This window comes from Dermacentor andersoni, chromosome 1 (assembly GCF_023375885.2).
Source record: "Dermacentor andersoni chromosome 1, qqDerAnde1_hic_scaffold, whole genome shotgun sequence".
In the NCBI taxonomy this organism is placed as follows: domain Eukaryota; kingdom Metazoa; phylum Arthropoda; class Arachnida; order Ixodida; family Ixodidae; genus Dermacentor; species Dermacentor andersoni.
This window is the reverse complement of record NC_092814.1, coordinates 345,439,672-345,558,202: the sequence shown is the minus strand read 5'-3', so window position 1 is coordinate 345,558,202 and position 118,531 is coordinate 345,439,672. Positions and strand designations below refer to the sequence as shown.

The 118,531-nt window shown below is 48.0% G+C and overlaps 56 non-coding genes across 56 annotated transcripts; all 56 read right to left on the bottom strand.

The window, feature by feature from the left end:
• Positions 1-26,288: 26,288 nt before the first annotated feature.
• TRNAV-CAC (transfer RNA valine (anticodon CAC)) lies at positions 26,289-26,361 on the bottom strand. The gene has a single exon. It is a non-coding gene; the product is annotated as a tRNA-Val (tRNA).
• Positions 26,362-31,999: 5,638 nt separating this feature from the next.
• TRNAV-CAC (transfer RNA valine (anticodon CAC)) lies at positions 32,000-32,072 on the bottom strand. The gene has a single exon. It is a non-coding gene; the product is annotated as a tRNA-Val (tRNA).
• Positions 32,073-32,150: 78 nt separating this feature from the next.
• Positions 32,151-32,223, bottom strand: TRNAV-CAC (transfer RNA valine (anticodon CAC)). Its single transcript has one exon. It is a non-coding gene; the product is annotated as a tRNA-Val (tRNA).
• A 78-nt stretch (positions 32,224-32,301) lies between these two features.
• TRNAV-CAC (transfer RNA valine (anticodon CAC)) lies at positions 32,302-32,374 on the bottom strand. Its single transcript has one exon. It is a non-coding gene; the product is annotated as a tRNA-Val (tRNA).
• Positions 32,375-32,451: 77 nt separating this feature from the next.
• Positions 32,452-32,524, bottom strand: TRNAV-CAC (transfer RNA valine (anticodon CAC)). The gene has a single exon. It is a non-coding gene; the product is annotated as a tRNA-Val (tRNA).
• Positions 32,525-32,602: 78 nt separating this feature from the next.
• TRNAV-CAC (transfer RNA valine (anticodon CAC)) lies at positions 32,603-32,675 on the bottom strand. Its single transcript has one exon. It is a non-coding gene; the product is annotated as a tRNA-Val (tRNA).
• Positions 32,676-32,753: 78 nt separating this feature from the next.
• On the bottom strand, positions 32,754-32,826 carry TRNAV-CAC (transfer RNA valine (anticodon CAC)). Its single transcript has one exon. It is a non-coding gene; the product is annotated as a tRNA-Val (tRNA).
• A 77-nt stretch (positions 32,827-32,903) lies between these two features.
• Positions 32,904-32,976, bottom strand: TRNAV-CAC (transfer RNA valine (anticodon CAC)). The gene has a single exon. It is a non-coding gene; the product is annotated as a tRNA-Val (tRNA).
• Positions 32,977-33,204: 228 nt separating this feature from the next.
• On the bottom strand, positions 33,205-33,277 carry TRNAV-CAC (transfer RNA valine (anticodon CAC)). The gene has a single exon. It is a non-coding gene; the product is annotated as a tRNA-Val (tRNA).
• Positions 33,278-33,506: 229 nt separating this feature from the next.
• TRNAV-CAC (transfer RNA valine (anticodon CAC)) lies at positions 33,507-33,579 on the bottom strand. Its single transcript has one exon. It is a non-coding gene; the product is annotated as a tRNA-Val (tRNA).
• Positions 33,580-38,588: 5,009 nt separating this feature from the next.
• TRNAV-CAC (transfer RNA valine (anticodon CAC)) lies at positions 38,589-38,661 on the bottom strand. Its single transcript has one exon. It is a non-coding gene; the product is annotated as a tRNA-Val (tRNA).
• Positions 38,662-38,739: 78 nt separating this feature from the next.
• Positions 38,740-38,812, bottom strand: TRNAV-CAC (transfer RNA valine (anticodon CAC)). The gene has a single exon. It is a non-coding gene; the product is annotated as a tRNA-Val (tRNA).
• A 79-nt stretch (positions 38,813-38,891) lies between these two features.
• On the bottom strand, positions 38,892-38,964 carry TRNAV-CAC (transfer RNA valine (anticodon CAC)). The gene has a single exon. It is a non-coding gene; the product is annotated as a tRNA-Val (tRNA).
• Positions 38,965-39,043: 79 nt separating this feature from the next.
• Positions 39,044-39,116, bottom strand: TRNAV-CAC (transfer RNA valine (anticodon CAC)). Its single transcript has one exon. It is a non-coding gene; the product is annotated as a tRNA-Val (tRNA).
• Positions 39,117-39,195: 79 nt separating this feature from the next.
• TRNAV-CAC (transfer RNA valine (anticodon CAC)) lies at positions 39,196-39,268 on the bottom strand. The gene has a single exon. It is a non-coding gene; the product is annotated as a tRNA-Val (tRNA).
• An 80-nt stretch (positions 39,269-39,348) lies between these two features.
• On the bottom strand, positions 39,349-39,421 carry TRNAV-CAC (transfer RNA valine (anticodon CAC)). Its single transcript has one exon. It is a non-coding gene; the product is annotated as a tRNA-Val (tRNA).
• Positions 39,422-44,521: 5,100 nt separating this feature from the next.
• TRNAV-CAC (transfer RNA valine (anticodon CAC)) lies at positions 44,522-44,594 on the bottom strand. The gene has a single exon. It is a non-coding gene; the product is annotated as a tRNA-Val (tRNA).
• A 1,182-nt stretch (positions 44,595-45,776) lies between these two features.
• TRNAV-CAC (transfer RNA valine (anticodon CAC)) lies at positions 45,777-45,849 on the bottom strand. The gene has a single exon. It is a non-coding gene; the product is annotated as a tRNA-Val (tRNA).
• A 79-nt stretch (positions 45,850-45,928) lies between these two features.
• TRNAV-CAC (transfer RNA valine (anticodon CAC)) lies at positions 45,929-46,002 on the bottom strand. The gene has a single exon. It is a non-coding gene; the product is annotated as a tRNA-Val (tRNA).
• Positions 46,003-46,081: 79 nt separating this feature from the next.
• Positions 46,082-46,154, bottom strand: TRNAV-CAC (transfer RNA valine (anticodon CAC)). Its single transcript has one exon. It is a non-coding gene; the product is annotated as a tRNA-Val (tRNA).
• Positions 46,155-50,598: 4,444 nt separating this feature from the next.
• Positions 50,599-50,671, bottom strand: TRNAV-CAC (transfer RNA valine (anticodon CAC)). Its single transcript has one exon. It is a non-coding gene; the product is annotated as a tRNA-Val (tRNA).
• Positions 50,672-50,750: 79 nt separating this feature from the next.
• On the bottom strand, positions 50,751-50,823 carry TRNAV-CAC (transfer RNA valine (anticodon CAC)). The gene has a single exon. It is a non-coding gene; the product is annotated as a tRNA-Val (tRNA).
• A 79-nt stretch (positions 50,824-50,902) lies between these two features.
• Positions 50,903-50,975, bottom strand: TRNAV-CAC (transfer RNA valine (anticodon CAC)). The gene has a single exon. It is a non-coding gene; the product is annotated as a tRNA-Val (tRNA).
• Positions 50,976-51,051: 76 nt separating this feature from the next.
• Positions 51,052-51,124, bottom strand: TRNAV-CAC (transfer RNA valine (anticodon CAC)). Its single transcript has one exon. It is a non-coding gene; the product is annotated as a tRNA-Val (tRNA).
• Positions 51,125-51,203: 79 nt separating this feature from the next.
• On the bottom strand, positions 51,204-51,276 carry TRNAV-CAC (transfer RNA valine (anticodon CAC)). Its single transcript has one exon. It is a non-coding gene; the product is annotated as a tRNA-Val (tRNA).
• Positions 51,277-51,355: 79 nt separating this feature from the next.
• TRNAV-CAC (transfer RNA valine (anticodon CAC)) lies at positions 51,356-51,428 on the bottom strand. The gene has a single exon. It is a non-coding gene; the product is annotated as a tRNA-Val (tRNA).
• Positions 51,429-51,507: 79 nt separating this feature from the next.
• On the bottom strand, positions 51,508-51,580 carry TRNAV-CAC (transfer RNA valine (anticodon CAC)). Its single transcript has one exon. It is a non-coding gene; the product is annotated as a tRNA-Val (tRNA).
• A 79-nt stretch (positions 51,581-51,659) lies between these two features.
• Positions 51,660-51,732, bottom strand: TRNAV-CAC (transfer RNA valine (anticodon CAC)). Its single transcript has one exon. It is a non-coding gene; the product is annotated as a tRNA-Val (tRNA).
• A 19,624-nt stretch (positions 51,733-71,356) lies between these two features.
• TRNAV-UAC (transfer RNA valine (anticodon UAC)) lies at positions 71,357-71,429 on the bottom strand. Its single transcript has one exon. It is a non-coding gene; the product is annotated as a tRNA-Val (tRNA).
• A 79-nt stretch (positions 71,430-71,508) lies between these two features.
• Positions 71,509-71,581, bottom strand: TRNAV-UAC (transfer RNA valine (anticodon UAC)). The gene has a single exon. It is a non-coding gene; the product is annotated as a tRNA-Val (tRNA).
• A 4,975-nt stretch (positions 71,582-76,556) lies between these two features.
• TRNAV-UAC (transfer RNA valine (anticodon UAC)) lies at positions 76,557-76,629 on the bottom strand. The gene has a single exon. It is a non-coding gene; the product is annotated as a tRNA-Val (tRNA).
• Positions 76,630-76,708: 79 nt separating this feature from the next.
• On the bottom strand, positions 76,709-76,781 carry TRNAV-UAC (transfer RNA valine (anticodon UAC)). Its single transcript has one exon. It is a non-coding gene; the product is annotated as a tRNA-Val (tRNA).
• A 79-nt stretch (positions 76,782-76,860) lies between these two features.
• On the bottom strand, positions 76,861-76,933 carry TRNAV-UAC (transfer RNA valine (anticodon UAC)). The gene has a single exon. It is a non-coding gene; the product is annotated as a tRNA-Val (tRNA).
• Positions 76,934-77,012: 79 nt separating this feature from the next.
• On the bottom strand, positions 77,013-77,085 carry TRNAV-UAC (transfer RNA valine (anticodon UAC)). The gene has a single exon. It is a non-coding gene; the product is annotated as a tRNA-Val (tRNA).
• Positions 77,086-77,164: 79 nt separating this feature from the next.
• Positions 77,165-77,237, bottom strand: TRNAV-UAC (transfer RNA valine (anticodon UAC)). The gene has a single exon. It is a non-coding gene; the product is annotated as a tRNA-Val (tRNA).
• Positions 77,238-77,316: 79 nt separating this feature from the next.
• On the bottom strand, positions 77,317-77,389 carry TRNAV-UAC (transfer RNA valine (anticodon UAC)). The gene has a single exon. It is a non-coding gene; the product is annotated as a tRNA-Val (tRNA).
• A 79-nt stretch (positions 77,390-77,468) lies between these two features.
• On the bottom strand, positions 77,469-77,541 carry TRNAV-UAC (transfer RNA valine (anticodon UAC)). The gene has a single exon. It is a non-coding gene; the product is annotated as a tRNA-Val (tRNA).
• A 79-nt stretch (positions 77,542-77,620) lies between these two features.
• TRNAV-UAC (transfer RNA valine (anticodon UAC)) lies at positions 77,621-77,693 on the bottom strand. The gene has a single exon. It is a non-coding gene; the product is annotated as a tRNA-Val (tRNA).
• Positions 77,694-77,772: 79 nt separating this feature from the next.
• On the bottom strand, positions 77,773-77,845 carry TRNAV-UAC (transfer RNA valine (anticodon UAC)). The gene has a single exon. It is a non-coding gene; the product is annotated as a tRNA-Val (tRNA).
• A 79-nt stretch (positions 77,846-77,924) lies between these two features.
• Positions 77,925-77,997, bottom strand: TRNAV-UAC (transfer RNA valine (anticodon UAC)). Its single transcript has one exon. It is a non-coding gene; the product is annotated as a tRNA-Val (tRNA).
• A 79-nt stretch (positions 77,998-78,076) lies between these two features.
• On the bottom strand, positions 78,077-78,149 carry TRNAV-UAC (transfer RNA valine (anticodon UAC)). The gene has a single exon. It is a non-coding gene; the product is annotated as a tRNA-Val (tRNA).
• A 79-nt stretch (positions 78,150-78,228) lies between these two features.
• On the bottom strand, positions 78,229-78,301 carry TRNAV-UAC (transfer RNA valine (anticodon UAC)). The gene has a single exon. It is a non-coding gene; the product is annotated as a tRNA-Val (tRNA).
• A 79-nt stretch (positions 78,302-78,380) lies between these two features.
• On the bottom strand, positions 78,381-78,453 carry TRNAV-UAC (transfer RNA valine (anticodon UAC)). Its single transcript has one exon. It is a non-coding gene; the product is annotated as a tRNA-Val (tRNA).
• A 79-nt stretch (positions 78,454-78,532) lies between these two features.
• On the bottom strand, positions 78,533-78,605 carry TRNAV-UAC (transfer RNA valine (anticodon UAC)). Its single transcript has one exon. It is a non-coding gene; the product is annotated as a tRNA-Val (tRNA).
• A 79-nt stretch (positions 78,606-78,684) lies between these two features.
• TRNAV-UAC (transfer RNA valine (anticodon UAC)) lies at positions 78,685-78,757 on the bottom strand. Its single transcript has one exon. It is a non-coding gene; the product is annotated as a tRNA-Val (tRNA).
• Positions 78,758-78,836: 79 nt separating this feature from the next.
• Positions 78,837-78,909, bottom strand: TRNAV-UAC (transfer RNA valine (anticodon UAC)). Its single transcript has one exon. It is a non-coding gene; the product is annotated as a tRNA-Val (tRNA).
• A 79-nt stretch (positions 78,910-78,988) lies between these two features.
• TRNAV-UAC (transfer RNA valine (anticodon UAC)) lies at positions 78,989-79,061 on the bottom strand. Its single transcript has one exon. It is a non-coding gene; the product is annotated as a tRNA-Val (tRNA).
• Positions 79,062-79,140: 79 nt separating this feature from the next.
• On the bottom strand, positions 79,141-79,213 carry TRNAV-UAC (transfer RNA valine (anticodon UAC)). The gene has a single exon. It is a non-coding gene; the product is annotated as a tRNA-Val (tRNA).
• Positions 79,214-84,210: 4,997 nt separating this feature from the next.
• Positions 84,211-84,283, bottom strand: TRNAV-UAC (transfer RNA valine (anticodon UAC)). Its single transcript has one exon. It is a non-coding gene; the product is annotated as a tRNA-Val (tRNA).
• A 79-nt stretch (positions 84,284-84,362) lies between these two features.
• Positions 84,363-84,435, bottom strand: TRNAV-UAC (transfer RNA valine (anticodon UAC)). Its single transcript has one exon. It is a non-coding gene; the product is annotated as a tRNA-Val (tRNA).
• Positions 84,436-84,514: 79 nt separating this feature from the next.
• On the bottom strand, positions 84,515-84,587 carry TRNAV-UAC (transfer RNA valine (anticodon UAC)). The gene has a single exon. It is a non-coding gene; the product is annotated as a tRNA-Val (tRNA).
• Positions 84,588-84,666: 79 nt separating this feature from the next.
• On the bottom strand, positions 84,667-84,739 carry TRNAV-UAC (transfer RNA valine (anticodon UAC)). Its single transcript has one exon. It is a non-coding gene; the product is annotated as a tRNA-Val (tRNA).
• A 79-nt stretch (positions 84,740-84,818) lies between these two features.
• TRNAV-UAC (transfer RNA valine (anticodon UAC)) lies at positions 84,819-84,891 on the bottom strand. Its single transcript has one exon. It is a non-coding gene; the product is annotated as a tRNA-Val (tRNA).
• Positions 84,892-84,970: 79 nt separating this feature from the next.
• On the bottom strand, positions 84,971-85,043 carry TRNAV-UAC (transfer RNA valine (anticodon UAC)). The gene has a single exon. It is a non-coding gene; the product is annotated as a tRNA-Val (tRNA).
• Positions 85,044-85,120: 77 nt separating this feature from the next.
• Positions 85,121-85,193, bottom strand: TRNAV-UAC (transfer RNA valine (anticodon UAC)). The gene has a single exon. It is a non-coding gene; the product is annotated as a tRNA-Val (tRNA).
• Positions 85,194-85,272: 79 nt separating this feature from the next.
• On the bottom strand, positions 85,273-85,345 carry TRNAV-UAC (transfer RNA valine (anticodon UAC)). The gene has a single exon. It is a non-coding gene; the product is annotated as a tRNA-Val (tRNA).
• Positions 85,346-118,531: the final 33,186 nt, after the last annotated feature.

Below are 118,531 nucleotides of genomic sequence, written 5' to 3'. Positions count from 1 at the left end.
TTTCCTGACGTCAATATTACGGAACCGCCAACGCAAGCATAGGGTGGTTGCCCGCACCGTTGTCGGAACTGCCCAATCAAAACTCTCCTCGTTTGAAGGAGGTCACTTTTCTTCGCTTTCAAAAACGAATAGCATTGCCTACATTGAGTTGTTTTTCTTATCGAATTGGCTGACAAAAGGCCAGAAGCGCGCTCAAGTGGAGAGAGTTTCGATGGGGCCAAGCCACCGCAGTGAAAATCGATATCCGATTAAATCGGTTATCGATTACGATAATTTTCGATTATCGATTATTAATCGATTAACGATAATCAATTAAATCGATTATAGGTAAGAAAATTGTGCCTCAATGAGACACACTTGCCTGAATTTCATGCTCCACTGGACTGACTGCCGTGTTGAAATAATTTAGTATTGTAGTGTTCTAGCCCTTTCGAAGAAGTTATGGCGGAACGAGAGTGTTTTGCATGCCAGAAGAAGCTTGGCAAAGAGCAGTTTTTGTTATGTTTTCGCTGTAAACATTGTTACCATCTGGGCAAGTGCTCAGGCATTCAGAAAAAAAGATTTAAAGGTATGGAACAAGGTGACATTGACATCTGGAAATGTCAGTCATGCGCAGATGAGGAAACTGAATCTTCGGATTCAGACAGCAGCAATGCAAGCGACCAAAACCCCGAAAGCGGCAAGGAGCCTCAGCAGCCAAGTGCTGCGGCTCAAAAAGTTGAAAGCTTGGATCAGAAATTAGCCAAAGTTTTGTGCAAATTAGATAGTGTCGATAAGAACGTTGACAAGCAAAACGTAACGACGAAATCAATTGAGAGCTTCATGGAACTGCTGTCAAAAAAGTATGATGAACTTCTTGCTAAAATCGGCTCCCAGGAAACTGAGATCTGTAAACTAAAGGCAAAAACCGAGGAACTTGAGAAACGGCTGACTGAAAAGGATGCTGAAGTTGCTCGCATAAGAGATAGCATCGAAATTGCAGAGCTGTACTCGCGCCGGAAAAATATTGAGATTCATGGCATTCCCGAATCACCAAAGGAAGACCTATTCCAGGTCTTGGTGAACCTTAGCAATAAACTTGACATTCCGGCACCAGAACGACATTCCTTGGAAGCAGCGCACAGGTTGAAGCCGCGTAAAGGCAAAATCACTCCAATTATTGTCAGATTCACCGACCAAGCAACCAAAGATCTTTGGATATCCAAAAAGAAGGGCTGAGAAAATTTCAGGGCTGAGAAAATATTCCTGAATGATAATCTGACCAAAATCCAAGGACACTTGTTTTGGCAGATTCGACAGCTGGCGAAAGAGAAAGGGTACAAATTTGTCTGGACAAAGAACAGCAAGGTGTTGGTCAGGAAGGAAGAAGGCTCTAATGTAATTAGTGTCAATAGCGTGGCTGATCTTGCAAAAATAAACTAATGGGGTCATTTGAATCCTTCAGCGAATGGGATAAGCATATCCTCGTAACATTAAGGGAAGAAACACTGCATGAAGAGCTAAAATTACTACACGTGAACATTCGTAGCCTGCAGAAAAATTGGGATCACTTGTGTGCGTATTTGCAAATAATGCCTGATGTGGATGTCATTGCGCTGTCTGAAATCAACATTACAGCGGAAAGGTTAAGTTTGTATTGCCTCAGAGGCTACTCGCGATATGCCGTATGTCGGGAAAATAGGAAAGGTGGAGGTGTTTTGGTGTTTGTGAAAGATAGCTGGTTGTCATACAGTATTGAGGTAAAATTTGATAATGCCGAGCTGCTCAACTACGTACACTCTGTGTATTACCTATCGGCCGCCAAACTTGAATACACACAAATATATCGAGGAACTGCAGCTTTTACTAAATAAGTATATGAACGAGAAACACCCGATTTTAGTAGGCGACATAAATATAGATATCTTCCAAGAGTCTCAAAGAACTGTAACTGATTACCTTAATTTGCTAGCTGAACATGGGTTATACAACGCAATAAATGAGTACACAAGAGAGGAATACTTGGGCTCAAAAATTTCCAAATCGTGCATTGACCACATCAACCTTCGATTAACCAACCAGTGGTATACATCCGGAGTCGTTAAGCACAAACTGGCTGACCATTATTTTGTCATGTTAGCAATTATGTCTGAACAACCAATAACGAAAGGAAAGGCTTTGGTTACAAGAACTATTATCGATAATGCACAAGTTGACACAAAAATTAAAAATACAAACTGGAGTGCACTCTTACCGCTTGATCACTTAACCATGTACAGTAGTCTTATTGAAACATTCAATAGGATTTACGAAGGTTCCACTAAAATAGTAAAGGTGAAGAAGAGAAAGCCTGACAGTAAATGGATCACGCCAGATATCATAGAATTGTGCTACCTTAAGGACAAAGCATGGCAGAAAAGCAAGAAAGAACCGCACGACGTTACGAAAAGAGCAGAATACTGTTCACTAAGGAATCTGGTGACAGCGAAATTGCGACTTGCGAAACGAAGATACCTGTCACGAGAATTCTCGTTAAATAAAAATGATGTAAAGAAAACGTGGGCATTGGTAAACGACCTGATGGGCCGATCGAAACACGCATGCGTTGAAGACGTGATAAAAAAGAACTTCCCCACAGTACACACGAAAGTAATGTGTGATAAGTTCAATGACACGTTCTTGCATGCGGCGGAAAAACTAAGAGCAACAAGTCGCGATGGGCACACCGAATACAAACCTAAACGCGCATGCGCGAACACAGCTTTTCTGCCAGAAATATCTGAAGTCGAATTATGGAATATCATCAAGGGTTTGAAGGAATGGAAGCCACCGGGTTTTGATAAGATTCGTAATCGAGACCTCCGTAGTAATCTTAAGAAACTAAAAGACGTATTATTAAAAATACTAAACGGAATATTTCAAACTGGAGATATACCGAAAGGAATTAAAATCTCTGTTGTTAGGCCAATATACAAAAACGGAAAAAAGAATGACTGCGGAAATTACAGACCGATTTCTATCCTTTCAGCGCTTGCCCACAAATGGAAAAGCATGTAGCATCCGTGCTGCTGTCGTTCTGCGATCGATTTTCACTGAACAATAATGCGCAATTTGGCTTCACACAGAATGAAAATACAACTTCCTTGCTAGATGAGCTATCCGATTACATCAACAGTTCGATAGAAAATAACCGAGTAGTCCTGGCTTTAATGTTAGATCTAACAAAAGCTTTCGATACCATAGACCATAACATTATGATAAAAAAAGTTGCAATATCTGGGTTTTCAGGGACACTTCACTAAGTTTTTTTCAAGTTATTTTGCTGACAGATTTCAGTGTGTTAGGTTAGGAGAAACATATAGCAGTTTGGAGTCGCTAAACTATGGAGTACCTCAGGGTAGTAGGACCCCTGCTTTTTAACATTTATGTTACAGACCTCAGCCTTCTACCATTACATTCTAAAATTTTCCAGTATGCGGACGACACTGCGATTACTATAGATGTTGCCAACATTGATACAGGGTTCCAACAACTACAAAGTGATATTGTTAAATTATGTGATTGGTTTCAGGAAAATTATATTTACATAAATAAAGGAAAAACAAAGCTAATTTGTTTTAAGAATCCCCAAAAAGCTATCATAATTATTAGGAGGATTTTTTTGCATTCATCAGACTGTAATTCATGCCGTTGCCTACCTTTGCCACTCGAATCAACTGTAAAGTATTTAGGTGTGCATTTCGATCAATGTCTTAATTGGAATAGTCACGTTAAACACATATGTAAAAAGCTAAGATCAATTGCTGCCATGATGTATCACCTTCGAGGCAGAGCTCCGCTTAAAGCAAAGCTTACTGTATTTAAGGCGCTAGCTGAGTCTTTACTTATGTATGGCATTACATTATGCGGCACTTGCTCTGAAAACAAAAAACAAGAAATTAATCGCGTAATTCGTAAAATAGTCAAGAGCATAACCTACGGTACAGCGTTAGATAGCGCAGGTACAAGGGAAAAATACCAAGCCCTGGGTATACTACCAGTGAAAGAACTATTTAATTATGTAGTTTTGAAGAATCACTACTTCAGCAAAGAATTCAGGGTAGCCGTAAAAAAGAACGTGACATTGCGACAAACTGAGAGGTACGTGAAACCACGTGTCTGCACTCACTATGGAAAAAGAACCCGGAACTACTATGTCCCTTCAGTATTTAATCAATTGAGTGGTGAATTATGTACAATAAACACGAAACGAAAAATGAATAAAGCGATCAGAAAATGGTGTGCAAGCTCAATACCCATTTAGTAGGTAAAGTCAGTTGACTCATACGGAATTGTTTACCGGCTTTGTTTTCAACTTTTGTTTATGTTCTTGCTTCGATACCTGTGTATAATTTTGAATTCAGCAGTTTAAAGAATTGAGTTGTAGTCCTGTAAGTGACTGGTGTATTTATGTATCGCTTTGATGTCTTGACTTTGTTTTAACTTTGATGTTTTTCTTGGCAACATTGCGTAATGAAAAAAAAACAGGAACTCAAAATGCTTGTTGGTATTATTATTTTTTTTTTGTTTACTGCATTGGACGGTGTTCAGTGTATATATGCGAGAGAATGTATGAATTGTGGTAATATGAATTTAATATGTTGTTTCACCAACTGCCTGGTCATTTTACAAGCACTGCGTGCTTAGATTGACCAGCAAATTCACCCTGTACAAAGAAACTTGGATAAATAAATGAAATGAAATGAAATGAAATTAATGAACCGGACAAAAGGCGTGGTGCCGGCGTCTGTGATTGGTCCGCTTCGCTCTGCCCTTTTCGACCATCTTGCAGTGAGTAGTCGAAAATCGTGGTAACGTGCAACAGAAGGTAATAATAATAATAATTATGGGGTTTTACGTGCCAAAACCACTTTCTGATTATGAGGCACGCCGTAGTGGAGGACTCCGGAAATTTCGACCCCCTGGGGTTCTTTAACGTGCACCTAAATCTAAGTACACGGGTGTTTTCGCATTTCGCCCCCATCGAAATGCGGCCGCCGTGGCCGGGATAACAGAAGGTTAAGAATGCCGCTAAAACGGATCGTCAGCAAAGAAAAGTTGGTAGAGCGACGTCGTAAACTTGCCGAAAGGGCACGATAACGTTACACGGCCACGCAGAAGGTTTTATTATAGGTAAATAAACCCGTGACCCTGTCAAGCTTTAACAGCCTAACTCAGTCGAGGGAGGCTAGCTTAGCAGGACTCTTTGAGGAACTGTCAGACGTTGCTTGTGTGACAAAGACGATCGGCACGTTGAAAAGCCCCGTTGCCATCGCATGGCTCGTACCCAGTTCGCTCGCTGGCTGAGCCCGATCTGCTGGTGCAGCTATTTTTGTTTTTATTGCCATTGCATACACGGCGGACAAAAGGCGGAGCAAATTAGCCTACTCCATGCTGGATTTGCTTGGTGTGATTTCACTTCCGGACGCTAGCTAAAGTTCTGTCACCATGAGCTGCGATGGAGCGGATACAGCGGCCCATATGGGTCGTGGAAACAGGAATTTTGCCGAAGAAAACCAGGGTTATGAAGTCGTTTTGCCACACTTACCTAAAGGTGCATGTGTTACAAATACTGTTTTCCTGCACGGAGACATCAGGGCAACACCTCATCGTCTGAAAGATGTCCGCAACACGGTGGTTCCTCTTGGAATGCTGCCCGAGGTGCTTACCTTGGGGCTTTCGAGATGAACCACGTCTGGGCGGTGACCTTCAGTACATCAGAAGCAATGAAGAAGATTCTCCTCGTTGCTGACGTCAAAATCAAGGAGAAGCGATGCCTCGTTATTGACCCAAACAAGCAGGACGTTTGGCTGAAACTACACTGGCTTTTGCATTATGTACCGGATGAAGATGTACGCACCGCGTTTGCGGCCTACGGGAAGGTGACACAAGTATTGAAGGAGCGATGGCGCGTCCGTGGTATCACGGGCAAGGGAACTTCGACTCGTACCGTAGCACTGGAACTGAAAACCGGAGTGACTATCGAGGACCTGCCAGATCAGCTTCGAGTGGGTGGTATGACAACCCTTCTGGTTGTGCCAGGCCGAGCGCCACTGTGCTTACGGTGTCGCCGAACGGGGCGTATTGGACGCGACTGTAGCATACCCCGGTGGGGTCAGTGCAGGCGCTATGGTCATGAACACAACAACTGCACTCAGACATATGCCAATGTGGCAGGTGCTGTTACAGCCGACCATGTCTCGGAGCACATCATGAACCAAATTGACGCAGAGGAAGCAGCGAGCAGCAGAATGGGGGGGGGGGGGGGGGGGGGGGGGTGTCCACGGCTCTTTCTAAATCGTCGACGGAGAAAGAAAAGAATGTGGGCCGCGCGGAAGATGTTGGGCGTCGTATCGAGTCAACCAAAGCGGGCAACGATGCTCTGATGGGCGAAAATGACAACGATGAGGGAAAAAATTACACCGCGTCAAACAGCCAGCCTGTAGACATGGCGCTTTGAGTGCGGGCGTAAGTGGCGCAACTGTAAAGTGACCGACTGAAGAGGTCGCTCGTGACGGCGGCCGAACAGGCACGGAGGCAGGTGGTGAGCCGGCGATGAAGGTGGCCTTGGGCAGGCGACTCAGCACCAAGCCCATGCCCAACATCCGAGTGGGCACCCGACCGCCGGCGAAGCCACTGTCGTAGCAACGAATTTTGTGCTTCAATCAAGGGCCTTAAAACCATAGACGCAAAAGTACACGGCTAGGATGGCTTCAGCATTATGTGACACTTGTGGCAGGAGCACGGCGTGTGCGTGTAACTCGCAAGTCCTTCCAGGGTTGGCACCGGCGACGCCAGGCCTATGTGTGAGGTAGGAACCATGCGGTCCGTTCCTACTGACACGCAGACTTCGCAAACTAGGACCACGTTAAGGGTTGCCAGATTGAACGTTCGTGGCCTACGGTCTAGACGAAGGCAATATCAGGTCAGTCGTCTCTCCCGCGAGTATGACCTTGATTTGATAGCGGTTCACGAGACGAAGGTCGAAAGTCAGGAGCAAATGGATCACACTGTCGAACCTTTTAGGTCTTTGTACAACGTTTGCGTATATCATTCCGTTCGCACCTCTGGAGGATGTGCCATATTTTTGCGTAGTTATTTAGGTCTTGTGGACAAATATCTTTATTCTAGTGAAAATGGCCGACTTATCGTTTGTGATTTTCTGTTCCTGCTTCAGAAATGGCGCATCATTTGTGTATATGCATAAAATAGCATTTAAGATCGTCTTAGGTTTTTTGCAAGTGTTGAACCATACTTAAGATGTTGAAGAAAAGTGATACTGCTCGTTGATTTTAAACTGTGTATGCCTAAAGGAAGGTAGAAGCAAGGGATTGCCTTTGCGGGATCAAAGTGCTTTGTTTTTATCTGCGATTACGCAAGAGTGTGGTCTAGATTATGTTGGAAATGTACTGTAAAATGGAAGTGGCACTGTCTATAAGCATTTCCAACGTGATTGCCACTCCAGTTTAGACAGAGCATACGACGCAGATGTGCTTGTACCACTTTGCAACAGTTATGAGGTTAAACCGGTAGCGTTTACTGACCACAGTGTCTTAATGTTTTCAATAGGCGTGAAAAAAAGTAGGTAAAGTTTTCGTGGAAGTTTTGGAAACTCAATAACAAATTACTTAACGATACAGTTTTTGTAGACAATGTGAAAGCACTTATAGAAATATTGCACTTGTTTGAGTCGGGGAGATTTGTTGATGCATGGGAGCGGTTTAAGGAAAAAGTAAAAATTAGCGCTTTTGAGGAGACCTTCAATTTTACATCAGAATGAAAAAAGGAAAGAAAGGGAACTACATTGTCAGTTGGAATGTTTGTTGACAGTCGAGAGCGCGCAGCCAGGCACCTTCAATGAAGAAATAAGAAAAATAAAGAATCAGCTTGAGATAATGGATATAGAAAAAAAAATTGGCTGAAGGCTTAGCTTGGTTAAGCCTGGAAGATTGCGAAAGCAATACCCTTGGCTCGTTCTCCTCCGCATGGTTCAAGAGCCAGTTAAGCACGACATGTTCCGTGACCTTACCGAGGCATGACGTCGGAAATATCAGTCTTAGGTTTGCAAGCCCAAGAGGTTTGCCCGGCTTAGGAATGAGTACCGTACGCGCGTGTTTCCATTCTTTCGAAACGCGGCCCTCACTCCAGATTCTATTGATTTGCCTGGTTAGGTAACTGACGGAATTATCTTCGAGGTTGCAAGACCTCTGTTGGAGATCCCATCGGGCCCAGCGGCAGATCTGCTGTTATGTTCCTGAATCGCAAGGCGGGTTTAACCCTCCGAGAAATCTCCGTCAAGTGCGTGACTGGGAGGGCCCGAGTATCCCACCAAAAGCGGGGTGAACGATTGTGTCCTTTTCAGCGTTAGGTACTGACTAGCTAGGTCATACAATAGCATGTCATCTGCCATTTCTTTTGCTGCCTTGTCAATAATTTTGCATAGTAGCGACCCTTGAGCGGGTTTGGTCTTGGTGCCGTTCTCATCCAGGAGATGTCTCAGGAGGCCCCAGCCACGCTTTTGCGGAGTCTGCCATCCAGGGAGAGACGCACCTCGTCCCACTGCTGTCTGCATAGAACTCTACAGTGTTCCTCAATTTCCTTATTCAATAGTGCTATTCTCTTTCTTAGTCGCCTGTTCAACCGTTCACCTTTCCACCGTGCTAATGTCAATTGCTTGGCCTCGAGGAGGTGAGCGAGTCTGGAGTCCATCTTATCCGTTTGGACGTCCATCACAATGACGCTCTCTGACGCCCTGATGCCAGATCCGAGTTGCTCTACCCATCTTTCGAGCGGCGGATCAGCCGTAGCTGGGGGTAGGCTTTGGGGGGTTCTCAATTTACAGAATTCGTCCCAATCAATCAGCTTATATTGCCTTAGCTTTATATCGGCTATGTCGTGTTTGATTGTTATTTTGTAGTGGTCACTGCACAGACCAATGTTGGTATAGCTCAAATGGACTCCGCGATCGCCTGACAAAGGTTTAATGGGGAGTAGAGTCCCTGCACGAGGAGTTACCGCATCTAGTTGGATGTTCGGGCTCTGTAATAACAGACTAAGGTCCAAAGCGTACGTCCACAGCGTCTCCCCCTTGCCGGTGGAGAAGGGGTATCCTCACGTTTGATGAGGTGCATTCAAGTCTCCCCCCCCTCCCTCAACAAGCAAAAGAGCCTCCCTAGCAAGTTTACTGACCTTGGTTAAGATTGATTTGAAGCATTGTACAAACTTTAGGACTGCTGTACAAATTGAGGAGAAATGTGCTGCTGCTTTGCCTACGTAACTGTTGGGAACAATCTCAACCGCAATAAATTCAACATCACTGTGTAGCTTCCGGGGCTCATGTCGGGCAGTTCCATTGCCCAACTTTTAAATTATTAGCCGGCGCAATGCTGATTATTTTCAGTTAGTTTACATATTTATTTACATATTCTTCCGAGTTTGTTAGGTGCTGAAAAAAACTACTTGTAGACAATAGCTGCTACATACGTTTTTAAGTTATGCGCAATCTTGGGTGCATATGGTATTGACACATTTTTTTGCTGTCATGCTCTTTTCTATTACGCTCTTTCTGATAGCCATTGCGCACATAACGAATCAACTTATAGCCCCCCCCCCCCCCCCCCCTGGTTACGTAGTACATGATTTTCATATGCTGCATTCTTTAGCCTGATAACATGTTGGCTAAAAGTTTCTTTTATTTTTTTCCGGGCAAGACATAGTTAAGGCCGCTTGCAGGCAGGATAAAGCTATGCCGCTGTTTACAACTTTTGAGTGTCCAGAATTGTAGCTAAGCAAGGGTTCTTCTGATCGTGAATTGTAGGATCAGCAAACGTGGTCCGGTGTGGTAGTTAACGCGACATCTAAAAACTCTAGCTTGCCATTCTTTGGCAACTTAACGGTGAAATCCAGTCCTTGGTTGTTGTCCTTGAACACTTTCAAGACCTCTTCGACACTTATGTTGAAAACACCATGTTCGACTATAGCCAAAAAATTGCCCAAAAAACGGAACACCTTTACCGCAAGGCCTTCAGGGTTTACATCAGTGGCTTTGTCAATGCTACCTAAAGAAATCGTGCTAAGTACCGGAGCTGTCTTTGAGCCTATACATAAACCCGACTTTTGTCTGTGCCTAACATAATAGCACAGTAGAACGGTGGATTCAAGGTAGAAGGTTAATAGTTCAAGAAAGGTATTAACTGATACGCCACATTTGTTGACAAATTCCATCTCATCGTTGTCTTCCGTTATACAATGCCTAACACTCGATAATAAGGGACCATGCGGAATGTTGTAATACATATTCTGTACATCTATGCTGAAGAAATCGCATCTTCGAGGGTTAGACGTGCTTAAGTACGTTACCAACGTTTCAGAGTTTGGTAAAACGAACGGATCAGTAACTATCAAGGCATTAGGGCGGTTTTGAAGAAATGAAGAAACAATTAACTACCACGAATCCCTTTCTGGTACTATGGTTCTGAACGAAACGCCAGCCTGTCGTGTCTTGGCCACGAAAAACAATTCGAGGTGCAGGTTGCAGGAGTGTTTAACTGCTGAAGCAAGTCGCTCAATATGGTTGCCTGCCAGTAACGTAGCATCGGAAAAAAAGAATGTGAAATGAACTTACAGACAACGTTTTATTTTTTTTTCTTCCCGCTAAAACTAAAATGTTTTGCATATAATGAACTTATACTTCGATAGTTATTTTTCTGGCGTCACTAGCAACAAGCTAGCGGCACGCCAGACGCGCCATATGCATGCGTCATTTGCCAAACATGCCATCGAAGCAAGCGAGGCCGGCTGCGCATGTGAAGCTCGCCTGCTCGGCGACCCGTCTCTTTTAGATCTAGCCCGTTTGTCGGGCTCCCGGCATTTTTTTTTTTGTGTGTTCCGTCTGCATTTCGACACGGTACCGCTGCACTAGTGGAGTAAAGCTATTTGAGGAATTTTGTTTGGCAGTCCGCGACGCACTTCAAGCACATTTAGGCGTACTACACAGAACTGAACCCATATAGTGACGCAGTTATAGAAAAACAGCTCCGCCGTCCACGCCTAGTTAATTTGAGTTTTTACTCGTATTGAGAGATCTTTGCGACGCTTTCTATGAGCCCAAGAATTATTATAACTTATTTAGGTAGTTTTTGGGCACGCTCACCGCACCTGGCTTTGTGACGAAAAGCACCTCGGCAGTGTGACTAAGTTTCGCGTATACTGAATCTTACCGGGACAAGTTTTGGCGCTTTCTCTGACCCCAGACATTATTGTAACTAATTTCGCTACTTCTTGGGGTACTTTTCAAACAAAGTGCCCACGCTCGGCGTAATGCCGCAGTTAACAAAAAGCAGCTCGGCTGTGTGCCGCAGTTATTTTCGCGTGTACTGAATGTTACTGGAAGAAGTTCGTGACGCATTCTCTGAGCTCAAAAGTTATTGTAATTCAATTCGTAACTTTTTGGGATACTTTGGAGGCATGCTCGCCGCGCCTGGAGTTCTGAAGCTGTTAGCAAAAAAGTAAGCCGGCCGTGGTGAGTTAGTTTTGCGTGTACTGAATTTCAGTTGGACAAGTTTGTGACGCTTTTTATGGCCCTGCAACAACATATACCTTATTTCGGTACTTATGCTTGTCGAAAACGCGACGAGCGATTCCTGGGAGTGATAACACGGGAATGTGTTGCTTGCGCTGGCAGGAAGCGTAAAAAATAACGCCGAGGAGCTCAAGAACTTGACATTTCTGTTTTCTGAGCGACTGAAAACAGGCTTTGCACCCACGAGTCTGTCTTGAGTGCAACTAGAAGGCATTCTGCGAGCGTGTAACATGGTCTGGCTGAGAGCCTGTGTTGTTGTCACCTCTGTGTACCATCGCGTCGACTGAGGCCAAGTTGTTTTGGAAACGCGCAGTCACACGTTTATTTGGGCTCTTAAAGCGCAGGAAATCATGCCGGGAGGGATGCTTGAAAATCTGATGTTTTCTTCAGATTTGATGGCATTGTTTGGGAGGAGTCTATTTGCTACGTAATGTATGTAAAAGTGAATTTATCTGTAATGCCACTCATTCAACACTTTCGTACGTTTCGCCTCTACACGCAATATTCCTGTTATAGGCCAATATACCGAAATGATACATGCTTGTAACTTACTTTTTCCGCTGATGGCATCCGGTGGAGCTTCGTACGGCAACGACTGCTGCTTACCTGGTGCCATAACTTTGGATCAATGCACAAGAAGCCTGGAACGAGCATTTATATTGAGCAAAATAAACATTTCATCATTTCAGAAGATGTCTTGCGCTTTCTTTATGAAATTGCACGTGACACAGATTCGGTGGGAGCTTGTAAAGATCGTTCGCAATCATTTTTACTAACTAATAAAATCATTCCGCGCCAAGGCCGCACGTGGTTCAGTAGTAGAAGCGAAAAAAAAATCATAAATTCCGCGCCGATCAGCGGAGCTGGCGTGGCATGTACCAAATGGCGTTCAAAACGCGCGCACAAAACCGAAACCGGAAAATGTTAATACCATCCGCTTGGTGCACTACAGTCAATTCGGCCGCTGAGCTCTATTGGCCTCGAGCTCCACCACTAGAAAAGCTGGCGCCACCATCGGCGTGACGTGCTATGAGGGATCCGGTGGACATAGCGGCCGCGTCGGCTGCTTCGAGAGCGAAGAAGCAAGCTGAAAACGAGAGTTTAAATTCCCTCGTACGCTGCGGTCCTCATTTAGTGGCGAGATTTTCTCGCTTCGAGTGTCTACTTTACAACGCTTGAAACCACTACATTAGGTAGTGGCTGCCTTTGAAGGCGCGAAACATGGTAGGCTGTTGCGCGGTGCCGCAGTGCCGGACGTACGCAACAGAGCCCGGTGTCAGCCTTATTCACACGTAGCCGCAGGACAAGAAGCTGAGTGAAGGTTGGCTCGCGGAACAAAACCGGCAAACAGTCATCGGCTACAACTCGGGTATGCAGCAAGCACAGACGCGAGGAAGATTTCTTCTACGGTGCTGGGTCTGCGATGTTCGAAAAACGCGCACTGAGACGCTCGCCCTCGCCCGCGGCCGGGCTAATGCAATTATGGTTTGGTCTATGAACTTGTTGATGCTAGATACTGGCAAGTTCACTGGAACGAAAGGAAGCGGTAAGACGCTCATTAAAAAAGGCATGTCATATAGTCATGTTTGTGTTAGGAATTAATGCACTGGATTACAAAAAAGAAACAGTGTGAAATCGCACGCTGAGAACACCGATAAATATACAGTGCGACTCTACTCGAGAAATAATATTGAAAAGTCCAAGAATTTAGGAGAGAAAAAAGCTTGAATCGTCGCGACGGCACATCACAGTCCCCGTAGGCGTCGAAGTCTCTACAATTAAATTATTTTTGAACAGCTCTGATAGCGCCCACGCAACAATGGTTGCTTATATACTGTCAAATGCTTATATTCCGTGGCCTAAAGCTCATGGCACGGTGCGAAAACGCGAATGCGGCGAAAGCGAAACAGTGCGCGGACAAGCTTGCAGACGCGCAGTCGGTCACTGCGAATCTGTGCGATCGCTGCATGGAGGCTTCATTCTATTACGCTCTATTTAGTTATATAAACACTATAAGAACATATTTCAGATAGTTTGCTCTCAGCGTTCACCTACCTTTCACGCAAGAAGCCTGTTCGGGAGACTCCATTGCGGCGACCGCGTGCAGTGGCGTTCACTGTACGTATTCGGTAAAGAGATAGCGTCTAAAACGATTCTGTGCTTTCAGTTTGCCGAAGATTATTATTTAGACAGTAAAAAACTTCTCTCGTTTCGAAAGTACTTACAGAAATGTCCGGGAGAGCTCCCGCGTGGTGTTTTCAGTGAGCGCTGACAGCAAAACCTATGAGGAGCGCGCCGCGTGATCCCTCATATTACGCCAGCGAGGCGCTTCCGATAGATGGTGACTCCGTAACTCCTCGCCGCCAATGGGAGTGTCCCCTCTTGTTGAAATTTCTTTCTCTATGCATTCTGCTTGGGAACTTCATGGCAATGCACAAGTGTAAATCCACTAGAAATTGTTTTTCAGAGTTATATTTCAGAATATCGGCCGAGGGTCAAAAGCTTTCAACCGAATACAGCAAGAGCGTAGTCCCTTTTAACACCATATGCATTTTGGCACTTAATTAGAAGAATGGTGGTGCGTTAAAACAGTTAAAGCAGGTCAAACAGGGGCAGTGAAGTCCCACGACAGGAGGAAATCGTTTTGCACCCTCCGGGCAGAGGGCACATTAACTTGAAGAAGCGCCGAATTTAAACCATAAAGCGATTAATTACAGTTGGCATTGAGACTGTAATGGTAGAGGGAGTGTTATGAAGTCTGTTAGGATGCGGAGGTTTTTGAGAAGGAGCCAAGATGGTATAGAGTGATTATGCGTATGCATGTCGTGAGCGTGCCTGGGAATTGTTGTAAGTTGTATGCGCTTGCGCGCTCTGTGTATGCGTGTTCAGGTGTGAGCCTCGGTATTTGCGTTTGCATGTGCGCGAGTGCGTGTATGCGTGTGTGAGCGTCCGCAGCGTGCGTGCATGCCTGCGTGTGCATGGGCGCGCGCTTGAGGTGCATCCGTGGGCGCGTGGGAACGTGTACGCGTGCCTACGTGCGCTTTCAAGTATCAGCATGCACGAGTGCGAACAAATGTGTGCGTGTTTTGTGCGCATGGATATCTGTGCGTGCTCATTGTGCGTGTGTGCGTGTGTGCGCGCACGCGCGTGTACGACGGATAGGGAGAGAGAGTACATGCCTGTGAGGGAGAGTGCGTTTGTGTGCGAGGGAGAGAGACAGATTGTGTGTGTGCGAGGGGGAAAGACCGTGTGTAGGGGTGAGGCAGAGAGAGGGAGTGCGTGTGTGTGTGGAGCGAGGAAGAGAGAGGGTGCGCTTGCTAGTGCCTCCGTATTTGCATATGCTTGCGCGCGAGAGCATGTATGCGTGTGTGAGCGTTCGCGGCGTGTGCGCATGCCTGCATCTGGGCGTGCGGGAGCTTGTGTACGCTGGTTAATGCATGTGTGTGCGCTTGCGTGCTTGCGGTGCATACATGGCGACGTGTGAATGTGCACGTGTGTGACCGTGTGTGTTCGTATTTCAGCATGCATGCCTGCGGGCAAAAGTGTGCGTGTTTGTGTGCGCATGCATATCTGTAGAGAGCGTGTGCGCGTGCGTGTGAGGAATAGAGTGTGTGTTAGTTCGAGGGGGAGAGAGGGCGTGTATGTGCCCTTGCGAGGGTGTTTGTGTGTTTGCTGGTGTGAGCGAACATTTTCCTGCTTACACTATACTCTTGGAAGACCCGCCGTGGTTGCTCAGTGGCTATGGTGTTAGGCTGCTGAGCACGAGGTCGCGGGATCGAATCCCGGCCATGGCGGCCGCATTTCGATGGGGGCGAAATGCGAAAACACCCATGCACTTAGATTTAGGTGCACGTTAAAGAACCCCAGGTGGTCGAAATTTCCGGAGTCCTCCACTACGGCGTGCCTCATAATCAGAAAGTGGTTTTGGCACGTAAAACCCCATAATTTAATTTTAATACTCTTGGAAATAAGCACGATGTGGAGACCATTAAAACCGGTATTTAAATCCACGAGACAAGAACGAATAACACTGCATTTGTAGCATTATCTCATTCTGAAAGCGAAACCGACAAAAAAAAAGATAAAGCGCATGTGACGCCAGTATTTCCGCCCTTGGGTGGTACGGCCCCGTAAGAAGCTGCCAAGCGGTTCCCCTTCGTTATCTTGCTTCCGTCGGCGGCAGCGCAATGTCTTGATGACAATGATGCGCTAAATCTGCACTTTCATTCAATCGTGTATCGTTTCTGTGACCAGGCAAGCTTTCGGCAGCGCACGTTCGTTGCTACATTAGATAGTTTTATACCTCTGTCCCACGGGTAGGTTCAATGTCATTCAAATCGAATGGCATTCGCATATAATCCCACTAATCGAGATTTACACGGGACAACTTAATGACATTCGAATGGAATGACATTTGCCATCAAATGAGTTAGGGGAACTCATTGGCATTCGATTTCGAAGCGAATGTATACTCTTGACCCCAGATAGGCAACAGTGACTCGTACCGCGAAAAAATAATGCGTGCATCAGCAAAGTATGAAGATATATTTTTAGACCTATAAAAAGGAATAATTATTTTTGCCGCGAGGATATTTTCACCACGGGCTGTGCTCAAGCGCTATTACTCTTTGCATCAGGAGTCTGTCGCGGCGGTCGGTCATATTGGACGTGTTTGTTTAGCAACGGCAGCAGGGGTGTTGTGTACTCTCGTGGTGGTTCGTCGGTCTTTGACGTGCAGTGCCATGGCTACAGCTGCAGCGGTTGCGGACCCGAAAGAAAATTTTGTTCCAGATCGTCATTGCTATGATTTGCGAATGTCATCATATTTTACTGTGTAGCACCGCAAAAGACCGAATGGCATTCGATACATCGAATACCATTCGATTCGAATGACATTATATCTTCCCGTGTGACAGGGGTATTAGTTTAGCGTTTGCAACCCGACGTAAATGCATTACGTACGTAAAGAACTAACGTCGGCCTCACTGCGCAAGCTCCGAACGTTATTGGGTTTCTGTGGCTTACGTGCGCTGTGATAACGTACGTTATTTTGCGAGTTTAACGTTCGTAATGTTTACGGACGCTAAGCAATAGCATTGTCGAACATGGCGGCACCCATGGTTCCCGTTCAGCGTAAATTCTCGTGATGGCTACGCTCTCACTCGCGTTTATCGTCAGAAACTATTGCAATGAGCTTTCGCTTTCTCTAAACTCACCTGAAAGGTTAGTTACGAGCGCATAGCGCATCCATTTTCTGATATCGTTCGCGACTCTGGCGCCCGTAGGCCTAACGAGACGCGTCCCCATAGCAAAAGCAGGACGGTTGCTGGTGGATCGTCTTGGCTTGGATACGTTTGGCACGTGGCACCAGACGGCGCCTTGTTTTATAACGTCTTCTTTACGTTGGTGTTTCTGTGCGGTAAACTAAAAGACTTGAAAGAACGCGCACCGTAACGTCCCACAAATGCGCTTACGTTTAACGTACAGTGTAAAAAAAATCTTCAGTTTACGGTCAAAGTGGCAGGTAAAACGTTGCCGGACACTTTTCCGTAAATGAAAAACGGTGTTTCCGTAGAACGGACAGGCCGTAAAAAGTATTTCCGTTAAATGGAGAACGGTGAGCTCCGTAGTTGTGATCACAGAATTGACCGTATTTTGCAAATAAGAAAAACAGTGAGTTCCTTAAAACGGAAATGCTGTAAATTGAGCCCCGTACTTGTGATTACAGTACATGACCGTCCTTTGGTAATGAACAGGGGCTTGAAAAGTGGACAGACCATGCTAAGGAAAGGTATGCACATAAAAGACACAAAAATAACGAAAAGAAAAATGGAAACACAATTCTTTTCATTCTTTTTGTGTCCATGTTTTCTATGCTTGCATTTCCATACCATGAATGCATATCAACTTGCTCAACTTTATGTTGCTTCGTATTGACAGGTGCAAATGCTGTTTGCAATATTTCTATATTTTGTAAATGGTAATCTCGTGTTCTTCAGCTAAATAGTTTCGTTCATTGGAATAAGTTATTCTGGGCAATGAACCACCCAAGTCGTACATTACAAAGTGGATAACTTGCAACATCATTTAAGATATAGCTGGAAACTGGGCAGAAATCATAGCCCATAGAACGTGCTGTGTTTGCATGTTTCCTCCTAGTGTCATTGTTTTCTACACCGCTTATTCTTCGTGTCAGTGTTGTCATGTTGCACTTGGGTTCTACACACGACATGTACACAGCATACATACAGACTTGTGTCCGAGAAACAACAAGCCACTTGAATCTGAAGAAACCGGTGTTTATTCTGCTTTACTGAAAAAAAAAAGAACTTGCATGACTAGACACTAGAGCAGGGGGCGAGACCGGGCTAGTTGGTACTCCATGCTAAAGTGACTAGCGCAAGAGTGGACTCGGGACACTAAAAAGGTGACAAGAACAGGTGCGAACTTCCACCTGGTGTTTATTACGAAAAGGCATGTATATATACTCTTGCGCACTTGATCATAATCAGTTATAAGAGCGCACCAAGGCCGCCCCAAGGCCTAAAGCGGCCTCCCACATACAGACCCCAGGTATGCAAATTCTTTAACGTCAATGCTAGGGATAGTTTGCTAACGCAGTTGCCATCTGCGATATCTGCCCCCTCAATGATGGGCCTAGTGCTTTCTTGTGCGTTGCTTGCTATTATTTCTGTTTTTTCAGAGTGGATGACATTTGCATTGGGAGTAATGGATTCCAAGGACACCCTCTCTCCCTTTTTGTAATTTCGTATTAAGTTCCTGTAGTCTCATGTTTAGGCACCTTACCGTTTGTCCCACGTAACGCTGCCCACAGGAAAGAGGTATGCTATACACTACTCCCCCTGAGCATTCGACGAAACCTTTTCTGTGAGCAATGTTGCATGAAATTGATTGTCTGCTCACAGGGCTGGCTTTGGCGCATTACTGGGGTAACTTGTGGGGTGCAGGAAAAACGACCGCAACTCCCGCCCTTTGGCCTATTTTCTTTAGTTTATGCAATATAGCGTGAATGTATGGGATGACTGCTAGATTCCTGCGAACAGTATCACATAGATGTAACTAAAGAAATAGGTCAGTAGACTGGAGTCTTGGTCATTTTTTCCGCGCCCCGCAAGCTAAGTTATGCGCCAAAATCATCCCTGTCAGCAGACAATCAAAATCATGCAACATTGTGCAGAGAAAGGGTTTCGTCAAATGCTCAAGAGAAATACTGTATAGCATACCTCTTTCCTGCGGGCAGCGTTACGTGGGACAAATGATAAGTTGCCTAAACTTGAGACTACAGGAACGTAATCAGAAAGTACAAAAAGGGAGAGAGGGTTTAATGGATGTAGGATTGTGATGTAGGGGCATCGCGTCCAACATACTCTATGATGTCTTCATACAGAAGCAAACTTTCAATTCCAGAAGCAATCTTTCAATTACGGGTATGAACACAGATTATGCACACCAAGCCAGGACACGGCGTCCTAAGCTTAATTAAGGAAAAATACAATATCGCTGTGATGCAATGCGTCACCGAATACGGCTAACATAGTGTTAGACCGCGTCATGAGAGATTGCTAAGGGTAACAGTAACTTCACCTTATTTTGGAATGCCAAGAATACAGCACAACGCAGTGCAAACTGAAATGCGAACTTCAGTAAATCAGCTGCCACATACAGCCGACAACGAACTGCTACAGACGTCATCGACGCTGATGTTGCCTACGCGTCTCAATGTACGCTATATGAAATCAGCACAACAAACGCTACACCCTTTAACACAGACTCGCAATGCCGCGGCTTTATCAGTCTTCATGGCCAAGCGGGAATGTGGTTACAGGGCATGCTCACACAACACAATTGAGCCCGTCACCGGCCATCGCGGTGCATTTTGCATGCGCGACGTGCACTAACAACGAAAAAGGACACTTAAATCACTTACTTGCGTAGCAGTCCATCGTCGATTCCTTCTTATTCTCAGAGTGAACTCCCAAATGGAACAGGTATACCACCTCCGCACACCGCCATTTCCAGTCGCTGTCCACTATGTACTGTTGAGGCGGAGAAATGCAACCCGTCGTGTAGAAGCGATTAAGGGTGGTAAGCAGCGCCACCGTTGAAATTTCTTCCGTCTGTGTGTGTGTATTTACGATTCGCCTATGAATAATGTCCAAGCAGCGTTACCTATGCTCATATTATGTAACTGCTGGTGAGCGTGGGCAGTGTCTTTTCTTTATATTCTTTGCGTGTTGTCGTTACCTGAAGTCACAAAGGAAGTCCCTAAGGCGTGGCTCACTACAGTATAGTAGTCATACGTGAACCTCTGCATCATGCTGCTGGTCTCCTCATCGCCGTCTACCTTGGTTTCTTGCACTGCTAAAACGTCGAGGTCGTGGTCCACTAGCAGTCTATACACCTGACTCTGTTTCCTTTTGGCAGCCAGACCTCTAACGTTTAGCGTGCCGAGGCTAAGCGACGGGTTGGCAGCCATTACTGATGTAAACCGTAGGGGAGAAGGCCCGGAGCATGGTGCTCACCTTAACGTCTAGCTGACCGCTAGACGCCTCCGTGTCCATCCGGTGTCCATCGCCCGAGTTCGTCTTTGGTCAGCTTAGCGTTGAGCGTACCGTCAGCCTCCAGGTTCGGCTTAGGTTTGAGGATGGAGCGCCTTCCGGATAGCGTCTTAGCGGGCGGTGCCTCGGAGTCACCGCCGGCCTTTCCGTCGACTTTCTCCTCCTGCTGCAGGGAGCTCTTGACCGGTGCCGAGACGGATTCGATGCGGGCGATAGATGGGGTCGCGTTGTCTTCCTTTGCCGGAGTTGCCTCCGTAGCTAGCTGGAGGCTCTCATTTTCTTGCGGGGCCGTCCTCACGGTCTCGAGTGTAGCTGCTGGCTCCTTGAGGGGAGGGACGTTGTTCCATCCTGCTTCGGTCGGCGAGGTCGTCCCGCTCGTTTCTGCCGCCGCATTGAAGTTTCCAGCTCCTTCGGCCGCTTCCTCCGCCTCGGTCACGTCCATCATATGTTCTGAGCTTGACGGGTCGCTCTGCGCCGAGCCCGCAGCTACTGCGTAAGAACGTACACAGTCCGCGTCGTTGTGTCCGAAAAGCCTGCACTGGGAACAACGACGAACCTTACATTCTCGTCGAACGTGGCCAGAGCCCCGGCAGCGCAGGCATTGCATGGGGCGACCTGGGGCTACCACCAGCGCAAGCTCGCCGGCGGCGCGTATCTGGTGGGGCAGGTCGTCAACCTTCATCCCAGTTTTGAGCTGCAGCGACACTGCTCGGGTTGTCGAGCCCTTGTCGGAAACGCCATCCACTCTCCAGCGCTCGCGGGTCACTTCGGTCACTTTGCCAAAGGATGCCAGCGCGGTCTTCACGTCTTTGTTATCCGCCCCATGCAGAAGCCAGTGGAGACGAAGCTTCACCTGTTGTTCCTCGGGGTCGATGACCAGGCAGCGACGCCCCTTCATTTGGAGCTCCTTTAGTGCCGCCAGCTTTTGAGCAGCCTCGGGTGTCTTCATCGTTACCGCGCATACATGGTTGATCTGGTACGCTCCAAGGGCGACGACACCAGAGAGCATACCAACAGCTTGAAGCGCGTCCGGGAAATCTTCCACACGGAACGGGTGAACACGAGTGTCGCCGTGCAAAAAAACTGTATTTAAAACGATGCGTCTGGTAGCAGAGGCAAAATAATCTGGAAATCCTTATCTTCCTGCGTCGAAAGCCTGTTGCCGCGGCTAACAGCCGCATCAGCCATGCATTGGAGCTCATGATCCCGCGATCCGTTCAGCTCGCGAGCCGGAAGCAGAATGTGCACGTTTACCCTTGAACAGTACAACGTCTGCATGACGTACCACAAGTCCGTAAAAAAAAAAAAAAAAAAAAAAAAAACATGTTACACACAGTTGCCTTTGCGAAAATGGACAAGTTGATGCCTTTTGACCTGTCCGCTTTTTGGCTTGTTTCTTTAGCTTGGTTCATCCAGTATTCGTCGTTATTTTTGTAACTGTCGATGGGAACACCTAGATACTTGGTCGGGGTTTTCATCCCGCTCACATTTGCAAATTGCCCGGGGCTGAAGACCACTCTCCGTGCCACAAACCGAGGGACTTCCCCCATTTCACTCTACTGCCCGTGACATCATAAAAATTTTTCACTACCCTTATTGTTTCCGTCACACTTTCTTTGCTGTTACAACACACCGCGATGTCATCTGCATATGCCAAGAGCTTGATTTGTGTGGCTGCCAAGCTATATCCGCGTATTTGCTCATTCTCAGTTATTGCCAAGCACATAGTTTCTATGTAAATGTCAAACAAAAGAGGACTGAGAGGGCAGCCCTGACGCACAGAACGCATGATGTTAATTGGGGCCCCCAATAATTTATTCACAATTAAGCGTGTTGTGCAGTTCTGGTACGCCAGCGCCACTCCCTCAGCGATGATGGAACCAATATTAACGTGATCCAAAATGGCAAACAAAATATCATGTGAGACACAATCAAAGGCTTTCTCGAGGTCGAGCTGAAGCACTGCGACTCCGCCCAAGGTGGCGTCACAGCACTCGAGCACGCACCGCATCGTGTGAATATTCGAAAAAATCGACCTTCTTTTGATCCCACACGTTTCGTGACCTGCGACAATTTCCTTTATTACACTTTGAAGTCTGGCTGCCAGAACCTTAATGAAAATTTTATAATCTACATTGGTTGAAGATATCGGCCTGTAAGATGTCACTAGCCTATGTTTCTCCGCTTGATCCCTCTTAGGGAGGAGTATGGTATGCGCTTTGCCAAAAGAAGGTGGCAAAGCTTTGTTCTCATACGAATCATTAAATAGCTGTGTTAGCAACGGCGACAGTTCCTTCTTGAAAGCTTTATATAAACAAGCGCCCAGGCCGTCAGGTCCAGATGATTTGCCTGATTCAAATCACCAATTGCCTTTTCAACTTCGCTTTCTGTTATTTTCTCTTCTAATCGTTCTTTTGTGTCGTCACTCAATCGCGGCATGCGACCGAGGAAGACCTTTTTAAGCTCGTCTACATTCGCTTCTTGAAACGCAAAGAGGGACTGGTAATACTCTAAAACACTCGGCCTATATTCTTACTGTCGTCGGCAGTTGTGCCATTCCATAGAATCTTATCGACGTGATTCCTTCGACCATGCACTTTTTCAAGTCCAAGCGCCCTTTTAGTGGGCGTCTCCCCAGCTACTAATGCATTTGCTCTTGCGCGCACAATCGCACCTTGTTCGCAATCGTTCTTTGTCGACCTGCTCGATTTTTTCTTTAATGGTTCGCACATCTTGTTTATATGCCCCTGGCTCTTCGCACTCAAGCGCTATCAGCTGCTTAAGTGTCTTTCGCAAGCCCCTTTCTTTCATTTCCTTCTCAAACTTTAAGCAGCTAGATCTTTCACAGGTTTTCATTTTTACGTTGTGTTTGAACCCTTCCCATTTCTCTGATGTTGTTTGACTATTTTCCTCACAAACCTCCCTTACGGCCTCATGTACTGCCTCTACAAATGGTTGTTCTTTTAGTAGTAAGGCGTTCATTTCCCATAGGTCCCAATGAAAAGCTTCTCTCTTCCTCTCCGTGCCTGTGACATTTCACCAAGCAGTGATCTGAGAACGACACTGGTGCCACAGAATAACTATGGCACTTTGGAGTCACGTCTTGCGACATGTACATGCGGTCTAACCTCGCGTGACTACTACCTTGAAATCGCGTGTACATTACTTCCCGCTCCCCCTCCAGACACTCGCAAACATCGTCTAGTTCCTTTTCACTAATTAGTTTAGTCAACACACTGCTGCTTCTATCACGAATACCGGCATTATTGGCTCTATCCCGAGCACTCAAAACAATTAAAATCCCCCAACAAAATCATGCACTTATCGCAGCAAATATTTTCTGAAAAAGGCTCTCAAAAAATAAGGCGCGCTCTTCTACAGAATTCGGCGCATATATGCACATGACTCGAAATTCAATTTCACGATAAACAAAATCACAAAAAACAATCCTTCCGGACTGACATGAAAATACACTTTGAACAACAAGATCAGGCAACTTCTTTACAAACAGAACACAACCGGCGGACGTCCCTACCGCGTGACTCACGACCGCATAATATCTAGTCGTGAAACGCCGCACCATGCTCCCGGTCTCCTCCTCTCCGTCAACCTTGGTCTCCTGGACGGCTTGTACGTCTATGTCTTGGTCAGTGACCAACAGTAGGACCTGACTTTGTCTACGACTAGCCGCCAACCCTCTCACGTTTAATGTGGCGATACTAAGTGACGGTAAGAGAGCCATCTTAACTAAGGAAAAAAGTAGGCTCGGAGCATGGTGCTTACCCTTCACGACTAGCCCCCGGCTAGCCGCCTCCGGGACCTTCCGGCTTGCTGGCGTTGGTCACCGTCACCGCTTTGACAACAGGCTTTTTTTCAGGCGGAATATTAGGTCTTGGCTTGTAGCCCATCTGCCTCCCATGAGGCGCCTTCGTCGGTGGCCCCTCGCCTTCGTCGGTGGCCCCTCGGTGGCCCCTCGCGGTGACCCCTCGCTGGTCGTGGGGGCGCTTGACTGGGGCACCGAGAGTTGCAGTCTCCTCACCGTCGTTGGTGTCCTCACCCTGCAGCATTGCTGTCGTGTCGTCATCGGGTGCCTCGTCGTTAACGCCCCCCGAAGCATGACCCACTGAAGACAGGACCTGTAGCGTCTTGCTCGTTTTCTCGGCAGCCTCAGCCACCGTGCCCTCATCGCCGACGGTTGATGTTCCATTGACTGTCGCTGTCGGAACAAGGTCTCCGGTTCCCTTGGCGGCGTTCTCCTTCTCGACCACGTCCATAACCTGCTCTGCAGCAACGTCACTCGCTGCTGGTCCTGTCACAGCTGCGCACGATTTGACGCAGTCAGCGTCAACGTGGCCGAAGCGCCTGCACCTTGAACAGCGGGGAACTTTACAATCTCGGCGGACATGTCCCGTGCATTGGCAGCGCAGACACTGCATAGGCCTCCCGGGAACGACCACCAATGCTAGCTCTCCGCCGACGCGCACCTGATGGGGCAGGTCTTCCAATTTTATGCCGCTCTTCAACTTCAGGAGCACGGTTCGGGTAGTAGAGGTCTTGTCTCCCATGCCTTGGACGCGCCACCGCTCTCGGCTCACCTCTTCCACCTTGCCAAATGTTGCGAACGCCGTGCGGATGTCCTCATCGGAAACGCCATGCAGCAGCCAGTGAAGCCTAAGCTTCACCTGCTGGTCTTGTGGGTCAACAATGACGCACCGTGGTCCCTTCACTTGCATTTCCTTCATGGCCAGCAGGCGTTTTGTGGCAGTCGCATCATTGAGAGTCACCGCCCAGACGTGGTTAATCTGGTACGCCCCTATGCATACCACGTCAGGTAGCAGGCCCGTCGGCAATAGGGCGTCCCCGAAGTCTCCGACCTTCTAGGGTCTCGCACATACATCCCCGTGTAAAAACACGGTGTTGATCGTTACTCGTCCTTACGGCAGTTGCGGCAAAATAAACGGGTACTCCTTGTCTTCGTCGGTAAGCCTGTTTCCACGGCCAAAAGTGGCCGCTGTCGCTGCTCCACTGGAGCCCATGATTCTGCTGACCGCTCAGCTCGGCTGCCGGAAGCAGAATGACCACGGGAACCGAGCACAAGGTAAATATACCTGGTAGCGAAGCTTCCATAGGAGCCTATACGTTCAAAACATGGCGGTCCATCGACGGTTCATGGGGCTTAGCGCCATCTGTATGTGGTGGGAACACTTCCGGCAGAAGAAAAAATAATGTGACGCCATGTCCGTTAAAAGCAGAAGTGACGTCTTTTGTTTTCGAAGGCGCGAAATTTGTTTTGTTGGCCTGCCTTTGGCGCTATATAATCAAATGCCCCGCCATTCGACTTGATGGGCGTTTCGAGCTTTCAGCGCGGAAAGCGATGCAGGAAAAGGTCAGCCGTGCGGTTGTCCAAATCGCACCCCTACGCAGAACATACCTTCTTTGGAGGCCGACGAAAGCTTTAGGTGCAGAGTGCTGATCCTATCGTAGGATGCCAAGCCCGCCGGCCAGCGCAGTCGCACGAAGACAACTACACAGTTATCTTGCGGTCGTAACTCTACTTTTCACTGAACAGGTTCAGAAGCGATGAAGCTACCCGCGTCCCCAAATTCAGACAAACTTCGACAAGCAAAAAAGAACAACGTGTGAGGGGGGCGTATTTCAACAGGTGAACTTTACGAGCGCGCCTTTCTGCTCATTTCAAGACGTGCATTGCATTGCGAGTGATAGTGGCGTCAACGCCCTCTGTAACGATGGGCGCTGAAAAGAAAAGCATTTATTAATAATAATAAAATTAAATAAAGGTGCATTAAACTCGTTACGGGTATGTAAAAGTGACCAGGAATATTATTTTCGTTAAATGAATCTGTGTCTCGCTTGAATTAAAAAACACTTTTTTTCTTTCCCAATGTTTGCTCCCTCCAAACATAGTCGCGCTTCAATCGCTGCTCCCATTAGCCCCCTTGATGATGTCGGTGACAATTTGTACTGAACCGCTATTCGCCCGAAGCTTCGCGACCTATTTAGATCGACCTTGCCGAGCACGCCTCAGGCTATTTTGCTCCCCGTTTTGTTCTGCATGTATGCTATTTAAATAGAAAAAAAAGGAAGTGCATTGTTCCCGCCCGGGATCGAACCGGGGGCCTTGCGCGTGTGAGGCGCACGTGATAACCGCTACACCACGGGAACCTTTTTTTTTATTTATTGCCTGTTAGCGATACAATACGAAAAAAACATGGAATGACTCAATTCACAATTTTGAAATCAAAGGAAAACCACATTCACAATAAAATGAGGCGATAAAAACACCGGCTGTATTACACATTATACAGCTTGGTTAAAGGTATTTTGTTGTCGTGAGGTGGTCAAAGATCCATAGCCATTCTGGGGGTTCGCATAAAGACCTATATGCGTCACGTACATATAGAATATTTTCAACAAAATACTCTTTTCCTGGTCGTGCAACTTGGTCTGCATTTCTGACCGCCATTCGCGTCCTCCAGAGACTGTGCATGCACAACATCATTATTAGGTCGTACGGCACCATCTCTGTTTGCTCAACAGGCAAAAACCTTATCCCGAAAGGCGTTAATGGCAAATTTTTTTTTAGAGTTCTCTGTAGGATGTCCCATAAGAATATGGAATCCCAGCAATTCAAGAAAATATGCTCTATTGTCTCTGGCTTTTTACAAATGATGCAGTTGACGCTCCCAGGCACAAAGATACCTTTTTCCTGGAGCCAAGGTTTGACAGGTAGTGTGCCGCAGTGTAACATAAAGAAGAAAGTTTTTGTAGAAGCCTTCACCGGAAAACCTTTTACACGTTTCAGCACATTCCGCTCTTGTCCTAAATGATATGCTGAACGATAAATCGGTGTAGGGCACATGACTTAAATAAGGTCCTTGTAAAGCTTCTTTCTGGAAACATCTGACAGATAATCTACTGAAAAATGCGCTCTCAGAAAACGGACACTATCCACAACTTCACGCATAAATCCTTTCACAGCTACATTACGAAGCGTGTGTGACGTAACAATAAAATCAGGCAATGCATCACACAATCGCAGTTGAATAACAGTGCGCAAGAACGCGTCACTTTGGTCGCGAAAAAACACAAATCTCGACACGACCTGTTTCAAGAACAAATGAGATAAACCTACACCTCCATTCCCTACCGCATGAAATAAGTTTACACGACTCATCCTTTCCCAACCAGATGCCCACAAAAAAAAACAGCAAATATTCTGTGCAATTTCTGCACACAAATCCTTGACATACACAACACTTGTAACATATAAAACACTTTCGCTACCAAAAACAAGTTAGACACCGTCGTACGGGTGAAAATAGACATACTTCGTCCGCCCCACTTTGATGTCTGCGCTTTCATTTTTTCAGTTGGCTCTGCCCACTGGCTCGTTGCATCTTTATAATACTGAAGCGGAACACTAAGGTAGCTGGATGGCACAGTTGTGAACTTAATGCTTTCATAGCATTCTGGCTTTTGTTCCCATTCTCCGTGCCAGAAACCTAAACACTTCTGCCAGTTTATGGCACTGCCAGTAAAGCTACAAGATTCTTTGGCATCTTTTACTGCTTCTTTAATGCTTGTTTTGTCTCCACAAAAAATTGCAATGTCATCTGCGTAAGACAAGATTTTAATTTCATGCGTGAAGAAACGGAAACCTCGTATATTCTGGTTGTTCTGCACTTTAAGACAAAAAGGTTCCAAGAACATTGCAAATAATAATGCTGAAATCGGATCTCCCTGTTTCACACCAGTTACAACTGATATTCGATCACTTAATGTCTTATTAATTATTAGATTGGTAGTACAATCAGTGTAAGCCATTTTTACCCCATCTAGGACCACCTTGCCAACGTTAGTATAATCCAGTAATCTAAAGATCACCTCGTGCGCTACACTATCAAAGGCTTTCTCAAGGTCCAGCTGTACCATCGTCACGTGCCCGCATACCATATCACAGCGCTCCAGTACACTTCGAGCTGTATGAACATTCGTAAAAATTGTCCTCCCCTTTATGCCACATGTTTGGTGTTTACCAACTACCAATGTTATTACACTTTGCAGTCTTTTAGCTAACACTTTCATGAATATCCTGTAATCAACATTCGCAAGACTTATCGGCCGATATGCTTCCACTGAAAGTAATTTCGAGGGGTCATCTGTTTTAGGTATTAGTACAATATAGCTTGTTTTAAAAGATGGAGGCATTCCACGTCTGTCATACGCTTCATTAATAACATGGTAGAGTATTTCAGCCAATTCCTGTTTAAAGGCTTTGTAGAATGACGCGCCAAGGCCATCAGGCCCAGGCGACTTTCCTACACTTAACTCTTTTATTACTGTTTCGATTTCATTAACACTAATGGGAGCTTCCAGTGTATTTTTCGCATCGTCGTCCAACCTCGGCATTAGTGGCATAAATTCTGTAAAGAAGCCTTCGTGTACAGGTGTCTTACACCTCAGCAAACCCGTGTATCTTTCAACAGATGCTTTCTGGATCACATTTTGATCAGTCGTGACTTCATCACGATAGCAAATTCTTTTGATTTCGTTCTTTGCGCCGTAGCATCTTTCGTCTCCCAGTGCACGCTTGGTTGGGGTTTCCCCCAGCCAGAGCCGTTCAGCCCGCGCTCTTATCACGGCCCCTCTATATTTTTCAGCTTCCACGGCTTCCATCTTTCTTTTAACTTCTTTAATCTCTTTTGCGAACAGCCCAGGTATTGTGGTTTCAGCATTTAAAAGATAGTCCAGAGTATTTCGCAGTTCTTTTTCTTCTTGTTTATATTTGTGCCGCAGTGCGCATGCTCTATCAATTGCAGTAATTTTAACATCGATTTTAAATTGTTCCCACAACGCACCAATCCTGTCAGACTTATCAGAGTTAACAGCTTCAATTCTTTCTGTCACTGCCCGCATAAATGTTTCATCATGTAGCAACCTTTCGTTAAGCTTCCAAAGATTCCAATTAAACTGTGAAGTTTTTCGTTTCGTGCCTATTTCAAACATGACCAGGCTATGGTCGCTGAAGCTTACATGCTTTACCATGTATTTGAAGCATAATGGCATAAGGCCTGCTGAAATGTATGCGCGATCTAACCTGGCATGACTCGCACCTTGGAAATGCGTATACTGCACACAATTACCACGGAGTACATCCCCCCCATCAAACATATATTTTTCTTGTGTAATTGTGTTCAATAGATCAGCGCTCAAATCTCTAATAGGTACATTTTTGACTGTGTCCTCAGGCAAGCACACACAGTTAAAATCACCAAGAAGCACAACTTTCCTTTCACAAGACAAAAACGGTTCAACATACTCGAAGAAAACCTTGCGCTCCCTCTCTCTATTCGGGGCGTAGAGGCACAAAAGACGCCACTCAGCTTCATTAAAAGAAAAATCACACAGGACTAGCCGACCATTTTCACTGATGAGGACTGCTTCCTCTAATATTCCGATACTATTGCGCAAAAAAAGGGCACATCCTCCGGACTTGCCAGCAGCATGACACACACAAACGTTACATCTTGCTTTAAAGGTCTCGACCATCCGGTCTGTTGCTTCCCGACTCTCGATTTTTGTCTCCTGAATAGCCAAAATATCTATGTCATTATCGAGCATTAGGCGACTAACTTGCACTTGCCGTCGTCTTGCTGTCAATCCCCGTACATTCAACGTTGCAATACGAAGTGCAGAAAGATTTGGGTCCATTGTCTTATTTTTTTTTTTCACAATACCTAATACGCTACGCAAAAACAGGCGAGGGAGACTTATATCACCGGTCAGTGTGCACAGCAGGCGGATTCGTCCACACGGGTAATTAGCCCGGCTTCTACCTTGAAGACACTAAACTCAACCAAAGTCTCAACATGATTGTCCTCGTACATACAGTTCAACAAGAAGGCAAAAAAGTACCCCCGCTAACGCGGAGGCACTCGCGGCCCTTGCAACCGGTCTGGTGGGACCGTCGGCTTGGGCTTGAAGCTGCTCCTACGAGTGGTCGTTGACTTCAGCGGTGGTGGTCCCACAGCGCTCATTGGGTCGGAGCAATCCTTGTCGCTAGCCACCTTCTCATGAGGTCTCTTATGTTGAATTCCAATGGCGGAGTCGGAGCAAGTTTTTCTGCTCGTTTCGGAGCAAGTTTGTTCCAATGGCAGAGTGAGGGTGGGAGTAAGGTGTTCCAATGAGAGAGTCGGAGGGGATTCAGAGCGGGAGTCACTCCGTGGAGCAGAAAAAGCTGCTCCGCCAAAATCGGCGGAGTGGACCGGAACCCTGCGTGACGTATTTCCTTTACCACGTTTGTCCGCTGGGGGCGCCACCGGTCACGACTCGCGAGGAAGCAAAAGCTGCTGCACGCTTGGCGAGATATCCATTCCGCACTTTTAAAAAAACAACAGGTGAACGGCGCCGAAGAGACAAGTGACCGGTGCGGTGGTGCTGGGAGCAAACAGCGGAAGAAAATGACAACACGCAAGGTATCCTGGGTAACTCGGTGATAGAACTTCCGCTTCCGCCTTACTCCGGCGGCGCAGGTTGTGTTCCATTCGCGGATCTGGAGGCGTTGCTCTGCGCCAGAGTCGAGTGCTCGCTCGCGGAGTCCGTCGGCTGCTCCGACTCCGCCATTGGAATTCAACATTAGTAACGGCTGTTGCAGGTTGACTTCCTTTTTCACTTTTCGGGAGTGCCTCGTTCTCCGAGTCATTCTGCGAAGCCGATTCGCCACCTCCGAGATTTGTTTCCATCTCGGGAGTACTTTCGGGTGTGCTTGGGTGGGCCGGTTGTCGTTTTTCATCCTCCGTTCTTACTTCTTCGTCCTTTTCAGAAGACGCTACAGGCGGGTTCTCTTGCCTGCTCGCCTGATGCCCACTTCCCACAGAAGCTTCTTCGGCGTCGGCCTGGTCCATAAGGTGCTCTTGCACAATGTCGCTTCCACCTGTTCCGGTTACATTGGCATAGCTGCGTACACACTGGCTCTCCTCGTGGCCATAGCGACGGCAGGCACCGCAGCGCGGTACCCGGCACTCGCGCCGTATGTGACCGGTGCCGTGGCACCGGAGGTAGAGCGGCGCTCTACCAGATACGAATACAAGTGCGTTGTATTCGCCTATGCGCAACTGGCGTGGCAGGTCTTCGACCGTCAAACCGGACTTCAGGCGCAAGGACACCAAACGTGTGTGCGAGACCTTCTCGTAACAGCCCGAGACACGCCACTTCTCTTTGGAAATTTCAATAACTTTGCCAAAAGGTGCCAAAGCCGTTCGAACTTCGTCGTCGGGCGTGGTGTGCAGGAGCCAGTGAAGCTTCATCCGCACATCCTGTTTGCACGGGTCAATAACAACGCACCGGTGCTCCTTGACGCTGAACGCCTCGAGGGAAAGTATCTTTTTCTTTGCGTCTTCATCCTTGAAGGTTATCGCCCAATCATGATTCATTTGATAGGCCCCAAGGGCCAGCACTTCCGGCATAAGCTGTACTCTGACAAGCACATCGCGAAAATGTTCTACGCGATACGGTCTTGCTTTTAAGTCTCCGTGCAAAAACACTGTCTTAGAAACCGTCATACCTGAAGGCAGATGAGGCAAAACAAGCTGGTATTCCTGTGTAGTCGACTCCGTAAACCTGATTCCACGGCCCTGCTGGGCCGCTTCAACCGCCCCAACGGAGCAAGACATTCTGCGACCGTACCGTACGGTAGCCGGAAGTAGAATTACACCACGGGAACCGAGCACGCCTCAGGCTATTTCGCTCCCGGTTTTGTTCTGCATGTATGCGATTTAAATAGAAAAAAAAGGAAGTACATTGCTCCCGCCCGGGATCGAACCGGGGGCCTTACGCGTGTGAGGCGCACGTGATAACCGCTACACCACGGGAACCGAGCACGCCTCAGGCTATGTCGCTCCCGGTTTTGTTCTGCATGTATGCGATTTAAATAGAAAAAAAAGGAAGTACAGTGTTCCCGCCCGGGATCGAACCGGGGGCCTTGCGCGTGTGAGGCGCACGTGATAACCGCTACACCACGGGAACCGAGCACGCCTCAGCCTATTGCGCTCCCGGTTTTGTTCTGCTTGTAGGCGATTTAAATAGAAAAAAAAGGAAGTACATTGTTCCCGCCCGGGATCGAACCGGGGGCCTTGCGCGTGTGAGGCGCACGTGATAACCGCTACACCACGGGAACCGAGCACGCCTCAGGCTATTTCGCTCCCGGTTTTGTTCTGCATGTAGCGATTTAAATAGAAAAAAAAGGAAGTACATTGTTCCCGCCCGGGATCGAACCGGGTGCCTTGCGCGTGTGAGGCGCACGTGATAACCGCTACACCACGGGAACCGAGCACGCCTCAGGCTATTGCGCTCCCGGTTTTGTTCTGCTTGTAGGCGATTTAAATAGAAAAAAAAGGAAGTACATTGTTCCCGCCCGGGACCGAACCGGGGGCCTTGCGCGTGTGAGGCGCACGTGATAACCGCTACACCACGGGAACCGAGCACGCCTCAGGCTATGTCGCTCCCGGTTTTGTTCTGCATGTATGCGATTTAAATAGAAAAAAAAGGAAGTACATTGTTCCCGCCCGGGATCGAACCGGGGGCCTTGCGCGTGTGAGGCGCACGTGATAACCGCTACACCACGGGAACCGAGCACGCCTCAGGCTATGTCGCTCCCGGTTTTGTTCTGCATGTAGTGATTTAAATAGAAAAAAAAGGAAGTACATTGTTCCCGCCCGGGATCGAACCGGGGGCCTTGCGCGTGTGAGGCGCACGTGATAACCGCTACACCACGCAAACCGAGCACGCCTCAGGCTATTTCGCTCCCGGTTTTGTTCTGCATGTATGCGATTTAAATAGAAAAAAAATGAAGTGCATTGTTCCCGCTCGGCAACGCACCGTGGGCGTTGCGCGTGTCAGGCGCACGTGATAACCGCTACACCACGGGAACCGAGCGCGCCTCAGGCTATTTCGCTCCCGGTTTTGTTCTGCATGTAGTGATTTAAATAGAAAAAAAAGGAAGTACATTGTTCCCGCCCGGGATCGAACCGGGGGCCTTGCGCGTGTGAGGCGCACGTGATAACCGCTACACCACGCAAACCGAGCACGCCTCAGGCTATTTCGCTCCCGGTTTTGTTCTGCATGTATGCGATTTAAATAGAAAAAAAATGAAGTGCATTGTTCCCGCTCGGCAACGCACCGTGGGCGTTGCGCGTGTCAGGCGCACGTGATAACCGCTACACCACGGGAACCGAGCGCGCCTCAGGCTATTTCGCTCCCGGTTTTGTTCTGCATGTATGCGATTTAAATAGAAAAAAAATGAAGTACATTGTTCCCGCACGGGATCGAACCGGGGGCCTTGCGAGTGTGAGGCGCACGTAATAACCGCTACACCACGGGAACCGATTTTTTTTTTCTTTATTGCCTGTTTACATCATACAGAAACAACAGAAGAATCTCAATAACTTTTGAAATTGATCAACTCATCAAACAGTGTAACCCAATCAGGTGTTTCTGGCTGGGCTCGGAACAGCTCTCGCATATACGCGACATGTTCAATAAAATTTTCCTTTACAGGCCGAGCGTTAGTGTCGGCATGTCTTACCGACATTCGGGTTTTCCATATACTATGGAGGCTGAGTATCATTATCATGTCGTAGGGAATGTCGTCGTGATTCTCAACTGGTAAGTATCGGATTCCATGTGGTGTAATAGGTAAGTCCTTTTTGATAGTTCGCTGAAGGATGATCCACTGAAATATGGGATCCCAGCATTCAATAAATACATGTTCTATTGTCTCTGGTTTTTGGCACAGTATGCAGTTGACTGTCCACGGTACAACCATTCCTTTATCTTGTAGCCACGTTTTTACAGGTAGAGTGTTTGTATGGAGCTTGAAGAAAAAGGATTTTACATGCGGTCGTATCGGCATTCCTTTAACCCGTTTAAAGACGTCTTGTCCACAGCCTCCAGTGTATATGCTTCTGTACACTGGCAGAGGTAACATAACATCCAGCAAATCCTTGTAGAGCTTTTTCTTTTTTACTGTACTCAAGTATTCTATGGAAAACCTTACTTTAAGCATGCGAAAGGCTACAACAACCTCGCGCCAATAACCTTTTATACGGTGCATCGCAGTCTTATTTGTAGAGACGATGAATTCAGGTAGTGCATTGTGTAAACAAACTTGCATAACTGTACGCAGAAATGGGTCACATTGATCTCTTAAAAATATAAAACGCGACACAATCTGTCTGATAAACAGGTGTGACAGACCAAGACCACCTTTTCTGGCGGACAAAAACAGGTTAGTTCGACTCGTTCGTTCCCACCTTCCTCCCCAAATAAACACTGCAAAGACTCTATTAATTTTTTGTAAGTTAGTACGCGACATAAACAATACTTGCATAACATACCATCAATTGGCAACTAAGAATAGATTGCAAGTAGTTGCACGGGCAAACATTGACAAGTTTCGACCTTGCCATCCCTGCTTCTTCTCTTTCAAGCGTTCTGTTTCCTCGTTCCAATAGAGTTCGGTGTCTTCATAAGATTGTAATGGGACACCTAAGTACGTTGTTGGCATTGCTGTCCATTGGATGCCAGCAAATAATTCAGGCTTCTCGCTCCACTCTCCATGCCAGAAACCTACGGTCTTCTCCCAATTGATCTTGCAGCCAGATTCCTTGCAAAACTCGCCAGTCAACCTAACCACCTCTTTGATACTTTCGGCATCTTTGCAAAAGACAGCAATGTCATCAGCGTATGCGAGGACCTTGACTTTCCCCCGTTTCAAGCATAAAACAGCGTACACTTTGACTATTAATTAAACTCAAGCAGAAAGGTTCCAAGTAAATATCAAAAAGTAATGAGGAAATTGCACATCCCTGCCTCACACTGGAGAGAAGCTGGATTGGTTTACTTAACTTCTTGTTTATAATGATGCGTGTGCTGCACTCTGAGTAGGCCATTTTTACTCCTTCTAATATCAGTCCGCCGACATTAACATATTCTAATATTGAAAATAGTATTTCATATGACACATTGTCAAACGCTTTCTCCAAATCTAGTTGCAACACTGCAACCCGACATGAGAGAGCATCACAGCACTCAAGAACACAGCGAGCTACATGTGTATTGGTCGAAATTGTCCTGCCCTTGATTCCACATGTTTGATGCGGTCCCACTAGTCGCGTTACAACACTTTGAAGTCTCTTTGCTAACACTTTCGTGAATATTTTGTAATCACAGTTCGTGAGGCTTATTAGTCGATAAGACTTTACTGACATCAGTTTAACCGGATCCTCGCACTTAGGGATTAGCACTGTATGAGCCGTTCGGAACGATGGCGGCATTCGCTGTATTGCATACATTTCCTTGAAGACATTATGCAATAATTGGCTGAGCTGACATTTGAAAGCCTTGTAAAAGGGCGCACCTAAACCATCAGGCCCGGGAGCCTTTCCTGCACCAAGTCCATCTATAGCGTCTTCAATTTCTCGCAATGTGATTGGAAATTCCAGGCTTGCTTTAATGTCATCTTCTAGACGTGGCATAAGATGAAGAAAATCTCGCTCAAACCCTTCTATTATTTTTTTCTTGTTCCCAAGCAGTTCACGATAATAATCTACGAATGCTCGCTCTATCATTGTGGGTTCGGAAGTTTCCTCGTTCTGATATATTATTGCTTGTATTTCTTTTTTTGTCGCATATCTCTTCTCGTCACTTAGCGCCCGTTTAGTAGGCGTTTCCCCATTCCACAATCGTTCCGCTCGCGCTCGTACCATGGCTCCCTTGTATCGTTCTTGGTCGATAAGTTCGAGCTTACTTTTTGTTTCCTTTATCTGCTTCATGCAAGATCCAGCGTTCTGACATTCTGTAGACATGAGCAATTCTAGTTCGCTTGTTAATTCTTTTTCTTCTTGTTTTTCCTTGCGGCGCAGCGCAGTAGCTTTTTCTATCGCTTTTCTCTTAACATCAGTTTTGAGAGTTTCCCATGTTTCAATACAGTGATTAGTTTGCGCTGTCATAGAGGAATTAATCATTTCACTTATATCTCTCATAAAGCTTTCATCATCTAGCAGTTTGGTATGAAACTTCCAAATATCCCAATTAAATTTCGTTTCTTTTCGTTTTTGCCCTAAATCAAACGTCACTAGACTATGATCAGAAAAGGATACATCTTTAATCTCGTAACTTTGACACAATGGCACGAGCTGCATTGCAATATAAGCTCGGTCTAATCGCGCATGACTTTCACCTTGATAGTGCGTATAAACGGAAGCTTTGCCTGTCGATAACAGAATACCGACATCTTCTAATTCATAATCATTCACAAGTATGTTTAAAAACTGTGCGCTCGTATCCCTTCGTTTCATTTCATTAGCTCGGTCTTGTGCTCTGCACACACAGTTGAAATCCCCCATCAATATAAGGTATCGCTCGCACTTCAGGTATTCTTCTAGCTGTTGAAAAAAAATTCTACGTGCACATTCATCATTTGGAGCATACACGCACAAAATGCGCCACTTAAAGCCAGAAAAAGAACAATCAAGTATGACAAATCGGCCAGTTCCACATACAATAACTTGTTCCTCTACAATACGAGCACTGTTACGAATAAAGAGTGCGCATCCTCCAGAAGTTCCAACCGCATGACACACGCAGACGTTATACATTGCTCTAAATGGTTGCACCATGCGGTCCGTCTGTTCCTGGCCTTCCACCTTTGTCTCTTGCACGGCGACAATATCTAAATCATTTTCTTCAAAAAGCCGGCTTAATTGGTACTGGCGCCTCCTGCTCGCCAAACCGCGAACGTTTAAAGTGCCTAGACGAAGGGGCTTCTTAAGGTTAAGTGTCATGGTTAATCTGAAACAGGTGGACCGCTTGGAGTTTACCTCGATCTTTTATGTTGCCACTCGGTCGATTCTTTCCGGCGACGGGCAACGTCGCGTCCAGCCAGCAGTTCTCGGGTCGATGCCGCTGTGGCTCTGTTGCTAGGGGACTTGATGCCATGGTAGGTGCTCGGTGTTCGTAAGTGGTGGAATCGCTGCTCTATGCGTTGACCCTCGTTGTTACGAGGGCTTATTTCCCTCAGTTTTCCGGTCAGGAGGGAGGCTGGGTTTCGGTTTGAAGCTGGGTCGTCTGCCCAATTGAAGGCCGGTCTTCACGACTGTCTTGGTGGGCGGTTCTTCTCCGCTACTTGCACTGGGCTTGCCCATTTCGCTGCCTGCATCGTCGCGCGGTCTCCTGGTAGAAGCACCTGGCTCAAGTTCCATTGGCTGTGCGTCCGCTTGTGCTTCCGCACCCAACGCTACTTCTACGGGTTTGACTTTGTCCGCCTCTTGTGTTTCCCCCGTCACAGGGACTCCGTTTGTCTGGGGTGTGGTGTTATCAGCAAAAACACCTTTCCACGCGTCGGTAGGGGAAACTTTTTGATTTGCGCTCTTTGTGCCGGCCTGCTTTCGCCCACCAGCGGCTTCTTCGGCGTGTGCTTCATCCATCATGAGCTCTGCATCCGCGTCCTTCGTTCCTTTTCCGGGGATGCTTGCATATGTGGTCACGCAGTCTAGGTCCGTGTGGCCGAAGCGCCTACACTGGGAACAGCGAGGCACACGGCAGTCACGTCGAATGTGGCCAGTGGTGTTGCAACGGAGGCATAATGGTGCTCGGTTGGGCACAACAACTAGGGCGAGTTCGCTTCCTACAAGCAACTGGTGGGGTAGGTCGTCGATAGTGACTGCGGCTCCAAGTTTCATGGCCACTAGGCGGGTTGTCGATGCTCTTTCCGTGATACCACTTACGCGCCATTTTTCCTTCGTTACTTCCGTAACCTTTCCATACGGAGCCAAGGCCGCACTTACTTCATCGTCGCTGACCCCGTAAAGAAGCCAGTGCAGTTTCATTCGTAAACCTTGGTCGTTGGGGTTACCTACCAGGCACCGGCGACTCTTCACTCGGAATTCCCCTTTTGACAACATTTTCTTCGTTGCTTCAGCGCTCTTGAATGTCACGGCCCAAACGTGATTCATCCTGTACGCCCCCAAAGCGATAACGTCCGGAAGTGCTCCAAGATTTTCCAAGGCATCGCGAAAATCTTCCACTCGGTATGGGCGCGCTCGCAAATCCGCATGAAGAAAAATGGTATCCGTAACAACCTGACCTGTTGGCAGTTGAGGCAATACAACTTGGTAGTCCTGGTCGACTGAAGCAAAAGACCTGTTTCCGCGGCTTGAAAGGGCCGCTGAATCCGCTCCTTGGGAGCCCATGTTACCCACGTCCGCACACAACGGTGGCGGAAGCGGAATCCCGTTTTGCACACCACGGGAACCGAGCACGCCTCAGGCTATTTCGCTCCCTGTTTTGTTCTGCATGTATGCGATTTAAATAGAAAAAAAAAGGAAGTACATTGTTCCCGCCCGGGACCGAACCGGGGGCCTTGCGCGTGTGAGGCGCACGTGATAACCACTACACCACGGGAACCGAGCACGCCTCAGGCTATGTCGCTCCCGGTTTTGTTCTGCATGTATGCGATTTAAATAGAAAAAAAAGGAAGTACAGTGCTCCCGCCCGGGATCGAACCGGGGGCCTTGCGCGTGTGAGGCGCACGTGATAACCGCTACACCACGGGAACCGAGCACGCCTCAGGGTATTTCGCTCCCGGTTTTCTTCTGCATGTATGCGATTTAAATAGAAAAAAAAATGCAGTACACTGTTCCTGCCCGGGACCGAACCGGGGGCCTTGCGCGTGTGAGGCGCACGTGATAACCGCTACACCACGGGAACCGAGCACGCCTCAGGGTATTTCGCTCCCGGTTTTCTTCTGCATGTATGCGATTTAAATAGAAAAAAAAATGAAGTACACTGTTCCCGCCCGGGATCGAACCGGGGGCCTTGCGCGTGTGAGGCGCACGTGATAACCGCTACACCACGGGAACCGAGCACGCCTCAGGCTATTTCGCTCCCGGTTTTGTTCTGCGTGTATGCGATTTAAATAGAAAAAAAAATGAAGTACACTGTTCCCGCCCGGGATCGAACCGGGGGCCTTGCGCGTGTGAGGCGCACGTGATAACCGCTACACCACGGGAACCGAGCACGCCTCAGGCTATTTCGCTCCCGGTTTTCTTCTGCATGTATGCGATTTAAATAGAAAAAAAAAATGCAGTACACTGTTCCTGCCCGGGACCGAACCGGGGGCCTTGCGCGTGTGAGGCGCACGTGATAACCGCTACACCACGGGAACCGAGCACGCCTCAGGCTATTTCGCTCCCGGTTTTGTTCTGCATGTATGCGATTTAAATAGAAAAAAAAGGAAGTACATTGTTCCCGCCCGGCATCGCACCGGGGGCCTTGCGCGTGTGAGGCGCACGTGATAACCGCTACACCATTTTTTTTTTCTTTATTACCGGTTTTGCAACGACAATACACTTACAACACATGAAAAGTCAAGACGGGGTTACAATACAATTTGTCAACACATTGAGCGAAAAGCCATCAGTCGTCTTCTGACTGACGTTGTCACTTAAAATTCCTTTAGTGTGACTAAGGTTTCTACCCTGGCTGCACAGGGAGAAAGACATTCTTTTGTTTTTTTCCACTTCTACTAACCGAGCAATGCTCTCTCTAAAGTACAGCCTTGCTGGTCTTGCATCCGGTTCACAGTAGAAGCCAGTCATTCTTGAGCGCCACATACTGTGCAGGCCTGTCAGCATGATTAGATCGAAAGGAACACCTTCTTCGTTGTCTATCGCAAGGTACCTAATTCCATGCCTGTCTAGTGGGAATTCTTTTTTGATTGTCCTTGCAACACATCCCAGAAGAACACCGCTTCCCAACAGTGAAGGAAAACGTGGTCGATCGTTTCCGGCTTTTTGCAAATAATGCAGTGAGACCCCCATGGCATATAAAACCCACGCTCCTCTAAAAAGGTTCTTACAGGGAGAGTTCCGGTATGCAGTTTGAAAAAGAAATTTTTGCGCTTGGTGCTACTTGCATTCTTTTAACCCGTTTGAGTACGTTCTGACCCAGGCCTGCACTGTATATCACCCTGTACAACGGGATTGGCATCACTATATCACATAAGTCTTTATACAGTTTCCTCTTTTTAACAGAATATAAATAATCATTAGAAAAACGCACACTTAAAAATCGCACACTCGCTACTACTTCCCGAAAATAACCTTGTGCCGTCCCCGTCAGGACTTGCGTGCTAATAACATATTCAGGTAGCAGTCGCCCTAATCTGGCCTGGCACACCGTTTGCAGAAATGGGTCGCTGACCTAGCGAAAAAAGAAAAATCTATTAACTAATTGTTTGACAAAAAGGTGTGCCAGTCCAAGTCCCCCACACTTCACACTCCTGAACAAATTTGTGCGACTGCACCTTTCCCACGTCGATCCCCACACAAAGGTCGCAAAAACCCTATGAAGTTTCTGCACATTTACCCTAGAACAGTGCATCACTTGTATCACATACCATAGCTTAGCCACAAAAAACATGTTACACACGGTTGCCCTCGCAAACATAGAGAGATAATTCGCCCTCCAAGCATTCGCCTTTTCGTGTAGGAGTTCTGCTTGTTCCTGCCAGTAGTCATTATTATTTTTGTAGAACTCAAGTGGCACACCAAGGTACTTCACAGGCGTTTTCTGCCATACAACATTGGCAAAAACGCCCGGGGTGAACGGCCACACGCCGTGCCAAAATCCCAGACACTTTCCCCAGTTTACTCGGCTTCCTGTAACGTCGCTGAAAAATTTAACACTTCGAATGGTTTCTTCAGTGCCTTCGTAGTCAATACAACATACCGCCACATCATCGGCATATGCGAGCAGTGTTACCTCTCAAGATTGTAAACGAAAACCACGGATAGAATTATTTTCAATTATTGACAAACTTAATGTTTCAATATATATACAAAACAAAAGTGGACTGATGGGACAGCCCTGACGCACGGAACGCTGCACTTTAATGGGGGCCCCCAATTATTTGTTAATGATTAGTCTGATAGAGCAGTTCCGATACGCCAGAGCTACACCATCCGTGATGACGGATCCGACATTAATGTGTTCCAACACTGCAAACAAAATAGCATGCGCTACGCAATCAAATGCCTTCTCCAGATCCAATTGAAGTATGGCCACACACGCTTCAAGGGAGTCACAACATTCAAGAACTGAGCGCATCTTGTGAACATTCGTCGCAATAGTGCGACCCTTAATTCCACACGTTTGGTGTGGGCCGACTATGTCTTTAAAAACCGACTGAAGTCTAGCTGCTAAGACTTTCATTAGTATCTTATAGTCTACATTTGTGAGTGCTATTGGTCTGTATGATGTTACACTTTTCAACTTATCTACATCCTCTGTCTTCGGAATCAACACCGTGTGTGATTGACCGAAAGATGGCGGTAACGCCTTACCATCGTACGCTTCGTTAAAAATTGCTACAAGTACTGCTGACAATTCCTTTTTAAACCGCTTGTGCCACAGAGCGCAAAGCCCATCAGGACCCGGTGACTTGCCAGGATTCAAACCGTCAATTGCGCGTTCCACTTCAAAAACAGTTATCGGCGTTTCTAATGCAATTTTTCTTTCTTCAGTCAGTTGAGGCATTCTTTTCAAGAAGTTCGTCTTAAACCGTTCTAGGTCCACCTGCCTAAATGCGAACAGATTTTCGTAGTGTTCAAAAAACGCACGTGCGATACTATCATTATCTGTAACTTCGTTACCACCCACCTCGATCACGTCAATATAATTACGTCGAGCGTGCGATTTTTCCAGTCCGAGCGCCCTTTTTGTGGGCGCCTCCCCTATCGCAAAGGATTCGGCTCGAGCACGAACTATCTCTCCGCGATAGCGTTCCTCATCATGCAGTTCAAGTTTCTGTTTAATATTCCGTATGTCGCTTTTGTATGCTCCCGGTTCTTGGCACTCCAGTTCTGTCAGGTTTTCCAAGATTATTCGCAGTTCCTTCTCTTTCTTTTTTGTTTCATGCATTATTGCGACGGAACCATCGATGGCTTTCATTTTAATGCACTGTGTAAACACTTCCCATCGATCTTTTAATTCACCCTCGCCGCTCATTAGAATTTTTTTGATGCAGTCCGATACATATTCTCCGAAACTTTCGTCAGTAATTAAGTTTGAATTCATTTTCCACAGCTCCCAAGAGAAGCTGCCGCCTTTTTCCTTCCTTCCTAAGTCACATTTAACCAGACAATGATCAGTGAAGGAAATAGGATATACACTGTAACTATTACACATTGGTATTGCTTGAAGCGACAAGTAAATACGATCTAAGCGCGCATGGCTGTTTCCTTGAAAGTGCGTGAAACGCACATCTCGGGTCCCTATCATACATTCCGCCACATCCGCTAATTCGCATTCAGTAATTATCTCGTTCAAAACATCCCTACTTTTATCGCTCCCTAAACCTCTATTAGACCGATCTCGGGCATTCAGAACACAATTAAAATCACCTAACAGCACCATCTGCTTTTCAGAAGATATATACTCTTTTAACATGGAAAAAAACAAAGCCCGTTCCTCCAACGCATTTGGTGCATAAATACATACCACCCGCCATTCAATTCCATGCAAAGCAAAATCACAGAAAACTAATCTACCAGTTGGACATGAATAAAAACCTTGCACCGTTATACCGGGTAATTTTCTAACAAACAGCACGCAGCCCGCCGACGTCCCTAAGGCGTGGCTCACTACCGCGTAGTAGCGTGGCGTAAAGCGCTGAACCATACTGCGGGTCTTTTCATCACCATCTACTTTTGTCTCTTGCACGGCTAACACGTCAAGGTCATAGTCCACCAGCAGCCTACACACTTGGCTCTGCTTTCGCTTGGCGGCCAGACCTCGAACGTTTAGCGTGGCCAATCTAAGCGACGGGTTGGGAGCCATGATTATAGGTCTAGTGAAAAGTTTTGGCCCGGAGCATGGTGTTTACCTTTAGCGCCTAGCACACAGCTAGACGCCCCCGCAGCCGCCCGGTGGACCGGTACCACTGGAGAGCGGTGGCGGCTTCTTCTCGGACTTCTTGTCTGCGTTAGCGGTGTTCGGTCGTGGCTTGTAGCTGCTGCGCCTGCCCGTTGGCGTCTTCGAAGGCGGCCCGTCTTCCCCACTTCCTTGGTTCGCTGCGCTGCTGTCTGCAGCCTTCTCAAGAGGCCGTTTGACCGAGGCTCCGACATTGCTGCTCATAGGGTCGTTCTGCGCCGACTGGTCCTCAGCTGTCTTCATTTGCTCGCTAGCTTCCGTTAGGCTGCTCTTGCTTTCTTCCTTGGTCTCTTCTGCTGGCTTTTTTGCCACACCTTCCGTAGAGTTTTCCTTGTCTGGTGGTGTCCCCGCGCCCGCATCAGGTGCAAACACACCGCCTACAGCACATGGGGTTGCCTGGTCTCCTGCCCCTTTCGCCGCGTCTTCGGCCTCGGCCGCGTCCATTACCAACCTTGCTGTGTCATTGCCTTCGGCTGGCCCAGTCATAGAGGCGTATGTACGTACGCACTGGTCCTCGGCGCGTCCAAACCGACGGCATTGCGAGCACCGGGGAACCTTGCAGTCTCGTCGTACATGACCAGTGCCTTGACAGCGCAAGCACTGCATTGGCCTGCCAGGAACGACGACTAGGGCCAGCTCACCGGCGAACCTAATTTGGTGCGGGAGATCTTCCACCTTCACGCCGCTGTTGAGCTTGAGCAAGACGGACCGGGTAGTCGTCCCCTTGTCGTTGATACCCTGAACGCGCCATCGCTCTCGGGTGAGTTGTACGGCTTTACCGAAAGCCGCCAATGCCGTTCTTACATCTTCATCGGCCACACCATGTATTAACCAATGAAGACGCAGCCGCACCTGCTGATCCTGAGGGCGACCACGATGCAGCGCCGCCCCTTTACCTTCAGCTCCTTCACTTCCAGCATCCTTTTCGTGGCGTCCGCGGTGTTCATAGTCACGTGGTTAATCTGGTAGGCCCCGACGGCAAGCACTTCCGGCAGCAATCCTGTTGGGCCAAGAGCGTCCCCGAAATCTTCTACTTTGTAGGGTCTAGCTCGCACGTCGCCGTGCAAAAACACGGTGTTTAGCGCGACGCGCCCCTTTGGCAGTGGAGGCAAAATAATCTGATAGCCTGCGTCGTCATCGCTGTTCCACCTGTTTCCGCGGCCAACAAAGGCCGCTGTCGCCGCTCCACTGGAGCTCATGATTCGCCGTCCGTCACGCTCGGTGGTCGGAAGTAGAATGATACACCACGGGAACGGAGCACGGACAGGTGTATTTCTCTCCCTCTTTTCTTCTGCGTATTCGCGATAGCAAAGAAAACAAAAGTGTAATGCACTGTTCCCGCCCGGGATCGAACCGGGGGCCTTGCGCGTGTGAAGCGCACGTGATAACCACTACACCACGGGAACGGATTTTTTTTTCTTTATTACCTGTTTTACACTCAACGCACGTACAAAAAAGGTAACACGTTTGCTCTCAGTAGAACATTCCACGCGTTAGAGTTAAAAACAGAAAGAGGTAGCTGTACTTTGGTAAAAACACCGGCTGCATATTGGGTAAAGCAGCTTGGTTAGGGGAACCGAACTGTGGCTAATTTGTCTAATATGGGTAGCCACGCTGGTGGCTCCCCTTTGGCCTTATGTATGTCACGTAGGTGCAGGATGTTTTCCACGAAATATTCCTGAGCAGAACGAGGTTGGAGAGCTTCATGCCTTACATCTATTCTTGTCTTCCAGACACTGTGCATGCAGAGCAACATTATTGTGTCGCACGGCACGTCTCCCGTCTCTTCAAAAGGCAGAAAGCGAATACCGAATGGTGTCAGAGGGAATTCTTTTTTGATGGTTCTTTGTAGGATGTCCCACAAGAACACTGAGTCCCAACAATCTAGAAATATATGGTCTATAGTTTCCGGTTTATGGTATATACCGCAATCGATACTCCATGGTACAAACAAACCCTTCTCTCTTAGCCATGGTTTTACGGGAAGCGTGCCACTGTGCACAAGAAAGAAGAAAGATTTGGTAGTCGGCCTGATAGACATTCTTTTTACACGTTTCAAGACATTGCGTTCAGGCCCTAGAGTGTAGGTTGAGCGGTATATAGGCACGGGGCACAAAATATCCACGAGGTCTTTATACAATTTCTTCCGGCCGACAACAGACAAATATTCAAGTGAGAAATGGGCTTTGAGCAAACGAAAAGCGCTTACCACTTCGCGCATATATCCTTTCACCACTACTTGTGTTCCACATGATGTAACAATGAACTCAGATAAGGCATTGTGTAGTTGGACGTGTATAACAGTTTGTAGAAATGCATTCCTTTGGTCGCGTAGGAAAATAAGCCTTGAGACTACTTGACTTAAAAACAAATTACACAAACCAAGACCTCCGTTATTCACGGAATGAAAGAAGTTTAGCCTGCTTGTACGTTCCCATCCCGATCCCCAAACAAACATTGCGAATATCCTGTGCAATTTTTGGACACACATCCTATACACCACGGGAACGGAGCACGGACAGGTATATTTCTCTCCCTCTTTTCTTCTGCGTATTCGCGATCGCAAAGAATACAAAAGTGTAATGCACTGTTCCCGCCCGGGATCGAACCGGGGCCCTTGCGCGTGTGAAGCGCACGTGATAACCACTACACCACGGGAACGGAGCACGGACAGGTATATTTCTCTCCCTCTTTTCTTCTGCGTATTCGCGATAGCAAAGAAAACAAAAGTGTAACGCACTGTTCCCGCCCGGGATCGAACCGGGGGGCCTTGCGCGTGTGAAGCGCACGTGATAACCACTACACCACGGGAACGGAGCACGGACAGGTATATTTCTCTCCCTCTTTTCTTCTGCGTATTCGCGATCGCAAAGAAAACAAAAGTGTAACGCACTGTTCTCGCCCGGGATCGAACCGGGGGCTTTGCGCGTGTGAAGCGCACGTGATAACCACTACACCACGGGAACATTTTTTTTCCTTATTGCCGGTCTTCGACACAGTATGCGACAAATGTACACAAACTATATAGTGCGCCAGAAGGCACAAGTGGCCAAACTGCCATGGAGGCCTGGCGTTGTCATCTTTAAAATTCCCGGAGCTCTACCAAAGGCTCCAGCCTTGAAAGCCACTCAGGAACATCTGTTTGCGCTTTCAAAGTCTCCAGGAATCTGTGTACGCCTTCGCGAAAATACATACGTGTTGGTCGCGCGTCCGGATCACAAAAATAGCCAGCCATTCGGGAGCGCCATATACTGTGGAGGCCCATCAGCATAATCTGGTCGAAGGGAACGCCATCCTCATTATCGGTTGGCAGGTAGCGGATCCCGTGAGAGTCTAGCGATAATTCTTTTTTAATGGTTCTTTGGAGCACGTCCCAGAAAAAAACCCCTTGCCAGCAATGAAGAAAAACGTGGTCGATTGTCTCAAGCTGCTTGCATATAAGGCAGTGGGAACCCCACGGTAGAAATAAACCCATTTCCTCTAGAAAGGACTTAACAGCTAAAGTTCCAGTGTGTAACTTGAAAAAGAAAGATTTGGCTCCCGGCGACACCTGCATTTTTTTAACTCTTTTTAAAACATTGCCTCCTGGGCCTCCAGAGTGTATGGTCCTGTACAAGGGCACTGGAAACAGCGCGTCACAAACATCCCTATACAATGTTTTCCTTTTAACGCTACTCAAATACTGCATCGAAAAACGTACACTTATAAATTTGACACTTTGAACAATTTCTCTAAAGAAACCACAAACACTTCTTGAAATACATTGCGTTGTAACAACATACTCGGGCAAAACATCCCCGAGTCTTTGTTGACACACGGTGCGCAGGAATGGGTCTCTAACATCACGGAAAAATAGAAACCTGTTTACAATCTGTCGCACAAACAAATGTCCCAGTCCTAAACCACCGGCCTTCACCTGCCGAAACAAGTTCGGTCGGCTGCACCTCTCCCATGTGGACGCCCAAACAAAGACAGCAAATACACGGTGCAGCTTCTGCACGTTTACTCGGGGACAATGTAGCACTTGCATTGCATACCACAACTTACTAATAAAAAAAAAGATTGCACACCGTAGCTCATGCGAAGACAGATAGATGAGCGTTTATCCATTTGTCCGCTTTTTCTCGCGTCTCTTGCAGCTGCGCTCGCCAGTACGGATCAGTGCCTCTATAAAATTGCAGCGGCACCCCCAAGTACTTCGGAGGCGTTGTTACCCAAGCCACGTTGGCAAAAGTGTCTGGGGTTGAAGGCCATCCTCCGTGCCAAAATCCCAGGCACTTATCCCAATTCACCCGACTTCCGGTTAGCTCACTGAAGCACTGCACGCTTTCAACTGTTTTACTAACACTTTCCTTGTCCCTGCAAAGAACTGCAACATCGTCTGCATACGCAACCAATTTCACTTTGGTTGCTTGTAGTCAAAATCCATGAATTTCATCGCTTTGTATTATGTTCAGACACAGTGCCTCAATATATATATCAAACAACAGAGGGCTGAGGGGGGCAGCCTTGGCGCACCGAACGTCGTACGTGTATGCGGGCCCCCAGCAACTTATTAACAAGTAGCCTCGTAGTGCAGTTTCGGTACGCCAAGCTCACTCCCTCCCGGATGACCGAACCTATATTGATGTAGTCCAGGATGCAAAACAAAATACAATGTGACACGCAATCAAATGCCTTTTCCAAATCATTTGTAGTAGTGCGACACGTGCATATGTGGCGTCACAGCATTCCAGTACACACCTCGCCTTGTGAATGTTGTAAACGATGGAACGGCCTTTGATCCCACATGTTTGTAGGGGGCCAACTATTTCGCCTATAACACTCTGTAATCTGCTAGCAAGAACCTTCATGTAGATTTTGTAGTCTACGTTTGTCAGAGCGATAGGTCGGTATGACGATACCTGCTTAAGTTTATCTGCTTTGTCGGTTTTCGGAATAAGTACAGTGTGTGACGTTCCAAACGACACAGGTAAAACATTTATTTCATATGCCTCATTGAATACCGCAGTCAGCAATGGAGCTAGTTGTTGCTTGAAAGTTTTGTAGAACGCTGCACTCAAGCCATCAGGCCCAGGCGATTTACCAGGGTTTAAATTATCTATTGCACGCTCTACTTCCTGCTCGCTAATGGCCGTGTCCAGTCTTGCTTTTTGTTCCTCGTCTAGTCGTGGCATCGGCCGCAGATACGATTCTTTAAACCGGTCCAGGTCGACATTACGCAAATCGAACAATGCCTGGTAATACTCAAAGAAAGCTTGCCCGATTTCTCTATTATCTGTTGCGGTGCGACCCGCCCATTGTACCTCAGTGACATGGTTCCTTCTTGCGTGCGCGTTTTCCATCCCTAGCGCCCGTTTTGTGGGCGTCTCCGCCACGGCTAGATGTTCAGCTCTCGCGCGCACAAGCGCTCCACGATAGCGTTCTTCTTCATTAATTTCTAGCTTTTGTTTTATTTTCCTAACGTCGTCCATGTATAATCCCGGTGCCTTGCACTCCAGAGCTAATAATTTTTCTAGCATAGACTTTAACTGCGTTTCATTTAGTTTTTCATGGTACCGTATGCAGCTCGCCCTTTCAATTCCTTTTGTTTTGATCTGCTGCTTGCACAGTTCCCATTCCTGGCCCAATTCATGTATTCCCCTTCCAGTGACTTTACTAATTTCTTCCTCCGCTCCCTTAGCGAATTCTTGATCATTGAGCAGTTTGTTGTTTAACTTCCAAAGATCCCACTGAAAACAGCTGCTTCGCTTTTTTGCACCAATAAAACATTGAACCATGCAGTGATCCGAGAAGGGCGCGGGCACTACGTCATAGCCATGACACTTTGGGACCAAACATGCAGTCACGTGAATCCTGTCGAGTCGGGCGTGGCTGGTACCTTGGAAATGAGAGTACTTAACTGGACACCTGCTCACCAGGCATTCTCCCACGTCCTCTAAAGCAAATTCATCAATTAATCGAATAAGAACGGCAGTACTACTATCCCTGAAAGTACGCGTACTAGTTTTGTCATCGGCGCTCAGAACACAATTGAAGTCACCCAACAGAATGAGCTGCCTTTCCGTGTTTAGGTGTTGCTTAATAAATTCAAAAAGACAGTCCTCTCGTCAACTGCGGTGGGTGCATATATACAGACAGCGCGCCACTCAGTAGCACAGAAAACGAAACCGCAGACAAGCCCTCGTCCTGAAGGAAGTGAAACATGCGACTGAATAACCAGACCAGGCAGTTTTTTGACAAGCATGACACAGCCGGCAGAAGTACCAACTGCGTGACTGACAATGGCGTAAAACCTAGACGTGAAACGCTGCACCATGCTCTCAGTCTCTTCTTCCCCTTCGACCTTTGTTTCTTGTAGTCCAAGCATATCGATATCTTCGTCAGTTAGAAGGCGCAGCACATGACTGCTTTTCCTTTGTGGCTAAGCCTCGTACATTTAGACTGGCAACTTTAAGCCTGAGAGCGGAAGCCATTTGCTGCGGTGATAAGAGGCCGAGAGCATGGTGCTTAACTTTCGCGTCCAGCACGTCGCTAGACGCTTTTGTTGGTGCCGGGGTCACCTTTTTGGCCAGGTAGGCCTAGCTGCAAGGCCTGCTTTTCGGCGACTCTCGTTTACGTCCTCACATTTGGCTTTGTTTTGAAGAGTGGTCGTCTCCCTTGTGTCGATTTTGTCAGTGGCTCCTCGCTGCTAGCGGCCGCCGCCTGGTGCTTTTTGTTGCCGCGTTCGGTGTGCGTGCGTTTCGCTGTGCCGGTGACACTCAACGCTCGGCCGCCGCTCTTGTAGAGGGGCTCCTGGCTGTTCCCTGGTTCAGACACGTCCGGTTCTGGTGCTCCGTCGGCACCAGTCGCCCTCCCGTCTTCTTTTCCTTCGCAGCGTATCATTGCCGTTTCTTTGCTTTCTTTGGTTGTCACTTCTTTTCCTTCTTCCTCAGTCACCGAAGTCTTTGCAGTCACTGCAGGCTTCTCGCATTGCCCGGCTCCTTTTGCAGCTGCTTCCGCTTCGTCAACATCCATGATGTGGTCCGCCGAATCTACGGCCATCGCAGTTCCTGTAGCAACTGCGTACGTCCGTACGCACTCCTCCTCAACGTGGCCGAAGCGTCTACATTTCGAACACCTTGGTATCTTGCATTCTCGCCGTACGTGTCCCGTGCCGCGGCAGGTACTGGTACTGGTGCCGCGGCAGGTAATCTGGTACTCGCTATCTTGAACTTCATCAGGACTGTTTCCGCGGCCGCCGAAGGCCGCAATCGCCGCTCCGCTGGAGCTCATGATTCGCCGTCCGTCACGCTCGGTGGCCGGAAGTAGAATGACTACACCACGGGAGCGGAGCACGGAGAGGTGTATTTCTCTCCCTCTTTTCTTCTGCGTATTCGCGATAGCAAAGAAAACGAAAGTGTAATGCACTGTTCCCGCCCGGAATCGAACCGGGGGCCATGTGCGTGTGAAGCGCACGTGATAACCACTACACCACGGGAACGGAGCACGGACAGGTATATTTCTCTCCCTCTTTTCTTCAGCGTATTCGCGATAGCAAAGAAAACAAAAGTGTAACGCACTGTTCCCGCCCGGGATCGAACCGGGGGCCTTGCGCATGTGAAGCGCACGTGATAACCACTACACCACGGGAACGGAGCACGGAGAGGTATATTTCTCTCCCTCTTTTCTTCTACGTATTCGCGATAGCAAAGAAAAGGAAAGTGTAACGCACTGTTCCCGCCCGGGATCGAACCGGGGGCCTTGCGCGTGTGAAGCGCACGTGATAACCACTACACCACGGGAACGGAGCACGGCGACGTATATTTCTCTCCATCTTTTCTTCTGCGTATTCGCGATAGCAAAGAAAAAAGTGTAACGCACTGTTCCCGCCCGGGATCGAACCGGGGGCCTTGCGCGTGTGAAGCGCACGTGATAACCACTACACCACGGGAACGGAGCACGGAGAGGTATATTTTTCTCCCTCTTTTCTTCTACGTATTCGCGATAGCAAAGAAAAGGAAAGTGTAACGCACTGTTCCCGCCCGGGATCGAACCGGTGGCCTTGCGCGTGTGAAGCGCACGTGATAACCACTACACCACGGGAACGGAGCACGGAGAGGTATATTTCTCTCCCTCTTTTCTTCTGCGTATTCGCGATCGCAAAGAAAACAAAAGTGTAACGCACTGTTCCCGCCCGGGATCGAACCGGGGGCCTTGCGCGTGTGAAGCGCACGTGATAACCACTACACCACGGGAACGGAGCACGGAGAGGTATATTTCTCTCCCTCTTTTCTTCTACGTATTCGCGATAGCAAAGAAAAGGAAAGTGTAACGCACTGTTCCCGCCCGGGATCGAACCGGTGGCCTTGCGCGTGTGAAGCGCACGTGATAACCACTACACCACGGGAACGGAGCCCGGAGAGGTATATTTCTCTCCCTCTTTTCTTCTGCGTATTCGCGATAGCAAAGAAAACAAAAGTGTAACGCACTGTTCCCGCCCGGGATCGAACCGAGGGCCTTGCGCGTGTGAAGCGCACGTGATAACCACTACACCACGGGAACTTTTTTTTTTATTTATTTATTACCTTTCTCAGGATGGAAACAAAGCGATACAATCACAAATTCACACTACATAAAGTAATCAAAACCGCTTGCCCGCTTTGGGCAAGCGTGGGTATTTAGAACCGCTTCAGGTTGACAAGAGCATCTAATACAGGCATCCATGCTGGTGGATGAATCTGTGCTTTATACATCTCACGAATAAACGCAATGCTTTCTTTGAAGTACTCTCTGGCTGGCTGGGCGTTCATATCTGCATGATACACTGCCATTCTTGTTTTCCAGATGCTGTGAAGACATAAAGCCATAAACATGTCATACGGAACCCCTTCATCATTATTGGTTGGGAGGAAGCGGATGCCATATGGGGTAATCGGTAACTCTTTTTTAAAAGTACGTTGCAGCATGTCCCATAAGAAGGTGGCATCTACGCAATGAAGAAAAATATGGTCGTTAGTTTCTGGTTGCTTGCACAATAAGCAGTTTATCGTCCAAGGCACGAAGATACCCTCCTGCTCTAACCACGGTTGAACGGGCAGAGTTCCGGTGTGCGAGTAAAAGAAGAACGTTTTCACCGCGGACCGTACTGGCATCCGCTTCACCCTTGTCAGTACGTCTTTGCCTGCTCCTGTTGACAACATGGTTCGTGCGATACTGTGGTTCTGGCATACATACATCAACAACATCTTTGTGCAGTTTCTTTCGTGTGACATTGCTTAGATACTGTAATGAGAACCGTACTGCGAGGAACTCCTAAGACCAGACGACTTCTCGCAGGAAGCCTCGTACTTTCGGCCCATCCACCCGATCAGACGACACAATAAACGCTGGCATAACGTCACACAATCGCATTTGAATCACATTACGTAGGAAAGCATTGCTTTGCTCCCGCATAAAGAGAAATCTGGACACTACCTGTTTTAGAAACAAATGCGCCAAGCCCAGACCGCCACTTTTCACTGACCGGAATAAATTTGTACGGCTTGTACGTTCCCAAGTTGATCCCCATATATACACTGCTAGCACCCTGTGGAGTCTTTGAATGCTTGCTCTCGTCGCACACAGTACTTGCCGAACGTACCAAATCTTGGCTACAACAAAAAGGTTACATACTGTTGACCTTGCAAATATAGATAAGCCTCTCCCTCAAAATTTGTTCGATTTTTCTTTTATTTGTTCCGCTTCATTTCTCCAATAATCACTAGTGTCTTTGTAGTGATTTAAAGGCACCCCGAGGTATTTCGTTGGCGAAACCGTCCACTGCATGCTTTCAAAGACGTCCGGGGTATCGTCCTAATCCCCATGCCAAAAGCCCAAAGACTTGCTCCAGTTGATAACGCTTCCGGTCACTTTACAAAAACTCTTCGCCACACTGATGATATTCCTGACACTTTCTTGGTCAGAACAGAAAACTGCAATATCGTCAGCGTACGTAAGTAGCTTAACCTCGCTTTTGCTCAACCTAAAACCTTTTATTGCACTCGATGACATGATTTTCAAACAGAAAGGCTCCAGGTACAGCGCGAACAGTAAAGGAGACAAAGGGCATCCTTGCCTAACAGAGGACTTTATCTGTAAACTGGCAGTTAATGATTTATTAATTTTAATCCTGCTAGAAATGTCTGCGTAACACATTTCTATACCTTCTGATAGGACCTTCCCGACATTGATGTGTTCTAGAATGTTGAAAAAGACTTTATGCACAACTCTGTCGAATGCCTTCTCTAAATCCAGTTGCACCATGGCGACCTTACCGCAGTACGCATCACAGCACTCCAGGACGGTTCTAGCCACGTGTATGTTTGTTACAATGGACCTTCATTTTATGCCGCAAGTCTGATGCGGCCCCACAAGCCTGGTTATAACACTTTGCAGTCTCCTACCCAAAACATTAGCGAAGATCTTGTAGTCCGTGTTCGTTAGAGTTATCGGTCGATAAGCTCATACCGAGAGCAAGGCAGCTGGATCCTCTGTTTTTGGAAAAAGTACAACATGGCTCTGCCTGAAAGAAGGAGGCAACTTCTTTGTTCTGTATGCCTCCTTTATCACGTTATGCAGGACAACTGCTATCTCCGTTTTAAAAGCCTTGTAGAATTCTGAGCCAAAACCATCAGGACCTGGCGATTTCCCTGCACTCAATTCATCGACTGCCCCCTGAATTTCTGCAGCGCTGATTGGTGCTTCGAGATTAGTTTTAACTTCTGCTTCAAGTTTTGGCATGTGTCTCAAGAAATCGCTTTGAAAACCTTCCACAACCTGTGGTTCGTGGCCAACTAAATCCCGATAATAATCAACAAATGCGCGACGTATCAGTTCCTCGTCTTGCACAACTTCATCTCTGTACATTATCGCTTTTTTTTTTCGTTGCGCGACGCATAGCTTTTTTTCATCTGATAGAGCGCGTTTTGTCGGGGTTTCACCCATATACATTTTTTCCGCACGCGCTCGTAGAACTGCGCCCCTGTACTTTTCTGTATTAATAATTTCTAGTTTGCTTTTAATTTCTTTTATTACTCTGGCAAAGTTACCCGGGGCTGTAGCTTCTGCATTCAAATAAAAATCAAGCTGGCTTTGGAGCTCAGTTTCTTCTTTGTTTTGCTTCCTCCGCAATGCCCCGGCTCTTTCGATGGCTGAGATTTTTGCGTTTTCCTTAAAATGTTCCCATGCCTCGGCATAACACTCCGGTTCATTTGCCAGTAGGTCTCCAATTTTTCCTTTTGTTTCCTTCATATATACCTCATCATTGAGGAGTTTAACATTGCATTTCCACAGCTGCCAGTTAAATTTCGCCGGTTTCCTCGGACCTAGCGCACACACAACCAAACTATGGTCGCTAAAGGAAACGTTTTTTAATGTCATACTTATTGCAGACGGGTGCCAAATCTGCCGAAACATAAATACGATCTAATCTAGCGTGGCTGTCCCCCTGGTAGTGGGTAAACCGAGGCAATGTGCCATTTGACAGGAAGCATCCTACATCTTCTAACAGGTGACCTTCAGTCAGCGCATTTAGTACCGACACACTCGCATCTCGTATCGGTGCATCTCTTGTCCTGTCTTCTACTCTGGATACGCAATTAAAGTCCCCCATCATTATAATTGCCCTGTCACAATTCAGATAATGTTCAACACTTTCAAAAAACAATCTGCGCTCACTTGGTGCATTTTGGGCATGTAAACAAGCTATTCGGAACTTCTGGGCTTGTAACGTTATGTCACATACAATAAGTCGTCCGGTGTCACGCGCGTACACACTATCAACAGATATGCCTGTGGAGTGCTTCAAGAACAGCGCACAACCACCCGCTGTACCAACTGCATGCGCAACGCATACATTGTAGTACGCCCTAAAAGGTTCAACCATGCGGTTTGTTCCTTCCTGACTTTCGATCTTCGTTTCCTGTACGGCAATCACGTCCAATTCATTTTCCATAAAAAGTCGACTCAGCTGGTATTGTTTTCTCCGTGTCGACAGGCCCCGCACGTTAAGAGTGCCTACATAAAGAGGCGTTTGGAGAGTAACAGCCATTTCTTTTATAAACACAAACCGCATACTATCCCTTGCTTATCACAAGACGGCAAAACACTCACATTTTTATAGAAAATCCCAGTCGTTCCAGCCCTTTTGATTAGAATTTAGACTTCGCCGTGACGACGTCAACGCACTGTCTTTCCGGTCCCTTCCGCTGATAGTGTCCGGTTGGAAAAAAAGAAGGCTCGACACCTTGTCACATCGCCGGCGGGGCCGGCGGTTTCCGCTCGGGCCGTGGCTCGAGCGGTATTTTCGGTGCGGGTTTAAATGTAGTCCTTCGATGGGGTGTCGTTTTCACAGGCGGCTCATCCGTTGCATTCTGGTCGGTCTTGTGCCCTTCTTTGCCGTCCTCATGGAGTCGTTTTGGTGCAGTGCCGCTGGTACTTGCCATAATGACGTCTGTAGTCTCAGGGCTTTGCTCGACACTCGCGCCAGGTGCAATGTGTTGGCTCGTTGGAGCGCCCATCGCCAGTGTCTCTACAACCCCTGTTGAAGCGATGGCTGTGTCTTCCGCAATAATGACTGCAGCCTTTTGCTTCACATGTGACACGTTTGCTGCACCAATAGTTCGCGAGCTGTCTGCCTCGGGGGTAGTTTCGGCCGCGTCTGCCTCGTCCATTAGATGTTCCGTCGACAGTTCATCGCTTGCTTTGACTCCGGCCACGTTTGCGCAGGTTCGCACGCAGACGCTTTCATCGTGGCCATATCGCCGACATTTGGCACAATGCGGTACCCGGCAGTCGCGCCTGATATGGCCTGTGGCATGGCACCTCAAGCATAGCGGTGGGCGTCCCGGCGCAACGAGTAGAGCCATGATTCCTGCAACCCGCAACTGATGTGGTAAATCTTCTAGAGTTACACCAGGCTTGAGCTTTAGACCAACCGTACGCGTAGACGAGCCTTTGTCAGCTATTCCGTGCACTCGCCAGCGCTCCTTGTAGATATCGCTTGCTTTCCCGTACGGTGCTAGAGCAGAGCGCACTTCTTCGTCCGGAACATTATGTAGCACCCAGTAAAGCTTGATGCGCACTTCTTGATTTTCGGGGTCAACCACAAGGCACCGTTTCTCCTTGACCAGAACTTCCCCAATTTCTACCATCTTCTTCGTAGTTTCTGCACTTTTAAAAGTGACGGCCCAAACATGGTTCATCTGGAACGCCCCCAAGCTATCACTTCAGGAAGCACTCCGAGATGAACCAACGTGTCCCGAAAGTCTTCTACACGGTAAGGCCTGGCTTTCAAATCCCCGTGAAGAAAAACAGTATTCGCTACAGACGCACCTGTTGGCAGCGACGGCAGAATAACTTGATAGTCCAGGGCTTCATCAGCAAAAAACCTGTTTCCGCGGCCCGACTGGGCCGCTGATACCGCTCCGGTGGAGCACATTCCACACGCGTCCGTTGTAAGATTTGTCAGTCGTAGCTGTAGAGATGAACTTGGGACGACAGGGCTAGGCGAGCAGGATTTAATTGCAAGATTTACATTTAAAACAGGACATACTTTGGCAGACTAGCGCGACTCCCATATGGAGCCCGCAAAACTAACATACAGCAAACAGTTTACGAGCACACAGCTCACTAGTACATTTCTAGCATGACAAGGAGCACTCAGCTCCCGACAACGATAACGACACGAGCACACCCTAGCAGCCGGCAAACGCTGCTTATAAGCTCTCCGCTTGACGTCATAGTTCGACGTCATCGTTCGGCGGGGACGGAGCAGGAATGGTCGGGAAGGTTCGTCCAAGCATTGTAAACTTGCCGCCGCCCCGCATTAAGGCTCCGGAGTCAACGACCGAGGGCTTCGTAGAACTGTGCTCCGTCTCGGGTGGCGCGGCGGAGTACCGCATGCCTGAGCTGACCGCGCGCCACGTGGCCGCCGGTCATCCGCAGTTCTCGGTACCGCCCAGCTTTCAGTGCCGACGTCAGAGGGCTTCGCAGAACTACTTTGTCCCGGATGGCTCCGCCAAGTACCAATTTCCGGAGTTGATCGCGCCCACGTGGCTGCCGGCCGTCCGCAGTTCTCGGAAGGGCGCCCCGACTGGTGGGCTTGGAACACGTGCAGCGGGCTGAGAGCTGGCACGTTGCCACCCCGTACGGCCATTCTTAACAGCTCCTCCATGGCCCGGAAAATCTCGCCTGGCCAGTGCTGCCAACCGCTGGGCAGGAAGAGAATGGCTGGCGAGCAAGATGACGGCCTCGCTCTCTGCAACCCCTGCGTACTCGGAATGCCTTCAAACATCTTACAACAACTGGCACAGAAGAGTCGACCCGGCAACACAATACCGCTCAGCGTTCAAACGCCCGGAATCAGCTGCTAACCCACCAGGCCTCCCATCACAATTTCAATGCAAGTCACTCAACTGGGAATCCCAAATTTCGCCCCAAAATTTCGTGCCGCCAAAGCGAGCGTTCACGTTCCCCTTTCAGTTCGACCAAACCTGACTCGTGCTGCACAAGAGTAAAGGTTTACGCAAAATTAAACCGAAGGCTCTCAAACACCAATACCCAAACATAACATAAGCAGCCTAACTTCACGAACAGCCTGTTCTTACCCTATCACAGTGGCGTACTTATCTTACGTACTGTTGCCACTGAACAGTCTGGCCAACTCCACAGGTACGCAATCACAATCGCGCTAGCTTTGTGGTCCCTATCCCGAACACGTGCTTGCATCATACAAAGTTTTCATCACGCTGACTCACATTTGTTCCTTTAGTCCACACAGGACACGTTCCTTAAATAAACAACCAAATTTGCGTAACTTACGCAACACAGAGGAACCTTTGAACAAATGTGTCTTTTACTAACTAGCTCTTCGTACGCGTACTAGAGAAGTCAGAATACGGCTGCCTTCGACACACACGAGCAACCCAGTCATCAACGTTCTGCTTCCTTCCGTCCCCATAGGACACGCGTTAATGGACCTAAGAGCTCTTCTCAGTGCAAATCACGCAATTATTGAAAATCTACGCGCTTAACCTTAGAAAATTCAAAAACACTTAAAAAGAAAGAAGGTTAAATAACACACACGCGCGTTACGATAGGCCTCTCAACGATAACCTTGACCTTCAGGTTACTCACGCATACACAAAAAGAAAGCCTATATACTTATTAATGAACACCTCGCGAGACTACAGGTTTACTTTAAACGCATCTTTCAAATCTCGAGCTTCCCAAACAAAACATAAACAGAGCTCATACCTTACATATTGAAAGAAATCCTAGTCTCAAATCGCGAAAATTTGCAAATGTTCAAAAATAAAACAAAACAACACGTTTTCCTACTACGGAAGCTCTCCTGGCCTCCCGTTCCCGATTGCTTATGACTGACTCATACTTTCAGCCGAGCCCGAGGTGGTCGCGGTTTAAAAGCTACTTTGGCTATGGAGGAACAACAAAAGGGCTGACTCACTATCAGCTCCCCCAAGACGTTACGCTCTCCTGCCAATTTGCGTCCTCGCGCCCCGCTTTCAACATGACCTCGACTGACCGCGTCGCTACTCCCCACCTGGTCTCGTCTTGCCACCTTGCGCTTCTTTGTACTGCACGCTGAGCTTCGAAGAGAACGACGGAACGACGAGGAATTTGACTGCCCCGTGCCCTTTGTCCGCGTCCGTGCAGAACAAGCTTCTCGGTCCCCCTTTGACCTGTGGCTCGAACGTTTTCGATGCGTCAACATCGTCAGTGACGACCGCACCTTTTCCCTCGCGCCCTGCCCTTTTGGGTTTTTCGCCATCTTTGGCGGCGCTACATTAGTTACCGTCTTTCGGTCTTTACCGCGCTTCTTATTTCGGCGCTTTCTCTTTGCACTCGCTTTCATGTCGCCTTCTCGTGCCTCGTGCTGGCCGGTACACATTTCGTCGGCCCGGATCGGTCTCTTACCCGCACAGTCTGAGTGATTTACATTTAAATCTACTCTCACTTTGCCTCGACTGGCGGACAGCCCAACCGACTCTGGCACAATGCAGCAGGCTTTACTCGAGTTAGACAACTCGCACTCTTGCGAACTGCCCTCTACTACATTGCCCAGCTCACGCTGTGCATCTGCACACAGCCCGTCGGTATCGATCGCTGTCTCACGCGCACAGTCCGAATGATTAACAACTGAATCATCCCTATCTAGGCTATCTAGACTGGCGGAGAGCCGCACCGATCCCTGAACAATGCAGTTGTTCTCTCGTGAGCTACGGAGCTCGCCACCCCGAGAACTACTCTCAACTGCATCGTCCAGCTGTCACATTACTTCTGCACGCAGATCTGACTCGACATGGGTGCTCGCGTCTGTCAAGTCCGTAGTATTCTGTACCTCGCTAACGACCTCGCTACCATGAGATGCGACGCACACGCGCGGTAACTGTGCCAGCTTGTTCGCAGCTGGCCTAGCTGTCTCTATAGTCATCTGTTGGCACAGCACCTCGTCGCTCTCACTCTGGCCTTTAACGGCCTCTGCTGCCACTAAGGCTTCGTTAGCTGCTAGCACTTCGAATTCACTTGTGAACGTGCTGCTACTCTCACAGGTACTACTACTTTCCTCGGCTTTTGAACAAAATTTGCTATTTACTTCCTGCCACTTCCGCTGCGTCCAGCCTACAGATTTCTCAAGCCGCTGTTGTCTCTGTGCCAATAACTGATCACAATACTGTATCTCTTTGATCAGTGCTGCCTTCTTTCTCTCATACTTTTGCTCCCGCTCACGCTTACGTTCCTGATACTCACGTTCGCGTTCATTCTCACGTTCGTGACGCTCACACTTAAGAGTAAGTTCTTGAAGCTCACGCTTCCGTTCATTCTCGCGTTCTTCACGCTTACGCTCACTCTTACGTTCACGACGCTCACGCACCAGTGGTTCCTGTCTTTTACTTAGAATTCGTTTGCCCATTTGTTCTATGAATTTCAAATCATTGTTACTTTCTAGAATGGTTTTACGAATCTCTGATTCCTTCAAGTCCTCATCCATGTTTACCTCGATCTCCTCACACAACCACAACAGGTCAGCTCTCGTCAAACACGTTAGGACCATGGTCGCTACTTTAAGCTTTGGCTCTGCTGTCACACAATACTTGTTGCGATACCCACGCAAATCAAAATACAAGTAAAAGATCCCAGCGAATCAAATCCAAAAACACAGTGAAATTGAAGCCTGGTAAATCTTACAGCCAAAACCAAACGCTTACCCACTGAAGCAGCACCATATCACCAGTCCTTCCCCGCCGTATCCAGTCAGTTGCAAGAGGTGGTCAATCTCAAGTCGCCTCCAACTTGATCAGGATGCCGGTCGGTCACCATGTGCCAACGTCCGTCAGCTGCCGTTGCTGTCTCCGAGTCGTAGGCCGATTTACGAGCCGCAGGCCGATCCCTCCGCTGCCATTCAGTTGTAAGATTTGGAGCGGTTGTAGTCGTAGCGAGGACCTTGGCAGGAACTAGGCGAGCAGGCTTTAATTGCAAGATTTACATTTAAAAGAGGACATACTTTGGCAGACTAGCGCGACTCCCATATGGAGCCCGCAAAACTAACATACAGCAAACAGTTTACGAGCACACAGCTCACTAGTACATTTCTAGCATGACAAGGAGCACTCAGCTCCCGACAACGATCACGACACGAGCACACCCTAGCAGCCGGCAAACGCTGCTTATAAGCTCTCCGCTTGACGTCATAGTTCGACGTCATCGTTCGGCGGGGACGGAGCAGGAATGGTCGGGAAGGTTCGTCCAAGCATTGTAAACTTGCCGCCGCCCCGCACTAAGGCTCCGGAGTCAACGACCGAGGGCTTCGTAGAACTGTGCTCCGTCTCGGGTGGCGCGGCGGAGTACCGCATGCCTGAGCTGACCGCGCGCCACGTGGCCGCCGGTCATCCGCAGTTCTCGGTACCGCCCAGCTTTCAGTGCCGACGTCAGAGGGCTTCGTAGAACTACTTTGTCCCGGATGGCTCCGCCAAGTACCAATTTCCGGAGTTGATCGCGCCCACGTGGCTGCCGGCCGTCCGCAGTTCTCGGAAGGGCGCCCCGACTGGTGGGCTTGGAAAACGTGCAGCGGGCTGAAAGCTGGCACGTTGCCACCCCGTAAGGCCATTCTTAACACCGCTTGCTATCACGGCCGGAAGTAGAATCCCACACCACGGGAACGGAGCACGGAGAGGTATATTTCTCTCCCTCTTTTTTTTTTCTTTATTGCCAGATTTCTCCTCCTACAATGGACAGGAATTCTTGTTAGAATTCGACATACATACACTTAAGTGGTATTAAAAAGAGACTCGTACTGCGTCTCGTGTTGTTAGGTTAGTACGGCTCTTGTGTTAGCAACTGATCAAAGACATGTAGCCATTCTGGAGAATCGGAAAGTGTCCTGTAGACGTCGCGGACGTACATAATAGCCTCTCTGAAGTACACTTTTGACGGTTGTGATTTATCATTCTCGTGTCTTACATACACTGTGCATTGTCAACAACATCAGGAGATCACACGGCACGTCCCCTGTCTGATCAAGCGGCAGAAATCGAATCCCGTGAGGTGTAAGTGGAAGTTGCTTTTTGAGTGTCCTTTTTAAAATGTCCCACAGAAAAAGAGAATCGGAACAATCTAAAAATACGTGCTCGATGGTTTCGGACTTATTGCATATTGTAGAGTTAGTACTCCAAGGGACAAAAATACCTTTTTCTTTAAGCCAGGGTTTTACAGGGAGCGTGCCGGTGTGAAGAAAGAAGAAAAACGTCTTGGTCAACGCTCTAACTGGCATCTTCTTAACTCGACTCAAAACATTACGTTCTCGTCCTAGTACATATACTGAACGATAGATAGGCACAGGACACATCACATCAAGCAAGTCTCTGTACAATTTTTTCTTTGTTACAGCCGAGAGATATTCAATCGAAAAGTGGCTTTTCAAAAAACGAAAAGCATCAACGACTTCTTTCATAAACCCTTTCAATAGAACATGATAAGTAGAGTACGATGACACTATGTATTCGGGTAATGCCTGGCTCAAAAACACTTGGCAAATACTCTGCAGGAAAGCATAGCTCTGTTGCCTCAAGAAAAAGAACCGTGTAACAACTTGTTTAAGAAATAAATGCGATAAGCCTAGCCCTCCGTTTTTAACTAACTGAAATAAGTTCAAACAACTAGTATGCTCCCAGTTCGACCCCCAGATACAGTCTGTGTAACTTTTGCACAGACATCCTTGCCATGCAAAGCACTTGCAACATATAGAAAACTTTTGTTACGATGAACATATTACGCACAATTGCACGTGTAAAGATTGAGAAATCGCGTCCCCCCATTTTGTTGTTCGGGATTTAACCCGGTCGATTTCACCCGCCCATTGGCCTTTGTTTCCGCGATAGTGTTCCAAAGGAATGCCAAGGTATTTGCCCGGCGTATCAGTAAACCTTATACCTTCGAATTGTGTTGGCCTCTCGTCCCATTCACCGTGCCAGAATCCTAGGCATTTTTGCCAACTAATGGCGCTTCCAGTTAGGCTGCAAAATGTTTTTGCTTCCTTAATGTCACTTTCGATGCTTTTTGAGTTCGGCAAAAGATTGCGATGTCGTCTGCGTATGAGAGGATTTTAATTTCGTGCGTTAAGAAGCGGTAGCCGCATATCGTTTTGTTGTTCAGAATTTTTAAACAGAACGGTTCAAGATATATGGCGAATAGCAGGCTTGAGGCTGGGCATCCTTGGCGCACACTAGACCTTACTGGGATTCCTTCGCTAAGCTTTTTGTTAATGATAAGCCTAATAGTACAGTTTTTATATGCCATTTTCACGCCTTCACTTATTACGCTGCCTACGTTAACTTGTTCTAGCACTGCGAACAGTATGCCATGTGCGACTTTCCGGAGTTGCGACCGCGCACATTCAGCGTGCCTATTCTTAATACCGATAAGGACGTTGAATTCATAGAAAGCGAAAGGTCGAGCGGACCGCTGGGTGATTGTGCCGAATTTACAGGACGCACACTTACACTGCTATATCGCACTAATTCTGAGTGCTTCGTCAAGCATGGCGAAGCCGGGGCGTTTTCCTTGTCGGTAGGCATGGCGACGTTTCGTGCTGCGCGTCCCGCTCCAGTCCAGCGGTGAAGTCATCCCTCGGACAGCGCCCTCCGCTAACGCGGAGGCCCTGTCGGTGTAGTCCTCCTGTCTGGAGGCACGTTGGGCTTCACTTTCAGGGGAGCCCTACGGAGGGACCCTGCCTTTGGGGGCGGTTCACCGGCGCTGACCTTCTCTCGGTTGTCGTCTTCGATGGTATTTTCCCGTGGCCTCTTTGAGACAGCGACGCCAGGGTTGGTTTTTCCTCCTTCCGAGTTGATGCCCTCCATTCAGGTACCCCTCTCTTCCGACTCGTTAACGGCAGCACAGTTGCTAGGAGTTTCCACGGCCTCTGAAGTATTCTGAGGCTCGTCGTTCTTTCCATTTTGACTGACCGCAGCTTTCATAGGTCCCTTGTTTTCGCATGGGACAGAAGGCGTGGCACCCGACGTTGTCGGCTTCTCGCCTCCACTGACGGTCTCCTCCGCGTCGACTTGGTCCATGAGGTGCTCATCGACGGAGTCGCTCCGCCCAGTTCCGGTCACACTGGCGTAGCTACGCGCGCATTGACTCTCGTCGTGGCCATAGCGACGACAGAGCTTGCAACGCGGAACTCCGCACTCGCGCCGTATGTGACCGGTGCCATGGCACCGGAGGCAGAGCGGGGGTCTGCCTGGGACGTGCACGAGCGCATGGTCTTCCCCGACGCGAAGTTGATGAGGCAGGTCTTCCACAGTAACGCCTACCTTCAGCCGTAGGGACACCAGGCGCGTGTGGGAGCCTTTGTCGTTGCAGCCTGCAACGCGCCACTTTTCCCTCGAAATTTCGCTGACCTTCCCAAAAGGCGCCAGGGCACCTCTGACTTCGTCGTCCGGAGTCGTATGTAGAAGCCAATACAGCTTCATCCTGACGTCTTGATTTCGAGGGTCTATTACCATGCATCGGTGGTCCTTTACGCTGAAGGTTGGAGCAGACAAAATCTTTTGTTTGCCCTTTTCGTCCTTGAAAGTAATGGCCCAGATGTGGTTCATCTGATAGGCACCGAGGGCCTCCACTTCTGGCATCAGCTGCAGATAGTGAAGTGCCTCACGGAAATGCTCGACTCGGTACACTATTGCAAAAACCAGCGTCTTCCAGTGTGAAACCAGCGCGCTTTTTGGCGCTGGGTCGCACTGGGTACGCTGGCACTCGCTGGGACTCACTGGGACACCAGTGAGAACGCTGGATAAGAGCTGGGTCACACTGGAAGAGACGCTGGTTCCACTGCCAGGACGCTGGGGCGCACTGGTTTGTGCTGTACAGGCACTGGTTCTCGCTGCAGTTCGCTGGTTCGCACTGGAAACTGCGCTGGTTGTGTTTGTGCCGCGCTGGTTTCAGTACGCAAGGGCGAGCGCTGCTGAATATTAAGTGCTTTATACAATTTCATCGCTTGATACTAGTCTCTTGTCGTAAATAACGCTATATCTTGGGGTTATAAAACCCCATTTCGTGTCGCAGCTTGGAATAAAGGTGCGTGAGCTGCCCTGTTTATTCATGCACATTTGAAACTGAAAATCACTTTCGTTTTTTTTTTTTTTCATTTTCACTTTAGACTGCGTGGATAGCTAAATTCTTGAACGAAACCACGTAAACGCAGAGGACGCCGCGTTTTTTAGTAGTTCGTACGTAGCGTATGACAGAGTTGTCGCCGTTGTCGCAGTGTCGTGGAGTGGACATGAAATGCCGAAGTCGTTCAGACGCGCGCGAACGGACCCCGAGTTCGAAGCCTATCGCTGACTGATATTATGGCACCGATAACAAAGCTGAGGTGATTCGTGCGCTTAAACTTTCACTATTGTACTAAAAAAAGCTCTGAGGCTCAAATACACACATTTTAGCTTTCGCCAGCTACCCGCGCCGAGATCGGTCCCCACCGAAGCTTAGGCCTAGCGCATCCGCCGAGTCCGTCCTCACGCTATCGGCGCGTCTAGGCTCAGAAATCAAGAAATCTAACACGGATAACTCACTCTATATTTCAGCTTTCGCATCGGTGTTCTTAAATAAATAATTTTTTCATGTCTACAGTGCCAGCACAAGAAGCGATGACCGCTGATGTGACGCGTCATAAACACAGGTATATGTGCTATCGCCGTAGAATCCCAGCACTAGCCTGCGCTTCTCTGACGGAGATATATGACTACACAGGCGTGTTGACTGAAAGGCATCACTGAACTAAGGAAACGTTGCATATCCTTTGCGTGAAGAACAAGAAACGGCTATCAAAATCTGCAGTAACAGCCCATACACCATCCGGGTCGTCGGTTCATTTAGGACTTTTTTTCGAAGTTAAAATAGCAATCGCAAGTGAAAATCGATGTTGTGGCACTTCCAAGCATACTGCTGAATACGGACAGCAACTTTTTCTTTCTGGTACAGGCGTGAATTTTAGTTGCTGGGCTATTACGCATCAACCATGCCTGTACGAGACGTAGCTCTGCGAAACAAACTGCTTCTCGGCTTTGACATGGCAAATTATCCAAATGTTTCCGTCTGCTGGCGTGGCGTAGCGGTAAAGTGCCAGGCTTGGGATTTTTATGTCGGACGTTCGAATCCTCCTGCTCGGAGCAGTTTTTTTTCTGTTTTTTGTTATTGCACTAAAACGCGCTTTGTTGCTTTCTGTATTCAAATAAATATATACGGCGTCCAGGCGCCGCATATTTAACGCGCTAGAGCTGTTTTTCGAGCGAGTAGCCAGTGCCTCCCAGCACGCTGCGCCTTCCCAGCGCCCCAACATCCAGCGCGCTTCACTGGGCCCATAATCCGGCGCACTGGGTCCCAGTGGCACTGGGTTTTGCAATAGGGTAGGGCCTCGCCTTCACGTCTCCGTGCAAAAAAACGGTCGTGTAACTGTGGATCCTGTAGGTAATTGCGGCAAAATAACCTGGTAGTCATCCTTCGGTGTGTCGTTCAACCTGAGACCGCGGCCCTGCTGGGCCGCTGTAACCGCCCCTTCGGGGCAAAACATTCCGCGACCATTCACTGCGGTGGCCGGAAGTGGAATCCCTACACCACGCGAACTTTTTTTTTATTACCGGTTTTGCAACAACAATACACTTACAACACATGAAAAGTCAAGACGGGGTTACAATATAATTTGTCAACACATTGAGCGAAAAGCCATCAGTCGTGTTCTGACTGACGTTGTCACTTAAAATTCCCTTAGTGTGACTAAGGGTTCTACCCTGGCTACCCAGGGAGAAAGACATTTTTTTTGTTTTTTCCACTTCTACTAACCCAGCAATGCTCTCTCGAAAGTACAGCCTTGCTGGTCTTGCATCCGGTTCAGTAGAATCCAGTCATTCTTGAGCGCCATATACTGTGCAGGCCTGTCAGCATTAGATCGAAAGGTACACCTTCTTCGTTGTCTATCGCAAGGTACCTAATTCCATGCGTGTCTAGTGGGAATTCTTTTTTGATTGTCCTTGCAACACATCCCAGAAGAAAACCGCTTCCCAACAGTGAAGGAAAACGTGGTCGATCGTTTCCGGCTTTTTGCAAATAATGCAGTGAGACCCCCATGGCATATAAAAACCACGCTCCTCTAAGAAGGTTCTTACAGGGAGAGTTCCGGTATGCAGTTTGAAAAAGAAAGTTTTTGCACTTGGTGCTACTTGCATTCTTTTAACCCGTTTGAGTACGTTCTGACCCAGGCCTGCACTGTATATCACCCTGTACAACGGGATTGGCAACACTATATCACATAAGTCTTTATACAGTTTCCTCTTTTTAACAGAATATAAATAATCATTAGAAAAACGCACACTCAAAAATCGCACACTCGCTACTACTTCCCGAAAATAACCTTGTGCCGTCCCCGTCAGGACTTGCGTGCTAATAACATATTCAGGTAGCAGTCGCCCTAATCTGGCCTGGCACACCGTTTGCAGAAATGGGTCGCTGACCTCGCGAAAAAAGAAAAATCTATTAACTAATTGTTTGAGTAAAAGGTGTGCCAGTACAAGTCCCCCACACTTTACACTCCTGAACAAATTCGTGCGACTGCACCTTTCCCACGTCGATCCCCACACAAAGGTCGCGAAAACCCTATGAAGTTTCTGCACATTTACCCTAGAACAGTGCATCACTTGTATCACATACCATAGTTTAGCCACAAAAAACGTGTTACACACGGTTGCCCTCGCACACATGGAGAGATAATTCGCCCTCCATGCATTCGCCTTTTCACGAAAGAGTTCTGCTTGTTGCTGCCAGTAGTCATTATTATTTTTGTAGAACTCAAGTGGCACACCAAGGTACTTCACAGGCGTTTTCTGCCATACAACATTGGCAAAAATGCCCGGGGTGAACGGCCACACGCCGTGCAAAACCCCAGACACTTTCCCCAGTTTACTCGGCTTCCTGTAACGTCGCTGAAAAATTTAACACTTCGAATGGTTTCTTCAATGCCTTCGTAGTCAATACAACATACCGCCACATCATCGGCATATGCGAGCAGTTTTACCTCTGAAGATTGTAAACGAAAACCACGGATAGAATTATTTTCAATTATTGACAAACATAAGGTTTCAATATATATACAAAACAAAAGTGGACTGATGGGACAGCCCTGACGCACGGAACGCTGCACTTTAATGGGGGCCCCCAATTATTTGTTAATAATTAGTCTGGTAGAGCAGTTCCGATACGCCAGAGCTACACCATCTGTGATGACGGATCCGACATTAATGTGTTCCAACATTACAAACAAAATAGCATGCGCTACGCAATCAAATGCCTTCTCCAGATCCAACTGAAGTATGGCCACACACGCTTCAAGGGAGTCACAACATTCAAGAACTGAGCGCATCTTGTGAACATTCGTCGCTATAGTGCGACCCTTAATTCCACACGTTTGGTGTGGGCCGACTATGTCTTTAACAACCGACTGAAGTCTAGCTGCTAAGACTTTCATTAGTATCTTATAGTCCACATTTGTGAGTGCTGTTGGTCTGTTTGATGTTACGCTTTTCAACTTATCTACATCCTCTGTCTTCGGAATCAACACCGTGTGTGATTGACCGAAAGATGGCGGTAACGCCTTACCATCGTACGCTTCGTTAAAAATTGCTACAAGTACTGCTGACAATTCCTTTTTAAACCGCTCGCACCACAGAGCGCAAAGCCCATCAGGGCCCGGTGACTTGCCAGGATTCAAATTGTCAATTGCGCGTTCCACTTCAAAAACAGTTATCGGCGTTTCTAATGCAACTTTTCTTTCTTCAGTCAGTTGAGGCATTCTTTTCAAGAAGTTCGTCTTAAACAGTTCTAGGTCCACCTGCCAAAATGCGAACAGATTTTCGTAGTGTTCAAAAAACGCACGTGCGATACTATCATAATCTGTAGCTTCGTTACCGCCCACCTCGATCACATCAATATGATTACGTCGAGCGTGCGGTTTTTCCAGTCCGAGCGCCCTTTTTGTGGGCGCCTCCCCTATCGCAAAGGATTCGGCTCGAGCACGAACTATCGCTCTGCGATAGCGTTCCTCATCATGCAGTTTAAGTTTCTGTTTAATATTCCATATGTCGCTTTTGTATGCTCCCGGTTCTTGGCACTCCAGTTCTGTCAGCTTTGCCAAAATTATTCGCAGTTCCTTCTCTTTCTTTTTTGTTTCATGCATTATTGCGACGGAACGATCGATGGCTTTCATTTTAATGCACTGTTTAAAGTCTTCCCATCGATCTTTTAATTCACCCTCGCCGCTCATTCGAATTTTTTTTGATGCAGTCCGATATATATTTTCCGAAGCTTTCGTCAGTAGTTAAGTTTGAATTCATTTTCCACAGCTCCCAAGAGAAGCTGCCACCTTTTTTCTTCCTTCCTATGTCACATTTAACCCGACAATGATCAGTGAAGGAAATAGGATATACACTAACTATTACACATTGGTATTGCTTGAAGCGACAAGTAAATACGATCTAAGCGCGCATGGCTGTTTCCTTGAAAGTGCGTCTGCTGTTACTTGATCACCTAGCTCTTGAATGTGCATGATAAAGTTGGAGGTATTATTTTCATCTCGCGTCCCTATCGAACATTCCGCCACATCCGCTAATTCGCATTCAGTAATTATCTCGTTCAAAACATCCCTACTTTTATCGCTCCTTAATCCTCCATTAGACCGATCTCGGGCATTGAGAACACAATTAAAATCACCTAATAGCACCATCTGCTTTTCAGAAGATATATACTCTTTTAACATGAAAAAAAACAAAGCCCGTTCCTCCAACGCATTTGGTGCATAAATACATACCACCCGCCATTCAATTCCATGCAAAGCAAAATCACAGAAAACTAATCTACCAGATGGACATGAATAAAAACCTTGCACCGTTATACCGGGTAATTTTCTAACAAACAGCACGCAGCCCGCCGACGTCCCTAAGGCGTGGCTCACTACCGCGTAGTACCGTGGCGTAAACCGCTGCACCATGCTGCGGGTCTCTTCATCACCATCTACTTTTGTCTCTTGCACGGCTAACACGTCAAGGTCATAGTCCACCAGCAGCCTACACACTTGGCTCTGCTTTCGCTTGGCGGCCAGACCTCGAACGTTTAGGGTGGCCAATCTAAGCGACGGGTTGGGAGCCATGATTATAGGTCTAGTGAAAAGATTTGGCCCGGAGCATGGTGTTTACCTTTAGCGCCTAGCACACAGCTAGACGCCCCCGGAGCCACCCGGTGGGCCGGTACCACTGGAGAGCAGTGGCGGCTTCTTCTTGGACTTCTTGTCTGCGTTAGCGGTGTTCGGTCGTGGCTTGTAGCTGCTGCGCCTGCCCGTTGGCGTCTTCGAAGGCGGCCCGTCTTCCCCACTTCCTTGGTTCGCTGCGCTGCTGTCTGCAGCCTTCTCAAGAGGCCGTTTGACCGAGGCTCCGACATTGCTGCTCATAGGGTCGTTCTGCGCCGCCTGGTCCTCAGCTGTCTTCATTTGCTCGCTAGCTTCCGTTAGGCTGCTCTTGCTTTCTTCCTTGGTCTCTTCTGCTGGCTTTTTTGCCACACCTTCCGTAGAGTTTTCCTTGTCCGGTGGTGTCTGTGCGCCCGCATCAGGTGCAAGCACACCGCCTACAGCACATGGGGTTGCCTGGTCTCCTGCCCCTTTCGCCGCGTCTTCGGCCTCGGCCGCATCCATTACTAACCTTGCTGTGTCATTGCCTTCGGCTGGGCCAGTCATAGAGGCGTATGTACGTACGCACTGGTCCTCGGCGTGTCCAAACCGACGGCATTGCGAGCACCGGGGAACCTTGCAGTCTCGTCCTACATGACCAGTGCCTTGACAGCGCAAGCACTGCATTGGCCTGCCAGGAACGACGACTAGGGCCAGCTCACCGGCGACCCTAATTTGGTGCGGGAGATCTTCCACCTTCACGCCGCTGTTGAGCTTGAGCAAGACGGACCGGGTAGTCGTCCCCTTGTCGTTGATACCCTGAACGCGCCATCGCTCTCGGGTGACTTGTACGGCTTTACCGAAAGCCGCCAATGCCGTTCTTACATCTTCATCGGCCACACCATGTATTAACCAATGAAGACGTAGCCGCACCTGCTGGTCCTGAGGGTCGACCACGATGCAGCGCCGCCCCTTTACCTTCAGTTCCTTGACTTCCAGCATCCTTTTCGTGGCGTCCGCGGTGTTCATGGTCACAGCCCAGACGTGGTTAATCTGGTAGGCCCCCAGGGTAAGCACTTCCGGCAGCAATCCTGTTGGGCCAAGAGCGTCCCGGAAATCTTCTATTTTGTAGGGTCTAGCTCGCACGTCGCCGTGCAAAAACACGGTGTTTACCACGACGCGCCCCTTTGGCAGTGGAGGCAAAATAATCTGATAGCCTGCGTCGTCATCGCTGTTCCACCTGTTTCCGCGGCCAACAAAGGCCGCTGTCGCCGCCCCACTGGAGCTCATGATTCGACGTCCGTCACGGTCGCTGGCAGGAAGTAGAATGACACCACGGGAACCGAGCACGGATTGGGCGATTTGTCACCCCCTTTTGTTCTGCGTTTACGCGATCGCAAAGAAAACAAAAGTGTAATGCACTGTTCCCGCCCGGGATCCAACCGGGGACCTTGCGCCTGTAAAGCGCACGTGATAACCACTACACCACGGGAACCGAGCACGGATTGCGCGATTTGTCACCCCCTTTTGTTCTGCGTTTACGCGATCGCAAAGAAAACAAAAGTGTAATGCACTGTTCCCGCCCGGGATCGAACCGGGGCCCTTGCGCGTGTAAAGCGCACGTGATAACCACTACACCACGGGAACTTTTTTTTTCTTTATTCACATGATATACATATATAAAAACACGTTGGTCTACTTGGACCAAGGTGACAAGCTAAAATTTCTTGAAATTTACCAAATCATCACGAATACCCAACCAGTCAGGCGGATCGGCCTGTACACGATATATCTCACGTATGAAAATAATGCTCTCAATAAAATTTTCCCGTGCTGAGCGCACATTCACATCAGCGTGTGTCACCGCCATCCGTGTCTTCCAAAGACTATGGAGGCCCAGGAGCATTATAATATCGTACGGTAAGCCCAGATCGTTGTCTACCGGCAAGAAACGTATACCCTGTGCTGTTATCGGCAGTTCCTTTTTAAGAGTTCTTTGCAAGACGTCCAAACAAAATATTGCATCCCAGCACTCAATGAACGCGTGCTCAATTGTCTCCGGCTTCTTACATAGCGCACAGTTCCTTTGTCGGCTATCCATGTTTTGACCGGAAGGGTAGATGTATGCAATTTAAAGAAGAATGACTTTACGCTTGCTCTCACAGGCATCTTTTTGACTCTTCAAAACATCATGTCCTGGGCCTGCATAGTATTTCATTCGGTACAAAGGCACTGGCATCATAACTTCAACTAAATCCTTGTAAAGTTTATTTCTTGTTACTGTGCTGAGGTACTGAAGGGAAAATTGAGCTTTTAGTATTCGGAGGGAGTCGACTACCTCCCGCAAGTAGCCTTTAAGCCGATAGTTTACAGGTAGTGCACTAGACACAATAAATTCTGGCAGAACGCTTTTCAAACGGACCTGGATCATCGTACGCAAGAATGAATCACTTTGGTCTCGTAAGAATACAAAACGAGGAACAATCTGACGTAAGAATAAATGCGACAATCCAAGACCACCATCTCGAACAGGACGACACAAGTTGGTTCGGCTGACCCTTTCCCAATTGGAACCCCAGACATAAACAGCAAATACTCTGCGCATTTTCCGTACATTCACACGGGTCATCGACAAAAATTGGAGGACATACCACACTTTGGCAATTAAAAATAAGTTACAAACAGTTGCCTTTGCAAACATTGATAACTCACGACCTTTCCATCCTCCGGTTTTCTCTTTTGCACGCGACGTCTCATCCTCCCAGTATTGCGCGGTACTCTCGTAGTGCTCAAGCGGCACCCCCAAATACTTCGGAGGAGACACGGTCCATTGCAAATTTGCAAAGGCAGACGGCGTGATGTCCCAGCTTCCGTGCCAAAAGCCGATGCTTTTGTCCCAATTGATCTCGCAGCCGGTTTGCCTGCAATATCTTTTAGCTTCGCTTATCGCCTCTAGTACACTTTGGCGATCTGTACAAAAGATTGCGACGTCATCAGCATATGCAAGCACTTTAACTTGCGACGATTCAAGTTTATAACCATTGATTTTTCCATTGCTTATTAGAGATAAACAGAAAGGCTCTAAATAAATTGCAAAGAGCAGCGGTGACAATGGACAAACTTGCCTCACTGATGATCTGAGTTTAATCTTGTCTGTTAGTGTCTTATTCAGCACGATGTTTACCATGCAGTCATTGTATATCATTTTTAGGCCATCGAGTATGACTGTGCCTATGTTAACATGTTCAAGGATACAAAAAATAGCTTCATGCGACACACGATCGAATGCCTTTGCTAAGTCTAGCTGCAACATGGCGACCCGCCCGCCAAAAATGTCACAGCACTCGAGAATACTACGGGCTACATGCACATGACCTTTTATGCCACATGTTTGGTGTGGTCCGACAAGAAATTTGATGACGCTCTGCAGTCGTTTTGCCAACACTTTCGTATAAACTTTGTAGTCGGTGTTCGTGAGCGTTATCGGACGGTACGCACCGACAGATAGCAGCGTAGCATGGTCGTCAGTTTTAGGAATCAGCACCACGTGAGCAGCACAGAAAGAGAGCGGCATTTCTTTCGTTTCGTATGCTTCTGTTATGACCGCATGTAAAATGGGCGCCAGTTCATCGGCATAAGCTTTGTAGAATGCGGCACCGAGGCCGTCTGGCCCAGGTGTCTTCCCCAGCGTTAGTTCAGTTATCGCCTGTTTTATTTCGTCTGCGCTAATGGGTTTCTCCAAAAGCGCTCGAGTATCACCATCTAACCTTGGCATTAAATTAAGGGCATCCCGACCCAGCGGAATGCTCCCGCTTCTTTTTACACCTATTAAGTTCTCATAGCGCTCGACAAATGCACGTTCAATTTCTTTAATGTCGCTGGTAATATTGTTCAGATACGTAATTTCTCGGATTTCATTTTGTGTTGCGTATCTCCTTTCGTCACACAATGCGCGCTTATTAGGAGTTTCGCCCATCCAGATCTTCTCGGCTCGCGCCCTTATTACTGCTGAACGATACTTTTCGACGTCCATAGCCTCGAGCTTCCCCTTAACTTCACGTATATCGTTACCGTATATCCTGGGATTTGAGGCTTCCATGCTGATCATAAAATCAAGCTGGCATTGCAATTCCTCGGTTTTTTCCCTTTCTTTATGACTGAGTAGTGTTCCCCTTTCGATAGCTATCAGTTTGACTTCGTTCTTGAATTGGTCCCATTCAGCCGCACGTGACTTTGCTGCAATGCCGGCCATGCTTTCTATTTTTTTCTTTACTTTTTCGTTAAATATATCGTCACCCAGTAGCTTAACATTAAGCTTCCATAACTGCCAGTTGAATTTCGTTTTCTTTTTCTTGCCACCAAGTGTGACCATTACAAGACTGTGATCACTAAAAGAGACATGCTTTACTTCATACTTAGTGCACATGCTCACAAAGTCAACCGTGGCGTACACTCTATCGAGCCGCGCCCTGCTTCCACGCTGGAAGTGCGTGAACACGGGCCGATTTCTATTCGAAAGCAGCCAGCCCAGGTCATCCAAATCATTCTCGTGGATTAGTGCATCCAGTACCTTCGCACTTTTGTCGCGGCTAGGTACAACTTTAGCTCTGTCCTCTGCCATCAGCACACAATTGAAATCACTAAGCATAACAATACGTTTCGAACACTGCAAATAACACTCGATTCTTTCGAAGAAGGCTACGCGCTCAGTCTCGTTATTCGGTGCATAAACACAGATCACTCTCCAAGGCAGACCAGAAAATAAAAAGTCTATAATAAGCAAGCGTCCTGCTTCCGATACAACAATGCTCACATCCGAGATGCCTATGTTATTACGAATGAATATCGCGCAACCACCAGATGTGCCCACAGCATGACAAATACAAACATTGTAGCGCGTTCGAAAGGTTTCCACCATGCGGGCCGTCTGATCCTCACTTTCGATTTTAGTTTCTTGCACTGCGACTAGATCTAAGTCATTTTCAGAAAACAGGCGGCTCACTTGGTACTGCCTTCTCCGGGCCGCTAAGCCCCTGACATTCAGTGTGGCTACTTTCATTGGCTTTTCAGTTTCACCATGCATATTACGTGAGGAGCAAATGGGTCGCACAGCGCTCACCTCTGTACATGACCGCACAGCATTCGTTTTATTACAGTCGGCCATTCCTTGCAGTGTTATGTCTGGCACATCTTCAGCTTCTTCGACGGACGGTTGCCGGCGCGACAATTCATTGCCATCCGTGCGCTTAAAAGTCTTACGCGACATGTTGTACAGGCACCCGAGAAGTGCAGACCCCAGCGCCTACTTCGGCTCCTTGTCCGCCTCACGTTTATCCAGGGGAACGATGGGCTTCGGCCTGAATGGTGAGCGTCGTACCGGTGCCGCTTTCGCAGGCGGCTCCTCGGCATTCAGGCCACCACCCGGGTCGTCGACTTTCACCGTCTCGATGTGCGCCCGCTTATTCGACGATGTAGTCACGTCGGTCTCCATTGCGATCGGCGCGTTGGGATCCGTCGTTGCTGCTGAGCCTTCCTTAGCTTCTTTCGACCGGTGCAGCGCGTCCTTTGACAGGTCAGGCTGCCTTTCTTGCGGTGGCTGCTGCTCGCTAGGCAACGAAGTAACGGCCCGCTGCAAGGGGGCGGGGACCGTGGCCGGGGGCGTTGGTTGTGGTTCCAACTTCGCGCTTTCTACTGCCGCCGCATCCTCAGCTTCTGCCTCGTCCATGACGAGCTCAGAAGTGACAGCATTCTTTGTGGGCCCTGTGACGTTCGCGTATGTAGGCGCACACTGACTTTCGTCATGACCGAAACGTTTGCAGCGCGACCATCGTGGCACCCGGCACTCTCTGCGAACGTGGCCTTTTCCCTGGCAGCGCAAACAAAGCGGTGGCCTTCCAGGCACCACTAATAAAGCAGGCTCTCCGGCGACACGCAGCTGGTGCGGGATATCATCACTTTTAATACCAGGCTTCAACTTGAGGTTCACCTGACGTGTAGTGGAGCCCTTGTCTGTCACGCCCTGTGCGCACCAGCGCTCTCGTGAAACTTCCGTAACTTAGCCGTACGGCGCTAAGGCCTCGCGTACATCTTCATCGCTGACGTTGTGGAGGACCCAGTGCATTTTAAGGCGTAAGTCTTGGTTGTTGGGATCAACCACCAGGCATCGCCGACCCTTGACAGTAATTGTTGCAGCTGTTAGCAGTTTGCTGACGGCTTCCGAGCTCTTCAATCTTACGGCCCACACGTGGTTCATTTGGATGGCTCCCAAGGCGACAACCTCGGAGAGCACTTTCAAGCTGGCCAGGGCGTCACGGTAGTCCTCAACTCTGTACGGCCGAGCACGGATATCGCCATGAAAAAAAGCTTTATTAAAAACAATCCAACCTTTCGGCAGTTGGGGCAGCATCACTTGGTAATCCTGGTTGTCTTCATCAACATCCCTGTTTCCGAGGCCAAGATGGGCCGCTGATACCGCTCCTTCGGAGCACATGATAGCACGTCCGTTCGCCTCGGCTCCCGGAAGTGGAATCACACCACGGGAACCGAGCACTGATTGGGCGATTTGTCGCCCCCTTTTGTTCTGCGTTTACGCGATCGCAAAGAAAACAAAAGTGTAATGCACTGTTCCCGCCCGGGATCGAACCAGGGGCCTTGCGCGTGTAAAGCGCACGTGATAACCACTACACCACGGGAACCGAGCACGGATTGGGCGATTTGTCGCCCCCTTTTGTTCTGCGTTTCCGCGATCGCAAAGAAAACAAAAGTGTAAGGCACTGTTTCCGCACGGGATCGAACCGCGGGCCTTGCGCGTGTAAAGCGCACGTAATAACCACTACACCACGGGAACCGAGCACTGATTGGGCGATTTGTCGCCCCCTTTTGTTCTCCGTTTACGCGATCGCAAAGAAAACAAAACTGTAATGCACTGTTCCCGCCCGGGATCGAACCGGGGGCCTTGCGCGTGTAAAGCGCACGTGATAACCACTACACCACGGGAACCGAGCACGGATTGGGCGATTTGTCGCCCCCTTTTGTTCTGCGTTTCCGCGATCGCAAAGAAAACAAAAGTGTAAGGCACTGTTTCCGCACGGGATCGAACCGCGGGCCTTGCGCGTGTAAAGCGCACGTAATAACCACTACACCACGGGAACCGAGCACAGATTGGGCGATTTGTCGCCCCCTTTTGTTCTGCGTTTACGCGATCGCGAAGAAAACAAAAGTGTAATGCACTGTTCCCGCCCGGGATCGAACCGCGGACCTTGCGCGTGTAAAGCGCACGTGATAACCACTACACCACGGGATCCGAGCACGGATCAGGCGATTTGTCGCCCCCTTTTGTTCTGCGTTTACGCGATCGCAAAGAAAACAAAAGTGTAATGCATTGTTCCCGCCCGGGATCGAACCGGGGGCCTTGCGCGTGTAAAGCGCACGTGATAACCACTACACCACGGGAACCGAGCACGGAGTGGGCGATCTGTCGCCCCCTTTTGTTCTGCGTTTATGCGATCGCAAAGAAAACAAAAGTGTAATGCACTGTTCCCGCCCGGGATCGAACCGGGGGCCTTGCGCGTGTAAAGCGCACGTGATAACCACTACACCACGGGAACCGAGCACGGATTGGGCGATTTGTCGCCCCCTTTTGTTCTGCGTTTACGCGATCGCGAAGAAAACAAAAGTGTAATGCACTGTTCCCGCCCGGGATCGAACCGGGGGCCTTGCGCGTGTAAAGCGCACGTGATAACCACTACACCACGGGATCCGAGCACGGATTAGGCGATTTGTCGCCCCCTTTTGTTCTGCGTTTACGCGATCGCAAAGAAAACAAAAGTGTAATGCACTGTTCCCGCCCGGGATCGAACCGGGGGCCTTGCGCGTGTAAAGCGCACGTGATAACCACTACACCACGGGAACCGAGCACGGATTGGGCGATTTGTCGCCCCCTTTTGTTCTGCGTTCACGCGATCGCAAAGAAAACAAAAGTGTAATGCACTGTTCCCGCCCGGGATCGAACCGGGGGCCTTGCGCGTGTAAAGCGCACGTGATAACCACTACACCACGGGAACCGAGCACGGATTGGGCGATTTGTCGCCCCCTTTTGTTCTGCGTTTACGCGATCGCAAAGAAAACAAAAGTGCAATGCACTGTTCCCGCTCGGGATCGAACCGGGGGCCTTGCGCGTGTAAAGCGCACGTGATAACCACTACACCACGGGAACCGAGCACGGATTGGGCGATTTGTCGCCCCCTTTTGTTCTGCGTTTACGCGATCGCAAAGAAAAGAAGAGTGCAATGCACTGTTCCCGCCCGGGATCGAACCGGGGGCCTTGCGCGTGTACAGCGCACGTGATAACCACTACACCACGGGATCCGAGCACGGATTAGGCGATTTGTCGCCCCCTTTTCTTCTGCGTTTACGCGATCGCAAAGAAAACAAAAGTGTAATGCACTGTTCCCGCCCGGGATCGAACCGGGGGCCTTGCGCGTGTAAAGCGCACGTGATAACCACTACACCACGGGAACCGAGCACGGATTGGGCGATTTGTCGCCCCCTTTTGTTCTGCGTTCACGCGATCGCAAAGAAAACAAAAGTGTAATGCACTGTTCCCGCCCGGTATCGAACCGGGGGCCTTGCGCGTGTAAAGCGCACGTGATAACCACTACACCACGGGAACCGAGCACGGATTGGGCGATTTGTCGCCCCCTTTTGTTCTGCGTTCACGCGATCGCAAAGAAAACAAAAGTGTAATGCACTGTTCCCGCCCGGGATCGAACCGGGGGCCTTGCGCGTGTAAAGCGCACGTGATAACCACTACACCACGGGAACCGAGCACGGATTGGGCGATTTGTCGCCCCCTTTTGTTGTGCGTTTACGCGATCGCAAAGAAAACAAAAGTGCAATGCACTGTTCCCGCTCGGGATCGAACCGGGGGCCTTGCGCGTGTAAAGCGCACGTGATAACCACTACACCACGGGAACCGAGCACGGATTGGGCGATTTGTCGCCCCCTTTTGTTCTGCGTTTACGCGATCGCAAAGAAAACAAGAGTGCAATGCACTGTTCCCGCCCGGGATCGAACCGGGGGCCTTGCGCGTGTATAGCGCACGTGATAACCACTACACCACTGGTACCGAGCACTGATCGGGCGATTTGTCGCCCCCTTTTGTTCTGCGTTTACGCGATCGCAAAGAAAACAAAAGTGCAATGCACTGTTCCCGCCCGGGATCGAACCGGGGGCTTTGCGCGTGTAAAGCGCACGTGATAACCACTGCACCACGGGAACCATTTTTTTTTCTTTATTGCCAGTTCTCAACGCTTTCACATACTCGTACATCTTATGAGCAACACAACCAAAACAAACAAAATAAATAAATAAAATATTCCACGCTTCATGTAGAAAATGAAACATTCTGTAATAAAGCGGCGAGCACAACTTGGCTGACTTTGTCTATTAAAATTCTTTGAGGAATGCCAACGCTTCAATCCTCGGTAGCCACTCAGGTACAACAAATTCTCCTTTTTTTCCTTCAATAAAGCGTGACATGTGTTCACGGAAATGCAGGCGCGCAGGCCGTGCGTCTGGGTCACAATAGAAGCCCTCCATTCGGGCTCGCCATATACAGTAGAGCAGTAGAGGCCTGTGAGCATGATGAGGTCAAATGGGACGCCGTCCTCATTATCTAATGGCAGAAATCTGATGCCGTACGGATCCAACGGGAAATCTTTCTTTATGGTTCTTTGGAGGACATCCCAAAAGAACACCCCCGCCCAACAATGCAGGAACACATGGTCTACTGTTTCTGGTTTTTTGCAAATCAGACAGTTGGAACCCCACGGCATGTAAAAACCGCGTTCTTCCAAAAACTTTCTCACTGTCAGAGTGCCCGTGTGAAGCTTGAAGAAAAAAGATTTCACTCCTGGCTGCACATCCATTCTTTTTACGCGTTTTAATACATTGTCACCTTGACCTCTACTGTATATGGATCTGTACATAGGCACTGGAAAAATAACATCACACTGGTCACTGTACAATTTCTTTCTTTTTACACTGAACAGATAGTCATTCGAGAACCGTACTGACAAAAAGCGGACACTCGCTACTATCTCTTTAAACTCGCTACACAAACTCGCTACTATCTCTTTAAAAAAACCGAATAGAGTACCAGGCATTATTTGACTGCTGATAACAAACACTGGTAACGCATTACAAAGTCTCACTTGACACACCGCTCTTAAGAACGGGTCGTTGACGTCACGAAAGAAAAAAAAATCTATTTACAAGCTGTCGCACGAAAAGGTGTGCCAGACCCAAGCACCCATCTTTCACTCGCCGAAAAAGATTCGCACGGCTGCAGCGTTCCCAGCTGGACGCCCAAATAAAGACAGCAAAAACTCGATGCAACTTCTGCACATACACTCGCGAACAATACAACACTTGCATAATATACCATACTTTACTAACAAAAAATAAATTGCACACTGTCGCTCTGGCGAAAATAGAGATGAGCACCTTTCCACCTCTCCGCCTTTTGTCGTGTTTCTTTCACGTTTGCTAACCATAAATCATCAGTTTTCTTATAATTTTCAAGTGGAACGCCGAGGTACTTTACTGGTGTTTCAACCCATTTCACGTTAGCAAATCTGTTGGGGGCTGACGGCCACTCGCCATGCCAGAACCCCAGGCACTTTCCCCAATTCACAAGGCTTCCCGTCACTTCCCCAAACCTTCTTACTACCGCAACAGCCTCCAGAAGACTCTCTTTTTCCGTACAACACACAGCTATATCATCAGCATACGCCAAGAGCTTTACCTCCGACGCATGTAATCGGAAACCATGAACCCGGTCATTTTCAATAATTGTTAGACATAACGTTTCAATATAAATACAAAATAAGAGCGGACTCGCTGGGCACCCTTAACGCACACTCCGCTGGACCTCAACTGGGCCCCCCAATCTGTTGTTGACTATGAGTCGCGTTTTGCAGTTTCGATACGCTATGGATATACCGTCTGTGATGATTGAGCCTAAATTAACATGTTCAAGTATGGCAAACAAAATGGCATGAGGTACACAATCGAATGCCTTTTCTAGGTCAAGCTGAAGGATTGCGACGTACAGCCGACCGATAGGCATCACAACACTCAAGCACACACCTCATAGAATGAATATTAGTAAAAATAGAGCAACCCTTAATACCACAGGTTTGATGGGATCCTACAATCTGCGTTATAACTGTCTGAAGTCTGCCAGCCAATATTTTCATAAATATTTTATAATCACAGTTAGTTAATGAAATTGGTCTGTATGAGGTCACAAGTCTTAGCTTATCCTTTTGCTCTGTTTTTGGAATGAGCACAGTATGTGCTTGGGAGAATGACAGAGGCAACGTTCCCAACTCAAGTGCCTCATCAAAGACATCTTTCAACTCAGAGGAAAGGTCATGTTTGAATGCTTTGTAAAAAGCCGCGCACAGACCATCCGGCCCGGGCGACTTGCCAGGGTTAAGATCATCTATCGCCTTTTTTATTTCTGCTATTGATATCTGTGCTTCGAGAACTGCTTTTCTTTCTTCTGACAGCCGCGGCATGCGTTCTAAGAATGTTGTTTTAAAACCTTCCACATCTACTGATTTATGGGCAAACAGCCTTTCATAGAACCGAAAAAACGCTTGGCCTATGCTCTCTGTATCGGTTATCTCAACACCGTTTTCCTCTATCACGTCGATGTGCTTGCGGCGAGCATGGGCCTTTTCGATTCCCAGCGCTCGCTTTGTGGGCGTCTCCCCGGCAGCCCAAGCCTCGGCTCTGGCCCGCACGAGCGCTCCCCGATAGCGTTCTTCGTCCATCACTTCGAGTTTCTGTTTTATGCTACGGATGTCATCTTTAAACTTGCCCGGCTCTCGACACTCAAGCTTAACGAGCCTTTCGAGCATCGTTCTTAAATTTCTTTCTTGGACTTTTTCCTCATACTTAAGGCAGCTAGATCGCCCTATGGCTTTCATTTTGACATGTTGCTTTAATAAGTCCCATTGTGCGCCAACACTGGGCATCCGTTCTGTTTTCATGTCGTCTATCGCCTCTTTCACAGCTTGAATAAAGCATTCGTCGCTCAGGAGCTTTACGTTTATTTTCCACAAATCCCATGAAAATGTGTTTTGGTTTTCCTTGCTTCCCATCAGACATTTAACTAGACAGTGGTCCGAGAACGACACGGGTTCTACATGATACTGGGTGCACAATGGTAATATCTCGATCGACGCATAAATACGGTCAAGGCGAGCGTGACTCAGTCCTTGAAAATGCGTAAACTGCACTTCTCTCGCTCCTTCAAGGCATTCTGCTACATCATCTACATCATGTTCTGCAATTAACCGTGACAATAGCTGGCTGCTTCTATCTTTATGCCCGTGCTCGTTGCTTCGGTCTCGAGTGTTCAAAACGCAGTTAAAATCTCCCAGCATAAGAACATGTTTGTCTTTACTCAGATACTGCGCAGTGCCAAGAAAAAATCTGTGCCTCTCATCTGTACCGTTCGGCGCGTAAACACATATTACTCTCCAGTTAACCTCACTGTAATGAAAATCAACAACGATCAATCTGCCACTTTAGCATGAATGAACATGATCTACAACAAGGCCCGTTAACTTTTTTCAAAAATAGTAGGCATCCCGCTGACTTGCCCACCGCATGACTCACTGCCACATAATAACGAGACGTAAAGCGAAGCATCATGCTTCGGGTATGCTCCTCCCCTTCAACTTTTGTGTCTTGCACGGCCAAAATGTCGAGGTCGTGGTCCGCCAACAATCTATACACTTGGTTCTGCTTTTTCTTTGCGGCCAGGCCTCGAACATTGAAAGTTGCCAAACTAAACGACAGATTGCGTGCCATGTTTTTTCAATCGAGGTTGTAGGACCCGAAGCATGACGCTTACCTCGCACGTCTAGCGTACCGCTAGACGCCTTCGGATCCGCCCGGTTGCCCAGTGTCTTGGTGCTGCTTCGGCAGCTCGGGAGTGGCCTTCCTCTCCGTTTTGACATTTGGCCGTGGTTTAAGGCTGGGGCGTCTCCCCGTGGGCGGCTGCTGGTCGGCAGTTCCTTCAAGCGGTCGTTTGACGGTCGGGCTAATTCTGGGATTGGAGGCCTGGCTGTTTGGCATACCCGTCTTAGTTGACTCAGCGTCGAAGCCTTCTGTTTGACTGCTTTCCATTGTGTCGTCGTCCGCGGGCGCAGGTGATGTTGTGAGACCGGTCTCTGCTGCTGGCGGCTTGGCTGTAGCCTCCGTTGTCGACTTGCTTTGCTTGCCTTCCGGTGTCTTTTCGCTGGTCTGCTCCTTATGGGCTTCCAGGTCCCCGCTTCCTTTCGCTGCCTCCTCGGCTTCGGTCACATCCATCACATGCTTCTCGGTGTACTGGTTCATACCTTGCCCAGTAGCTTTGGCGTAGGACCGCGAGCACTGACCGTCTTCGTGTCCATATCGCCGACATATCGTGCACCGGGGTACTTTGCAGTCTCGCCGGACATGTCCAGAGCACTGACAGCGAAGGCACTGCATTGGGCGACCCGGAGCAACCACTAGTGCAAGTTCTCCAGCGACCCGTACCTGGTGGGGTAGGTCCTCCAACTTCAACCCAGTTTTCAACTTCAACAGCACCGTCCGGATGGTCGAGTTCTTGTCGTGGACTCCCGGAACGCGCCAACGCCCACGCTGCACGTCTACCACCTTTCCAAAAGCGGCAAGCGCTATACGCACGTCATCATCAGCTACACCGTGAATAAGCCAATGAAGGCGTAACTTCACTTGCCGATCCCGTGGGTCCACTACGACGCAGCGACGCCCCTTAACTGTCATTTCCTTCAAGGCTAGTAGCTTCTTGGTAGCGTCTGCATTGGACATGGTAACCGCCCAGACGTGGTTAATCTGATAGGCACCGAGTGCAACAACTTCCGGCAGCATACCGGCCAGAGCAAGAGCGTCCCTGAAATCTTCGACTCTGTAAGGCCGTGCTCGCACGTCGCCATGCAGAAATACCGTATTGGTGACGATGCGTCCTGTTGGCAGTTGTGGCAAAACGAAAGGATAATCTTCTTCTTGGTTCCTGTTACCGCGGCTAGCAAGGGCCGCAATGCCGCTCCAACGGAGCTCATGATTCAGCGTCCGTCACGCTCGGTGGCCGGAAGTAGAATGACACCACGGGAACCGAGTACGGATCGGGCGATTTGTCGCCCCCTTTTGTTCTGCGTTTACGCGATCGCAAAGAAAACAAAAGTGTAATGCACTGTTCCCGCCCGGGATCGAACCGGGGGCCTTGCGCGTGTAAAGCGCACGTGATAACCACTACACCACGGGAACCGAGCACGGATTGGGCGATTTGTCGCCCCCTTTTGTTCTGCGTTTACGCGATCGCAAAGAAAACGAAAGTGTAATGCACTGTTCCAGCCCGGGATCGAACCGGGGGCCTTGCGCGTGTAAAGCGCACGTGATAACCACTACACCACGGGAACCGAGCACGGATTGGGCGAGTTGTCGCCCCCTTTTGTTCTGCGTTTACGCGATCGCAAAGAAAACGAAAGTGTAATGCACTGTTCCAGCCCGGGATCGAACCGGGGGCCTTGCGCGTGTAAAGCGCACGTGATAACCACTACACCACGGGAACCGAGCACGGATTGGGCGATTTGTCGCCCCCTTTTGTTCTGCGTTTACGCGATCGCAAAGAAAACAAAAGTCTAATGCACTGTTCCCGCCCGGGATCGAACCGGGGGCCTTGCGCGTGTAAAGCGCACGTGATAACCACTACACCACGGGAACCGAGCACGGATTGGGCGATTTGTCGCCCCCTTTTGTTCTGCGTTTACGCGATCGCAAAGAAAACAAAAGTGTAATGCACTGTTCCCGCCCGGGATCGAACCGGGGGCCATGCGCGTGTAAAGCGCACGTGATAACCACTACACCACGGGAACCGAGCACGGATTGGGCGATTTGTCGCCCCCTTTTGTTCTGCGTTTACGCGATCGCAAAGAAAACAAAAGTCTAATGCACTGTTCCCGCCCGGGATCGAACCGGGGGCCTTGCGCGTGTAAAGCGCACGTGATAACCACTACACCACGGGAACCGAGCACGGATTGGGCGATTTGTCGCCCCCTTTTGTTCTGCGTTTACGCGATCGCAAAGAAAACAAGTCTAATGCACTGTTCCCGCCCGGGATCGAACCGGGGGCCTTGCGCGTGTAAAGCGCACGTGATAACCACTACACCACGGGAACCGAGCACGGATTGGGCGATTTGTCGCCCCCTTTTGTTCTGCGTTTACGCGATCGCAAAGAAAACAAAAGTGTAATGCACTGTTCCCGCCCGGGATCGAACCGGGGGCCATGCGCGTGTAAAGCGCACGTGATAACCACTACACCACGGGAACCGAGCACGGATTGGGCGATTTGTCGCCCCCTTTTGTTCTGCGTTTACGCGATCGCAAAGAAAACGAAAGTGTAATGCACTGTTCCAGCCCGGGATCGAACCGGGGGCCTTGCGCGTGTAAAGCGCACGTGATAACCAGTACACATTTTTTAATTATTGCCGGATTATGACAGATACACATTCACCATACCAAGGAAAGAACAAAACAAAGTGTTAAATAGGCATTACATCTAGTTCTCGAAATGCAGGTGTTAAAAACGCTATAAGGTTACCAGTGTATTTAATACAGTTAACCAGTCTGGTGGTTCAGCCTGAGATTTATAAACGGCTCTTATTTGCGAAACACTTTCAATAAAATATATTCTGGCTGGTTTGGCGTCCACACCAGGATTTCGTACGGTCATTCGTGTTTTCCATATGCTGTGTAGGCTCAGCGTCATAATCATGTCATAGGGAACTTCGTTTTCTTTTTAAACTGGGATTTAGCGGATACCGTAGGGGGTCATATAGGCAGCTCTTTTTTCAGCGTTCTCTTCAAGCCGTCCCAGTGAAATATTGCATCCCTGCAGTCTAAGAAGATGTGTTCGATTGTCTCAAGCTTTGGACAAATCAGACAATTAACTGACCACGGTACCAACATTCCTCTCTCTTGCAACCATGGTTTAACTGACAAGGTATTGGCATGGAGCTTAAAGAAGAACGTCTTAACTGAGGAGCGGACTGTTATTCTTTTAACACGTTTAAACACGTCTCCTTCCGAGCCTACACAATACATGGCACGATATATGGGCACTGGCAACCTAATATCAATCACATCCTTGTATAAACGCTTTTTAGGTACATTACTTAGGTACTCCATTGAGAATCTCACTTTTAGCATTCGAAAAGATATAACGACCTCACGAAGAAAGCCGCGAACACTCCCTTTTTTGTGAAATTTGATACAATTAATTCAGGAAAACATCAATTATTCATAATTGTAAAATTGTTCGCAGAAATTCGTTATTTTGGTCGCGCAAAAAAATAAATCATTACACAACTTGTTTGAGAAATAAATGACAGTAACTTAGTCCCCCGCTACGGACTGATCGAAATAAACTAGTTCTGCGGCATCTTTCCCATGTTGAACGCCACACGAACACTGCAAAGACTCTGTGCAGCTTCTGCACGTCGGTACGAGACATACAAAGCACTTGAAGAACATACCACACTTTCGCGACTAAAAACACGTTGCAAACTGTAGCACGCACGGAAACGGAGAAATCCTGCCCACCCCATTTATCTGTTTGTTCCCTAACACGTTTGGTTTCCTCGTTCCAGTATTGCGTAGTATCGCGAGAATGTTCTATGGGCACTCCGAGATATTTGACAGGTTTCACAGTCCATTTCATGCCAGCGAAATAATCTGAGGTGTTTTGCCACGGCCCATGCCAGAAGCCTAAACATTTGTTCCAATTTATCATACTGCCCGTGAGCGAGCAAAAAAGTTCTGCTTCTTTAACCGTCTCCTTAACGCTTTCCTTATCGCCACAGAAGACTGCTATGTCGTCAGCATAACACAGTATTTTAACTTCATTTGCGAGTAGTTTGAAACCATATATTGTCTCATTATTAATAATATTTAAGCAGCAAGGTTCGATAAAATTGCAAACAATAATGATGATAATGGACACCCTTTCCTAATACTACACTGAACTTTGAAACTTTCGCTGACACTTTTGTTTACAACTATGTTAGCTGAACTGTGAGTGTAACACATTTTCACACCAGTCGCAATCACAAACCCAACATTAATATACTCCAAAAGACTAAAAAGAATTTGACGTGATACACGATCGAAAGCTTTTTCTAGATCAAGCTGTAACATTGCTACCCGTTCTGAAAAGTTATCGCAGTATTCAAGTAAACTTCTGGTAACATGAATGTTAGTAAATATCGAGCATGTTTGGTGGGGTCCTACCAAAACTGTGATCACGGTTTGTAATCTTTTTGCTAGAACTTTCATATATATTTTTAAATTATGGGGTTTTACGTGCCAAAACCACTTTCTGATCATGAGGAACGCCGTAGTGGGGGACTCTGGAAATTTTGACCACCTGGGGTTCTTTAACGTGCACATAAATCTAAGTACACGGGTGTTTTCGCATTTCGCCTCCATCGCAATGCGGTTCATATATACTTTGTAATCTAAATTTCTTAAGCTTATCGGTCGATAGGACGAGTCCGATAGGAGTTTAACTGGGTCATATCTCTTGGGTATTAATACCACGTGAGAACAGTTGAACGATAGGGGCACTGCATTTTTATTATATGCTTCGGTTATTACATGATGCAGGGCTTTCGTCAGATCCACTTTAAAGTCTTTGTAGAAACAACTGCTGAAGCCATCCGGGCCGGGAGATTTGGCTACGGATAATTCATCAATTGCGTCTTCAAATTTACGTACGGTAATATCTGCTTCAAGGCGCGTCTCCACGTCATCGCCTAACCTTGGCATTAAGTGAAGGTACTCATTTTCAAAGCTGGTTGCAATATCAATTTTATGACCTAACACATCTTTAAAGTACTCTACAAAAGCAAGTTCAATTATCCGTTGGTATTTTGTAATAACACCCTCGTACTGTATTTCTTTTGTTTCATTTTTTACGGCATAACTTTTCTTATCCGCTAGTGAGCGCTCGCTGGGCGTTTCTCCCAACCACAGTCTTTCGCCACGAGCGCGAACAATGGCTCCCTTATATCTTTCGACATCTATTGCTTCCAGTATGTTTTTGACATCTTTAATTTCATTATTTAATGCCAATGGTTGTGTGCTTTCTGCGTTCAGCAAATAGTTGAATTGACTACAGAGCACATTTTCTGCGTTTCTTCCGCTGCGGCGTAGTGCGCATGCCCTCTCGATTGCAATCATCTTAACATCTTGTTTGAACAGCTCCCATTCAGCCATGAAGCTATCCGTTTTAAACAGTAGTCTTTGTATGCTTCGTTATGCTTTGCACACAAAGTTATCATTGTCCAAAAGCTCATCCTTAAACTTCCAAAGTGTCCAACTGAATGACGACCCTTTGTGCTTTGCTCCTAAGGAAACATAACCAAACTGTAATCACTGAATGAAACATGTTTTACGTTGTAATATTGGCACAGCGGCGCACTATTTGCAGATACGTATAATCTGTTCAAGCGTGGATGGCTTGTGCGTTGGAAGTGAGTGAACTGTAGCCGTTTTCCGCCAGCTGCCATATGACCAATATCTTCTAGGCAGTGATCCTGAACTATCGAGCTTAATTTCATGGCACTATTATTGCGTACCGGTTAATTCTTTATTCAATCGGCTGCAGCACACACTCAGTTAAAATCGCCTAGCATTAGAAGGATTCTTGCGGAATTTAAAAAGGATCCAAGGTTTTCAAAAAAAGCTGAGCGCTCGGTTTCTCAATATGTTTCTCGTGCAAACATGTTGCCCGCCACTTCAAAGCAGAGAAAAGAAAATCACAAACAACTAACCGCCAAGTTTTCCACACAGTCCCGGTCTCTACTACGATTCTCAGGGAGCTACGTAGTAACAAGGAACGCCCTCCGGACGAGCCTACTGCGTGACACACACATACACAGTAGCGTTGAGTAAAAGGTTCTACCATGCGATCTGTTTGATCTTGGCTTTCGACTTTGGTTTCTTGAATTGCTACGATGTCGAGGTCATTTTCCAGTGAAAGATGGCTTACTTGGTATTTTCGACGCCTTGCAGAAAGGCCCCACACGTTTTTTTTTTTTTTTTTTTAATGATGGGGTTTTACGTGCCAAAACCACTTTGATTATGAGGCACGCCGTAGTGGAGGACTCCGGAAATTTTGACCACCTGGGGTTCTTTAACGTGCGCCTAAATCTAAGCACACGGGCGTTTTCGCATTTCGCCCCCATCGAAATGCGGCCGCCGTGGCCGGGATTCGATCCCACGACCTCGTGCTCAGCAGCCCAACACCATAGCCACTGAGCAACCACTTTTTTTTTCTTTATTGCCGACTTCGACGTACTCAATCAAGGTTTACAAAGATAAAACGTGTGGACCACACTTTGGCCAACACGGTACTAAAATCTTCTTCACAACGCTAATTCATCAAATAAGGAGATCCATTGTGGTGGATCAGGCAGCGCTTTGAAAGCATCTCTTACACACACAACACTCTCAATGAAGTTTTCCCGAGCCGGTCGAACAACAATGTCTCCATTTTGAAATTGCAATCTAGTTTTCCACATAGCGTGGAGGCTCAGGATCATAATAAGGTCATACGGGACATCCTCGGCGTTATCAATCGGTAAGAAGCGTATTCGGTGAGCTCCCCATTAACAATGATGCGCGTTAAGCATTCTCTGTACGCCATCATGACGCCTTCCGTTATGACTTTGCCAACGTTCGCATGTTCCAGTATGGAGAACAAAGGCCTGTGCGAGACGAGGTCGAAAGCCTTTGCCAAATCGATCTGCATCATCGCGACGTGATCGCCAATCACATCGCAGCACTCAAGCACACTTCGAGCCGTGTGTACATTCGTTGCGATGCTGCGGCCTTTAATGCCACAAGTCTGGTGCGGCCCTACCAATGTTTTAATCACACTTTGCAGTCGTTTGGCCAAAGCTTTCGTGAATATTTTATAGTCGACATTGGCTAGAGTTATCGGGCGATATGACCCTGGCAACAAAAGTTTTTCCTCGTCATCACTCTTCGGAATTAGCACGATATGCGAGGTTCTGAATGACAAGGGCAATCTTTTTCGCTCATACGCTTCGCCGATAACTTCGTGAAGAACACGGGCCAATGCAGACTTGAAGGTTTTATAGAAAGTGGCCCCCAAGACATCTGGCCCAGGTGCTTTACCGATGGATAACTCGTCTATTGCGCACTCTATCTCACTCAGGCTAATTGGCAGTTCCAGCCGTGTCCTGACCTCTTCATCGAGCTTTGGCATCAGCGACAGAAATTCATTCTGGTAGCTACATTTAGGATTCGGCGGATGAGCTAAAATTGCTTTAAAGTGATCGGCGATCCCTTGCTTGATGTCAATTTTGTCGGATGTAATGTGATTGCCTTTAGCTAGCTGGCGGATTTCTTTCCGACAAGCGTACTTTTTCTCTTCTGATAAAGCTCGTTTCGTTGGAGTTTCTCCCGCCCACAACTTCTCAGACCTTGATCTCACAAGTGCTGCTTTGTATTTTTCTGTATCTATCCTTTCTAGTTGAGTTCTCACTTCCTCTAATTCGTTAACATACACACCAGGCTCGACACTTTTCATGCTAATAAAAAATTGCAGTTGCTGGCGAAGCTTTGTTTCTGCTTGTTTCAGGTTGTGTCGAATGACACTTCTTTCAATGGCCATTGTTTTTACTTTCTGTTTAAATTCTTCCCATTGAATGGCAAAGCTTAATGGCTTGGCTGAAGTCAGGTTTTCTAGTTCCTTCGCTACAGCATCGACAAAAGCATCGTCATTCAACAACTGCGCATTCATTTTCCAGAGATCCCAGTTAAAGGGCCGTTTGCTCTGTCCTTTCCCGAACGTGGCAGTTACCAAGCAGTGATCACTGTATGCTACAGCTTGCACATCATATTCACAACATAAGGGCACTAATTCGGCTGACACGTATAGTATGTCTAATCGAGCGTGGCTATCACGCTGGAAGTGGGTAAATCGCGGGCGAGTACCGCTGGCAAAAACTACCCACATCTTCCAGGTCATAATCATGCAGCACTGCCTTTAGAAATTCGGCACTCTTATCACGAACGCGTGAACATTTTGCTCGGTCTTCAGCATAGCAAACACAGTTAAAATCACCCAGCAGTATTACGACCTTGGAACAGTTTACGTACGCTTCAAGACGCTCAAAGAAGGATCGACGGTCCGTTTCAATATTCGGCGCATAGATACAAATAGCCCGGTAATACACATCCACAAAACAGAAATCAGCCACTAAGAGGCGCCCAGTTTCACACGATAACACTGACTGCACACAAATGCCAAAATTATTTCTTAGGAATATAGCGCAGCCGCCTGACCCACCAACCGCGTGAAAAACGCACACGTCAAAGTGAGCTCTAAAATTGGACACCATTCTGTCGGTTAGCTCTTGGCTCTCAATTTTCGTTTCTTGGATTCCTACTATATGTAAGTCATTATCCAAGAGGAGACGACTTAGCTGACATTGCCGTCTTCTTACACTGAGCCCTCGTACATTTAACGTAGATACACGTAGCCTTCCTTCGACATTAACCGCCATGGCTACACGGTAGAGTGGTGCCCATCACAGTTACACAGGTATGAGCGCTCATAAAGGTGCGCCGATAACCGCATGGAATGCCATTAAAGGAGACGCCGCTCGACCTTCCGGAAAGGGCACTCAAGTGCAACTTGGGCCCCCCTTCCTGGCAAGGTTCCGTAAAACTAGCTCTCAGGATGACGGCCATTGCACTCACCAACGCCCCAACCCTACTCGAACTAGACAGCACGGAATTACGGAGGCGGTTTACCCGCCTGCCGTGGATCGACCGTAACGTTCGGCCGAAGCTTCAAGGTCGACCTCCTTATACCTGGCGCTTTGGGCGGTGGCTCGTCTCCGCCGCTGCCGTCCTGTTTCGCCGTCCGGCTAACGGTCTGGTTGTGGGGCCGTTTCCCCGTCGGTTGGGTAGTTGGGCCGGTAAGGGTGTCCATGCCTTCAGGTTCAACGAGGCAGGAGGTCACCTCCGCCTCAGGTGGGGTTTTCTCTTCAGCATTCGGCATGGCCGCGGTACCCTCTGCAGTCGCTTGTTGGTGTCCTGTGACAACAGCCTGAGCGACTTGTTTCTCCTCCTGTTCAAGCCGCACCGCCGGCTTTCCCACGACGTCAGCTGCTTCACCCGCCGCGGACGACGTGTCTTCCATGTCCGCCTCGTCCATGAGTAGGGCGGAGTTGTCCTCGTTGCCAACGGGTCCGGTGACGCTAGCGTACGTGCGCTCGCACTGGCTGTCCTCATGACCGAAGCGTCGACAGGCACCACACCGTGGAATACGGCACTCGCGACGAATGTGGCCCGTGCCGCGGCAGCGTAGGCAGAGAGGAGCTCTGCCCGGCACAACCACGAGAGCCAGTTCGCCGGCGACGCTCACCTGATGCGGAAGGTCATCGAGCTTTACGCCCGGCTTCAACTTCAGCGTAACCAGCCTTGTTGTTGAGTTCTTATCAGCCACGCCGTGAACCCGCCAGCGCTCGCGGACGACGTCGGTGACCTTTCCAAACGGCACGAAGGCAAAACGTACGTCCTCGTCAGGAACGCTGGGCAGCAGCCAATGCACTTTCAGGCGTACGTCCTGGTTGGCGGGGTCGATGACGAGACACCGGCCCTTCTTGACCTGCAGCTCTCCAACGCTGACAATTTTTTTCACCGCGTCGCTCTCCTTGAAGGTCACGGCCCACACATGGCTCATACGGTAGGCCCCGAGAGCAGCCACTTCCGGCAGGAGCGATAACTGAGCGAGCGCATCCCGAAAATCTTCCACCCGGTATGGGCGGGCCCTGATATCACAGTGTAGAAAAACGGTATTCAAAACAAAACGCCCTGTTGGCAGACTAGGCAAAACAACTTGATACTCGTCGTCCGAGGAAGAAATCCTGTTACCGCGGCCCGTCTGGGCCACTGAAGCCGCTCCTACGGAGCCCATGATTTACACGTCCGTCACGCTCGGTGGCCGGAAGTGGAATCCGCCACTGAGCAGCCACGGCGGGTCCCCGCACGTTTAACGTGCCTATACTAAGCGGTGCATCAAGTTTTACTACCATTTATGAGAATGATCAAACAGGTCGCATGTCGCGCACCTTGTTCTGTGAGAGGCTGAAAAATTTCACTGGAAGCTTTTCTATTTTCAGTTGTCACGGGCCAACACACCACGAGTGCCTCAGAAAGAAGATACTGGGGTTCCAGGCCCTTAGCTTGTCCTCGCCCAATTTTAGCATGTGTAGCGTCTGAACCAGGAAGCTGACCCGGGGTTCATTGAACCAGGGGGCTACGAGCCCCCCAGAATATGACGGTCCAGTGGTACGTTGAGCTTTGGCTTGAGGCTCGTGCGGCGCCCTTGGGCCGCATGAGGGGGCGGCTCGCCGGCAGTGGGCTCGTTTGAGGCCGCGTTTGCTGCTGGTGTTGCCTCACGTGTTCTCTTCCCTGCACCGGTCTTCGAATCCTACATGTCGACATCTTCAGATTACTCCAGAGGCGTTGACTGGCTCTTGATGTTGTTGTTTTTTTTTTTGCTGAACTGTTGGACGCACTGGTTTTCGTCGCAGAAGGCGGCGCAGGTTGTACAACTTGCTCACCGTTATCCTCTTTCCCTTTGTTCACGTTGGGCGAATGGGGCGAAGGGGGCATTTCCTCTTGTTCGGGTTGTCTGGTCTTGCTGGTGGCAACATCCTCAGCTTCCGATTCATCCATTTGTAGGTCTGCGTTGTCGTCCCACGCAGATCGGCCTGTAACCTTTGCATAAATCTTCACGTACTCTTCCTCAGCCTGGCCAAAACGTCTGCACAGCGCGCACCGAGGAACACGACATTCGCGTCGTATGTGACCAGTCCCTTTACACTGTAGGCAGAGGAGCTCTTCCAGCCACTACGACTAACGTCAGGTCGCCTGCTACTCGTAGTTTATGTGGGATGTCTTCCTTCATGTAGCCTGCCTTGAGCTGAAGACTGATAATACGCATAGTAGAGCCTTTGTCCGATAACCCTTCCGTTCGCCATTGCTCTCTTGCGACTTCGGTGACTTTTCCGTAGGGTACAAATGTGGTCCGCATGTCTTCGTCGTCCACATAATGGAGGACCCAATGCAGCTTTAGTCGAACACCTTGGTTGTTTGGATCTACGACGAGACAACGGGGCTCCTTCACGGATACTTCAGTTGCAGAAAGCAACCTATTCTTAGCCTCCGTAATCTTCAGCGTCACCGCCCACACGTGGTTCATTTGGTATGCCCCTAACGCTTCAACGTCAGGGAGCACTGCCAAAGCACCTAGTGCATCGCGAATATCTTCTAGACGGTAGGGTGTTCCACGAACATCCGGATGAAGAAATACAGGGTTTAAAACAATACCACCGGTTGGTAGAGCAGGTAAAATAATTTCATAATGATGGCTAGCACTGGATGCATTCCAGTTTCCACGTCCAGACATAGCCGCTGGCACCGCCCCAGAGGAGCGAAACATTTCTCTACCGTTCACGGCGGTGGCTGGAAGTGGAATCACGTGATGACCACTACAGTACTAGAAACAAGCCTGGATTGGGTTATTTCTATCCCTCTTTTGCTTTGCGTATACGCGATTGTAAAGAAAAGAAAAAAATTTGTTGCACTGTTCCTGCCCTGGATCGAGCCGGGGGACTTGCGTGTGTGAGGCGCACGCGATAACCACTATACCACGGGAAGCTTTTTTTTTTTTTTTTTTCTTTATTGCCAATCCTCGACATGTCACCACAACACACATTCCTTAAATGATATAAACAATGACCAAAGAAGCAAAAACGAATGAATACACAAACGGAACAAAGAACAGTAATATTTACATTCGTTGCCGTCCGCTACTGTGGCACGACGTTGTCGGATTAAAATTCCTTTAGTGCTGTAAGGGGTTCAACCCTCGACAGCCACTCAGGAACAGGCTGTTGCAACTTCTGCACTTCCACATACCGTTGCATGCATTCCCGGAAGTATACACGCGCTGGTCGGGCATCCGGGTCACAATGGTAGCCCGCCATTCTTGTGCGCCATAAACAGTGGAGGCCCGTAAGCATGATGACGTCGTACGGGAAACCTTCGTCGTCATATACTGGCAGAAACCTGATTCCGTGGGGATCTATAGGTAGCTCTTTTTTTAGAGTCCTTTGTAACACGTCCCAGAAAAAGACCCCTTCCCAACAGTGGATGAAGACATGATCTATGCTTTCTGCTTTTTTACATATAAGGCAGTGGGTTCCCCATGGCATGTAGAACCCACGTTGTTCAAGAAAGATTTTAACAGGTAGAGTACCGGTGTGTAATTTAAAGAAGAACGATTTAGTGGCTGGTTGAACTGGCATCTTCTTCACCCTTTTCAATACATCTAGGCCTGGGCCTCCACTGTACAGGGCTCTGTACATGGGTACCAGCAATACACTGTCACATAAATCACGATATAACGTTTTCCGTTTTACACTCCACAAATATGCACTAGAAAAACGAACACGCAAAAAGGAAACACTCTGAATTATTTCCCTAAAGAAACCACGAACTGGTCCTGGCATTATTTCGGTGCCTACAACGAATTCGGGAAGTGATCTTGACAACCTCATTTGGATAGCGGTGCGTAGAAATGGGTCATTTGTGTCTCGAAAAAAGAAGAACCTGTTTACTAGTTGACGCAAGAAGAGGTGCGCCAACCCCAGACCACCATCCTTCACGCGCCGAAAGAGATTATCTCGGCTACATCGCTCCCAGCTCGATGCCCACACGAAAACAGCGAACACGCGGTGCAGTTTCTGCACATTAATCCGAGAGCACTGTAGGACCTGCATTACGTACCAGATCTTTGTTACGAGAAACATGTTGCACGCTGTTGCTTTCGCGAACATTGACAGGTGACCGGCGTTCCATCGGTCGGCTTTTTCTTTTATTTCTTTTGTCCGCTCCTTCCAGTACTCGCTACTGTCCTTGTAGGCATCAAGGGGTGCGCCAAGGTACTTAACTGGCGTCTTGACCCAGGTGACGTTCGAAAAGTGGTCTGGGGTGGACGCCCATCCCCCGTGCCAAAACCCCAAACATTTCTGCCAGTTCACGAAGCTATTAGTGGCATTACCAAACAGTCTGACGATACTCACAGCGTTCAATACACTTTGCGTATCTTTACAACATACGGCCACATCGTCAGCATATGCCAATAACTTCACCTCTGCTGCTTGGAGGCAAAATCCCTTAATGTATTCATTTTCAATGATGGCCTGACATAGCGTTTCTATGTAAACACAAAACAGGAGTGGGCTGAGTGGACAACCCTGGCGAACGGAGCGCTTCACGTTAATGGGGGCCCCCAGCCTTTGATTAATTATAAGTCTCGTATAGCAACTCCGGTACGCCATGGTCACCCCCTCAGTGATTATGTGGCCAAAATTAACATGTTCAAGGATGGTGAGCAATATCTCGTGAGAAACGCAATCAAACGCTTTCTCCAAGTCAAGCTGGAGGATCGCTACTGCATCACACATGGCATCACAACACTCCAGCACACACTTCAACTTGTGAATGTTAGTGAAGATTGTTCTTCCGCGAATGCCACACGTTTGGTGTGGGCCGACTACTTCCTTAATGACTGACTGCATACGCCGTGCCAGCACCTTCATCAGTATTTTGTAGTCACAGTTAGTAAGCGCTATGGGTCTATAGGAGGAAAGTTGCTTGAGCTTCTCGGTCTCTTCTGTTTTAGGTATTAGTACTGTATGGGACTGGCCGAAAGATGGTGGAAATATTTTCATTTGGTATGCTTCATTGAAAATTGCGGTCAAGATAGGAGCTAGGTGGCTTTTGAACGATTTGTACCAAGCGGCACAAAGACCGTCTGGACCTGGTGACTTGCCAGGGTTCAGGTCTTCGATGGCCTTTATCACTTCCTGTTCAGTTATTTGTCCTTCCAACGTTTCTTTAACGTCACTCGACAGCTGTGGCATTCGCTGCAAAAATAAGTCCTTGAAACTTTGCATGTTGACGGGCCTGAATGCGAAAAGCTTTTGGAAATGTTCAAAGAAGGCACGCCCTATATTCTTCGTATCAGTTACTACCAGCCCGTTATATTCGATGGCCTCAATCTGTTTGCGTCTGGAGTGCTTTTTTTCTAATCCCAGTGCTCTTTTCGAAGGCATTTCCCCGCATGCTAGTCTTTCTGCTCTCGCGCGCACGAGCGCACCTCGATAACGCTCTTCATCGAAAACCTCGAGCTTTTTCTTAATAGCACGCATATCTTCTTGATAAGCTCCGGGTTGCATGCATTCGAGCGTCACGAATTTTTCCAGTAATGTTTTTAAATCCCTTTCTCTTGCCTTCTCTTCATATCGTAGTACGCTACTTCTTTCAATTGCCTTGATTTTAATAGTTTGTTTCGACAGCTCCCATTCCTCGCCCAATTTCATAGAACTGTCTTTTCCAAAAGAATTCAGAGCATTCACTACCGTCTCGTTAAAAGTATCGTCCCGTAGAAGCTCAGCATTCATTTTCCACAGTTCCCAGACGAATTCGTTTCGTTCTTTTTTGCGGCCCACCCTGCATTTTACCAGGCAGTGGTCAGAAAAGGATACGGCAGTAACTGCATAGCACTGGCATTTTTCTACTAAATGATATGACAGGTAGATACGGTCTAATCGTGCATGACTTGTTCCCTGGAAGTGGGTGTACTTCACTTCTCGGTCAGCCCCGAAACACTGAGCGATATCCTCTAATTCAAATTCATGTATGATCTGCGCCATGATATCGCTGCTTTTGTCGTAAATTACGCGTCGCGTAGACCTGTCTTCGATGTTCAATACACAATTGAAGTCCCCAACACAGGCTATCGTTTTGTGCACAGACAAGTGGTGCCTCAAGTTCAAAAAGAAATTTACCCTTTCTTGCACCGTATTAGGCGCATAAATGCACAGCACGCGCCATTGGACATCGCAATAGCTGAAATCACAAACGACAAGTCGACCGGAAGAGCACGAGAAGTAACCGTCTATAACCAGGCCTGGAAGCTTCCTCACGAACAAGACACACCCCGCCGAAGTCCCTAAGGCGTGGCTCACTACCGTATAGTAGTTGTACGTGAACCTTTGCACCATGCTCCCGGTCTCCTCCTCGCCGTCTACCTTGGTTTCTTGCACTGCTAAAACGTCGAGGTCGTGGTCCACTAGCAGTCGATACACCTGACTCTGTTTCCTTTTGGCGGCCAGACCTCGAACGTTTAGCGTGCCGAGGCTAAGCGACGGGTTGGTAGCCATTACTGATTTAAACGGGAGGGGAGAAGGCCCGGAGCATGGTGCTCACCTTAACGTCTAGCTGACCGCTAGACGCCTCCGTGGCCATCCGGTGGCCGTCGTCCGAGTTCGTCTTTGGTCGGCTTCGGGGTGAGCCTACGGTCAGCCTCCAGGTTAGGCTTAGGCTTGAGGGTGGAGCGCCTGCCGGGTAGCGTCTTAGCTGGCGGCGCCTCGGAGTCACCGCTGGCCTTTCCGTCCACTTTCTCCTCCTGCTGCAGGGACCTCTTCACCGGTGCCGAGACGCTTTCGACGCGGGCGCTAGCAGGGGTCGCGTTGTCGTTTTCCGCTGCCTCCGTAGTATCTGTAGCCGGCTGGCGGCTCTCATTTTCTGTCTGGGTCACCCTGACGCTGATTAGTGCGGTTTCTGGCTCGTCGGGAGGAGGGACATTATTCGGTCCTCCTTTAGTCGGCGTCGTCGTCCCGCTCGCTTCTGCCACCGCATTGCCGCTTCCAGCTCCCTTGGCCGCATCCTCGGCCTCGGTCACGTCCATCATGTGGTCTGATGTCAACGGCTCGCTCTCCGCCGACCCCGCGGCTGCTGCGTATGAACGTACACAGTCCGTGTCGTTGTGTCCGAAAAGCCTGCACCGGGAGCAACGGGGAACCTTACATTCTCGACGAACGTGACCAGAGCCCCGGCAGCGCAGGCACTGCATGGGGCGACCTGGGGCTACGACCAGCGCAAGCTCGCCGGCGACGCGGATCTGGTGGGGCAGGTCGTCGACTTTCAGTCCAGCCTTCAGCTGCAGCAGCACAGCTCGGGTCGTCGAGCCCTTGTCGGAAACGCCATCCACCCGCCAGCGCTCCCGGGTTACTTCCGTGACTTTGCCAAAGGAAGCCAGCGCAGTCTTTACGTCTTCATCATCCACACCATGAAGAAGCCAGTGAAGACGAAGCTTCACCTGCTGTTCTTTAGGGTCGATGACCAGGCAGCGACGCCCCTTGACCTGAAGCTCCTTCAGTGCAGCCAGCTTTTGGGCCATCTCGGCTGTCTTCATCGTCACAGCCCATACGTGGTTGATTTGGTACGCTCCAAGGGCGACGACGCCAGAGAGCATACCAAGAGCTTGAAGCGCGTCCCGAAAATCCTCTACGCGAAACGGGCGAACACGAGTGTCGCCGTGCAAAAAAACTGTGTTTAACACGATGCGTCCTGTAGGTAGACGAGGCAAAATAATCTGGTAGTCCTTATCTTCCGATGTCGAAAGCCTGTTGCCGCGGCTAACAGCCGCATAAGCCGCTCCACTGGAGCTCATGATCCCGCGATCCGTTCAGCTCGGGAGCCGGAAGCAGAATGATACCACGGGAAGCTTCTTTTTCTTTGTCGCCTGTTTGCAGTCCAAATGAAGTACACATTTAAACGCTAAAACATGTCAACCACACTTCGGCTAGCATTGTATATTTAAATTTCTTGAGCTTGGTCAAATCATCGAGAATAGCCACCCACTCAGGAGGCTCATTCTGGGGCCGATATACTTCCCGAATATGCGGGACACTCGCTATGAAGTTGATTCTCGTTGAACGGGTATCGACATCTACATGCAGCACTACCATTCTCGTTTTCCTCAGACTGTGGAGGCCAAGGGGCATGAACATATCGTAAAGAACTCCTCCGTTATCTGTAGGTAAATACTTAATACCAAGAGGGGTAATCGATAGTTAATTTTTAAGTGTACGTTCTAAGCATCCCAATGAACCATTGGATCCCAGCAATCGATGAAAACATGTTTGATCGTCGGTATTTTTTTTTTTTTTTTTTGCAAAGTAAGCAGTTTACTGTCCATGGCAGATAAATTCCTTTTTCGTCTAATCATGTTTTTACGGGTAGCGTGTGTGTTTGTAGCGTAAAGAAAAATGTTTTTAGAGCGGGTCTAATTGGCATTTTTTTACTCGTTTCTATACGTCATCTCCTTGCCCTCCCCAGTTTACAGACATTTGCAATGGTATTGGCAACATTGTGTCAACTAAATCTTTATACAGTGTTTTTCTTTTCACAGACCACAGATATTCCAAGGAAAACCGATCACGCAACATACGAAGTGAATCACCCACTTCGCGCAAATATCCCCTAGCACTTCCTGACTTCACATCACTGGTCATTGCAACATATTGCGGCAGTACTCTCCCCAATCGGACTTGAATCACTATCACAGGGGTGAATCTCCGCATGGCTGCCATTCGCGGTTTTCGAGCAGACGCTCTTTCGACGCTAGCGCCAAGGTCCCCTTTAGTTATGGCCTTAACAGGGGGGCGATGCACTAGCAAAATGGCGGCTCACAAGATTGCTTACGTTGTCATGGTAACAGGAACAGCAGTCGCGGCGTGCGTCTATTTGTCGTACAAAAATCCCTCACGTGACCTGATCCTAGATGCCTAGAGACAGCATCGTTTAGGGATTTTTGAGAAGGCGCGATGCTGGCGCCGAGCGACGCCGTGGCGTGTTCGTCCTCGGCGTGATCGTTCTCTGGACCGCGCGTTGTTCAACATTGCTCATGTAATCGTGCGTTCGTTGCTCGTGTGTTGCTTGTAGGTTCTGTGTTACTTGGCGGAAAGCCGTGAGTAGTGGCGGTGCGGCAATGCGGCTTTGGCCTCGATGAGCTCTGGCACTACAGAATCTGCGTTGTGTGACCCGTGCTTTCTTGAGAACCCGGCGGTGGTGACAATTAAAATATCGAAGTGGCCTAGCACCTCGGCAGCGAAGTTCTGCGAACCGCGGTGTGGCGTCGCCGTGTCCGACTTTGCTTAACGGACATCGAGGCATGTGCTGCTCGCTGCAAGTCATGTAAATGCAACTGCGTCGACCGCCCACTGTTCAGCGCTGAATGTGTGTTTGGTGTGCTGTGCTTGAAACGAGTGGTGCAGCGGTGCAGTGGGGGTGGCGGAGGAGCAGAGTGGCTCCGTTTGCGCGTTCACAGACATGTGCTCCCGTCTTGGTCTCATTAGCGGCTGTCGCGGGACTGTGGTGTGCTAGCTCCTTGCCTAGTATGAAGTTTACGACGCTAACACACAGCATGTTCACGTTTTTCCGCGCTATATGTCATTTGCATGACGGCCGAGTTGAAAACGAGACATATAGTGTTCTTTGCGTTTGTGTGTTGTAAATTACTTTTCTATTGTGGAAGTTCTGGGAGTCTTATTACGCAAGGAGTGCGAACGTAAACATAAACACATATGCGTGTAAAATTTTGAATTACCCATAATACCCTTTACGACTGATAAGTGGGCTACACGGCCTGTGTGAATCAGCTACCGTATGTTGCGACGCTCTTCCGTGTGGTAGACTGATGCATGGTGCGCGTTTATTTCTGTACTGTTGTAAAAACCATTTGTTTATTGACTCAATACAAATGTACGGCTTCTTCGCCGCAGTACGTTTTAGTTACGCAGTGAAGCATACTAGAAGTGGGAGGGGGCCGCTATCAGCCAGAATTAGTATGTCCTCTTAGTTGACCTGAGAGGCGGCGGGTTCGCGAGTGTATGATTAAAGAACTCTTATTATGTCCAGTGACAGTGGCCCCTTTTCACTTTTAGTATGCTTCACCGCAGTAGATTGCTTAGGCTTCACCGCGAAATAATAGTGAATTGCGAGAAAGATAATCGTAAAAAGCCTAATTATGCAACGTTTCTTTTGTAGCTTGCTACACCGCAATACAGGGGCGTAAATAAACATCATGCAGTAAAGCATACTAAGAGTGGAAAGGGCACATAGGTTTACACTGTGCTCATTACTTTCAATTGTGACATAATTTGCAAGTGCATCTGTGCTCGTGGTAAGCTTCGTTGACAATTCTTTGTACATTACAAATTAATATTGCAATTAAGCTTACTAAAGCACATTCGCCATTATGGTACGTGTTATTCACCTTCAATGCAGGAGCGCAATGCAGATTCTTGCCCCTGCTTTTTGCTGGACTGCACATGCTCTTTGAGAATTGATTCATTGTTCATAAGTGCACTGGTACTTTACTCTAAACTGGAGGCCTCAAGTTGATATGAAAGCACAATTTTTATTAAGGGGACAAGATGTTGCCAAAATGGTTGCTGCACAGCTTTTTTTTTTCTTCCAGGCACCTTTTCTACTTGAAGCTTCCATTGCAGTGTTTCGAACCTCATTGAACCAGCACATAGCGTATATAAATATTGGACACTGATTGGGAACATCACCTAAGTTCATGCCTATATATAGTAAATAGATGTAGCACGACCAGACAAAATATAAGTAGGGGGTGGGCTGTAGCAATACTAAGTGTTAAATGGTGCTTTATCCTTTCCCTTCAGTTTTCTGTTTTTGTGCTTCTTATGCATCCTCCGCAGTAACCATGCGAGTGCTGAGCTTGAGCTTGTTGGTTTCAAGTCTCATGGTTGTTACTAACAGAACAGTGTGATAAACGAACAAGGGCTTGGAGGCATCCATTCACCTTGCTTGCCTCATGGTGCTGCTTCATAAGCATCGTGAGCATCCAGGCCAACTAGGAAGGGAGGTTTGTTGCAATTGCTTCTGAACTTTATTGCCACCAAACCAACAGGGCTCTCAATGACAGCTTTTGGACAGTAGAATGCTTGCACCCAGCAAAGTCTTAAGAAGGAAGCATTCAGGATGTGCAAAATAGGCTTTTGAAGCTGGCAGCATTACTGAAGGGGCTTTGCCCATCTGCCCTCTTTATGGATACACAAAGATGATTTCCTCTTTAAGAGGGATTGTTTCAGAGGTCGTTACATGGCAACAGTGTTGGGTGTTTAGTAGCTTGTCTTTGCCCACTGTTAATAACCTGTTCCTTCTCCAGTGCCCCTGTGAAGTGCCTACTTTTTGGACACAATGTGCTCTCCATGCATTCATGCATTTTTAGCTTGTAAAGACGTCTATTACCCCTTGCCTCAAGCTGGTCTTTGCTGATGTCACCCAAGAAGGCATTGGGGAGTATGGCAATGTACGCTTACAAAACACTGTCGATACCAGTGAAACTAAATTAATGGAGCTGCTGTTCTTTTTTTGTCCACTCCATCCTTGTTAATTAACATGAGCAATGTCCGAACAGAAGGCATATGTAGTTGGTCGTGCATAGCCAGCGCACTAAGACTTGTTGGCATGTTATGACCTTAGCACAGTGTTTATATGTAAGAACCTTCTGATGTGTTCATGACTTCCTTCTCTTTATCATAGTTTGCCTGGTGGAGCCAGCAAGTGGGTCAACCAGATGTTCAACAGGCTTCCCACTAGTTTTCCCAGTCTCCTTACCAGGGTGCTGCTCATAGATATCTGTTTTCTTGACCTTGCACTGCACTTCAACCATGGCCACACCTGCTAAACCTATAGCATGCGATCAAAAAAGTGCTATACATCATGTTGCTCCAAACTCGTAACATGTGCTACAAGGCCTTGAGGAACACCCTCATTTATTTACGCCCTCATCATACTGTATGAAGCTTCGCATGATAAGTGCGACCATTAGCATCTGCTGGTTTTTCAGCGTTATTCCTGTCCAGCTTGCTGAAAGCTATCCTGAGTGTTTCAAAAGCAAATGACCCCTGCTGGACAAGAAGTGCTTCAAACAAGGGTCGATATAACCACATATGTCACACGAAATGAAGGCCACTGAGTATACAGGCGGTTTACTTCATATCCGACAAGCTTGGTTCTCCCTTTGCTAGTGAGTGAACTCAACTTGCCCAGAATACATGGCATGTGACAAACTATGTGCCAGATGCTGTGTCCCCTGCAAAGCTGAAGATGTGTATGAGATCCTGACACCCTGCAGCGGCTTCTACACTGGGCAAACAGGCTAATATAAAAACGACTGCCTTTACTAATATGCTAATAACATGAAAACGGGCAGAAATTTGGCTATTCATTGGACCCAACTGCAGGTGCAAGCCACCCTTCCACCAGATGTGTGTTGTTCACAGAAACTGGAGCTATACAAATGCAGATAAAAACAATGATGTTTGAAAGTAGTAGAGCTGCACTATATTCTGCACAAGCAGTGCTATCTGCAGCGCTGGTACCTTATAGCCACAATTCATGGCTGCACCACCATGCAAAGGCACTATTCTTGAATGATTAACTTCTATTATATTTATGGTGCCCATATATTGCAATTACATATCATCCACATTGTGTGCAATATGGTTAAATGTCAATTATGATAGCCATTCCTAATCTGAAATGCAACAAAAGAGCAAACATAGGCAACAAATTGCAATTCAAAGAGACAAAAGGGAACCAGTGCACAGGATAAGTGACAGACTTCCTTTTATTGAAAAAGAAACGTGACATGTGTCATGCCACCACCAGTGGGTAGCAATCTTTCAAGCTTGGGTGACAGAGGCAAAACTTAGCAAAATGCTACAATCACGCTGTAAAACGGCCTTGGACACAAAAAACCGACATCATATTGTACAGAATGAAAGGGCAAGACTTCATCTAAGAACAGTCTATGGCACCACATACTTGAAATGGTGTAAAAAATGTTGACATGCCCTACCCATAAAGAAAAAGCAACAAACACAAAAAACACGCCTTAAAATGCAATGCGCAGAGTCTGAAACCAAGAAAAAACAACCCGAAAAAGGTTTCGCTAAGTCTTTCAATGATTAAAATTGTCAAACTATCATCACTTCTTAATGAACCTGCACGGCTGAAAAGGAAGGAAGGAAAGCTCAATAGCAGGGCCGCAGAAAATGTCACCGAATAAATATACTTTGCTTACCAACGATACCTGTGGTTCAGTTGTGGTCTGTGTATAAACTAATGGTGTATAAACTTTTCTTGTTTAGAATGGCTGAGCGGATAGGGAAAAAATGACCATAAGAGCACCAGGTGTATGCATAGTCTACGCACAAAAAGCCGCTGCTTTCTTACTTTTTTTTCTCTGTATTACTATTCATGGGAGTATTTAGGTGCCTTATTAGCACTGCTAACATCCCACTGCGAAACACAAAATTGGGCAAGTTGTGGCATAAAGAAAATTGCAGTTTCACTCATTATGTGAAACAATGATGCAGTAGCTGGTGAAATATGCACAGGAAGCTTACTTCATGCAGTGTTTGCTGAAATGAACACTTGCCAATGCAAGTCGGTAATCTCCTTAAAAAAGTAAAATAAGTAAGAGTCCTATTTATTTGTGGGAGTTGTGCCTCAGTGTTGAAGTGGAAAGACTAGGCTTTTCTTCCTCCTCTTTCATATCCGGACTTAGCCACTGATCTACACCAAAACAACCATTTAGCTTCTTACTGCTGAATTCGTTTTGGTTTTCTCAAATCTATATTTGGTCTACGCATTGCTATATCTCGCGCTTTGCTTGAGGAAAACAAGACACCAACAGCTCCATCCAGTAAATCTGAGAAGCCAAGCACTAGAAGAAGATTAATGAAGCAGATGCATCCAATCATTGTCATCACATGCAAGAAGAAAACTTAAGATAGGACTGCCTTCACAAGTGGGAAGGTGATGTGTAAGAACTTGAAGGTGTGGATGCCAGCTCTATATGCAGTATGCAGACATTGAGCAGGTGTTAGGCAATCTAGGCACCTGTTGGCTAGATCACGCTCTCCGAGATCAGTATTCACCATGACTGTACCTTCAGCAGAGTGGCTGAAATGTAGAATTGTGGACTGCCACTCTTTTGATCGTATGTTTGAATCCTCGCAGCACAATGAGAACTTTATTTGCAATATTCTAGCAAGAAATTCGGAAATTCCAGTGACAACACCAGTAGACATCAGAACAACCAGGGGAGTTAGCCCATAGCAGTTATTGCTGTAAAAAATAAGACGGGCATAAGCACAAGAATTGAGATGGGCATACTACATGCCTTTGTTCTGGTAGTGGTCCACTACTTTGGTGCTGCAGTTAATGATCTCCACTGTCACTGGACATAATAAGAGTTCTTAAATTATACACTCGCGCACCCGCCGCCTCTCAGGTCAACTAAGAGGACATACTAATTCTGGCTGATAGCGGCCCCCTCCCACTTCTAGTATGCTTCACTGCGTAACTAAAACGTACTGCGGCGAAGAAGCCGTACATTTGTATTGAGTCAATAAACAAATGGTTTTTACAACAGTACAGAAATAAACGCGCACCATGCATCAGTCTACCACACGGAAGAGCGTCGCAACATACGGTAGCTGATTCACACAGGCCGTGTAGCCCACTTATCAGTCGTAAAGGGTATTATGGGTAATTCAAAATTTTACACGCATATGTGTTTATGTTTACGTTCGCACTCCTTGCGTAATAAGACTCCCAGAACTTCCACAATAGAAAAGTAATTTACAACACACAAACGCAAAGAACACTATATGTCTCGTTTTCAACTCGGCCGTCATGCAAATGACATATAGCGCGGAAAATCGTGAACATGCTGTGTGTTAGCGTCGTAAACTTCATACTAGGCAAGGAGCTAGCACACCACAGTCCCGCGACAGCCGCTAATGAGACCAAGACGGGAGCACATGTCTGTGAACGCGCAAACGGAGCCACTCTGCTCCTCCGCCACCCCCACTGCACGGCTGCACCACTCGTTTCAAGCACAGCACACCAAACACACATTCAGCACTGAACAGTGGGCGGTCGACGCAGTCGCATTTACATGACTTGCAGCGAGCAGCACATGCCTCGATGTCCGTTAAGCAAAGTCGGACACGGCGACGCCACACCGCGGTTCGCAGAACTTCGCTGCCGAGGCGCTAGGCCACTTCGATATTTTAATTTTCACCACCGCCGGGTTCTCAAGAAAGCACGGGTCACACAACGCAGATTCTGTAGTGCCAGAGCTCATCGAGGCCAAAGCCGCATTGCCGCACCGCCACTACTCACGGCTTTCCGCCAAGTAACACAGAACCTACAACCAACACACAAGCAACGCACGCACGATTACATGAGCAATGTTGAACAACGCGCGGTCCAGAGAACGATCACGCCGAGGACGAACACGCCACGGCGTCGCTCGGCGCCAGCATCGCGCCTTCTCAAAAATCCCTACACGATGCTGTCCCTAGGCACGTAGGATCAGGTCACGTGAGGGATTTTTGTACGACAAATAGACGCACGCAGCAGTCGCGCCGCTACAGTGGCTAGAATGGAGAAATGTGGCGACCAGCACGCAGCGCCTACGAGACGCAGTGAAGCCGCCCACAGGGGAGCCGCGAGGGGGCGCGCGCTGACGTTTACACGTCGCCCGGTGGCGTGTTTCTATTTGCTCCCAAGCCCAGCGCTCGATCGCTGCGCCGCCATGCGCCGCCCGCACGTACTACATTTCTAGGTACTTTTTCGCCAAAGCGCCATGGCAAGCGCCCTAGATGTATTTGGTTTTGCGTCCCTGGCTGCGCCAGTGCGCGCGGTGTGTTCGGGCCAGCCCGCATTCGCAGAGTTTAGGCGGTGTAGGTAAATTTAGATTCTGAATGCTTAATCAATTGTATGCTTACCCAAAGAGAAAACCGTCCCTTCGTTCGTCCCGTAATAATTAAGACGACCGCATTCGAGATAGCGCTAGGGTGGCTAGAAGGGGCACCCAATAGCGCCCGCAGTAGCGAACGAATTTGCCTTTGCGCTGCCTTCCGCTTCAACGGCAACGAAGCCGCGAAAACACAGGGCTGGCGTTGCTGTCAGTTAACGCCTCATTCTGCAACTTTCGCAGATCGCTTTGAAGTTAAGCGGGCCCGGCCGCGTCTCTTCAAGACTATGTAACCGGCAAGAACACAGCGTGCGAAGCTATGAGCTGTTGGCACTGTTTTGTGGGCATCGCAGATCGCTTTCAAGCTGCGTCCCACGCGGCATTGCCATAAGAAGCTGCCGCCTGAGTTCGTTCAGGGCTCAATAATAGAAAATTTTAGGGCGTGCAGTATTCCGGCAAGTGCGTGCGGTTTGCTGGGTGAACGGGGGCGTAAACGTGAGCGGCCAGATTGGTGGCACCAGCTGTTGGCGCAACGCTCAACCACACAAACACGGAGCCACGTATTCTGCTTATCTATAGCTGCAGGTGTAAATTTTGGACAGCGGCGTAATCGTGTGGACAATTATGCCACTGCCAAAAATTTGCACCAGCAGCGAAGCAGAATATAGTAGCTTACTGCAATTTTAGCTCTGTGTTTGTCTGGTTGAGCTCTACGCCACCAAGGCGGCTGCACCGCTCCGGCCGCTCACATTGCTCCCGCCCATCCGGCACTCCGCCCAAACCACCCCCTTTAGCGGAATACGGTACACACTAAAAGTCTGCAATGGTTTCACGCGGATGAATAAGGCGCTAAAGAGCGATAACGGCTTATAGAATGATCGGAACGGCATCAACGCAGCTCGGGCCTCCACCTGCAGTACTTTGCTTGCGTCATCAATGCTCCTTGCGCCGCCGTCGGCACCAGTTCGTGTCGCCACTGCGCAGTCGTTTGTAATGGCCTAATAAAGTTACACAAATTGGTGCTCACACCAAGCTGCGCGGAGATCTCCCAGAGAAGTTTCTGCGAGATTTTTTTTTTTTTTTTGTACCTGGACGTTTAATATACGTCGTGTATGGCGTCAGCGCATTGCTATTGTTTCTGCTGGAAGAGAGATAGTGATGTCAGTAAGGAAAGGAAGCTTGAGCGCAGCGATGATGTGGCTGGTGGTGCGAGACACCCTCCATGCCCCACGAGCATCCCAGCTTTTGTAGATCGAAGCGCTCGCACACCACGACCAACTTATTATCACATCCCTTTATCCCCTTATCCAAACTGAAAAATTTCCTCCAGTGTTACGTCAGCTTCCGCACGCAACTCTTATTTCAAAGCAGCCTAGGCGGATTGTTTTGAAAAAAAACTATTTTCTCTTAGCGACAGCTGGGTGAGCAGATTGTGCGCCCAGGCATAACATCTCCCTAGTCCCACCAAGTACCTACAAGGATCTAGGGCGCTCGACGTGAAGCTTTGGGGAAAAAAGCACCTAGAAACGTGGTATACGGGAGCGGCGCATGGTGGCGCAGCGGTCGAGCGCTGGGCTTGGGCGTAAATAGAAACACGCCGCCCGGTGCGAGCTGCGCCGGCCCTGCTGCTTCAGCAACGCCGCGCGCCCTAACCTTTGGGAAGTAGCGCTCGTTTCTTTTTCTGCTGCAGCAATTTCAAAACGTAGAAGAGCGCACGCACAAGCCACTTTCCGGCTGAAAGCCTAGCTGTCACTTTACACTCAAGCTATTGAAAAACTGAAGAGACAAAGTGCAGAACTTGAAGAAGGCGTCCTCGCAGGCTGGTTATACGTCCTTCCACCAAAGCAATGACTTGCTTTTATGCAATGCTTAAGCCGCTCGACAAAAATCAACGTAAGGTATGTAGTATGTATGTAGGTATGTAGTACAATCCGGACTGGTTGCTGGATTGCGTAATAATGATAATGAAAAACCCGAGGCTCGACGAGCATGTCGGGCGGGAAGGCATACTCATCCTCCCAAGCAGAAGCTGCTTGAAGGAGCACATTTGGAAATACAAGAATGGGTTTGGCCTCAACCCTGCTATTATCACAGGCACTGAAAGAAGAACAAAATCTATGGAGGAATTCAAGTGCCACGCGGCCTGATTGTAGACGAAAGGAAGCTGTCAGAGTTCTTGAATGTTGGCGCAGGAGGGAAAGTGAAAGGACTAGTGGACTTGGGGAAAATTCACATTGGAAAATGACAAACATCTTCCCTGCAATCACGGTCTCGTGATCATGTTTCAGCCTTTCACTGGTTCCTAGCTGGCACCAGATTTTCGGCGTTTTCGCTTCCAAGGGAGATGTGAAAGCTGCGCATTTGTGCAAGATCTTAACAGAAGCCGTGTAGCTCGCAGGAAAGGCTGGGCTGAAAGTAGATTATATTACGGCGGACGGAGCTTCGTGGAACCGTTCAATGGGGCGCCTTTTAGTGTTTTCTGGCTCCTCGACGTCCATAAAGCCACCTGCACCATATCCTGTTGGCACTGGAAGACGCCTGTTTATTTCGGATTTTTCGAACCTGATAAAATGTGTTCGAAATGGTCTTGTTAAAGCAAGGTACGAAAGGCCTAAAGGTTCTGTTCACACTGAGCACATCAGAGCAGCACACATAGAGGATCAGTGTCCACTTACCCTTAAAGTGATGCCGAATATCAATCTTGCTCACGTGAGACCTAACAACTTTGAAAAGATCAAGGTAAACCTGGCATAGCACATTTTCATTCCGCAGGTGTTTCGGGGCCTGTTTTTCTACAAGAAGCAATTAAAGGAGCATGGGGTGACCTCGTACCAACTCAAGCCTTTGTTCTGCTGATGTGGAAGCTAGTAAAAGCAATGACAGCACGGATTCCACCTGAGGGATGGAAACCTGACTCTGCACATGAAAGGAACGCCAAGGATGTATTAGACTGCTTAAACCGATGGGAGGCTCACACGGGAACGTCATCAGCCCGATTTCTTCCAGCAAGCACTGCCAAGGGTCTAAGGGTCACCCTTCAGGCCACGCTTGATCTAATGATCGAAGTACCTTCGTGAGAAGCTTGGCTTTAAGTAGCTACTGACGTGCCGGCTGAGCCAAGACTGCCTAGAGAAATTGTTTGGTATCCTTAGACGATTTTCTGGTGGCAACGACCATCCCTCTTCTGCCCAATTCTTGCTGTCAAAGCGTCCAGGAGTGGCAACTGTCAAGGGGGCGATCTGACCTTTCTCCTCAGTGGTGAGAATGGAATATAGTGGATAGTGGATGGAGATAGTGGATCGATAATAGTGGGAAGGTAGAAGAAGCTTCTCACATGATAAAGAAGTCCGCAATGCTCCCCAACCATGAGTACCCTGAAAAGATGAGTGATCCGCGGCTAATCTTCTACATGGCAGGGTATGTTGCACACAAAACAATCCCGAAGACTGCGTGCAAAGAATGCTTCGACGAGCTCCTTGTTTCCGCCGACGAAGCCAACGAACGCCTATTCTAGCCACTGTAGCGCCGCCTCCTCTCGCTAGCGTTTTTCTTTTCTTTTTGTTTTTATTATGCCGACCCGCTCCGTTCCGTTCCCTTTCCCGCTGACTTTTTTTTACCTGTACGCGGCGCGTTGTTTTTTTTTTTTCTTCTTATCGCGCGCGCTACAGCGCACCACGCGCTAGCTCGCAAGCAATGCGCGCGCTACCCCGCGCATTGGCATTGCTAGCATTGCTTGCGAGCTGGCACGTGGTGCGCCCTGGGCTATGCGATGATACGCACGCAGTCTCGCCCATACTTATATCAGCATGTGCCGGGACATAAAAAAATTCCACTTCCAACACAACAGGTCTTTGGTCTCGCTTTATTGACTTTGTTTCCGAAAACAAACATTTTTCTTATAACGTGGTGTGATACACGCTAAAAAATATGAACAAAAGTGAAAGCTGCATGAGATATACGAGTGTACTAAACACAAAAGTTCACAGACGGTGAAATAACAAAAAAAGTGCTAGAAAACGCTAAGGCCGTTTCATGTACATATAAAAAAAACATTTTTATATAACGCTCTCAAGACCGAAATGTAGACGAGCTTCTCATATATGTACTAAGATATTACACAAAACTAGATGACGTGTATGACAGTCATGACAAGTGAAGAAAGCGAAAATTCACTGACAATGGCAAAAACAATGGCACGCAAGATACCTAAAAAATTGAATAAAATGCTAAGATTATTTGATTGACAGCCATACCAAAAAAGAAAACAAGAGCTTACTTATAAACCTGCAGGAAAATATATGAAATGCGTGAGATGTTCATTACTATTGAACAAAATGAAAAAAGACATGGCAGAACATGAGTAACATTGTATAAAATCTGAAATACACATGACATCATTTTTCACTTGGCCACAACTTGAGTAACGGTGGCAAGGGGGAACAGAAGGTAGCCGGCTTTTGCAGCAGCACATAGAAAACACTCGCAGAACGGCCTATTCCTCAATCAAAGACCTGGTAAAATAAGCCAACAACATGACTTTTCTTTAACCCTAATGCAATGCTTAGCAGTAAAATTACGTCACTTAAGGCACCAAGTCGTACCTACTGGGCACTCCTTTGTATGATAAACACGAACTGCAAAAATCGGCATTTAGGATGCTTGCAATGCTCATGCTTTCCAGAAGAAAAAAGAAAGCGTATCATGCGTACACATGAAGGTTGTTCGCGCGGTTTTCCCATTGGCGATTAATGAGATAATACACAAACACGAACAGTAATTTTTCAGTTGTTAGTACGGTTGTTGAACGTGACACGCAGAAAAAGCACTGAGGGCGGAATGGAACGCTAAGCAAGTTACTGAAGTTGCAGAATGAGACTTGGCACAGAAAAACAGTCATAGACAGTTGACAACGATGGGGAACATGTATTTGTCAGCTTTTTCTACCGGTAAGAGGGAAGTGTAGCACAATCAAGGTGCAACGACGTCCGGAGGCTCATGGAGCACACACATTGTTAGGGCTGTGTTCGTGTACATGCGCCTTCTGATGTCCTCGGGTCTGCGCGCTCACCTATTGTCGTTAAGCGCCCGGAACAACCTTTCAGGGCTTGTCTTTGAGGCATTAGTGCACCACTGCACGACGCACGAGCGGTGCGAGTCGTGAAACGGGTGGAACTTCGCGGAGCACAAGCACACGTACAGCTATTGAGGACCATGAAACTGACGAAACTACCCACGCCAGTCAACGCACAGCAGCGCACGCTTCCCGATAACAGCAGGTAACGAAACATGAAACGTCATGCAGCGGGCTAAGCTGGCGGCGGGCCGCCGGGCGCGCGCGGAGAGAGTCGAAGGTGAGGGAGTTACGAGGGAGCGATAGGAGAGAACGAGGGGAGAGGAGTTGGGGAGAAGGGCTCGACCATCTGGATCGGCGCGCGGGCGCGCGACGATCTACGAAGCCATGCAAGGGAAACGGATTTTCTACTCCACCCTGCTCATAGATGGCGCCAACTACCTCTCCCACCGAAGCCGGGGAGTTTCCCAGGCCGGTCACTGTGCGCAGGAAATCATTTGCCTGATCGCGAAAAAAAAAAAGAAAGGAAAATGCGACACAATTTGTCGGATAAACAAGTGCGACAGGTCTTGCCCACCACTGCGGGCTGAACGAAACAAATTGGTTCTGCTTACCCTCTCCCAACTAGAAGCGCATATGAATACGGCAAAAACACGACGCATTTTTTGCACACTTCAACGACACATTGATAAGACTTGCAAAATATACCACGCTTTCGCTACTAAAAGAAGGTTGCACACAGAAGGGCGTCCAAACATTGATAAATCTCGCCCTTTGCTTTTTAACTCCAGTAGGGTTCTAGCAGGGCAACTGTCTCATATAGATAAGCACTCCCCACTTCTCTTATCGTCATCACCCATCCCAGTACTTTCACTCCCCTGCCCTCTTCCCCAGTGCAGAGTAGCTGACTTGGGCGCACTAGCTCAGGTCGACGTATCTTTGTTGTCAATAAATTCTATCTGTCTGCATTCTATCAGCTTCATGATATATTTGTCAGCAGTACTAGCGCTTCTGTTTGTAGGATCAGAGTTCACACTGTATTTGCATACTATCAAAGTACAAAAAGACGAGAATAATGTTAATTTAATTTTAGCAAAACTTGTCACTTGGACTGGCCAGAAAGTTCTAAGGGGTATATAATCTTTTAATATATATGACTGAAGAACAGAAATCTGGATAGAAAATACGACTTAAGCTACAACACTTCGATGAAGGCAAATGCATGCATCAAACTGCTTTTAGTGGTTATGTTTGAGGTGGTAGGATGTAAGAAAGCAGATTGACGTCTATGCCAGAATAGTGCGGTAACTGTTGCAGTGCAGCAGGACGCATAAACTGGAGCTCTTCTCCATTTGCCCACCAATGCAAGAATGCAAGCGCTGCCCAGACAGCAAATTTGGAAAAGCCGTTGCTCTGCGAGTTTGTGTTGGTAGCCTGGTTCCTGCATAAGAGAAGGGGCTGATGAGAAACTTACAATGATGTTAAGGTTCACGAAAACTAGCTTAGGTACTGCGTTCCTTTTCTTTATTTTATTTTTTGTAGTAATTACATTCGTTAAAGACTTTTGTGTTCTAGAACGCGATTTTTTTTACAATGAGCGCATACTGTTTTTATTTAGGTTTGCAAGCAAAAATTATTCAGCCCATCTGGCGCTTGCATAGCCAGACCGACATATAGCGATCTAACACTTACATAAGGAACCCTCTAGAGAGCTGGAATGTTCGCAAAAAAGATGTGTGAGATATATATCTGCTACCACTTGCTAGCAATGTCTGTATTAGGAGCTGTCACCGCACTGCTATAGCGCTTTTTTATCACAATAAAAATAATGTGATGTACAAGAACTATACTTTGTGGTATTGTTATTCTGTGTCTTGTATTCAAATGAAACATTCCATTCACCTGTGTATACATGCAGTTATAATTCTGGGTGCCATTTCATGGTTGGTCACTTCCTCGTTGGGCTCAGATGTTCATAGGCATGATAAGCTAACTAAGCTGCATATCTTGAAGCAAGGCTGACGCAATTATTGCTTATGACTTTAAATTCCAGCAACTGCACACGGTCCACGCGAAATTACAGTATTTTTTGTTTTCCCTAACGCAACTAGCTCCATTAAATTAAAGAAAATTGCAAAAATTAAAGTGAACTAACCTGCTCGTTTATATCGATGCTCGCCTTCTTGCGTTGTGCTTGGCCGTACATAGATTAGCGTAGTCAGTGACGATCTACCCGAGTACAAACAGCGCAAAAGGGCGACATGCCGGCGCTCGCGCAGCCAGGTCCGCATCCAGCCATCGAAAACATAGGCAATACGCGCACCAATGGCAGGAATCCTGGCAGTAGTTTCTTTTCATATGTTCGATGTCCGCCGCAGTTATGTATCGCGCCGTGCTTGAACTGATGCGGCTTTGTACGATCAGCCGCGAGAAACACGTCAATGCACTGGCACCGATAACAGTTTTGGACCACTCGCACGAAGAATACCCGTACGCAGTTCATCAACTGGTTCATGCGTGGAGTAAGACAGCAGATCACTGAACTAGCTCGCAGTCTTCTTGACAAGACGGCCGATCTGTCTCGGCGCCGCAGTGGCCGTTGCCAAAGCGCTCCGGAGGATTGCACCGGTCCCTAAAACAAACCCCTTGAAAATGCGCAGCATCGTCAACTAAGCAATAGCTACGGAGGCATCTGACGTCATTCGGAAAAAGCTGACGAGGCGAGCGACAAATCACAAGGCAGCCATGTTTACGCACTAACTTCACTAGAGGAGTGATTCAAGGTAGCTGCGAGGCTACCTTGAGATTCTCCAGTAAAACGCCCGTGCTTTCCTTCACTCAAGGGGCGTTTCGAGTGGAGGGTCGAGTCTAGGTGCATTTGTGAATACGCGGGCATATCTTTGTCGCGAATGCAAAGCTTTAGACTGCCTTGTCCACGGGCGCAATGTGCCGACGGGTGAATAGATAAGCCGAATCAGGATGCCTTTTTTATGTGAAAATCCACGCTTACACGTGATCGTAACAAATGGGTTTACTTGCCGGACTATAGCGATTCGTTTAGGCACGCCGCCGTGTTCCCTCATGGTTTCAAATTTAGCTGTACTGAAGGGCGTTCCGCGTGATAAGAAATCATAATACACGTAACGATGTCGCTGACTTCCTACAATGACATCTTAAAGGATCACTAAAGACCAATACTAAGTTTTAGACCTGCAAATAATTGCTTCAAAATTCTGTTTCCATTCATTTGGCTGAAAAGGACTGAATATTATAGAATAAAAGGAAATAAATGGAGGAAGAGCTTTCTTTTACTGGGACATATCAGAGCAGTTAACAGCTACCAATTATATTCGCGCCCGTCCTTGCATTCCGTTATGCTGACGACGATTGTTGTCGTCATCGATGTTGTTATGTCGTTACAGGTCCACCTCGTCATTCTCAGTTTCACCATCGCCATAGTACGAAGAAAAACAAAGCTTCGCTCGGGGGACAATCCAATTCGACTATGCGTTCAAGGTGAATTCCCCTATTTCACGACGACAGAGTTATTAGTTGGTAGACCTTAAAGGGGGTCCGATAATGGTGCTTCACAAAGCCGTTCTTGACTTCACTGTTCTAGGTGTGTGCTGCATCCACTTTTGCCTTTCAGAACTGATTATAGCGGACGTTTACTGCTTAGTGCAATGATAAATTATTATCCTTAGGCGTTCTTAATTGCTAGCAGCTGGAAAATTTCCTTGGCCCTCCTAATATATGCACTTCCTTGCGCTTTAGAGCGAAGCTGTTAGTCTCTATCTAGATGGTCGTAATTTTTTGTGGGCTCGTGCTCACCCAAAAACAGCACCGCCGCCTTGTAGCCGCGGCCACTCAGAAAGACCTCAAACAGCAGCTGAAAATGGGCTTTGTCTGAGTTCCCCGGTAATATATTTCTCTTTTCTCGTATATCCGAATTACAATCTGAAGGTGCATTAGCGCAAGCTCGTGGGTCAGTAGGTGCATGATGAACTTGAAAAAAAGGGGGTACCAGCGAAGCACAAAGGACGCGCACCCAAGGAAAATCCGTTAGACACGGACGGACGCTGGACTTTCCACTGTACTTTATCGAAATTTACATCGCCGCACATAACCTCCTGTGCGCGTCCTTTGTGTTTCGCTGGCATCCCCTTTTTCCAAGTGCAATCTGAAGCTATCATTTCTGCAGCTTGTGTGTAAGTCCTACTTTAAGAATTGTGTGACAAAATTTTAAAAATTAAGTTAGTTCATGCACTTGCGTTTGACAGAGAGCCTAGAAGGATGAGGATGTATGCTATACTTCCCCACACGTGCGTGCGCGCACAACGTACACTGCTTGTGGTGGTGGTGCCTGTTTAACGTCGTCTATAGTCAGTTGGGGCAGTGGCACTTGTCTAACGTCGGTCGTGCTTGTCTAACGTGGACAACAGCTTCGCCATACATCCACTTTCACAGGGTGAAATGGAGCCGGGTTTTTTTTACCCTTCTTTTTTTTGGGGGGGGGGGGGGGGCTTCATTCTCTCACGCGAAACTTAATAACCAGCGTAAAAAGTGAACAAGCCTTTAACAATTCACGCCTTGGAACCGTGTGGGCCATGGCTCGATAACAGTCCTCTGGTATGTTTATGTTGCCGGCATGACCATCATAAAAACTAGGACGCTACTCAGCAGTTGTTCGCTTTGTATGGCTGCAAGCAAACGATAGCGCTTCCGTGACGAAGCGCAATACAGGTCGGTGTAGACGTTCTTTAACCAGCCGGTATTGTGTCGGGTAGCCGTCGTCTTCACGTGTGTTGAATGTTTTGAATAGGGGCATTCACCTTTAAGTGGCGCAATCATAGTACAGTACGGCGATTTCGTCCGGCGCTTTTGCCGCGACGCATTCTGATGGGGACGGCCGAAGACGAAACTATGCGTGTAGTTTCTTTTACAGGAACTGAATTGAATTGACTTTTGTTTCGCATTCTCACTCAGGAAGGGCCGAGGAAAAAAGCGGCATGAGCAGCGTTACAAGCCTGTCAATGCCTACAGTACGTGACCGCAGTCGGCAAACAGCATGGATGATGAAAAACAAACAAAACAACGCAAATGTTGAAGAGGAAGCCACGTGCTTTATTTATGTTTGAGTACGCGGCTTGCTTATAGAGCGTTTCCGTGCGATAAAACGACACCAAAACAAATTTGCATGACAAAAGAAAGTCACGTATGCTTTATGTAGAGGGGGAGATATGGAAATTAACCAAGCAAACTTCAGAAAAAAGGAAAGGGGTAGGATGTTTTATAATTTGTGAACTGTGGACCGAGACTCCCTATCGACTTTGTGTAGCTATTTACAAATGTCGACCTTCGTGTACAAGTTTTATATCTCACTGCGAATAGGTCCTAGATGTACCAGTAACTGAGTAGTTCGTTCCATTTAGTAATTAAGTAATTCTATAAATAGGACAAAGAAACACTTTACTCACTAACTAGCCCGCTCGACAGTTCTTCTGGTGTCTGTTGGCCAGTGCTTCCCATTTTATTGCCTTTCAATGTCGATGGCTTACGCAGATCGTCAGAGACCGACGATTATTTCGATTACAGCGGTTCACTCACTTTAGATAAAGGTTTTACGGATTCAGCATAGATTATTCATAAGCCTCTTAGTGCTTAAAGCTGTCAAATACTG